The sequence below is a fragment of the Fringilla coelebs genome, assembly GCF_963513975.1.
Source record: "Fringilla coelebs genome assembly, chromosome: 4".
NCBI classification, from domain to species: domain Eukaryota; kingdom Metazoa; phylum Chordata; class Aves; order Passeriformes; family Fringillidae; genus Fringilla; species Fringilla coelebs.
The window spans coordinates 13,431,879-13,576,057 of NC_140032.1; the positions used below are offsets into that span (position 1 = coordinate 13,431,879).

A 144,179-nucleotide genomic window follows, 5' to 3' on the forward strand; every position below is an offset into this window, starting at 1 on the left:
TTATATCTTGGAGAAATTCAAACACAACCCCCCCCACCCCCCTGAAATACCAGAAAATGATTATCCATTGTGTGTGTATATATATGAATATAGATCACAGAATCATAGAATTGCCTGGGTTGGAAGGCACCTTAAAGATCATCTTGCTCCAATCCCCCACGGTGGGCAAGGTCACCTTCCACTAGAGCAGACTGCTCAAAGCCCCATCCATTATGGACTTGAACGATTCCAGGCATGGGGCAGCCACAGCTTCTCTGGGCAACCTCTTCCAGTGCCTCATCACCCTCACAGGAAAGAATTTCTTCTAAATATCCAATCTCTATCTACCCTCTTTCACCTTAAAGCCACTAATATTAAGCCATTGAATATTAATGTGTATCTAAACTTGGAATACACATATATTCATATATGCATACATATATGAATATATATACAAATTTTATCACAAAAATGCTCTATATTAATAAATATAACTTGTGGAAGCAGTTGACTCTACCTACATGCTGCACTTTCTTCTTGTGTCTTACTCCTAACTGAGAGCAGCTCAAAGACTTACTGACTTTTCATACAAAACAGCTATTTAATTTAGAAATTCCTTTTACCCCTCAACATCCAGGTACCTAGAGGGATCAAGAAAAACTGTTATCAAAGTTACAAACTGTAAAGGTGTTGTTCATTAAGAAAAATCCCATGAATTGTTCACTGAACCACTGAGAGCCTGCTGAGTCTTTCTCCCATGAAATAAAGCAGTTTTACAAAGCTTTAGACAGCTTAGAAACTTATTAATATGAGCTAGGCCTGGTGCTTAAGAATCTAATGCCCAAATAAAAATTAGTGTTTGAGTAAGAAATAGGTGCCCAAATCTCCTATGCAGAGATCTGAGTGTTCAGAACTAAGTTCTGGGGTCTCAGGGAAATTTGGGCTCCTAAGACTTTTTAAAATAGATTTTGAAAAGAAAAGCAATAGACAAACCAAACAATTAAAAAACCCTAACCCTTGGAACACTTTGTGTTTGAATTTTTGTTTCAATACTGTGCCCTGCACATACCATCAGAGTTCTCTCGCTTCCCCATGAGGTTTACTTTTCCTTTCATATTAAACTTTTTAAGTTTAAAAATTAAAATTATGTAAATATATATATTCAGAGAACTGCAGTGCCAGCAAACCCAGAAACTAGAGACAACTCTTGCTGAGCTCGATTTTTACAAACTCTATTACTAGTGAATCATGATTTGTAAGTGAGACAAGGAAACTCATCAGGACCCAGAGCTGCCCATTTGTGGGAAGGTGGGAGATGTTCAAACAATGCAACTGAAAGTCAAAATAGCTAGAAAAGGAATGGGAGGTCAGGGAAGTGTCATGTCAGTCCTCATGGGGAGCTCGAATGACATCTTGGGAAGCATGGAGAAACTCATTCTGGTGCCATTCCATGTTTGCTTCTCAGCAGACCCCACTGGGATCTCTTCCCTTGTCTCTGCCTCCTCCTCCTCCTCCTCTTGGAAGGAGCATGCCCACCTCCCTGCGAGCACTCAGGGATGCTCAGCCAGCTGCTGCTCAAAACCCTGGCTCCCCACTGACACTTCACTTCTCCAAGTCTGTATTCCCCATCCCACTCACCACAGCACTTGCTTCACAGGTGCCAAGGAAACTCCATCTCATTTATTTTATCAGTTGCCTCTCCTCCCACCCCTCATTGTCTCAGCTGTTACCCCAGCTGCTAATGAGCTCACCCATACTCACTTAGAACATTTTCAAGGGCAAATGGCTTCAAGGAGAAGCAGTTCATGATGTTCATAAAATATACAAGTTGTGCACTGCTATAAATGAAAAGAGCACGTTTCCCCCCATCCCCTGAAAGAACATCCCGGGTTTACACAATCCCTTTTATGGCTTCCCCATTGTCCACTGAAGATGTGAAGTTTGATTCTTGTTCTTCACTTGGTTTCCTCTCCCCTGGGTAGTGGTTCATCTCTTGCATTTCTAAAGTTACTTTATTCCTTTTGGCAAATGCTTGACTGATCTCATGAAATGTCTTATTTTTTGTTTCAGGCAGGACAAAAAACAGGTAGGCTGCTCCTGCCAAGCAGACACCAGCAAACACCAGGAAGCAGTAAGTCTGTAAACCAGCCTGTGAATAGAGAACAGAGGAGATGGTCATTACAGAAGAGAAAAAAAAAAAAAAACGATGAAAGACAGGAATAGTTTGAAAGAAAAAATGGGGTGTATGGAGCAATTTTCAACCAAGTAAAGTACTGGCACTCATTGCTAGTTGGAGTGCTGAGATGTTCATAAAAATGCATGAAATTTTGGTTCTTCCAACACTGCCTGTGGCCTGTCAGCAGCAAAGCAGGTTCTTGGCACAGCACACAGAGCTGCAAGCTGGGCAGTGCTGGGAGACACCAGACTGAGCTGGGGGAGAGCAGGGATCCTGCTCTGTGCTCAGCTGAGCCTGGCACTGCCCCAGGTTTCTGGAAATGAGGCAGATGTTTCACTGGGTGGTTCTGCACACTGCCTCCCAGGTACAGCAACTCAGGCACGCTTTAGCAGCGCTGTGCACCCCTACAAAACCCATGGAAAAACTGCCATAGCCAGGGGCATCTTCATCACTGCAGTTACAGGCCTTGAGATTTGCAAAATAAATGAGGAAAAACCCCAAATAGCACACATTTGTTATCACTCTTATGTTTATGGGAGTTCACACCAGGAAAAAAAGTCCATTTCTTTAAAATGCATTTCTTTTCATGCTAGAAAGTGTAAGAGTTAGTTAAGGGAATGCAAAGTACAGACCATATTTGAATGTCATGGATTTTACTTCACGGCAAAACCAAAGAGAGTAGATGTAAAGTTAATTTATAAATTGATTATAAAGGCTCCAACCAGCCAGTAGGAGTTGTAGTTCACTGAAACATAACTATTTCTTGCCTGGTGATTATTAGATCATTTAGAAGCTATCAGTTACATTTACAGCTGCAGTACAGCTGTGAAAAAACATTTGGTAAATACCACATTGCCATCTGAGCTTTGTTGAACTTGGAACAGCTTTGATATTGTGGCTCCACAGAAGCCACTTGCAACATTTGAGGAAACCTCCCTTCCTCCTCTGTTGATTTACACTCCCAAACATCCAATTTACCCATATTTTTCTAATTGCTTTTATTAACAAGGCTGAATTAAACCAGAAAGAGTATCTCCAAAAATAAGGCAACATTTCTGTGGTGCCTTGTGTGAGGTCATGAACAGCAAACCCAAGGACATCCAAACTCCTCAGGTGCTGCAAGGCTGAGGTCACCCCAGGGAAAAGCACTCAGGACAGAAGAAGCAGACCTGTCCTCCTCAACATACATATTTAGAGATGCCATTAAAGGTATGCAACTGAAACAAGTAAGACAGAGCCAGTAACCTTCATTTTACACATTTTTGCAACAGGCTCTCATCATGCCTCGTTAGTCACAGCAGTCCTACCCTGCAGGCTGGTTTAACTCCCTGCTTTGGGTGCTCAAGGTGTATGCAATTCTTGGCACTATTTTTATGTTTCACTTGCTCATTATGCATCATGTGTGGTGCGCAAGAAGAACATTAATTCCTGTGTGGAACAAGAAAGAAAAAATGGAAAAAACCCTTTCCTGCAGCTGCTTTTTAATACCATGGCTGATTTCCAGCCTGCCTAGTCACAATGTTCTCTGTTTCTGTGGATAATTCATTATCTGGTTCAGTGCTTGAAATCCTGCCTGTAAGAGGAAAAGCTAGCAAGTGCATTCTCTGATATTGTCTATGGACTCTAGACATCACCAATGCTTTTTCATTAAATCCTAGAAGCATGAAGTCCTGAGCAAGCTGACAATCAGAAGCCAAACAGCATGGATAACATGGTGGGGGAAAATATTCTGTCATGTAACAAATAGAACTTAATAGAACCCATGGCTTATACAGAGGCAGAAGCAAAAGGATATATAGACAGGAGAAAATTTGCAGTGCCTCATAAATCATCCTGTCATGCTAAGAATTGAAATTTTGCATCTGGATCTTCTGCATTTGTAATTGTTCTTCAGCTGAATGGCAGAATTTCAACCCAGAATCATGTTTCTCATTTTTGAAAATTTCACCGAATTAAATATTCTTCATTATGAAAGTGAACCATTAATACCTCATATAAAGAAACATGGCAATCAAATGTAATAAATTAAAATAAACGTGTCTCTTGGTGGTGCAGCCACAGCTTTGTCCCCCCTTTCTAATTCCTCTTGATTTCTTTGCTGTCCATGAGCTAAATAAATTAGTGCTTATTATCTTTGATTCACATCTAAGTAAATCTCTTCTAATTGAACTAAGCACTCATGACTGCATGTCTTATTTGCAATTATTTTACCTAACGTATTTATATTTATTTGTAATAATCACACTCTCCTTCCTTTCTCCAATCCCTTAAGAAGTAGCTCTCAAGGACCTCCCACTGATGTTTCACAGAGAATAGGTTAAAAATTAAATTTGTTGTAAATCCTACAAGTGGGTTTTGTGGGGTTTATTGCATCCTGCAGGATTTGTTCAAGAGGCCCATAATTCCCAGACAGGAGGAACACTGCAGAGTGACCACAAAAAGCCCTTTCACCAGCCATCCTTCAGTTATAATATTTTCTTAAAGCTGGTTATTATTTACACTCACAGCAAAGAAAACCACCCATTCATAAACCTTTTATAAGTCATCCAGAATTCAATTTATATCACCCAAACCTGAATTTGGCACAGAACATCCCATACTAATTAAAGTACTCATTATAAACATGAAGCCTTCTAAATGCACTGCACACTGATAAAGGTTGTAAGACAGAAATACAGGGTGAAGGGGGAGGAAAATGTTAAATCACAAATCCCAACTCAATAAAAACCTTTAGTGGGACATAGGAGGGATACAGTTCAGCCTAGATGTTTAATTAATTTTTATCTGTTTCTGATGTATTTTGAATTGCCTGGTGTTGGAGGAAAGATCAGAGGGTGGAACAAGCGATAGATTGGCCCAAATGTATCTGATGTGCCCATCAGGGAACCTGAAAGGTGAGATGATATGGTGAAGTGCAGTAAATGCTGAGCTATTACAGAAGAGGTACTGATAGGAAACAGGATCTTTGTTCCATGAGATTAGTGTACTTTCTTTTATTTATATTGGATTATTTTTATGTTACATCCATGAAACCTGTATACCTCACTGTTTGAAATCACCATCATCTCCTAACTAACCCATAGTTCCTCTGTTGTTTTACTCCTTCCAAGGTGTTAGAGGTGAGCCTGCTGCTGCTACTGTAGAAGTAAAACCACAGAATATTGCTTATCCTGGGCTGGGGTGGGAGTAAAAACTGAGGAAAAACTTTATTTAAAGTCTTCAGCACAGGTTCTCTGCAGCTCTGGGTATTTGGACCTACAGACACAGATGGCCTCAAGATTCTTCACTGACATGTGCATTGTCAATGATACAAGAAAAATGACAATATATTTGATAAAATTGAAAAGGCAAATCCTTTTTCTATGCTTTGTGACAGTATTTCACCTGCTAAATGGAGAAGAAGACTCAGTGGTCAAAAAATTGAATACTTGTGTCCACCAGAAGTGTAGCTTGACTCTTCTGGTGCATACAAGTATTCAATTTAGCAAAACAAACCACCTCTGAACAGCTGGAAGGGGCAGGCAAAAGAGGAAGGGGATGTCAGAGGAAGAAGTAAAAGCAAATCAATTCTGAGTGGAAGTTCTAAGCAAATAGAGAAAAAAATGCAAGGCAGGTGTGTGGTTTCTGCAGTTCTGCAATTCCTCACATAAGGACAGGTTACTGCCTCCCACCGTGCTCCAAGCAGCAGCAGCAGCAGCCCTGGGCGTGCAGGAAGCTCCAAGACAGCCCCATCCATGTCCCACTGGCACATCCCCCTGTGCTGCTCCCTTCACACTGCTCCAAGCAGCAGCAGCAGCAGCCCTGGGCGTGCAGGAAGCTCCAAGGCAGCCCCATCCATGTCCCACTGGCACATCCCCCCGTGCTGCTCCCTTCACACTGCCTGCTCCTACTGCTCAGTTCAGAACACGCTGCACCTTCCAGAACAAAGCTGCTCCTCCTCCCCCACCCCCAGGCAGCCTTGCCAGAGCTGGGAACGTTTCCTCAGCAGTACCTGAAGCCAGGTTTTACCTGCAGGCTTGGAAACCCAAAGGTCAGGAGGAGGTCAGAGCAAAGCTCTACAGCAGCCTGTGCTTTGCAGCTGTTTTCCCTGAGCGTTTCCTTAGGCATAAACTCCTGCAGGAACACCCAAGGCTCAAAGGTGAGCAGAGTTTCAGGTGGATTCCTAAACAGGTGCAGTGCTGTCTCCTGGTGGATATCTATCCAGAGCCAAGAGCAGATACACAGTCCCTTGAAGGGACAGGCTTTCTGGGGGTACTGAGGGTCACCTGCCCTACCAGTGTATGGGGAGGGCAAAAGAACAGCAGACACACCTATTGATGCAATCTCCTGAGGAAAGCACCTAACAGGTCAGCAAACTAATAAAACCTCTTCAAAGCAGGATTTACGTTGGATTTTTCAATGCTGGTGAGGCTGATTGCTGTACAGGATATTTAATAGTTAAGCATAAACTTTGAAATGCATCACCTTCTATTTTAATACCAGCTTTCTGAGGAGGCCATTTGAAAAACAGCATTTCTGTAAATTTTGGCCAGCTGAATCCTGAATTACTCATTTTTGTCTTTTCTGCAGATGATCAAGTCTTTGTATTTGTAAAAAAAAAAAAAAAAAAAGAAAACCAAGGAATGATTTACCTAAGACACACATGCAATTACCACAAAAAAGAATCAAAGTTGAAGTACTCAGGCAATTCCCTCAAATCAGATCCCAGGCACAGCAAGCAATCAGGCCTGGCTTTGAGGAAGAAATAGAGCTGCCTAAGCAACATGTATGAATAAGCAGGTGCAGCTTTGCCACATTTTCTTAAGCAAAGAGATGAACAAACCTATCCCCAGCTGCTATACACATTAGAGAGAATGTACAGGCATTTCCCCCATCTCCCTTTAAATAAAATAGTAAAGAATACTTCATTTTTAGTATTATGAACTGACTTTAGGTGCCCAAAATGAATGAGAAAAAGAGCTCATTTTTTAAAGCTAAAAGGTGAACCGAAACAAATAAAAAACCTAACATTGAAATGACCAGAATTCTTGTTTTAATTAAAAAAGTTGCACAATCTGCCACTTTTGATGCAATCTAGCTGAGAACAGTCTTCCTGTTAATAGCTTGCATGCTGTGAACACCGTATTCTGGAGGAATCTAAAAGTAGTTGAGAGGATCATTACGTGCTATTTAACAATGGTTGCTTACTGACTTAACCCTCTCCAGCAAAAGTTAAATTCTAAGCAGGACTGTGATACTGGAAACAGGAAAACATATATTCTAGGGCAGATACAGCAAAATAAATGAGCAAATGAAAAAAATCTGAATTAATTTAACAAACGTAACATATTAATATTTTTAAAACTAAACTTTTGGCTCTTCCCAGCAAATGCCAAATGTAACTCTAAATTCTCAACTTGCAAAGTCACAGCCCTTGACACTAGAAAAGGTTCCTTGCATTTGGAAGTTGCCATGAAGATTAGTGTCATGAGATGTGGGTCAAACTGGCTTTTGAAGTGGTGAGGTCAAGTGATAATAGTTCAATGTCTTACAAAATTGATCAGCAGAAAAACTGTTATTCATGTAGACATTTGACTTGGCTCCAAATTGATATAATGCAGTGAAACAAATGGATAAGGGCTTGTGTCCTTTACCCTTTGTCCTTCTTTTGTTCCAGACTTAATTTAAGGTTCTGCTGAAAGTGCAGGACAATGAAGAAGGACAGAGCCCTGAAGAATAATGCTCATGAAACGTAATTCCTAAGTGAAAAATAGAGACATTTTTAGACATGAACTGCAACATCAATCATGACCTTCACACACAATCTCTTCATAGAGATGTAACAGATCCTTGTATTGTATCCTTGAAGTGGGTTGCTTCTAATTAGGATAAGCACATCTAACCCTCTGATAGCCCACATTTCATTTTCTCATCTTTGAGGGGAACTTTATCCATTTCCCCTAATACAGGGACACTGTCATTACATGAAACACCCAATGTATTTGAAGTTTAAAACACCTTGGCTTAGGGAGACTATGAATAACTTTCTGTGCACACCTGTTATTGAAATCCTTGTGCTGAGTAATAGAAAAAGTCAAGGGATACCATTACACAGTAAGGAAATAATAAGGACAACCAAAAGACAATCTTGCTGAGTAAATGAATCTTGACAATGAAAATCTCTAGTGTAAAACTAAGGAAGAAATAAAGTAGAAGTAAAAGAGAACCTCCAGAAACCAGGGTAATGACTCAGAAGTGCTACTCCACAGGCACAAATAAATTATTTTCTGAAAGGAGGAAAATAAGCACACCTACAGGTCTTGACATTGTACTAACAGGCAATCTGAACAACGGCTTCAAGGCTTGTAGCCTTTAATCCACATGATACTGAGCTCCTTCTGGACCACAGATCCAAGCAGATTATTTTGGTCAAACCCCAGTTAAGAGTCAAATCAGTTTTCCATAAAGCAGCTCCCTAATCATAATGGGATATTCCTCTGCATTCCTCAGTTATTGGAGGAATTTTGTATTAGGAGGAAAGTCTGAAGATGAGCTGTTCTTGAAAATTAAAAATATAAAATACATAGCAATTTAAATATGTCTTGAATACATACTGAATATACAATGGGACTTTGACATTAAAAAAAAAGACTGTAGAATTTTCTAGAAAGAGAAATTATTATGACAGAAAACTTCTGGAGAAATCTGCTATGGTTTCCTACAGTATATTGCTAATTTACCATGTAGACTTTAAGTGCCTCATAGCAATCTAATAGCACAACTTGAAATATGAAATAAAAATGCATCAGCATGTAATGAAAAAAGCATGTTGGGAAATTATTTGGTAATTATTGGTGTTTGGTAATTCTTTGTTCTAACACAACACATTACAAAATGTAACCAGAAACTTTTTCTAGATAACATGTAATTTAAGGTGCTGCTACACCACTGGATTACTGAAATCTATCCCTGCAAACTTATTGCTAATGAAGAGTATTTCTTTAACACAAGAAGCCTATTCCATGGCACCAGACGTTTCTGGCCTTTTAGATTATAATTTGCTGCTGGTTTGTTATTCCCTGTCCCTGCTTCAGGTCATTGCACCCATTTCCACACATATATACATTCTAATTTCTGATTTACTGTGTCCCTGTTCACATTTCAGCACCTCCAACAGGTAGTGATGAGGCCTGGAAGAGAAGCCATACTCAATTTTTTTTTAAATTTGTCAAAAATTGAGTTGTATACTAGCTTTTCAATCTGATCCATATATTTTAATGTATGACTCAAGCCACTCTTTGATTATATTTATCTACAGATGGTTGAAGGGCAAAAATCTAGTCATTCAAATTAGTTAATTGGTGACATTTGGAAAACTAACTACTGGTTGATTTTTTTAGTAACCCTAAACTTAACAGATTTGTTTCCCAAATGTTTGGAATAATTTTGTAGAAGCATACCAAGGGTCAAAAAAAGTGGCTGCTGTTTCTCAAGCAGTCAGGTTGGTGTTTAAATACACAGGCAGGATCATGCGTTCATCCTGTGAAGGTACCTTAAAGATTTTTTTTTCCTGGTTAAGGTTTATAAAATGAGTTAAGAAGATATTGCCTTTATGTGAAGAAAGTGGTGACTCATAAACTGAATTTTGAGAATAAGGTTGACTGAAATAGGAAAAAAGTTAAAGCTTGGGAAAGAGAAGATGTTCTAGCTTGATCTTGTGAAAAAGCTTTAAAAATCAAAGTCTGAGTAACACTGCTTTCATCTTTAGGTACAAACTCTAAGCTTTTTCTCTTTTTATTTCTCTTTTCTTTAAAAGAAGGAAAAAATTTAAAAAACCCCTTCAAGCTGGAAATACAATTTATCCTCATTAAATTAAACTGGATAATTTTCTAATCACACAATTGGATATTTTTATGACACATAATGATCAATTCCCTAAGGCTACAGCCAACTTTATATGGATGCCTACTAAATCACTCAAAAAGCTTTAATATGTGTGTGGGAAATCATAAAATGTGGTTTGCCTTTTATTTTGAATTTACTGAGGGTCTTTTTCAACAGTTTTCACCAGGTGATCCATCAGGTAGCATTAGCAGAACAAGTAGGGATTGTCCTGAATTGCCTGAATTCAAATCTGACAGCTAAGCAGAACTCAGGGTTATCCCCAGTTTTGTGTAGGAGGCAGAAACTGCAATTTTGGAGAAATGTGTCTGGATAATTAAAAAAAAAAAACCAGAACAAAAAAGAGACCCTCCCCCCTCCAAAAAAAAAAAACCAAAAACCAAAAAAAACCAAAAACCAACCAACCAACCAAAACAAAACAAAACAAAAACTCCAAAAAACAAACCAAAACAAAAAACCCCACCAAAACCCAAAAACTTACCTAAATAAAAGTATTTTGAGTAAATGTCCCTAGGTTTGAGATTTGTTCTCTGTCCATGCCCAGCTGCCATGGAGGCAGGCGGTAGAACCAGAAGTGCCTGGCCACAGGGCTGGAAGGGAGGATCTAACGCTACTAAAACAGTCACTCCTCATCTTGTGGAAGAAAACCCCATTAAACCACACAGAAACATCCATTTTCTGGATGAGCTGGGGCTGCCCCATGGACCAGGTCAGGTTTTCAAAACCTCAAGGGAATGGTCAGCAGCAGCGATATCACAGCACATCAATTACCAGGGGTGTTGAGTACCTGGATGAAGGGGAAGAGCAGTCCCACTGCGAAGTTGCAGAGCCAGTTGACCGTCCCAGCTATCATGAATGCAGCTGGCCTCTGTGACTGCTGGAAAAGCTCTCCAGTGAGGACAAAGGGGATCCCACCTGAAACAGGGTCCAACAAGAGAGTGGTTTTAGTAAAGTCCCCCACCCATCAGCAGAGATGCACACCTCCATGGCTAGCGCTGCTGTGCAGCTCTCTGCAGGGCCTTCTGAAACAGATCTGTCAAAATCATATTTGAGAGGAGTGACACTTCTTTCTTTCATGCCATCACATCTCCTGTTTGACATCCTTTTCAGGGATGACAAGCAGGTAACAGAGCAGTGAATCCACACAACAGCTTCCAGAGCATCATGTGATAAACTATTTATTCAAAATGAGAATGATTGTTTCGACTACAATGCTTGGAATTCTGAAAATTCAGAGATACTCCAAAATACTTGTAGATCTTAACAGCTGGAAAGATGGCTCCAAATACACTAACTCCTATTTTTTTTTTATAATTATTACCCACTTTATTTCAGCAATAAAAAAGACAGAACTTTGGTTCCCTATGAGTATACTAGTCACTGATGTTTATTTAATTCGTTCCCTTACCAGATACTGCTGGTGAGGTCTATTTCTCCCATCAGCCAGGGACTCTGACCTCCACAATAACAATTGCAGTTGAATACCACATTTGTGACATGTGTTTTCTTCCACTTAGGCAGTGGACTATTTTGTACAGCCATGGCATATAGCAGTAGCCCCCAGGGAGTAGCTGTCTAGTAGCTGAAAGTCTCAATTTATGATCTTTTGGTTTCCTTCATTCCCATCAGATATTTTCATAGGAGTATTTATATTTTTAGAGAATAAAACCTGGATTTTATTTGTTGATCAGCTACATAATTCAGTTAATGTTACACATTAGACAGATACCTACTTGCAGAATTATTTCTGTTTTGAAATAATTATTATTATAGTTGGAATAATTGTACAACTAGTAAAATTCTACACTTACCAGTTTCTGCCTCTAGGTCCTCAAATGTGCTGGTATTACCTGTCTCACCATTCAGCTTTGTAGGCAAGACCCACATACACTGTGTAAGACTGTATAAGTCCTTCCTCAGTTTTAAGCATTTCAGTAAGAAAGTGTAAACAGCTAAAACCATATTTATAGATATATTTACTTTCAAAAAACCTCTATAGCAATGCTGACTTCCAAAAGATTTATAAATTAATAAGAAAACACCACTACAGACTTATCCATCCACTGGGTTTTCTCCTTGCACATCTCTCCTTGGTCTATGTGCTAATCTTTTGCTCTGCCTTGATCCTTGGACATTTGGGAGCACATCTCCAAGTGCATCATAGGGCTGCATCCTTATGTAGCCCCATGTGCTCAAAGGCCCTGAGCTTAAACACATGCACCAGAAGCTCCTGTGAGCAGTGTGAGATAGGGACTTGCAAGCACAGAGCATGACATGCAGATGACACGTGTTGTCAGACATCCCTCCAGATGCAGGAGCCATGAATATGTGCATAAATAAAGGCAGTGTGATGCAGCAAAGAGCTACTCTCCATTGTGTGACTTTTTGTGAGAACATATCTGAGGTGGTAGCAAAGCCTTCAACAGAACTTTCTATGCCAAAGAGTGTCAGTATAAATTACACCAAAAGAGTGGAGAATGAATAAATAAATTTATTTACTCCTACTTTATACATAGGAAACTGAGATACGGAGAGTTTACACCGTCCAAACTGCAGCTTTGTATCTTTCTACAAGACATGTGTAGTACCAAAATTCTGTGACTAAAAAAAAGGATTCCCTTCCAGCAGCAGTTTGAACATGGAGAATAAGTATCTGAATCCCCACAACTTAAAAAAATTCCAGCTACATGAGGTCTATCGATGCTTGATGGCTTCCAGTGGCCATTCTATCATACCCTTGGGGTTTGGGTTCAAATGGCTGCAGTCAGATCTGTTCTGTCAGCATCTGGTTGGGTCTTGAATACCATATGAGGCAGCAGTTTGCTGGGGCACTTGACCCAAGGAGAGAGGAATTGAAGGACTAGAAACACAGAAATTGTGTAAGATGACTTATTTATACTCATTTATTCTGTCATGCCTTTGCTGTAGGACAATCTACAGAGGTGTTGTTGTTCTTGTCAGTATAATGAAATATGCTGTTTGGAAGCATCATTTGGAAAAGCAGCATTTGGAAAAATACATATTGTACAAGAGAGAAAAAAGCCAGAGGCAAAAAAAAAAATAAAGTACGAAAGGACAGAAACGAATCAGAAAGTATAAGTGTAATGGAAATAAAAATGCATGGGCACTATCTTGGAAACAGGTTCCTTGAAATTCCAATTTAATTTCTAAGAACATATCAACTATCACAAACTTTCAAAAATTCTGTGGAGAAATGGGAAGGGTGGCACAGAGAGACCTCCCAGGTTTCTCATGGTCTAGAGAAGTACAGCCACAGCACCACAAAACAGAAAGTCAGCTTCTGTAGAGGGATGACTTTAAAGAATTGTAAGGAAGAACCAAGGAGCCTGAAAAGTAGTATATGAGTTATGAGAAAGTCAGGTCAGGTCTGGGAACCCAGGAAATGGAATGAAGCCAGGTCACTGCTGTCTATTGCTGTATGCCTGGAAGAGCACAGGTTTGACCTTATGAAGATGAAGAGGAAGGTATGTGAATGCCTCCCAAGGGCCACACCAGTGTGAAAAACACTCTACAACTGAGTGAAAAGGGAATTTGGGAGAGCTGAAGGAAAACTGTAAAGCCTGAGAGTCACAGTCAGTGATGGCACCTGAGATGAGCTGAACTTACAGCCCCAGGATTCCATCCTCAGTCATTTCAAGATGTCAGGGGTGTGCTCAAGGAGTCCCTTTCTCCTGGACCTCACGTTCTTTGAGATGCACATCTGAGTGCCTGGGGCTGAAGGAAGCTGTATCATGCTTTGACCACGTAAGCTGGATGTGAGCAGAGATCACAATACTGTGACATCTTACCCACCACTTCAGAGTCAGTCTCTGCAGCATACCCTACACAATCACTGGGCCAGATGGGTCTGTGCTAGCCTGTGCTCAAACATGGAAGCTTGGAAACCACTGCCAAAAGCAATCCAACCAAACCACTGAATGTTTGGAAAAACCTTTAAACACTCCGTCATGAGTTTTGCAGCTTTAACATGTATGGAATGTGGGTGAAACAATTCACCAAAATGCTACCTGATCTTTCTCATGGAGGATGAACCTGGCATTGTCTTTTCTCCTGGAAAGCTTTCTGTATAATTTTCAGTGAAGCAGCTTTATTTTAGCTCTGATCATAAAACAAAGAAGTGTATATTAGGATTTTCCGTAGGAGTTTTTCAGCAAAGTAGCTTCCAAACATGAATTTAAATAGGTAATGCATTGACCACATAATTACAGTGATTAATTTCTAATACTTTGTTCTTTTTAGCATTGCAGTGAACATAAGAAAAAAAGTCTTAACATACTGCAGTGCTAGTAAAGAAAGACTGTTATACTTGTTAGGATTCTACATCTACTGGAAACTACAAATGTCTTACTGCAGGACTTGTATAACAATAAGCTGTTTTCTAAAACAAGACTAAACCCACAAGGAACAATTAGACATGCATAAATACTTCTGTTTCTGTGTTCTTTATTAATTTATCTCTGTAATTAGTCTAGTTACATAAATACTTCTGTTTCTGTGTTCTTTATTAATTTATCTCTTAGTCCATAGAATCAATGTCATGTGCTGGTAAAAATCCAGACTCTCAATCCAGTACTCTTTTATGCATGAATTTTGAATGTTAGAACAGAAAAAATATTCTTGTATCCATGCTATAGATTTTCAAATATATATTAAATTTGCACAAGAATCAATGTGTTTTCTTAGGAAAAATTAGGTGCTCATATTTACTGGTTTTTTCAGTGAGCAGTTAAGAATGAATATTGCTTAGCAGAAGTTACATGGGTCAGTGAAAAAACCTGAATACAGAAAACATGACAAAGGAAGGAAAATGCTGAACTCCTCATTCTGTTTTTATGCAGTACCTAACTGGGAATTTATGTTATGTCTATAGATATGATTTATGAAATGAGACTGTTACAAGAATAAATGTCTAATACAAATCAGGGAGATTTATCACAGTGGTAAATCACCTCAAAAGGTGACAGAAACTTTGTGCCCTAAGAACCACTAAAGAGAAAGGAACTCTCCCTGAGCTAGCAGCTCATCTTTCAATACCCACCCCAGGCAAACCCTGGTGTGCTCAGGCAGTGGCCCCATGGCAGCCAGAGGGATTCCAGCCCCACCAGAAGGACACCCGTGGGCACCCAGCCCAGTGACCTCCGGCAGGTCTCAGCTCCCCAAATTCTGCTCTGCAGGGGGAGTCTGGGAATCCCAAAAGGCTGATCAGGGCAAGAGCTCCCAGACTTTCCAACCCCATGCTTTGAGACAAGCAGGCTTTGAAGTTTTGAGAAAACAGACAACTGCCTTGCAACAATGTTCTGTTTTGGGGGGAAAAAGAAGTCTGTGAAGCTCCAGACATGATCAAGCAAAACGGCTTTGTCAGCAAGGCAAGGCAGGTAGGGAAGACTGATATGTCCTAATATATTGGGAGACATAGGAAGATATTGGGAGATAAAGGACTGTCCCAACCAAAGGTTTTGCTATTTGCAAGTCAAGAAACCTCTAGAGAGCAGCTCTGGGAGAGAAGCAGCAGAAGTGAGACAAAACTCCTGGAAAATAACTGCTGGAAAAACAACCCAGTGTTCTTCAGCGGGAGAACAAAAGGCTGCTAATTTCTACCCAGACTTTAGTTACTTAAAAACAACAAACAAACCAACAAACCCCAACCTAACCAATGAACAAAACCCCCAAAATGTGCAAAAATACCCATGGGAAAATATACTTCAGGAATACTGCAAGGGAGGGATGCAATGCAGCTGCTGAGTTTCTTTCATTTCTGTAGGTCTACAGATAGAAAAAAAATATTGCAAAATAGATATCTCAATCTTTATAAAGGTGTTCTGTCACCTGTTAGATTATTTTAACTTGCACTTTGCATTTGATTGAATAATACCCCACCAAATATGACATTACAGTCAGATATGACAGCTGTACTCCCAGCTAATCCTGCTGAGAGAACTGGGAACAGAAGGTGTGACAGGGGTGTACTGAGTCACAGCTTCATGCTACAGACTTTTCTAGATGTTTGCAGCTCTTCTCCACAGGATAATTAAGTAAAACAGGCACTTTGTTTGCAGAAAATGGTTTAGTATATTAACAACATAAATTTGTACCATTTGAATATTTTCTTAGATTAAAGGTCACTTGAGTAAAAGACATTTAAAGCAGTCAGTGTATGGCACACAAATAGTGCAAATGATAAGACCAAACTAAAACACACAAATCATACCTTGCAAACTCTGATATTATAATAAATAGTATTTATAGTTATTAAGGACTAGTTTTTAATGCAGTATTGTGTGAAAGACATTTTGCATTGATTAATTAGCCTTTGGTTCAGCATCTATAGAAAACCTGCTATTCCCACAGCATTTAGGAAGCCATTTCTGGAGGTATTCTGAACTTTGTTGGTGCAAGGCAACCCATATCAATCAGGGCAAATAAGACAAACAAACTAAGCAATAGTGCAGAATAGAAAATATTGATTCACTCTGTTCTAACCTCAGCTGTTAAAATGTTACTTCTTGTTTCTCATCAGGTAATTTACACTAAAATGGTTGACATACAACAAGCCTATTACACAATATATAATAAATCACATAAAATTATTTCTAGGTTTATTTAGGGAACTAGTTCTACAGCAGATATTCCATGCAAAAACCCATAATACCCTTATCTGAACCACCTGATAATTTCCCCTTCAGTGAAATTCTCTCCCTCTTGAATATTAATTAGTGTATTTTCCTATAATTTTTACTGCCATAAGTCAGTGCACTCAAGCAGAATTTTATGAGCAATCCTTTACTGACTGAATCATTTTTCTCTGAAAATTTTTTCAACAAAATACTTATCATATAACTGATGAATCCAAATATGTTCAATACTTTAAAGATATTTTTGGATGAGTTATAACGATTCCCTTTGAACAGCAACTGTTGGCTGTAAACATGAGAAAGATATTTAATCTTGAATTTATTTTAATTTATTAATTTAATGTAATATTTACATTTTTTGCCTCTTTTATTGTAAGACAAACCAGCAGTATGTAGGCCATTCTGAATGAAATGAATACATTGGTTTTTTGGGTTTTTTGGTAACAGTTTCAGTCTATTGGGATATTTGGTAAGTTTTTGGGGTATTTTGTCATTATTGTTGTTTGAGTTTTTTTGGTCTTGGCTTTTGTGTGTAAAAACCGAACATCAACATCAAATTTCTCCTCTGGTTCTTGGCAACATTTCTTTTTGCTTCACAATTCTGATGCTGCATAGCTACCAAAGAATAAAATGCAATTTAAAAAAATACACTCAACTTATAACTACATAAACAGTTAATAGTCTTTTCAGCATTTCTGCCATATATTCAGATCCATCTTATAACATCACAAATCTAATTATAGCCCAACTTCCTGTTCTATTTGAATGTGAAGAACATTTTTTTACTGACCTATGACTATGAGACCATATAATAGAATTAAATTTATAATTATTCTCAGTAACACTGATGATTAGGCACTTCTGTTCATATTGAATTGTTCAAACCAATTCTCTCAATTATGAGAACAATGATGAAAGAGTTTTTACTATAATAAAAGCACAGAAGTGTCCCTTGTATATTCATCCACTATACAGATGGAAGTAGAGTGGAAATACACAAATTAAAGACTCATGTTCAATCCTAGGTAAGAGAAATATTCATACAGTCACATCACTGTATGACAACTGATAAGAATAAAAAACCCAACCCTTATCTATTCTAGGCTTATTGCTTCTATGATAAGAAATATAAAGCCATCAGAAATGATTTCCTGTTAGGAAATCAAGCTGACAGACCATTTGCACAGAATGCTGCTGGTCATGAACCTGCAAGCTAAAGAAATCTTGTAAAGTCAGTATATTTTAACAAACAAATTATTCATGCTAGCAGTGCACATGAATTATGTGATTCTATAGCTGCATTCATCCTGAAGGATGTCAACAGTAAAAAGAGTGGGCCAAATTTTCAGAGAAGCTGAGAGTGAAGAGTTCTCCCTGTCCTTCTCCTGTTTAAGATGGGTGACAGACCATGTAACTGCTGAAGTTTTTAGGACACATGGCCTCAAATCCCAGTAATTAAAGAAATTGTTTGCTGCTGCAGGGTGGTGGATGAGGTATGAGGAGCAGGAGTTGTAGAACTAAAGTAATAGCAAAAGAAAAGATAATAATGTAAGATAATAACAAAAAAAATTGCTTACTGTGACCAATAACCAAAAAAAAAAAAAAAAAAATAGCAGTACTTCCTTGCTAACAAGCAGAAAAGAAAAGGAAGAGAGACTCAGAAGATGCTCTTTGACTAGAGGTACCATCTGAAGACAGTAACAATCTTGCAGTGATGAACAGTATAAGTCTTCTTTCTGATGAAACTCGGAAAGAGATCACATAAGCCATAACTCAGTGTTTCCAAAAAAGTGAAGTTTCTGGAGTAGGACAGATAACATCTGGAGATTTAAAGTTAACAACTGCCTTGACAGTTTGCTTGCTCAAACTGGCACTGACTACCCTTGTTCATGTAGCTCTCCTGGCCCGTTTTTTTCCTCTGAAAGTCTGTTATTGGTGTTTATTCATCTTTCTATGCAGTACATTGGCTACCAAGAAACACTGTCTGGACTCCAGAGCAGTGTTCATTGCAGCATTGAGCTAATAAACTTTTGTATTTAGATCTTAGCCATGGAGATTAGTCAGAAATAGATGAGATAAACAGAAAACTTTTCTTTGCTGTGCATTGCACCTGGGAATAAGGGAAATAAAATATTTTAATTGCCTTATATTCATTAATTCCACATCTACTGCTCTATATAGTTATTAGTTTGCACTTTTGCAAGTATAGCCTTTTTATATGAATTAATAGAAAAAACAGTATTTCTTTTTTACTATGCTTTCCATATCAAATCCCTATTCATCTGAATAATGTACCTAGGTCACTTAGACAGCTTTTGAATAAATGCTTTATTTCATGGTTACATGGACCTCTAAAACACGAGTGCATTTTTGCACCAGTACGTTTCTTCAGGGTTGGAGTTGTGAGCCATCAGCAACTAATTAATGATCATTCAGGAAAAGCTGCTAGTTCAGGTAGGAGGAGTGCTGTCAAGTGTCAAAGTGTTCACATTTTGAAAGCTTCAATTAAGATAATTTTTAAAATCTATTGTTAGCGGGATAAAGTTCATAAGTTTTCCTGCTGCTGAGAACTCCAGGTGTCACCTCCAGCAATTCCTTTATTCAACAGATACAATTACCTTTCAAATACTAGGGGTTCATTTTTCTTTAGAACTGCCACTGATTATGAAGAATTTAAATCACTTTTGCTGCAGAACCATTAAAAGCCGCACATTTTCTCTATGCTGGTCTTTAAGAGAGAAGAATTCAAACAAAACGTAAAACAGGTATTAATCCCAAAATATATGTTGAATGACACTGCATTTAATATATTTAAGGGACATGTTATCCTCCCCCCCAGTAAAAATTCAATTACTATTGAAAGCACTTCTAATCTTATTTCTTAGCAGCCAAAAAATCAGTTTGTTCACTCAAAGGCAATCAAAAGATAAATTCTCAACTATCTGACTTGGTAGAAGTAGTTGACAATACTCCAACCCCCAGGGGTAAGCAGGGGCTTTTCCATGGCTGGAGAGAAGCAGAGAAGGAAAGTGATCCTCCTGTGGCTGTGCTGCACAGCCCACAGCTGGAGAAGGGCATTGGCATGGCAGGCTGTGCTGGCTGCAGCTGGGAGGGCAGAACACCAACCCCAGGACAGCTGCCTTGGATGGATGGCACCTGAGAGCGAGGGAATGGGGCCAGGGGGGTCAGAAAACCTTCAGCTGGGACTGGAATGTACTGTCTGCAGGTTATTGCAAATTTCTGAACAGAACCATAGGTCACATTAGGAGTATTTAACTGATATTTATGCAGCATATTTTAATTTTGCTGTTGTGCCCACAAATCCTTACAACTATCAACAAACCAACCTTTTCCTAAATACCTGGGAAAACTAAAGGTCATTTCTGCACAAATCCCTCCATATCCAATGCAGGAACTACTTGGTATTATCAAAGAATGCCTATCTCTGGGAAGACTGGAAATGCTTCTAGTTTATAGAATTAAAAAAAAAAAAAAAGAAAATTAACCTAACCTTTCAAATCTACATCTTTTTAACTAAATATAGAACAACATGGGTTTATTTGTTTCTTTTTTACTGCATACACTTTTCTGGTACAGAGAGTGGTTTTTTTTTGCACTCAAGCAAGCTCAGTGGTTTTTTTTGCACTCAAGCAAACTCAGACTCTTTCTCAAAGTGGACTGGCATAATGCCTCTGTGGGAGGCCATGTGTGTTAGAAATTTTTACATCCCACTCTAAGTGGAGAAGCTAAAACATCACACAAAGCTTCTGTACATGCCTACTTCAGGCAATAATACTGATGCTGCCTTTCATTGCAGTACTTTTATGTCTACGTGTGTGCTGTCACACCTTTGGTTGTTTCACATCTAAAAGCTGATTTTTATCTTTTTCACTCATGACATTTTAGGCTGAACAAACCTGGTGACTTTCAAAGTGACCCTTTTAGGACAACAGCTCTGCTGTCAATACAGCTGCACATTGGCATTCAGAGTAAGAGCATGGACTGATTTAAACTTTAAATACCGAAGTATCTTTGATATGCCTCAGGGCACAGCAATGATTTCCTCTGAGTTTTCTTTTGTTTACCTTGTAATGTCAATTTAAAATGGTATTCAATTTTATTCATTGTATTCAGCTGTGCTAGGGAAGACTTCACTCACCTTCCATAAGGCATGACAAATATTATAAAACTCTCAAAAAGAGACAGGCATAAGTGAAACGTTTTTCTGGAATGGCCTGGTTTGTTGATATTTCTCAGCTGTGTTTCAAAATGCAATTAGTATAAAAAGTAACAGTTGAAAAATGAAGATCTTGCTACCATTGAATTTTACTTTCTCTTTCCTGTAATCACAGTGTGACTGGAAACATAACACTGATCTGATTTTGTCATCCTTATGCATACTAAATAGAAACCTATTTTAAAAGCAGGAATTTAAGTAAAATCACAGACTCATGTTTGATCACACTAAATTCAGCCTTATCTGTGTTACACTGAACTCAGCAGGACTTGTGTGGGGAAATGCTACACATCCACAGAAATACTTACAGGATTTAAGACCAGAATAACTACTTCTGAGACATTACATAAGACTGTAAAGCCAAAATGCCCAAAGCCACTGTGTATGACTTAGCCAGAGACTCCTGCTTTCTTCTCTGTAGTGCACTGATTTAAAAATAGCAGCTAATGACAGAAGTGAAGTCAGGGGCTGCATTTTGTTGCAGTGACCCACTAGAAAATCCCTCTGGCCACATGTGCATCTTTGCAGATACCAAGGGCTTTAGACAGGTAGAAACTAGGTATGACTTTAATACAGAGGATTGAGCATCTCACTTAGAGATAAAAAAAGAACAAAAGATTGGAAGATAAAGGAATCCAGGATCATATTAGATCATCTGGTTCAAATACAATCCTCAGCTATTTCAGGCACTATTTAATTCTCAACCTTCTCTGTGAGACACTAGGAAGTTATTCTTGATCTTTTCTTATATAAATCTATTTTCTTCACCTTCATGGTTTCTTCACCTTTGCAGCCCTTCTTTGCTAACTGCTGCCTGAGCAGCTTTGTGCTCCAACATTCAGCTCTAAATCATCTCCAAAAATGATGACACGATGCCTGACAACACATTGAGCATTTTTCACCTTACAATACAGTGAGACAATGCATGACAATATGATGTATTAGGTCTTTAAGAAAACATGTAAAAGAATGTGCATACAGAGTGTTCATATAAAACAATTTTTCAAATTACTTAGCTAAAATATAATCAGCTATGTGGAAGTCTTCCATTTGATACTTAGGAGATATATTTTTCTCTAGCTAACTGGCATTTTTCAGACATCCTTAAATCTTTACCCTTTTTGGAGTTTCTAAGCCTCTTTTTCTCTCCAGGTCATGCAGGCATATATGTCCCGTTCTTAGAAATGGGCAAAATGCCAAAGATTTCCACAAAATCACTAATCTCAATCTTGGAGTGCCACCAAAGTACCACAGATTTCCAGTACAAAGGTGGCTTGAGTTATCACGATCAGACAATTGATAAAAAATCAACTCCTCACATTTTTGAAACTTCCATGAGTGTTACTGTGTGTTGTAATAAAAAGGTAATTTTTCTTCTCTTTCCAAAGGACTCCAAGGAACTCTTTGGAAGGAGGGACATCACCATGTGCCTTCCTGTGCACATGTGGCTGATCTCCCTCCCAGATACGGCGGTCAAAGGCTGGGCAACACATTTGTGCTACACAAACATTTTTTACAGATCTTACTGCCACAATTAGGGGCTGGGGTTAATTCTATGTATTTCCAGTGGTAAAATAAGTCCAGTGCTTCAGTGCACCATGTTTCCAGAGCCAGCAAATTTGCAGAGATTTGAAAGCAGCAATACTTAATTCAGTTGCTGAAAGAGGGTGGTAAAAGAAGATTGTTTCAAAGCTAGGCATTTTATCAAAACAATACACCTCCTCCCACCTTCTCCCATCCTTCCATTTAGGAAGAAGGCATCATACTCAGCCACGGTTTCCTGTCCCTTCTCTGCAGCAGTGCCTTCTCCACGTATCAAAACTGGATGGAAAGGTGTTGCACTTTAACAGAATACACTTCTAAGGAGGAAATACCAATAAACCACTTCATGAAAAGATAATGCATGGAAATGCTTTATGCCAGGTTTCCAAGCTCTCAAGGTCTTAACTGTCTTTGTTACACTTATTTTCACTAGGAAGGTTGTCCAGGAGTTCATGGCAATGTTTCTGTAATCCCCAATTAATCAGTTGATCAGGTTTTATCTCCACATGTTCCACCATCTGACACATCTTGAGAGGTGGCAGAAAAGCCATTCTTTGGTTCAGAGGATGAACATATAATTGTTTCATGGGAGTTGGAAAAACCAAAACCAGCAAGCCCCTCATCCGAAAATGCATAACAGACTCACTGACAAACTGGGTCAACATCCCTGCAGACAAATGAGGAAACTGAATGGAATGCATTCTGTGTAGGTTTTTGGGTGTTCAGTTCTTTTTAAAAATATTTGGCTGGTGGGTAAAATGGAACAATCTGCAGCAGGTTTTCTAAAACTACAAAGCACAGTTTTTCAATTTTCTCTGAAAAATCAAAAATCTCTTGCTGGCACAGCAACTGTTGTAAAGGTACAATGGGTGAATGGGGAGTTCCAGAAAATAGCTAAAAATAATCAGAACCTTTTCTTTCTTCTGTTTAAGTCAGATTTTAGACTATCTTCCCTAAAGAGCTTGATTCTGCAGGCACAGTTAAACATGAGTGCTCAGTCCATGAAGAGGCATCCACATAGGTTTAGCTGAGAAAGTGGGAATAAATCTTAGTTTTCTTTTTTTCTTAAATATTAACTAAGGCAAAGTTAAAGAAGGAGGACATTTCACATGTACCTAAGCCCATCTATCACTATCCAAATTTCCAAAAAACTGCACATTATTTACCCATTCCGTAAAGGCATTACAAATCAATGCATTTGCTCATGATGCATAACCCTAACAGCAAAAATGTGCTCTCTGCAGATCCTGAAAATGTTCTTTTACTTTTTTTCTTTGATTTGTTTTCTCAGCTGATTTCTTTTCTCAGCTGCAATTCCCTCAGTTTTTTCTATTTACTTTTTGCTGGATGACAATTCTTCATTTGTATCCTACTCTTTGAACGAATTCTTTGAAATGTATCCTGTATTTATTTCAGGTCCAGCAAATAACTTGAGTAAAATTAACCAAACAGGCACAATGAAGCAACTGTCTGGGGCAGCATGGCTCCTTAATCTATAGGACAATAAATAATCTCCTTTCAGGTCACACATTGACTGTATCAAGCATAAGGGCCCCTTTAAGTTTTACAGAGTGAAAGCTTTCTGATGTTTGTCTATTGACAAAATCATGAAGTGCCAAACCACACACATGCCTGAACATACCTGTTGCTAGAATTACTGTTTCAGTCCTCAAAAATATCTGCAAGCTGAAAAGCTGAGTTCAGAACAATGAAACCAATGAACTCCCTCCATAGTTTATAGTTACAGCTGGTCCTCACTGTAAAGGAGCAGATGGGACTCGTGCATATGTTATCAGAAAGAAGAGGATCAGTTGCTCTGTTTCTGCAAGACCTAGAGGGTATCACACAAAAACTAACAAAGGATGCATGCATGAAAGGTGGCAGACATGTACTTTTCTTTGCCAAAGAATACCAAAATTCTGCTATTTCAGACAAAGACGTAACAAATCCATGGGAGACTATGAAAGTGTTAGAAGCTATGCCTCAGAAAGACCCTAAGCTGGAAAAAAATGTGCACTGATTCTCTAAAAATGTCTCACATAGTTGCCCTGTTTGTATTTTGCTCTGGACACTTCCCTACAATCACTGCAATGGAGAAAAAGAGAAGTACAAGCTTTCAGTTTTGATCTTTGTGTAGTAATTAAGGACTCAGTATCCTTGGTAGCCTGCTTGATTGCCTAGAATAAAAAAGCTTTTCCTTACAGTCTCTCTGCATCTTTCTTGTTTTCACACTTTCCTTCTGCCTCTCAAGCACCTCCCCATCAGGACACTGGCTCTGCCACTGCAGCACCCTTCTCACAGCTAGTGGCACTGCTCTTAGGTCCCCAAAGCTGGCTCTTCTCAGGCTGGACAAGTCAGCTCACCCAGTCCCTTCTCACAGGTCTCCTGACACTGACATGGTGACTCTCCAATGGACCTGTCACAGGCTATTGATGTCTTTCCCATTTAAGGAAAGGGGGACAAAACTTGACACAGTAATTGTACTCAATTACTGAGTTGTGCCTTGTGGTAAAAAAAGCAATGGATGCAAAGTGGACTGAATGGTAATGATTTCTTTGTTCAGAAAAAAAATATATGCTCTCTTCTTATTCAATCATCTCAAAATATTGCTAATAATGGAAGTTGCTCAACTTAAAGGAAATAAAGTACTTCAGATCTCATTAGCTCTTCTAAGGAGAACAGAGAAGTTTCATTGAAGATAAATCAGCCCCCATCAAAGTCAGCTAAAATATTACTATTGATTTGCAGAGATATCAGAATATGATTCTTCATGGCTTCTTCTCAACAGCTGAAGAGTCAATTACCAAGATTTTCATTAAAAGCAATTCAATGTTAAGTGCTACCCAGATATTCCCACTATTGTCAGATATGACAAATGTTTGAGCACACAGAGGAGAGGTGGAGAGGCCAACTAGGTAGCTGCTGGTACTCTATTAATGCTCTTTGGATTTAACAGCACTGAGCACAGTGAAAACTACAACAGAAGCTTTAATTTTAATGAATTTCTGTGGAAAGCAAGCAAGCAATTTCTAACAATAGCTCTTTGCCCTGGATGTATCTGCAGACACTTTGTTCCAAAGAGATTGTGAAGTGCAGCAAAAATCATGAGTAACACCAGTAAAGAGAAAGAATCTAAATGAAGAGCTCTAGAACCCATTTTGAAGAATGGTGAGGTGAAGAAGAAAAGCAGAGGGTTAATATTAATATGCTGGAAATATAATAAGGAGGAGCACCTTGATTTGCAAGTTCTAAAAATTGGTGGAACATATCTGTAATAGGGAAAAAAGTTCAGTTTGTTTCAACCGAGATTTTAAAAAACCCCAATGGTAGACACGGCAATTAGCTGCACTTAACAGCTCAAGCCGCATAAAACACCAGAAGGGAAGTTTTAAAGAAATTTCAAGTCAACATTTGACATTCCTAAGGTATTTAAAATTCAAGAAAAGTTCTATTCCACAGAGTTCTTTAACACCCCCCCCCCAGATCTCAGTCTAAGTAACATATGTCAGCAGTACAGTGGACTTAGCTGAACCTGAGATTTGACCTTACAAAAGGACAAAGGCTTTGCTCTTTTTTTTCCCAGTATTTTCACAGTATTTTGCACAGAAATTATTGACAAACTCTTTTCCCAGAAACAAGGGTAAAAGAAATATCTTGGTCTTCTCCCCATTTTTCTCTAAAGCAGCATCTTTTTTTTCTCAGCTTTTCAAAAGAGGATCGATGGAATTACAGCAGTATTTCATTAGAGTCACATCAAACATCAGAAACTCTTCCCCAAATAAACCACAATCAATCAATTAGAGCACTTCAGTGGTGAAGATGTATAAACAGCTGATTAATGTTTAATGTCAAACTCCTTACAAAGAGGCAATAAATAGTGCATTAAAAAACCTCCAAAAGCTCAAGGGAACAAAAGTCTTACTTTCTGGTTTACTGCCCAAGGTAGAGTTCTGCACAACTGATTTGCTAGCATAATGCCAGTGCAAAAATACCTGTCCTCAGATGTACAAAGACACACGAAAAAATAGGTATAGACATACCTGGTCCAATGCAGAACGATGCAATGATTGCAAGGATACAAAATATACTGAGGTAAGGAAGCCAATGCACTGTGTTCTGGGTGGATAAAAGACATTCATTTTAGATATATTGAACATATCGCAAGTACTTTTTAAAAATTTGCAGATAATAGATAGTGTTTTCCATGATTCTTGATCTATTTCAGAATTCAGCCTGGGGTTACTTTAGAAAAATCACAGCATTTCTGTAGGACTTTTAGATGATTTGTATTTAAAGGCCTTGGTTTCTGTGAAATCCTTGAAGAGAAGCACTAGACAAGCAATGTACCACAGAGTCAAAACTCTAAAAGATTACAAGCCAACCTGAAACACAACACTTCAGCACCTCCATCCACCTCAGGTATTTCAGTCATGTTTGAAAAGAGGATCTAGGATGGCCCATAGAGCTCCAAAGTTCACCAGTCAAAGGTTTGGCTGATGACTGTGCATGACAGACTGACATTTGGTAGGACAGTCAGGGATCTGAACCTTGGCAAAGCATGGGAAAGCAACAGGCCAGGGCTTTTCAGCTATAATCTGATTTTGCAGACAAGGAAGGCCTTATATACTATCTTTCCTCTATTTCTAAGTAGATTTTTCTCTACTGAGACCTCTAAATATCAGGAACTTGAAATATGAAGAGCAATTCCTGTGGAGCTTGCAGGACACTGTTTCTTAATCATGTATGTGAATGTTTGGTTCCAATACCAATAGATGAGAAAAACCCACGGATGCCCATTTCTTTCTCTCTCCAACAGGTGGAGTTTCACTGCAGCAAAGTGTGAATGATATTTTTATTAGAATTTTGCTATTTTTGAAAAGTTTGTTAAGATACATGTAAGTGTTGTATCACCACCTCGAGTGGTGCTGTAAAAATATCCTTGTTAAAGGAAGTAATTATTTTTTCAGTGTTAAGGAAAGGCCGAATTTTCTGATGTTTTTTCTCTTCTAGCCTGGGCTATTTCCTTAGTTATGTGGAAACCATGGTCTCCTGGACATTAACATTAACAAAAAGGGTTGTAGATCTATCAAAATTACACAATCTAGGGTTCTTGTCTGGAAGCAAATCCAGAGTCTCTGAGAAAGAGAAGGTGCAAATATGGAGTAGGTATAAATTTCTCTGAGATTATGCCTATTTGTACCATGATCCGTTGTTCAAAGCAAATCTCTAATACTTTGCAGATTGAAAAGATTTTCCTTTTGAAAGGAGGTAAAACTGAAAGGGATTTTAAATAGCTGAAGGTGCTCACACCCCCAGTTTGGCTTTAAAAGATCTGGAAGGGAATTTAGCATACAAAATTAGCATACAAAATATGCAATAGCATCTCTTTTCAGGAGGAGAACTGTCTTACAGCTGTCCTGGCAGGTGTGTGAAGTAAAGCTTTATTGTGGTGTACATAGAGGTAAATCAAATAAAATAAACAAAACTGCAGTGGTGTGACACAGACCTGCCAGTCAACCTGACCTACTGACTCTCTTGAAACAAGAAACAAGATTTGGAAGTCAGATTAATGGCTCCACACAGGAATCAAAACCAGGAAGGTTTTGACCACAGCAGGAAAACACCCAAACCCATGCCATTGCAAATGTCAGTTTTACTTCTCTAAAGTCTTCAGGAACATAAACAAACCACATTATTACATAGATGGAACCAAACGAGGAAAATTCTGCAGGGCCAGAGTTTTAACTGGTTTAGTAAATAAAATATGATAATTTGAAACATCTGGGGAATTGAGAGCTAATAACATCTGATAACTTAGAGCCATATCATCATAAAGAGATATGGATTGAAAGAGACCTTTAAAGCTCATCTAGTTCCAATCCCCCTGCAATGAGCAGAGACATCTTCAACCAAATCAGTTTGTTCAGGGCCTGTCCAGCCTAGCCATGAGTGTTTCCAGAGATGGGGCACCAACCATTCCTCTGGACAACCTGTTCCAACACTTTACCACCCTCATTGCAAAACACTTCTTTCTTATATCTAATCTAAATTGACCTGGTTCAGTTTAAAATTATTGCCCCTTGTCCTGTCACAAAAAGCCCTGCTAAAAAGTCTATTCCCATCTTTCTTTTAAGGCCAAATGTTCTCCAAAGGATAAGGCTTTATATTGCCTTTTTATATTGCCTATGTATATTACAAATACCAGAAAAGTAACTTGAAACAGACATCAAGCGTGGAAATTTTTCACTAAAAAAATTCTAAACCTAAAATATGAATGACATATAAAACATGAAAGAAAGAGTGTGAGAGAGAGTGAATTACATTCGGAGAGAGTGAATTACAAAGATACACCCACAAAATGTGGGTAAACTGTTTATTCAGCTGCGGGTAAAATTGTCTTCATAATAGTTCATCATATGCATAAATCTTTGAATTAAGGAGTCTGAATGTCCCTATAGCTTTTTTAATGCAAAAGCTTTGGAGCAAACAGATTCATAAATCAGTGTGAGACCTTCCCCTCCTCATGCCAAGCTGATTAAAAGGATTGGCTCGCGCAGGAATGTCGAGACAAAGCAGTATCAAACATGCTTAAAACAGGTAAATGAGAGAGTAAAAATCCATATTTCCCCTGGAGTTACCTGTAAGGTCAGGGAGACAGTGAGCACTGCGAAGAAGACGATCATCAGCCCAAAGCCCCCGATGAGGAGAGGCCTGCGCCCAAGCCGCTCAATGACCAAGCCCTGGAAAACACAAGGTGGCATTTGACCCTCTTGAGAAAACACTGAAAAACTTGGATCACAAATATGTTCTCCTATTAAATATGAAGATCCAAACTCAACCATGAATTGATTTTACACTGTTCATAAGCTATGACATTCATAATTGTGCTCGCAGTTATATTTACAACATTTAACGTGTTTGAAAGAACGAGTCAGTATGGGATCCTTACCTAAGACCACTGAAAAAATTGTTCATTGTTTGAATGGCTTAGAAATATGCACTAAATTTCCATGACAATGTTCTTACAATACATAATTTTTAAATGTCTCTATGTTGAAGTGAATTATAGTCTCTTGCTTTTGCATTTTGACTGTTTCCTAATTTCAACATCTCTCTGAATTTAAGCTTAAGACGTTTAAAATTTGAGATTTAAATCTTTTTAGCATAAATTACATCTTAATTAAATGAAAATTTAAATTTATTTCTTTCTCAAATGTAGAATAAGCATTTAGTTTTCATTTTGGATAATTAGTGTAATTAGAGTATCCAAGCAAAAGAAATCCATGCAGCAGAAAATTTTGCTCAGACAAGTGATTTTCACACTGATAGTTGTGCAGATACACTCATTTTGAATTTGTTTAACATCTGAATATAAATCACAAAATCTGAATACTTATCTGCTAGAGAAAAAAACACAATGAAAAATTTCTTAAAAAGCTGTAACTTGCAACTCTGCTAGTCTGACTCATTAAAATAGGCTAATACGTATTTTGTCATAACAGCTGATGTACTTTTCATGTTGGTAACCACTAAAATTACTAATTACACTTGGCTTTCTTATAAGAAAAATAAGAGCATTTTATGAAGATTAAAATGTACCACTTCAAATAAGTTAAAGTGAGAATCACAAAACTGTTTGCCATTATCATTATTGACTGGTGACTGAATGCCACCTTCTGCACATCCTTTGAGGGAAAAACAAAATGGGCAACTAAGATGAAATCTGGAGTAAGACCCTTAATCCTGGGAAACAAGACACATCACTCCACTGCCAGCATCTAAATGAAATGTGTCAAAGCAAAGTACAGAGACACCCACAGATGAAATGCCTTTAGAGGCAAGTGCTTCTCCCTCAGTCTGGAGTTCACCAGTGGACTTTAAGGCAGGCTTGTCTGTCCTAAACACTCGTTGATGTTGCACCCTGAGCTGAACTTCCTCACCAGAGATATGCTCTGTGGTGCTGCAGATCACCAAAAACAACTCTGTGGCAACATTTTTCATTCTTTATTTCTTTAAATGGTGAAATATATTAATTTGGACAATTTGCACCACTTCCATAATAGAATTATGGAATTTTAAGAAGACCTGCACTGATATTAATAAGGTCTTATGAGGTCCAAATGTTTCAAAACTGCAACTGCTCCACTGTCAAAACCTCTACAAGATGGCAGTTGTACCTCATTATGATCAATGAATCCATCTTGCAAACACACATGACCCCACAGACACTGAACCAAGAGACAGCTTTAATGGCTTTGAGGGCTAAAAACATATTTGATAGGTCTGCAAGATCCATCTTCTACAATTTCTGCAAGAGACTTCTGCAACAGATGTTTCACATGTAATTTGGAGTGTATTATCTGTTCAGCAATAAATGTTGCACATGTAATTTGACATGCTGTGCTATTTCTCTTATTTTTGTCAATGGTGGATTGATGGTCGTGATCAAGCCATCTTGGTGTTACACAGCTGGGGAGTTTTGTATTAAACCAGGGTCAGGGATGATGCTTCTCTTAGAGGAAAAACTTTATAGATGTCTCTCATAAAAAACATGGGAAAATGTGATATATAGTTTTGACTTGTAAAAGTCAAAGCAAAACAAATTCCAGTAAGGAAGGACAGTTTGGACTTGGTCTTCCTTAACAGCAAGGTTTCCTGGTGAAAGCAATGCTGGTTTTGAGGTTGTAAACAGACAACAACTTAATTTTTTAGTTATGATCATACAAATCCAAAACTTGTTCACTTGCAAAACCCACTAAGATGCTTATGACTCATAAGAAGTGGAAGATGATTCACCAGTTTCCAAGTATTTATAGTTCTGAAAGCTCCACTGCTATGTACTGGTAACTGTTACCTACTGAAGATCTATAGGAGATCAAAGTATGCTGTACAGTAGAGTAAATGAAATAACAAGAAATCCAGTGCATGCTCAAGAGCAGACAACAGAAGAACATTAGAACTGGTTTCTGTGATAACACCTGAGTTATGTGCCAGGCTGTGTAGGCTGATGCTTGTTTCTGTGGGATCATAAACATGCATTTGTAGAAACCTATACCCAGCCATGATGGTTAGCGCAGCTGAAATGACTGAAAATGTGTAAAAAATATCGCATCTAAAATTCTCACAACACAAATGTTTCGTGATAAAGAGACAACTGATATACAAACTACATTACCAGCTCACATAACTTACTTCTGTCTGTCAGGAAACACTTGTGAATAAAGTTAAAGAAGCAAATGTCAACCTTTTCACTTGAGTCAGCTGCAGATACCAGGGCTGACATAATGAAAGCAGAGTGCATTAAAATAGATCCGACAAGCTTCCTTGGATAAAGTGAATGTGCAAGCAAGTCCTGCAGTCCAAGTAGCAGGTCGTTGCATACTATTCCCTGCTTGTATCCTGGCCCTGAATTATACTCAGCAAACCCAGTCAGGTTTTCTTGATGTCTCAGCTCTGTGAAGAAGTTTGCTCTATAAGTTAATGTCAAGAATAGCCACACTTTCTTTCTCATGTATTTTGGATAAAGGTCTGAGTAAGACTCTGTGACTAGACTCAGACTTAACATGGCAAGTTAACACTGTGTTATTTCCATTTTAAATACCAGGATTAAAATGGATAACCTCATTTATATCACTCTATGACACAATGTATCCAGGAAAAGGAGAGGAACAGCAGAGTGAGAATTATAAATTGGGGGAGTTTGATTCATACTTTGATGTATATCCATTAGTTTGAATTAGTATGAATTATTAATTTTAAAACAAAAAAAAGGGGCTGTTGTATTTAAGTACCTAAACTGGAATTTAGAGGCCTAGCATTAACTTTCACCACATAAGCACAAGCCTTAAAGAAATGTCTGTCTGCAAGGTTCTCACGTCTATTTGCCTGTATCTGCATTAAAGCCACAAAAAGATCTTATACATCTTCTGCAGATACCTGTCTAAAGATTACTCTCAGTAAAGCATGGAATTGATTGCTGCATTTCTAAGCTCAGTCTGAAGTATTTTGCAGTAAGGCATCCTTAATCAGTTTCACTTGGCAGTGAAATTTTAAAGTTGTTCTCCATACTCGACACCTGCCAAGACCAGCACAGCCAGGACACAGGCCATGCAAGGACTTATCTTAGCCAGCCACCTTTGCCTCAGCAGGGCTTGGCAACAGCCCCTAGGGCAGCACAAAACCATTCATTTCCTTATTCCTATTCTGTCACTTCAGTAAATTGTAGATATTGCTGAAGCAAAGCTCCTTCTAGTGATGATTCAGTTGTTGAAAGTGTTAAGCTATCAGGTTTATGCTATAAAAGCCAGACTAGATCTCAGCCTTGATCTGTGACAACTTGTTGTGGCTGATGCCTTATTTTCTAATTATGGTATTTGAATGCCCTGATGCAGATCATCCTGAATAGATTGATAAAAGAATTACTCAAATCCAATGCTTTTAATCCTCAGCAGCAGGAGATACATCTTTAAAACTTTCAATTTCTGAATATCTCCTACAAAAGAATTTGTTTTACACAAATGCAGCCTTTAAGCATGCACACCTTGGGCCTTAGGAGTGGTGTTGTAAGGCAGACCTTCCTGATGAAACTTTTTCTTCTGGAAGGCACTACACAGTTACTTCAACACATTCAGTGCCCATCTATTCAAAAGTCCATGTGCATTAAAACAATTAAAGAGGAATAATGTCTTTACCTAAAAGCAATCCTGTTGATCACTTGTGGGCTAAGGCAGTGTGCATTAACCCAGTCTCTCTCTGCAGCCCACCCTGCAGAGAAAATATGTCCAAATGCCTCTGGCCTTTGACAAACACCATGACCTGAGACACTGCTTGACCAATCTCCTTTCTACTGCTGTCTCTATCTGGGCTACTACAGACCAAGAAATCGCCTTCAAATTCTGGTAATCCTTGAGCAACAGCTTGTCAGGGTTAGGGGAGAAATAGGGGGAAATGCCATGTTTGCCCCATTCTTGTCCTGTCTACTTACATCTGACTGGAAATTGTGGGTTTGTGAAGGCTTGTTTTGACTTAGTGTGAACAATGTCACAGGGGACTGCATTAAAATTCTTACTAAAGATCAGATTTTAACAGAACTTCCTAGGAACCCTCGAGATTCTTGTATTTGTCACCTCATTTTTTTCCACTTTCTATGACTGAGTGTTATTGGAACATATTTCCTTCTCCTCTGACCACAGTGGACTCAGAGTTTCGGTGGAGATATCTTGCATCATCCAGTGGAAACCATGAAGGAAATGTGTTGAAGATGAGAACGCCTATGGAAGTGTCTGGAATACCCTTTATTTAAGATGTGCCATGCCCTGAGCAGGGAATATTTCCTTCTACAGTGAGATCTATTAACAGTAAAAGAAACAAAGAAGGCGTCTAAGAGCCCTTTCTCATCACATCCTAAAGCACATTAAAATCATCTTGCTAAAGAAGGCTGGCTTCCCTGACTTCTGTGTGATACTGCAAAGGATTTCCTACATTCTTTTGTGGTCTAGTCCTGCAATGTATTTTAACTCATTCCAGACTTCAGACAGCTTGTCTCTGTCACAGGCTTTTAGTAACACCTTCATGCATCATCCTGTGGGAAATACTTAGGGCACAGTCTTCTCAATATAGTCACATCTAGACTCTTTCTGTGAACACTAGAAGAAAACCAAATTTGGTGCCACAGATGGCAAATTTGGATGTGGGATGCTTCATTTGAATAACATTCCCTTTTATTCTAGGCTGGCTTCATGGAGGAGGGAAGGAATCTTTTCAGATATTTCCTTCTGTTTCCCCTTCCATTCACCCTGCTGCTGTGCTAAAGAAAGGCACTGGAAAATTGTTCTCTTTGCCCACTAAGAGTAAGACAACAACTGAAGTTAACCTGACTTACTAAAACTTAGGAAACACAAAGTTTGTGGTATGCCCTTACTTTAGAATTTATAGAACAGACTTCAGATAAACACAGGGAATTATTTAGGTATATTCCATCCTGCTTCAAATAATTACATCAGGTTAGGTAACTTACTTCTGTAACATGTCTAGGAGCAGTAAATCAGTATTTCATTCAAGAGGACACAAAACTTCAGAAACAAACTGAATTTAATGGGCACCCCACTAAAAAGTAATAGTCTAGCCAGTCTAAAATCAAATCTGCCCTCTAATCAAATCTGTGTTAAGTACAATGGATGGAATTCTCTATCATTAACCAAAAAATATACAGAAAATTTATATTGTCTCCCCAGAGAGAAGCCAGGGCATCAGGTATGCAATGCTATACACATTTAATGAAGTAAATTAGGAAGAGTTGGTGTAAGTGGAAGTTGCAGCCAAATTATGTGAATGAAAGGAAAATTATGATGAATGTTTTCATCTCTCAACGTCTTGTTTATATGGCTTTTGCTGGAGAGGAGGAGGGATGGAGCTGTAGGCAAATCATGTTACAAGTGGGCATATCAAGGGATCTGAGGCAACACAGAGCTATGAAAAGGATAGAACACTAATTGTCTTTCCTCATGGACTACATCAACATTATTACTGTTGTGGGGCTGATGCTCCCAAGAGATGAATCAAAGGGATACCTTTCAGAAATTTTCACAGTTTCAGTATTTTATCTCCTCAATATTACTTTTCTTCTCCATGAAATACATCTCTATTTCACTGTTTTCCTTTGGCATTTGTAAGGGTCCCATCAATGGAGATCATCAATACCCGAGTATTCTTACTGAGGCTCAATCTCATGACCACCTAATTTATGCAAAATGATCACTGATGGTACATGATTTCTAGTGGAAATTTCCAATTGCTATTTTATTCAAGAGGACAGAAACTATACCTCTATAACTGTTTACCTTTACTGAAATCCTAGAGTTCATTGTGAGTAAAATCTGATTTCTGCTAGCAAACAAAACATATTAAAAAACAACAGGACAATTGAGTTCTCTTCTTGTTTTCCTCTGTTTCTTCCCTGAATAGTGTGAAAGGCATGCACCTGGCTTAACATTTAAGACTGTGAAAGAGATTTTTAAAAAAATGTCAAAAGGAGGAATTGGGAGAGGTTGGGAGTGGGAGGAATCCCCTGTCCTTATCACTAGGCATGAAAACTCGATGGGAACTTGCTCAAATAAAGAAGCTGCAAAATCTTCAGTGGAAAAATCAAAATTCATGTTGTTGTTCCTTCAAACAACAGAAATGAAACATTTATAAAGATTAAGGAAATAAAATTAAAGCTAAAAACCAGTGTGTCCTGACCTGAGAAATTGGAAGGGAATAGGTATATTGGTACATTAGCATTTCCAGAGGCACAGCAGGTAGCATTAACAGAAAAATTATTAAGAAAACCTCCTCTTGAGTACAGAAAGTTAAAACACATACCAGGAGCCAAAGCACACCCATCCACCTTATTATGTGTGAAGAGTGTGCTCTGAAGAAGCCCCACAAACTGACAGCACAGAAGGAATTGAAAAATAATAGACCCTATTTATAGAATGGCTTTAATATCATGGAATCATCTCCATGTAATTATCATCTGTTTTCACATAAAAGAGGTGCATTCTTCACCTAAATCAGTGGTAGAATTATCATTATTATTTTTCCATATATCTTAAACAAAGAACCATGTGTGCAGTATCACAAAGAAACTGTAAGAGGTAAGCACTTCCATATTTTTCTATTTCTACCTATTAAAATGAATCATAAAATAAAAGTCTCTTTAATTAAAAAAAAAAAGCAAAAAAACAGATTTGTGGACATTCACAAACATCAGAAGGTTATTTGTGACCCTGTAGAATCCTTATGTCCTAGACTATAAGAAATCATACCTGATGGCTGGATTTAGTTTAACATTTTGTAGGTCACAGGCAGTTACTCTGCCACTGAAAAGGACTCTTTTTTCAAAACCCTTCTTCTGACATTTAAAAATGCTGCTGCGTTCAGTATTGTTCAAGTAGAGTTGGTATAGAATATATGAAGAAAAAATTCTAACAAAGAAAGGACTACTGGCTTGTTAGCAGCTTTCCATTCAAAAACTTCTCCCATTGCTTCTTGTCTATTGCAGTGCAAACATAAATGTATTTCCTTTAGCAATTAATTGTGTAATCACCTACTAAAACTTGAAGTTTTAATTTGCTCATTTAGAGTATTTTTCCCTAGTCCTTTTCTGTGCATGGATTAGTTTTTCTGTTAACATCTCCCTCTACATTCAGAGCAGAGCAAAGGACCTGCTCTGGAGCTCCTGTATTAGGAAAGGATGCCTGTTTGTGCTGAGTAAGGCAGCAGAGTTGAACACCACATGGGACTCCCTTGTTGTAGCAGGCTGCCCTTCCCACCTCCCTGGGTGGCTGTTCCTGCCAGCCACAATGAACACCTGCAGCTTTCTCCAAACAGCACCACAGCTGCCCAGCAGGCACACGAGAGGACTGAGATGTGAATAAACCTCCGCCAGGTAAGGTTGTTCTGCCAGGTGAGCTAATTTATAGTCACCACTTAATATACTTTGGCCCTTGCTGTTTCTGCCTTCTTCCTCTTCATATACACAGAACACTGCAGAACATACCAACTTTTTCTGCTCCTTTGGTGGATCTAAAATTTAAGAGCATCTTAAAAAAATATTCCAAGAAAACAATTTGGTTTAGGATTAAAATTAGAAATAATATTTTTAATTGCATTATCAACCATTACACTTAATCAACATACTATTCCTTTTATATTTTAGGCTGTATAAGAAAATAAAATCTAATAATATTAAAATATCAAGCATGCTAATGGATTTTCATAACCATACTTACAGAAAAAACAGCAGCCAGAGTCTCAACAGCACCAGTACTCAGTGTAACATAAGGGATTGTTTCACGATTGATCCCAGATTCACTAAAGATGTTGTTTGTGTAGTACCAGATCTGCATCAGAGAATAAAATTAGTTATTAATCCTTATAGGTTGAACTACACTATATTGGTATTCAGTCCAACCATCTAATCTGCTGGAGGTGGGACTTCTTAAAACTCTGAGCACTCCCAAGTCACTGAGGGCCAAACAGAACAACAGATGTAGGGAAAGTGCAAATTCCAGGTGGATTAGGCACAACACTGCTGTAGTTCCACTTGCAGACCCAGGCAGAATTACAATCAGCTTCAACTCAATTTAGCCTAATTCACTTTAGGAGTAAATCAAAGAAACTCACTTTAAGCTTGAACAACAGGATACAAATAGGTTTCATGTGGCTTACAAAGCAGGTTTGTGTAGCTTTATGGAATACTTCAATAGCATGTAACAACAGAGGAGAGAACAAGAAAGAGATGCCGTGAGGCACTGAAGAAGCTGCTCCTTTTTTGGACAGAAGGAGTGAGGTGTTATTTCTGCTTTAACCTTACTGGAGTATGGATTTCTGCAGTCAAGCCATCCCCCCAGTCTCTCTTTATTATCCACAGAAAGAAAAAATACTTTTAAGATTAGAGTTGCTTGGGGAAAAGTAATATGCTCTTTTAATCAGAGGCTCAAAGTAGCTGTCACTAAAGGACAGAAATACAGGTTGTATGACTTAGAAGGAATCAATCATGTTTAGTCATTAAAACCATATCCAGCAGTGACAATATCCAGGCAGAGAATATATAGTGGCAATATTCTAAAACAGCAAGTCTGGTAAGCATCAGGGTCTCATTCACATCAACTTCCCACTTTGGGAAAGACTCCCTTAGAGCAGGATGTCATACAGTGTACTATTCCTTGATATGAAAAATAATAACACTCACCAGTGAAACTTCACCATAGTTTTGTGACTTCTTTAGAACTGAGATAAAATGGTGGAGGATAAATAGGTTTATTATGGTATATATGTATCAGGTAAATGTTAACAGAGTAAAAGAGACTAATAGGAAATCATTTATGTAAGTTTAGATCAGGCTGTCTGGTATTTTTTTTATACTTGAAAACAGTAACCATGATTTCTGTTCCGTGTGGAAATAAACAAAGGTAGTGTTTAAAGCAAAACAAATTTTTATCTTAAGTAAAATCCTTAAAAAGAAACAAGTGTTCTCAGGTACCAGCAGGATGATTACAGAAATCTGCCAGCTGGCAATTTCCCTGGAGAATGACCTGAGATTCTCGCCTGAAGGAATCACAACTTTCCCATATGCCCTGTCCAGATGGTAGTTGTGGAAAAGACCAGACTGACTAACAGGGCACTACAGACAAAGCAAATGAGTTAGAAGGAGCCTTCACTGCCAGGAAAGCCTGGCTGATGCTGCCTCAGATCCAGCAGGTTGGTTCAGATGCACTCAGGCAAACCAAGACCCAGGTTCACCAGTATCTGACACACCTGGACTGTCCTCTCACCTTGGAGCTTCAGATGACCTGAGCAGCATCAGCCAGGAAAGCCAAGTGGTCCAGCTATTTCTCTTGACCTCTCTCTTAATTGTCTTGGTTTTCCTATTAACTGTTACTAACAACTATTTAAATAATCCATTTCAGAACACAATTTTTGTGTGAATATTTTTTTTTCATGCTTGGTGACGCTGCATGAGAGGAGAGATAGAGTAATAATAAAAAAGGAAAGCTTGAAATAGCCAACTCAACACACAGGTTTCCTGACAAAGACAGTTTTTCTGAGGCATATTTTCAGAAAGTGGTCATCCAATGACACTTTTAAGTAACTCTGGCATCCATTTTGGACTGGAGATGCCTGACTATCTACCCACACCCTCACTGAAGCCGTAAGAGTGTGGTTTTGTTCTGCCACAGAATACTGGACAATTTCCATTCACTATTAAGTATCCTTGAAGTCACAAAACTCTTCCATTTGCCCTGAAAATTTAGCTGTGATCTTTTCTTATAGGCAATGTGCTTCATTATTTGAACAGTCTGTTTACTACTATAAGTGTCATTTTTTTCTCCCTTATGTGTTGATAAAGCTTAAAAAGATTGGATGACAAGATAATTCTGGGGATTTTTTTCTCAAAAATGTATCCACAATGAGGAATAAAATAACCTGCCATTAGCACTGAAATCCTACCATTAGAATAAAGTACCACCTATACAAACATTATCATAGTTTACCCCGCAGGACGAAAAAATTCTTTTAATTCCCTCCCAGTATTTTGCAAAAAGCTTTTAGATACCAGAGTTCCAGTTGCAATAATATTTTAAATATTCTTAGAAAAATTACTTTTATTTGGAGTACTAAAGCTATAGAGATACCTGAGATAAGCCTGAGCTCATGTTCACAGGTACATAAGCACATAGATTTATTAGCCCTGGGGGGAAAATCCAGCTGGAGTGTGATGCAGAGCACAGAGAGAGTTCCTTGCAGCAGTGAGAATATTGCTTTGCATACATATAAGCAAGTAATGCCTTTGAACTATGACAAAAAAGCCCTTTCCCTCTGAGATGCTTCATGAGAATATTTGTCTTGTGCGGCATAAAGCATCTAAGCCAGTTGCCCCAACCTGCAGCAAGGATAGTTCTGGCTGGATATAAAGAATACACTTTTCACAGTGTAAGTGGTGCAAACACCTGGCAGAGGTTGCCCAACGCTTGACCCTTGACCCCTGAATATGTTTAAAACACAACTGCACAAGGCCCTCAGTTGCCTGAGAAAACACTGAAGTCATTCCTGCTCTAAGCAAGGACTTGGACCAGGTGGAGGGATCTTCCAACCTAAACTATCCTGTGACCTTCTCATGTAGGCTCAGATAGGTGGTGAAGAAGACTATTGATATCCATCAGCCTCAGACATTAATGGCCAATGGGATTCACTGTTCTTTTCTCTCTTTTGCTTCACTTTCCAAGACAGGAATATGGAAGCTATAAAAAATTTAAATATGCAGTGTAACCTTTTAAAATCCCATCTAGGAAGCTATGATGACTTCTGTAAGTACTGAACTGAACTAATCCAAGCTGAAATGCCTACTGAAAAAACTCCGAATAAGCATGGGGCATATTCAGAAACAGAGGATCTGAGTATCAGAAGTGAAAGCTGCACCCTCTTCCTTTGCTGATCTTTTCTACCTTTTCATGTATTCCTTCAAAGCTAACCCAACATGGCTTTCCTCAAACATTTTTTGTTTTAAAAGCCCCCAGGCAATACAGATCTCCGTGGATCTTCCCACGCGCTGCTCTCAGAGAGTCATCGCTAAAGGGAATTCACAGAGGTTGGTAAACAGTGCAATCCAAACCTCTCTGTAAGGGACAGGAGCTCCCAGGAGGGGCTGTGGCCTGAGGAAGGACACTTACAGCATTCAGCCCGCAGAGCTGGTAGCAGCCCATGGTGACCACCACGGTCAGGATCTGCCATCGCACCGCGCGCGTCCGCAGCAGCTGAACCACCGACACCAGCTTGGTGTTCCTTTGGGCTCGAGACTCGGCCAAAACTTCCTCTATCTCCTGAGACACATCATCTTTCCCAAGGAATCTCTGAAATGCTGCAAAGAGAGGACACACACTTTAGGCCAGACACTTGGCACTGTGTGCATTTATAACTGTCTCGGTTCTTTAAAATAGAAATGTTTGGCACAAGCAGGAGGCATACATGGGCTACAACTTAATAATTCTTCTGCCAACAATATAATTCTGCTCTGGATGTGATCTGGTTCATCCCTGCTAGTGGGCTCAAAAACTGAAACAAAACCATAAATTGTCTCCCTATGAGATCTCTCTTATGTTATTTCATATATAATACAGCCTAAGGTCCAGTGAAGAGTGAAAACCCTGTGTGACTTGAAAATATTTATTACCACAGCGCCTCTGAACATTATTTGACTTGGCTACTTTTGCAGCCTAACAGTATAGCTGGCTTCATTGCTGGAGATGGATTAGAAAGAGAAGTAGTAAGATGTAAAAATGCATATAATTCTGGTAAACCAAGAAAAGGCAGACATTGGAAAGGAATAGCTATTCCTTTGAAGAATAACTATTCTTCATATTACCTCTTGTTTTTACTAGCATATAGACAAGAATTCACTTTGTCAAGGTAATTAATACTAGAAATAATTACCCAGAGCAGTTCAAGACTTAATATTTGTCAGTGCTGGAGTCATGGGAACAAATTTACATGGTCAATGTAAGCAACAAATCAGCCTCATCTCCTCAGAAACACACCATTTAGTATTGCACACTGATAGCTTCCTGAAATATCCCTCCACTGTGAATAATACAGGTTTTACACCTCACACCTCCTCCAAGACAGAGATACCTCCAATTGGATGGGATGTGTCTCCACCAACCTCGTTTGACAGATGCTGCCTATGCAATCATAGACACTTTTGTCTCAATCTAATGAACATACCCCAGGGGTTGGCATTTTAAGAGATGTTTAAAATGCTCATCAACTCAGAGCCACTGCAGAGAAACAATGACATTACAAACACCCCTGCAACAAGGCTTTGCAACCCAGTAGGATGCTAACATTCAAAACAATCCTTTACACAGCAGGTCACTTAAAACTGTCATTTTTATTTAATGAATAAGTTCAATTAGTTCATATAAGAGCAAAACCAATTTTTTCTTATCCACAGCTTTGCATAACTCTGCCTATAAGCTAGTGACCCCATATTTCAGTATGTTTACACACCTTTGGATCATAAAAAGCACTTAGATGGTCAAGAAAACTAGAGATACTGACTAGTTATTGTTTAATATATCCAGAATTTATTTAGATTTTGAAGTTACAAAATTTTATCTTTACCCAGGTGAAAAGGGCAATTTGTGGCATTTCATTGTTGAGCTGGTGGCCTCCCAGAGCATCCCTCTCTGATACTTTGGTGAATGCACAAGGCTGCACATTCTGCCTTCTCCTGGTCTGGCAGTGGAGGGAACTAACCTGAGCTCTGGGCCAAGCCTTTCTGAGGCACTTCTAATGCATTTTAATAGACCCCACCTGATTCTGCTTAACAAGGAGGATGATTTTTTAAGGGATTAACAACCTCTGGGTGTTGAGTCAATTCATAACATTCATATATTCTGATAACCAGTTTCTCTCTTGTGAGAGGTCAGAATTTTTAAATCTCTCAGTAAAAGCACTTTAACTTATCTTTTCACACAGGCTGTACAATCAGAAATGAATTAACAAACTGAAACCTCAGAACTAAAATTAAACTGCTCAGTTTTGTCCCTCACTATTGCCCATTTTAAATAAATAACACTCATTTTAACAAGTGTGATGTATTTAAAGACAGTGATAAGAAATGTAAAATTAAACATACTGTAGGCACACATTGTTCTAAGTCAATGTCTCATGCTGAAATTACACTTTCCTCAGTACTATTAGAATGTCAATCGAGAAAAATTCAGGTAAAGATGAGAACAACCAGACATATATCACCATAGCCTTCCATGAAAGGATTCTGTCAGATTTTTATGCATCTGGTGTAAACTAGCTAAGTGCACAGTTTTCTTTATTTTTCCTGTTCTTAAAATCCTCAGCATTACTTTAGGTCACACAAGTCAAAAATATAGGTGCAATCAAGTAAAAAGATAGCAATCTGTCTTTTTTGCACAAGGGAGTTTGCTGTATTTCTAGAGGGAAGAGGAACTAAAAAACTGCAATTACCAAAATTGTCAAGTACAAGGCAGGAAAAACATAGACACCCGATTTCTTTTCTTTCTTTCATGGCATTAAGTAAAAAGATGTAAATGCCACTAGGCAATGGTGATGGATACTTTAAATTACCAACAAGTCAAGAAATACTAAGAAATTACTATGCTATCCATGCACAGTTTTGAATAGACATCACCCAACCTTCTTGGAAAAACATTCTCCTGCTACTCAATGTCTTTAATTTTCCTCCATTACCAGCTTTTCAGTACCGTAAGAATCACAATTTTATATATAAATAAGGTGGAAATAAATTCTGCATTAGCAGGGAGATAGGGAAACTCAAAAGTCTTTCAATGTGTGATGTTCATTTTATTAGTTTTACATTCCAAACCCTGGCACTACTGGCACTGAGAAGCACAGAAGTCGTTCCTCTCCTCGCTGCAATGACTCATTTCCCTCCGTGACTGGCTGATTCTCTCTGTAGGGAAGCTTTATTTTCATGTGACACTTAAAACATCTAAGGAGTTGCAGTTCTAGAAACTTTTAAAACTTTACAGATTCCTATTTCATTCCCTTGGATCAGAAGTTTTTAGAAGCTCAGCCTCCAAAAGCTGGAATACTGCCTACATGAAATAGGAAAAGAACCGGATGGTTCCAGTCAAGGGGAGGGAAGTCAGGAAACCCTTCCATTTACTCCACCAGTTTTTACTCATCTCACCTAAGGGAAGGTGAAGCATCTGAAAGAGGTTCAAAGATCTGAAAAAAAATCAGTTTATACCATCTCTAAAACCAATCAGGCCTTTAAATTAACTGAAGATGGGCAGTCAACATCTCAGCAATATAGGGAATTACTAATTCTTTTTCCACTATAGTACTTCCAGGACTGTGCAAAGAAAGCAGTTGTTATCAACAGAATTAGCATGTGAACTTTGAGAAGAAATTTTAAAATATCAAAATGCCATTGAGTGGTTTACAGTACAAGGCCAGCACCAGGCAAAGGAGGGCAGAAAAAGAGAGAAGTGGTCAAAGTTTCTTTGGGCTGATCCTTTGAAAAGAAATGGACAAAAACTAAAATAAGTTGTGGGAGGATTATTGTCATCTGTTTCCCATGGACATATTCACTTCCCTGATGATTAATTACATTAAATCCAGTGTCACACTGTCTCACACATCTTTGTCTAAGTTATGCTTAAACAGCAACTTATTTGGCCACTGTTGAAGATAGTAGAAATTTCCCTGTAATAACGCCATGTTACCACATAAATAATTTCTAAAATGAACTAACAGTTTGTTCATATAAACTAATTTTATTAGAGTACTGAATATCCAGAAGAATAACTCAGGTACATCTTCCTAGAAGAGATATAATAATGCTATTTAAATCTATAAAAATATAGATTACTACTAGCATGCAGCATAGTAAAATTAAAGGAAAAAATCTCAGGAAATATAACTGCAGGCAAATGACTATAGGCTTTTCCCACATATCATCTCCCTCTTCTTCTAAGTAAAGAACACACAGATCTTTTCTGAGTTATTATCCAGTTAAAGATTAATCTTTACCTGTTTCTATGTATGGTTTTACACACATCAATAGGCCTGTTCATGTTCACCTGAAACCAGCCAAAATGTACAGGCAAAACAAAACCTATACATGCCACCCTAAAATAACACAAGAATACAAGAGCCTTGTATTAAAGGTCCAATGACCTAATATCCTTTTTAAAAGACAGGAGGCTTAAGAAAAGTTTAAAAACAAATCAGACACACAAAAATCACTCCAGCTTTTGGCAGGTGAACGTCGGAGATGAAGCCATCACCATAAGCCAGCAAGTGTAGTAGTCATGGCTGTCTCTTCCTTTCCAGTAAGAATAGTTTATAATCCTTACAGACATACAAAACCCACAGAGAAACATAAGTAAATCATATGTGTGCTTGTTGTTGGTCATAACAACTTATTTTAATCACTGGATTTGCAGCAACTTGTTCCTGCTGTCAAAGTTTGGGTTTAACACCTCTCCAGTCCATGTGGGCATCCTGAAGGGCTTTGTAAAAAATTGGCTGCCTGCTTTTTAAATCAGGAGTGGCCTTGCTCTTTTTTCACATGTAAAGATATCAACCCTAACCCATCTTTCTAAAAATTTAAGTCTATGCTTGTCATTATACCTATTGTATTGCTTCTTTCATAACCATGGGACTTTTAATATAGGACTGAACATACTGGGTGAACAGATTTTGTATGTCACCAACAGATGTTGCTGTGACATTTTATCCAAGTTGTCTGACCCTTAAGACATAACAATATTTTTTCCTCTGGCAAGCTGGGATACCAGCTGAATTCCATTATTGATTTACATGACCTGCTACTGTGGCTGCATAGAAAATGCAAGATCTCTCCCTGTAACAGTGCACTTCAAAAAAGACACCTCAACTCTCCAACTGCAAGTGTTAATAACCCATTTTAGTAGTAACAAATGTCCATTTTATCACTACTACTTATTTATTTTACATCATTGTGATACTCACAGATCAGGGGTGCACTTGGCATGCAAATAACAGACAGCCAGTGTGAAATCCCTGTCTTAACTGTCCTAGAACTTGGATGGTAAACTCATGTAATTATAGCAGCAGGTTTTTCTTTTTCTTCCTGTTTCTATCCCTGCCACTTTTCATTTCCACAATCTCCTTCCAAAGTCCTTCTCTTCAACCACTTGAATTCCCATTTCTCCTCTGCTGTCTGGCCTTGATTAAGAAGAAGGTTCACACCAGTTAAATGCTAGACAATTTCTTACCTTCTATTCTTATCAAATGAGAAGAATATTAGTTATGGGACCTGGGAGAGGAGCTGGGGTGGTTCTGCCCTTGCTTTATTACCAGACTTCTTTTCTTGGGCAAAGCAGGTTTACAGATTATGCTGTTGTTCCAGTGGACTGTTCTCTCCCCAAAACACATGGATCAGCTCTCCCACGTTCAGCAGTGAGACAGGAATATGAGAGATGGTTCAGGTCCTTTGGGTCTCAGGGAGTAGGACAAAGGTTGGTGACATGCAGGAAGATGAACCAAGCTCATCTGTCACTGCTGCTTTTGGCAGCAGACAGCAGCGAGTCAGACGCGGTGTCCGTGTGCTGGTTCAGCCGCGCACCGCGCGCACCGCCCGCACAGCTGGGAAGGGGAAAGCAGGGCACTGGGTAAACCCTGCTAGTGGGGCTTGGGAGAGCTCACTCAGCTGAGGCATCGCTGCCCCTGTGCCCCAAAGAATAGCTTCTCTTATGGTGGTGATAGACATGATGCCTCTCTCACCCTCTACCCTCATTCCTTCATTTTTTCATTGTTTACACAACAGGTTTTGTCCTTCCCCTTCTCTCAAGCTCTCATTTGCCCCTTAAAGACATCTGCCAGAAAAGAGGTTGACACCACTTGTATTTTGGTAGTTAAAGACTGGTTGTCTCCTTAGACAGAGAAGAAAAGGAGGGGGTGAAAGCAGGGGCAAAACTTTGTGGAAATTCAATGACCTAAATTATCTCACTGGATATTATTGCTCTATAATAATTAGGAAGATTAATGTTGTCAGCTCCATTTTAGGAGCTTTGACATACATGCATACTTTAGAGTATTTCATAAAGACTAACATAGTCATCTGCTTTAAATACAGCAGACCTTTTGCAAATAATAGTTTTATATTTCTCTGACAAGGTATAATCCACAGTGAAATATATATTTGCATGAATAGCCTTGATCCATTAAGGGAAAGAAAAGGGATTTAGTCAGTAGAAAGAGTTGCAATTTTCCAATATTAATATGCAGATTTAAGCTAAGAGGCAGAAAATTTAAAAGCATTACTGTAGTCATCATTAAAATGAAGAATTCTGCTTCGTCATTATATGACTTACAAGCAGAAGGGCATTTTAATAAATCACAACTCCTCCAGTCTCCTTAATACTTGGACTTTTCCTCCCCCATTTCTGCTGATAATGCGAATATCCAGATGATTTGTCTCAATTGTTGATTCATCTCCTATTTTTTGAATTCCACTGTAGATTACACTCCAAATGAGTTACACTGTGTATTACAACATATCTCAGAATTGAGTCTTTTCTTATAGAATGAATAACATCCAAAAGTGTATATTCATATGCAGTTACTTTGAAAAGTACTTTCTATCGGTTGTCTCTTTTTTCTCGGAGTATCTAAATTTATAGTCCTTAGGGTGGCTTATGAAAGCCATCTTCTTCTAATCAGCAAACCAGTGGCTAAAGCTCATTTCCCCAGACAACTGCTCTCCTGATGCCTTCTACTCCAAAACCTACCTCCAATGCCTCTGGATTAGATTTCAAATTATTTTCAGAACATGTATGCCGAAAGCATCCCAGAGTGCAGTTGGCACAGTCAGCAATAGGAAATAGTGTGAATTTCAAGGCAGGTGGTGTTATTTTACTGCCATGTTTTATAATTTTTAAACTCTCCCTATGAGAGGTCCAGTTTCACTGTCAGTGCTGAGGTCTCCAGGTACTGTAGCAGGATTTTCAATAGTTCCTCATAGCAAGTATGACATTATGCAATACAATTGCAGATGCAGAGCCTTTGCCAGCCATAGCTCTGGAAATATATCAACAGTTTCATCAGGCAGAAAAGAGCCAGTTTAAACTTGGCACCCAAAGCCATTTCTTCCCTGCCCAGCCGTGGTGCTGCAGAAGTTTCCACACAGCAGCCAACCTGAGCTGGGTCCTGCTAGGTGCTCTGAGCACAGCTGGCAGGGCAGCCCTTTCCTTGGAAAAGCTGCTCTCTGCCTCCTCAAAACTCTGCTGACTCCTTAAGAACACTTTCCAAAACCTTGTTCCTTTGTGCTCCTTTTTTTTTTTTAAGCATTGAACTATATCTCTGAGTGTCTGAGGCTCCAACCTTTTTAGAATTCTTCATTCAACACCAAATTGAGACAACATGGGAGTTTCTTCATCAGTATGCTATTGCTTTTTCAGAGGGCTCTTCAGAATAAGAATAAAAAAGGCCAATTTTTAGTTTCAAAATAGAAGAAACTGGATGGACTTGCATTAATTTCATGCTAAAATGTTATTGAATTTATATTTCAGGTGTTGATGCACACTTCACAAGTTTTTGCAAGCAACTAGTTCATGACTAAAAATGTTAAGGGCCATATTCAAAAAAAGTTTTAAAGAATAATTTGTAAAGCACTTATGTTTGGTATTCTGGTATTATAATCAGACTCCTTTTTAATAGACTCCTGTTTTTCATGTGTTGTTATAATAAGCTAAACCAAATTTTTTAACGTTCTCTCACCTGTATGGGACTACAGTAAATTTACTGGGGTGGAGAATGCAGCAACTGTGATCATGCAAGCAAGTTTTATACCTGGAACCTGAAGCAAGGACAAAATATTCTGTGCCTGCGAAGCTGAAGCAATATGGAAGCACTGGAATTTTTCAGTTAAACAGATGTATGGGGTGGTTTTTATTAGATCAACAAAGATTATTGAGTTACAGAACACAGGGTAAAACACAGTGACTACTGGGGGAAAAAAGGCAGCAGCAACAGAATCTGTGTTTTTATTGGACAAAGTGCAAAGACTGTAGATAAGGGAGAGTCATGATGACTGAAACCACCTTTTACTTTCAAATGAACCCTGCACAGAATGACTGGCACACAACAGCAGGATGACTTGGTTAGTTCTGTATCACCATGTGTAATGTTAGATAAGTGACCTTGCTGGAGAATTTAATTTATAAAAACTTCAAAGCTCCATCTATATTTACACATACAGAGACAAATGAAAAAGTGAGAAAAATTATTGCCAAGAGATCCTCTCCTATGAGAATATCCTGCTTCTGGTGTGGTGTCAGAACCAGGTGTCTCCAGCCTGAATCCCTACAATAAACACCCTTTGTTGCAAAAAGGAACATATCATACCTTTTTCTGCCTTGCTCCTGTTATGCTTTTCGAGTAGGAGGTACCGAGGGCTTTCGGGAAGAAAAGGCAGAATCAGCACTTGTATCAATGATGGAACAATGATTGCTCCAAATAAGAAAGGCCACCGAGATTCCTGCAGATGGATGCAAACGTGAGTCAGTAACACTCTCCCAAAGTGACACTTAGAAGAAAAAATAGCTTTGATAGGAAACACTGCAATTTTTCATCATTCAAAGTATTGTGTCCACCACCAGAGTGATGTGCTCCTCCTAAGCTTAGTAAGTGGTTTGAACCCTTCCCTCTCAGATCACCTTAGTCAAGGGCCAAGCCCCCAAAGCACTTTCCATTGGCAGTTTTTATTTCACATTCTTTCACTTCAGCAAGGCCTAAATCACCATGTTCTGCATGGCATGGGATGTAATCCACGCCTCAAACCTGACACGGGGCCCAAGATAACTGAATAACTCCCAGAAATAATGGGTGGGGTATCTCCTAATCAAACATTTCACTTGCCCTTTTAGGTGAGAGAGGTGTTTTTAGAAAATTCTCCTGGGTTGGGAAAACAACTTGAGAAAGTGTTTTTTCAAACAATTTAAAGCTTGAGGTAATTGGCCACCATAAGAGCCTGCATTATCATGAAGGCTCCAAGACCCTATTTCTTCATTCCTTTTTTCTCTTTTTTTTCCACTTGAGTGGAAAACTTTCTGTAATGTAGGTGATCCAAAAGTGGTTAATACTGTTTATGGACAAACAAGCATGAATCTTACTTTAAAAACTAGAAAACTAAGGTTCAGTCTTTAAAACCAGTCAGTAATCACATACTCAAAGTGGGTACTGGTTTGTAAAGGATAACTTAGGAAAACAGGCAGTATAACTTGTCACCTCCATTCCATATCTGCCTGGAATAATTTCCTGTAATATAAACCTCTTTGCTATGTACCGTATAAAAAAAATTATAGGCTGTTATAATTTTTGACAATACCACCAGATAAAAGTCTTACTCTTGATCATATTTTCTGAATCATCATATTTTCTGAAGGTTTTTTCCCACCATGTCAAGGATGCTTCTTAAACGAAAAAAAAGTATTTTTTGTATACTGTTATTATCAGCATTCTGCCCACATACAGAGACTTCTATGGAATAAACTTAAACTCATTTTAAAGTCTCTTATAGTGTATGGGAGACTTTATAAGTTGGTCACATTTATCTTAAATAACTTTTCTTGAAAGCATTATTTTGAAAAAGTTATGAACAAGACTCTGAACTTACCCTCACAATAAATAGCAAACCCTGCTCCTATAATGAAAAGCCCTTTATTTTTGCCGCATAACACACTGAGTTTCCTTTATTTCCTCTATTTAAGATTTCTGTTTTACTTTTTATCATGCTAGCTTCTAAAACCTTAAGGTAAACTCATAAATACTCATAAATATGTTCCCACTTGCCATTTTGGCATGAATTGATCAGAAAGTCACTGAAGCCAGTGGAAACATCTCCATCCATTTCAAAAGACTTCATGACTATTCAACATTATGGAGTGTGTGCTCTACTTGCTTTTCTCCTCATTTACATTATACAATCTTAACTCCTTCCTCCCACTACAGAAAAGAAATTGTAGGAGTAACATAAGTTTAAAAGATTCATTAAAATTGCTGGAAATCAGGTTCAACTAGACCCTCTAAAGAGAACTAAGAGAAGCAGTCAAAAGGGGGGTTTCATATCCCCTTTAAGAAGGAATAGGACATATAATGGGACAATGCTCAGAAGCAGTAATAAGCTAAAGGCAAAAGACAGTGTAGGTGAAGAACTTAAAACACTTTACCTCAATTGTCAGCAATAAGGAGAAGCACAACAGGCACTGCTGGGAGAAATTACAACTACATGCCACTTTATTTCAGGGAAAACTTAAAAGAGCATGAAATGTTTTAATTACAGGGGACCTGATTTCATCACCCGCTCAGAATTGGTACAAATAACATGTCAAGATGGTAAAATTCTCATTTTAAACTGTCACATTATGGATATTTGCTTAGGCTGGAGCATGAAAAACCTGGCTTTGATGTATTTACAAAAGACAGTTAAACAGTAGAGCAAGTTTGACAACCGCAGACTCATTCAAAGGTTGATGGAATAAAGTGCAAAGCTGCAGAGACAGAAGATTGGGTGGAAGGGAGGGAGATAAAGTATGGCATGGATTTGTCAGCTGCAAATGGAGCAAGATTATGGTGCACTGAAATACAGTAAAGAAAATGTTGCCATGTCAGAAAATCATCAGCTAAAATGCAGAAAATGGAACTTGTAACGATCAAAAGGTGGAAGAGAAGGTGGCATGGGAAAATGTCAACAGGCACTGCTGACAGCTGAAATATCCCTATCAAAATCAATAATCTATTTAAACACCAGTTACATTTAGTATTCTCAGCAATTTGGAAGATTTTGATGAAATGTAAACACACTCTTAGCACAGACCAAGTAAACAATATACAGATAAATACATTTTAAAGGGAGAACAGAATTGTTAACAAGGTCATGCAACAGAGGTGGGAAGAAGTGCTGTAGTGCCCTGGACATGGGCATCCGTTTTTTGAAAGATTTAGTGTGGCCAATTAAATATCCCAGTATGAGTTGGATAACAGGAGTAAGGAAATATGCAACTGCGACCACTTCACTCTGTTTCTCTCTAAATAATTTCACAGAAACGGAGAAACAGAATTTCAGAAGGGATCTCTAAGATCATCTAGTTCCAGTACCCTGCCATGGGCAGGGACACCTTCTATTATCCCAGGTTCCTCAGAGACCCATCCAGCCTGGCTTGAACACTTCCAGGGCTGGGGCATGCACAGCTTCTCTGGGCAGTCTGGTCCAGTGTCTCACCACTCTCATAGTGAAGGATTTCTTCCTAACATCTGTGCTAAACCTCTCCTCTTTTCATTTAATAAAGAGATTTTAATTAATTATTTATCTATTTATTGTGAAAGCATAATCTGGACATAGATCCCACTCCCATTCCCAGCTCAGGCACTCCTCCCCACTCAGGGCTCTCTGCCCAGTTTGGGTTTCTGTGCTGTGGAAATGCCCCATGTCCCAGCCAGCATCCTGACCACAGATGCTCTCAGGCAAACTTCCCCCATCCTGTCTCCTGTCCATTTTAGAGCCAAGGGAAATGCCCACACCCCAGACTCCTTCTCCTAGGCTCAGGCTGGACATGGGGTAACACAAGGCACTCCCCAGCCCTGCTCTGCCTCCCTGTGCAGCCACCACGCTGCCCCACAGCACTGTCAGGGGCTTGGTTGCCTCTACTGCTTGAAATGAGCAGGAGATGGTATCCAAATAAATACTCTTTGCCCCTTTTTAGCACTCAGTGCACAGGATGATCTGTCATCTCTCAGTGAGCAAGTCTATTTACCAGTTACTATTAAATAGTCACCATTTAAGTATTTATTCTGGAATTAATTCCTTGGGGATGGGGTTGTAATGAATTTACTACAGTGCTGAACAAGTTGCAAACAGAAATGACCTTTTTGTATAACTTTCTTGTGTAAAATGACATATTTTATCCATTTTGTATGTAGGGAACAAAGAGACAAAAGCCTCTGGCATCCAATGCAAGATACTAAAAATACCCAGGAAATAGTGATTTGGCAGTCTCTTCTTTTTCATTTTCTATGAAAAGCAGTAACACTTTTAAAATTTTAGTTTTGCAAAATATAATCACACAGAGACAGAAATAATTACATCTAGTCTAATTTTTAGATGCCCTGGAGCATCTTGCCTCAGCCTCCTGCTGCAGCTACAGAAGGATGCAGGTCTCTGTGATATTCTGTGTCACATCTGCCAGTCTCACAGGGACACCTAAGGTACCACAGGGCATCAAGATAATACTATCTGCTTATAGTGAAGCAATTGAATTTTGTCCTTTCTTGCACTGACTTGGCACAAAAAATGCATATCAGAAATATTCCATTTGCCCCGCAAAAAAAAAAAAAGAAATAGAAATTGTATCCCTGCTCAGAACAGACTGGGAAAATTTACTTAGGCATGCAAAGCCCAGAACACTGCACAAGTTCAGCATTTCTCTGTTAATCTGCTACCACACCACATAAAACACTCCTGAGAGTAAAGGACAGCCATGCTGGCCTGGGGCCAAGGACTGGAAAAGCACTGAGGTGGAACTAATTTCTTAGCTTTAGAACTATCTTTTCTTCCCTTAGTCAAGGGTATGGCACAGTGGTGATGATCATGTGGCAGCTGAGAAAAGAGAATTCCTGCATCTCAGGCTTCAGAGCAGCTCCTCAAGTAAGGTGCAAAACAGCTGCCTTCCTCTTACCTTCTCTGTACCACTCCAAACACGGCTCTGCAATCTCCTCTGGCTGCAGGAGATGCTAACCTCACAGTTATATCCCTGCTGGGCTCAATTTGCTCTGTGCATGACCATTTCTGCAGCCCAATTTGTCAAAATGTATTTCAATAACAGAGTTTAAAATTGCTTACCTTCCTGTTTAAAACAGAGGCAACTGAGATAATATGAGTATTTCACCTCTGTTCTGCACCCAGATGTGTATTTTTACAGGTCCCTACTACAGCTATAACTCTGACAAGAAGATTACTCAGGTATCAGTATCTTCCCAGGTAATAATCAGTACAGAAAGTCACAGACTTAAGGCTGTACAAGTCTGATGCAAAATTCACAGAAATCAGCAGGAGATTTTTGTTACTAAGTGGCCTTTGGATGAGAACTTAAAACAGCTTTGAAAGTGCCTGGTGTCTGAGTCCCATGATTCTCTCTTCACTAAATGGCATGTTAGATCATGGAAGTATTGAGAGGGAGAATTAAAGTATCTATTACAAGTTCCCCAGATGGTTTTTTGTCCAGCTTTTTATTGGAATAGCAGCTAACTTTTTACTGCACACTTATATGGCATAATTTGTCTTCATTTATTCATCTCCAAGAGAAGTAAAAATTTCAGAGAAAAGCAATGGGAAATGGGAAGCTTTCACATGGGATTATTATCAGCAGCCAGCATATATATTTGAGCTTATTTAGGAAGAAATATTAGAGGTATGCTGGAGCTAGGCAAAATTTCTGACAGAACTTCCTTTCAGTGATGCATTTAGACTCAGGTTAGCATCCATAAATAACAAAATATAAAAATAGTAAATTAAAATAATTGAGGAGGATAAGACTCAGCTTTTTAAACATGAGAACATACTATCATTCTGATACCCTTGGGTACCTCAGATGTCCCAGGGGCACTGGCAGATGCAGCACATAGGACTCCAGAGACCTGCATTCTTTTGGGACTCTAGTGGGAGATGAAGAAAAGTGCTCCAGGGCATTTAGAAGTTGCATTAGATGCAAATGGTTTTTTTATTTGGTTATGTTTTGCCAAACTGAAGTTGTGAAAGTTAGACTAAGGTATATTAAGGTTAAGAGAAAAACAAACATGAAAAAAACCCAATGCACATTTGCTGTTTTAAAAATAATGGAAATTATTGAATATTTCATCTTAACATTTTTTTAATGACAAAAAAGCAGTTTTGGATTTTAAAAAAATCAAAACCCAACTAATTTTAACTTGACATTTACTTCAAGCTTAAAATCCCTTAAAATATGAATCAAGAATATACCTCCCATTTTTTTTTTTCCTTTTGCCAGCAGTTTCAAAAGCAAAGACAGTCAAGAGTAGAAAACACACTCCTACTCAATATGATGACTGCATGCTATCCTACAGTGCTTGACCAACTTACCACGGCATTAATACCTAATTTGTAAAGGATAAATTTACACATTAGGACATGAATTTGCAATAATGGTTAGTTTTACAATGTGTAATAGAAAGAAAAACTGAAATGTTAATCTTGAAGGTTAAGAACCTTCAAAAATATTTAAGTGGTGGTTATCTCCCCAGTGTGAGAAACACACTTGGAAGGAAGTCCCAGGTGAAATTGATTTAGATTTATTGCTTAATAACAGATTTGTAAGTATTATCAAATACTTAAGCACTAAGGAAACCTGAAAATATGAAGTGTTCACTTGCTTCTAAACATTTGAAGCAGAGTCAAACTTACACAGGGTAAGATGAGTTTTATGGACAGGCATTATTTGTTATTAGGTCAGCTACAGTAAGTGAAAAAACTCACCTTTTTAAGTCTGATAAAGTAGCAGAAAATCATATTTTAAATATTAGTAGAAACAAATGCTCTAAGTTTAGTTACATGTGTTAACTATGTTTCAGTGGATAAGGAGAAAATTATAAGCAACTGCTATCAGCCTCCATGGTGTTTTGATGTCTTTCTTTCCTTCACATTTGTTGAAGGATATCTTTCCAGGAAAGCTGGTCTACTGCTTCTCCAACTGACCTAATTAAGCAGAGAACAGCTACATAGAAATCTTCTCAAGAGTCAGGTGAGCACTGTTTCACTCTATGAGTAGCAATCTTCACTGATGATAAACTTGCATCCCAACATAAGATGCTCTGCTATTAAATCTTTTGTTCATTGGTGAGTCTAAATTATATATCTATCTCCATAGTGCTCTTATTTCCATAACCACACTTCCAATTTCAGACAACTCCTCTCCTGTAAGATGTTCTTTCCAAATGCAAAACTGCAACATTTCAATATTACAAATGGCCCATCAGCCATATGTTGTTACAACTTTGGGAATTGAAGCCTCACAGCACAACTTTAATGGACTGAAACTCATTTGCAAGCATGAAAACACACAGCTGTTTTCCCATGCATTACTTAATGAGTTCTGCACAGAAAAGGGATGAATAAATACTGTTGTGTCTGGCTCGGGGAACCAATAAAAAGTTGATTTATAATCTCCAGTAAATACATAATCTCAGCTGATCCACAATAGATATAAACAAAGCACCTCACTTAATGTCTCCATTAGAAATTTATCAACACTACCACACTCCCCCAGCAGGGCTGGTATGACAGAGTCATAGTCCTATAGTGAACTGTGAATATGCAACAACCCAGAGGGTACTGGCAGCATTTCTGCACTTTTATCAGACCCACCAAGGCTGTGTCTGGTGCCTGCACAGCACCTTTCCTTGCCTGGCTGCACCAACCCTTGGGTGAGGTGACTTTCATGTCCCTGATCAGCAACTCACAGCTTGTACTGAAGTGCTTGTGCCTTGATAAAAGACTTGGAAATTGCTTCAGCAGTAACAAACTTTGTGCCTTAAGTGTTACTGTGAAAAGAGGATGGAAACATCCCATGGCTAGAAAAAGAAAAGAACTGAGAGTATTTGGAAAAGGATTTCCATCTTCAAAATCACTGCCTCAAGCAATTCTTAATTGGTGTGTCTGGTAGCAGTTTGCAGGAAGTGCAGGCAGACATCAAACACCTGCTAAAATTAGTGACTATCTGAACGAGCACTGAAAGGGTTTTGTCTTTCTCTTTCTTTCTTTTCTTTCTTTCTTTCTTTCTTTCTTTCTTTCTTTCTTTCTTTCTTTCTTTCTTTCTTTCTTTCTTTCTTTCTTTCTTTCTTTCTTTCTTCCTTCCTTCCTTCCTTCCTTCCTTCCTTCCTTCCTTCCTTCCTTCCTTCCTTCCTTCCTTCCTTCCTTCCTTCCTTCCTTCCTTCCTTCCTTCCTTCCTTCCTTCCTTCCTTCCTTCCTTCCTTCCTTCCTTCCTTCCTTCCTTCCTTCCTTCCTTCCTTCCTTCCTTCCTTCCTTCCTTCCTTCCTTCCTTCCTTCCTCCCTCCCTCCCTCCCTCCCTCCCTCCCTCCCTCCCTCCCTCCCTCCCTCCCTTCCAGAAATTCCTTTCTTTGTAAGGGTGTTTCTCTGAGTAATTCTTAGCAATATCATCTCCTTAAGGGATTTTGAGCAGCCACTTATAAACACCAATGTGTCTCCTGTATCCTTAGCAGAAGTTTTCAAACACTCTTCAGGGAAGGCTTTAGCTTTTCATTCAGTTTTGCATTTTACTACATGAATATAAGGCAGTTCTGCTTCTGTGTTTTTAAGAAATACTGTACAAGCTCAGCAGCCCAGTGAATTGGCAGGGACCAGGGTCACTTGGAGTCACCTTTTGCAAGCCTGGCTCAGTAGCAAAACTCTCTCCTCAAACTCTTGCTCTAAACTAAGACAAATCCTGACCAAAACCCTCCACAACTGGGAACCAGAGCTGATGAGAAAAATTCCTATGTTATTTTTCCCAAGTCCTACACTCACCTTTGCTCTTAGGAACGCATTGAGAACTAGCAATTCATATACTAAAACAGACTCCACAAAGCAGCATCTACAGATACAAACAGCTCCACCATCACCCAGGTCACCAATGAAGATACTGAACAGGACTGGGACTCTGGCCCACATCACTAATTACTGGCTTCCACTGTAGACTTTGCTTCAGTTCACTATATTTTCAGAATATAACAAGGCAGAGTGAAGATGTTACGGGATTTTTCTATTCTACGTAGCCAGATGTTTGAAATTATTACAAAGAGGACATTTTAGGATTTCAAATGATGCTGGAAAATGCTAAACTGGTGGAGGCATTTGTCCTACTCTAATGGAAAGTGCCAACACCTTTTTGTACTCTGTAGACAGCATTAGGCATAAGCTGCTTTAATTTCCAACACTCTGCAGGAAGCTGCAAGAGTTCACCTGTCTTTTATTGCCTGTTCTATAGTCTGAAATTCTCACTTGTATTTTAAAGAATAATATCTTTAACTATAGTCACTATCATGGCTCAAGGAGAAGATAAACATACAGAACAAAAGAGCTCATAGAAAAATACTCATACTTTGTGTTGTCATGCTAATGTGTCAGATTCATTTCAAGAGCATCTCCAGCAGAGCATTTTGCCATTGGTGTCCACCTGCAGGCTTCAGGCCCCTAGAGCAATTTGGAATTGCTTTCTCTATTCATCTATAATTCACTGACAGTTTTTAAGGAATCCTTGAATCTGAGTCAAGAGATTTAGGAAGAAGGATCAGTCAAGGAAAAAAAAAAAAAAAAGAAGAAAAACAAAGCAAAACCATGCTGAAAATGAAGCTTTGACAAGTAAAAATCAAAGCTTATTTTCAGAACAGCCTTCAACTGCACAGGCTGTACAACCTATTCCATCACTGTCTGTTTTTGTGCAAGTGAAGGAGTACTTTTAAAAGACCTTGATAGAGCAAAATGAAACATTCCTATATAAACTTTCCTAAATATACAGTTATCTGTTGCAGCAAATACATCATTTTAAGACTCTGGTAAAGAAATTTAGAATGTAACACTGCATCTATAGAAGTTCTTAGTTTTATCACAACTCAGTGAGGTTTACTTGTGTAAAAACTAACTTGAAAGGGAATCACCACAGAGATATTTCCTTACTAGACATATAGTACAGTGTCTATGGAGCTCATGGATCTTTTTCCAGATTCAGCTCAATTTGCTGCAGAAATTGATATTGATATTTATATCAGTAGTAGAATTTCTTTGCTAAAATAATGAATTATGGGGAGGACAATTTGGCCAGTGTCATTGTGTATCACAAGCCTATTTCCAGCTAAACACCTTTTTAAAAACAGGTACTCTCAAGTCAAATATGCATGCTAAAAATCTTCAAAAACATGTAATTAGATTAATTCATGTGTCTTCTATGTCAAAGACAATATCCAGTTAATCAAGTTTGTAACTCTAACCATGTACACAAGATTTTTGCAATAAATTCCAAGTGCTTTTAAAGAAAGATTGAGAAGAGTCTAGAAAAGACAGCATGTCATTTCAAAATAAATTCTAAACCTTCTCTGGTACACTTTGTTTCTGATGCACTCATGCTTTGAGAGTTTCCCCAGCATGGGGTTACCCATAAGAGCTGTTTAACCCCGATTTTTCTCCTCAAGAAGCCACTTTCCAAATCTGATCATTGTTGCTCCCTCCTCTACCTTGCACTGCTTGATTACACTCTTTTTAAAACAGAATGACCAAACCTATTCTACTTGCAACACTCAAGAGATGGACACATCAGGACCTTTACCTTGCCTTTTTTTTTTTTTTTTTTTTGGCTTGAAACACCAACACAGCAAATGGGTTCATTCCGGAAGGGCTCCCCTGGTGAGCCTTAGGATGCGAGCAAAGCGAAGTTTTTAGGGTAACATGCTATCCACTAGGAAACAATGCAACCATGTAGTTAGGCGAGCAGGGCTCGCATGACCTAGAAACACTTGAAGTTTTTAAAGTAGGGCTGCTGAAGTAAACAGCCAGAAAACAAATTCTGTTTGTCCACTGGTGCACCAATGGGAAGCAGCTGTTCAGTCAGAGCAGCCGCCAGAGCTGGGCAGCCACTGGGGCCAACTCCAGGGAGAACAACCGCGGCTTGGCAAAGCCTGACACACCCCGCACGGGAAAAGGGGCTCAAAGCCAGGTCTGGGGAAAGCCTGGCAAAGGCAACTTGTGGGAACTCAGCACATCGCTCCTGATGTCCAGAGCTACCGAGAGAGCCCTTGGGGGGCTCGGGAGCCTTGGAATGTTGCCAAAAGTACCTGGTGGCTTGGCTTTGACCCTTTGAGAGATGTACCACCTGTATATGGGGATATGAGAATCACTGGGGTTTAAAGGGTATAGAAATAGTGTAATTACAGGGCAAAACACAGATTTTAAGATTTTGGTACAGGGGGGTTATGGAGACAAGATGGAGGGAGTTGGGGCCTGCCTCGTGGCTCCTTTTTCTTCTTCATGTCTTCCATTTTCTGTGTGACACAGATATTTTTGATAGGTTCTTAGTGAAGGTACGCTTGGTAATAAAAATGATAAGTATTGGGGACAAAAGATAAATATAGTTTACGTAGACTTTGTTATAAAAGGATGCGACCGCCCTGTAGGTGGTCAGAGTGCCCTTGGCTGCCTTGCTGGTCAGACCCCAGCTGGGCAAAAAGAAAAACTTTGTAGATCAGAAATAATAAACAACCTTGAAGACCAAACCTGAGAGCCCAGCCTCGTCCTTTGGAGCCCAATAGGAGCGAACCCATCTCACCCTTGTCTGGGCAGAGACAAAGAACAGCGAGCCCAGACAGCAACTGTTTCAGCTTTACCTGTCCTGAATCAATACACACATTGAAACGTTTTTTTCTCTCTGATATTGATTCACAGATGAAAAAGATACTGAAGCTCAATGTATATTGAAAATAAGAACACTGTGAGTACTGCAAATGTATCCAGAAACTAATCCTCTATAATTTAGGGAAAAGTTAAAGCCCACCATCATTAAACAACATGAAGCCCTAGAATAGACAGTCTGTCAGTTTACAATGTTTAGAAGACATTACTATGCTAAGGAAAACCTGTGGAGCAGGACATTCCCTGCAGGAGGAACTAGATGAGTTCGCTAGAGTAATACCTAAAGTTACATGGAATATGTCAGAATCAGGCCAGACAATATTTCCCCAAGACAGTAAGTGTAAATTTGAACTTTCAAAACTGAAGTTGACAGTGCGCTGGCCTTTGCTTTGCCAGAGCAATCTGTCAGGAAAAATAGGCTGGGTGATTCAATTGCAGAATCACAGAAACAGAGAGAACAGAAATCCCTGAAGGGCAGTGTTTGAAGACGTGACAGGTCTAAGATAGTTTGTCCTTATCTTATTATCTGTTTCTTTCCTTCAGTCAGATATATGGAGAGCTGCACATGCTGTACAACCAAAAATGGCCTGAATTAAATAATCGTGTAGCCAGCAGCAATAATTCAGCGCCCACATTACAGCAGATCACATCTTTGCACACCTGTGGGCCTTCACCAAGCTGTCACCTACAGATGCCATGGCTTCCTGAAGAGTTAAGGACTCTGGCTTACAGAACACAGGAAGCCAGCATGTGAAAATAAGCACACAGCTCTCAGCAGCTGGGGGCTGGGGAGAAGCAGGTCACCAGCACACAAAGTCATCGTGCTCTGGACTCTGATCACCAGCCCCCTTTACCGTGGTGCAATTTCCCAAACCTCAGGAATTTCTCAGACCTATAAGAATCAGAATTGTGAATAAAAAGCACAGCTGCAATTTGTTGGATGGCAGGCAATTAGGACTGGGGAAAGCAAGATTATCAAGTCACTGCAGCAGAGGACTGTTATCACAACTGGAACTTTTCTCAAATAACCACTCTTGGTAAGCACTGCATACTGAAGAAACACATTCTAAAACTAGTATCTTTGGAGACAAATACAATAAAATTCTGTATATCCAGAATAAAAAAATTGCCTGTATTTAGGTTTGCAATCTTTATTAGATTGCAAATTTTTTGTTCCATTTGCTCTTTTATACTATAATTTAAAAATTGGAAATAGTCATGTTTGTCTAGTTCATGCCAATATGGCAGGACACAGAAAAGAATTAAATGCATTTCTGCAATACTTCAGACAAAATATTCCCAGGAAAACCAGGAAATATTTAACAGAATTCTGTTTTTTAAAGTATTATTTCATCTGGGTTAGCTGTATAATCTTGTTCTCTTAGGTTCGAATTTAAACCAGGAACTATTCGAGACTACAGCTTACATGGTGAGAAAGAGACTAAAGACCTTGTGTTACTAGAGGAGGTGGAGTTTAATTTGAAACACAAAGATCACAAATGACAGGGGGAGGAGAGAGGAAGCACACTGTAGAAGGTGGTGAAAAAAACAAAAGGAAACAGAAAGATACTAAGGAATAGTGATCGAAAGAATAATGTGAATAGGTTGACAGAGCTGTCATGAAAAGGTATTAGAAGGAAATGAGAAGATTGTCAATCCTTAGCACTTCCAGTACAAAGCTTGGGAAAACTGAAGGGTAGGAAACAGCCAACCAGCCTTAAGCCAGTAACCCAGGCAGAGCTGATCACTGCCCCTCAGCACTGCACCTGGGGCTGCCCACATCCCTCCTGCTGCACCTTGACCAATCTTGATAAAAGAAAGATTGCTAAAAAACCAGTTTAGGGCTCCTTAACATACTTGATACAAAAAGCAGTAAGGACTTTTGAATTGCCTCAAGTAATGCTCATTGCTTTAGAGCTATTTTTATCACAATTTCACATTTAAAGAAACACTTTTGCATTTGATAACAGAGGAAATCATCACTTAGGTTGTTAATAAGTGCTTGTTAACGCTATGCCCCACAGCCAACATAAACACTTTCCTTTTCTGCAGAGACTCCTGCAGAACCACTTAAGGCAACAACCTCATATAATTCATATAAATGCATCAAGCTCCAGTTTAAAATTTTAATTTTCTGCTCAAGTTACTTCAGCTGGGAGTTTGTTCCAAACATCACTCAGATGAATTTCAGCGTGCAATTATTCACACAATATTTATAAAAAATCATTCTTGTAGCCGTATTGTCTTTGAGATTAAGCCACTCTATCCCTCTTTCTTGTGTTAGCAAGGTGCAGTCAGTTCCTGTCCCTTCCCTCTGTTTAGCTGACCACACAAGCAATATTGCTGTTACCTCCTCTTACAAGAAGGACCTCAGTCATGCTGACAGCCATTCTTATGTCCACCCCTTTTTCAAAGATTCTCTTCCAGCAAGACACTCATCTCTGTTTTTGTCCCTCCTTTCTTCAAAACCATCAATGCTTAGGTACAATGGTTAACAACCTCTTAGATATTTGTTCAGTTTACAAGTAATAGACACATGACAGATCTCAGCAGAAGCCTCATGAAACCACGAGAGAAGACAAGTATTTGTAAGCAGCATTCTTTACAACAAATTCTGATCACAAACAAACAACTACAGAGCAGCAAAATAAAAACTACCTCCCACTGAAGGAGTTTCAATGGGAACCCCACAAATCTAGGGAAAAAAAATCCTGGCTTGACTGAAACCAAGAGAAATTAAAAGAAAAAAACCCACCCACATACCCAACTAGGATATTCAAGCTGCCTCCAATAAATTGGTTGGAAATATTTTGATCCACATCAGCCAAAACTTTGCTTTTTTTACATGCTGATGTTACCCATCTTGAGAAAACTAATTCTGTAGATAAAGCATATTTCTTCTTACATAATGTCTGTCTTTAATGGTGCAATATTAATTAACTTCACACTAAAGCAGGTTGTAGAAGCAGAAACACTACCTCCGTAATCTGGTAGCAGCAACAACAGTGATGAAAGGAAGCCAAGAAGAGAAATAAAACCAGCAATAATGAGCTGAAATCAAGGAATAAGAATTTGCATGACACCTCAACTTTAAAAGTGTATGCATGTTTCCAAAACCCAAATTAAAAAAAACTCCTGCTACATAAGGGCTGCCATACTCTAAGCAGTCAACTTGGCCTCTTGGCATTTCATACACTTGTTTGAAATAGACTTGCTTCCAAGCTAAGAGAAGGGACATCTGTTGAAGTTACACAATAAAAGCCATTTTAAGTTTTTTCCTAAAATCTATTGCTTTGGATGGGTAGGGGTGAAATCTGTCCTTCAATAAAGGGTAAATTGAATCAAATCACTTGCCTTCAGGAGAGCTGAACAGATAAAGGGACAGAATAAGAAAGCTGGTCAGGCAAAAATGAAAGTGTCAGGGAGGTTGGTATCATGTATTTACAAAGGAGTTGCCTTTGGATGGACAGAGAAGGAAAAGCTCTCACTTTCCAACACCTTACTACTTTTTCTAGCCGCCAGAAGGGATTCTGTGTTCAAGTTTCACTGTGAGAGGATTGCTGCAGACCTTTCCTCCACACTGCCTTGAAGAATCACCTCTGAATGGAAAGCACCTGCTCAGATCAGATGACCAGCATGGTTCCTTCCAGCCTTACCCGTCGTGTGATTCTGTATTTCCAACTACCAGCCTGAACAAAACTCGAGTTCATTTAGTCAGAGTAATGATGACATCCAGTGGCCACCCAGTTAATCTCAGTCTATGACAGCAAGACAACCTCTTATCTGAATAGACAATATTTCCATAAAAGTGTGTGTTAACTCTGCTCTTCTATCAGTCTAAAAGCAGGGCAAGTAAGGATTCCAGTAAAAGGAACACTATAATCGCTAAGCAAGAATCTTCCTATTCAGGTTCTCATAATAACTCTTACCAAGCCTTTTTCAGCTCTATCTCACATTGGAAAATTAGAGATCAAAAATATAAAAACTCTTAAACATTTCCATGGTGTCCAAAGGAACTGGAAACTAAAAAAATAGAGGTACATCAAGAAAGGGGAGAAGGAGATGTGCATATGGACAGACACAAACCATTCAAGCTGTTGAACCTGCTGGCCACATCTACCAAACGTAACCATGCTTTTAGTCCATGCTTCTAGAAGACATGGAGGAAATTTCTTTTCAAAGTCTTCAAAACAAAAAAGAAATATTTCTGTTTTCTACTTTTGTGAAGAATCCAGTCAAAATATGGAAATATGACACTTAGAGCATGCTTGTGTTCTTTCATAGAACAGGTCTGTTAAATACTTACTTGCCCAAATATTTCTGGCAGCCCCAAAACTTGACCAGTGAAAACACCAATGCAAATGAAAATCGCTGTGACCTGACCCAATGAACCACGGATTTCCTTAGGAGATATTTCACTCAAATACATGGGGAGGGCACTTAATGAAATGCCTACAAAAGAAGAAAAAAACCCATATATTAAATGAAAACATATTTATTATGCCAGGTATGCAACAAATTGCTATTGAAAGGAGCCTGAGTGATAAGCTGCTCACAAGGGTGGCATAAAAACATGCAAGGAACAGAATTATATCTATCCATACATAACATGAATTATTTTCCCTGCATGTCTAATTACTCTCACACAATTTAATAACAATGGGATTGATTGTCTGTTACAGATCTACAGCGATGTGTGGAGGCTGCTTTTTGATGTGGAGCACCAAAGGTTAGTCAGAGATGAGAATCTCCAGGAGAAAAGATTTTATGCTTTAAATTTGCTCATTCCAAAGCAAGAAAAATCATGTTAACACTGGTGTGGGTAAGAGGAAAAAAGCCTAGAGCATCAGTCAGACACAGCAGACATTGTCAGATGGAGTATTTTACTGTAAACTGTATTAGCAGATGTTCCTCTCAATACAGGCTTATTGCTGCCATGAACTCTTCACAACAGGCATAAAATAAGAGTTGGAATGTTATTTAAAGCCAGGAACAGAACAAACAACTGCACGACCCTGGTCAGTACAACGGCAATGTTTGCAGAGCTCCAGAAGTTTGGTTGCTTGATGGTAATCTGGGATAAAAATTAGCAGAAACCCTTCCTTCTAACTGCAAGATTATTCTGGTGCTGCAGTGCCTCCATGGCTTACTTTCAAACTGGGAAGACCATATTGCTAGGAACAACTGATGAAGTACCAAACCTTCCCTAGTCCTGCAGGTATTAGCACAGGATCCAACCGCTGCTAAACACAGCAAAAACCAGTGTTAATAGCAGAGTACACTCTCCTAGTCAAGGGATTTTCATGGCATGGAAACAAATACACTCTACCATGGCTGGAAGAGGAAAGCTGGGGAAACATCAGCTTTGTTAGCAGGGGTGAGCATCCATCCCAGTGTTTCCTCCAAACATCAGATCCTCCAGCCTTTAGTGTGCCATTTTGTCCCAGTGAAATCAGTGTGGCTGCAGCTAGTCCCTGGAACACCTCTTTGATGTAAAGCAAATTCTGGCAGGGGAAGAGGAGACAGTGTGTGCACAGCACAGGCATTTCAGACATGTGGACTGTGACCAAAGCTTACCTGCTGCAGTGTATGTGCAGAGCACAGGCATTTCAGACATGCAGAGTGGGACCAAAGCTTACCTGCATCCACTCCCATGATGATGCGGCCCAGGATGAGCATTTCAAATGACCCAGCCAGCAAGGACAGGGACATCAACAGTGCAGCTGCCACTGCAAACACATTATTGAGCACCAATGTGCATTTCCTAAAAGGCAAAGATGGTTCAGGTAGAAACCAGCATCCTGGCAGCTAAATCTATTAGAATCTATTAGTATTAGAAGCACACTAAGACATTATTCTTAAATATCTATAAATAAAAAGTGCCTGACAAACACTGCCTCTTAGATGTGTAGAGTTCTGAAAAACAGCACTGTACCCAGGTGGGTACAGTTTCAAACCTACACCACAATTTAAAAGAAAACATAACATGGATAACTAAAGAGCTGTTCTTCAACAGCACAGCAAGGAACCAACTTGTGCATCTTAAAACCCATTGCCAGGTCTGAGGCTCTGTACATGAATATAAATAAGCACATTCTGGATAGGTGTCTGTATGGAGAACCCAAAGAATATACTTAAAATAAGCTGATATAACTGCAGGCACTTTAGTATTACATACAGGTTTTGACACTTCAAGAACTTCCTAACTGTGACATCATCTGTGTCATTACAATTGGTCTTGAAATTCTCAATATTAAAACCATACATTGAGGAAAATTACTTCCTACTTGTAGAGTTAGGAAAAACATTTTGGCTCATACAAGTAATAAAAATCAATGCTTTTCTAAAAATTGTTTTAATTAATCAACATACAGGTTTACATATTTCTTCCCCACTTTAAAATTATTTCATTCTATAACCTAATAAAATATTAGGTTTTTTCCAAATAAAAGAAATACTCTCTATGGAAAATGATTGCTTTGTTAAAAAGCATAGACCAAATCACAAAAATGTATTTTAAAATTTGAAATACATCTAAACTTTTCATTTGCCACCACCTTAATTCCTTTTAGTTTTCATCTCTCAGAACTTTCTGCTCAAGTTTGAGGCATTAATTAAAAAGAAGATGGGTGACCACGAGGGCTGTCTATCCCTTTCCTTTCTAGAGCAGGTGACAAACTGTCTCACCAGTTCTAATTTTTTTCAATATGTAAGAATCAAGAGGAAATTTCACCCCCATTGAAAAAGTCACCCAACTTCTCACAACAGATGCATATGTTTTTGAAAGGAAATTTTTTAACACTTGTATTTTTAATCATGTTTCCTGCTTTCTAGTGAGTTTTGAACACTGAATGAATAACATGGCTGAATGAATAACATAGAAGAATGAGATACAATTCATTTAAAGTCTATACAACAGAACCATCAGACTGATGACTGTAACAGTTTGGAACAGGTTTTTCAGGTGGATATATACTCTGAGATGGCTGAAGTGATATAAATAATGACAAAAATGGAAAGAAAATGTTCATTCAGGTCGAACAAGTTTTATCTTATTCATCTGAAGATACTGTTTTTTTCTCCTTTAATTTAAATAAAAACTATAAAATACATGTTTTTGAGAAAAAGTTGGCCAGCAAACCCTTATACTATGCAGCCGAGAAGAGAAAAGCACAGCCTAACTAAGCATGATAAAAACAAAGACCTTGGCAGAATGAAAAGGAAATGAAAAGAGAACACTGTATTTATGGTGTTACTATGGAAAGCAGTGTCTGTGGAAAGGTTCTGGAAGTGTTGGGGCTGCAGGGGGGCCTTCTGTGGGGAGATGGAGCCAGGGTGTAACAAGGTCACTGGAGGAGAAGGCGATGAGCAGGGACATCCCCATGTGGCCCATGGGGACCCAGGCTGGAGCTCAGGGGAGTGAGGAGCAAGGAATGGCACAGAGGAGGTGCTGCACACTGAGCCTGACCCCTTGCACTGCCCTTTCTCTCACCAAAGGCACCGAGTGTGACCCTGGCTGTGGTACCAAGGGCAAGGACAGGAGCCTGGTGTGATGCTCAGCCTCTCCCTCCTTCTAGGGAGACCCTAGAAGTGACCTAAACAATTCCTTGAGCCAAATGGTCTGGGTGCTCAGGATAAACAACAGCAGACCCTCTTCGTTAGAAGAGGAGAATTTATGTTACAGAGTCAAAGCCACATCTGAACTTGGGAATTATGTTCATGTGGATGAAGGTTCCCTTTCAAAAAATTACTCTGCATGTCTCTTGAAGTAAATAGGGCTTAGGAATCCAGTAATTTGGAATTTATGTTTTTAACCTTACAGCAATATGATTCAAAAGTGTTCTTTTAAAGAACATACATTATTTCTGACTAGTGCTTTTAATCCCCCTTAGCTCATTATTCTGTGTCAGTGTAAATGGAGCTCAGCTTCATCATAGATACAACCCTCCAACCTACACTTGAGCAATTTAACAGCAAAGTATTTTATTGTTCTGTCAACATTTCACTGTGTGCTCCTCAATTACCATAATGATGTGTCAGTCTGGGTTCCTAGACCAGACAAACACTCTGCAGTGTGAGCAGCAAACCCAAGAACCACTCTTGGGTGAGCAGCCTTTATTCACACAGCCCCTTCCCATCTCTGCTCCAGCACACACCCACTGCATCTGTAACAGAGCTCTTTTCATGGCTTAATGGAGATAAACATAATAAACAGAGGCAGAGTCTGCAAGTGTAAAGGCCTGCCCTGAAAACTGGACCAGCTCCAGTGGAAGTGTGTCTGTGACAGATATCTGCCACCATTTTAACAATTTTAACAATTTAACAATTTTAACAAACCTCCACACGGAGCTGTTCTACTCTTCACTGAAAATTCTAGCCTTCTGTGAACCCATTTTTACTTCGCTTAATTTTAATAAAGACTCAACAATTTTCTGAGAATTAATCAGTCTGAGTCAGGCACATTTTCATATTTCTAACAAGTATGTAAAAGCCAAATGCATGATTTGGCAGAAGAAATTAAAAACCTAAGAAAATAAATAATGTAACTATGGAAAATATTTAAAAATTGAAAATCAAGCACTGAAGTGACAAAAAAAACCACCATGAACAATGAGTAACAGCTAAGAATATTGACTTGCTGTAAGCATGAAATGGAGGAACCTGAAAATACACTCTTTGAGATGAAAAATGACATATGAAAAATAGACCTAGGAAAGTACAATCTAATGCAAATAGTAAAGATGTAAAATAGGAAAGTAAGAACACTGGAGGCTTACACTTATATGTAAGCCTTGATGATGATGTTCTCCTGTGATTTAACTGACTAAAACATTTCAAGTAATATTGAACTTACAATTAAGAAAAATCCAAATGAGCAGTTATGATGAATGCTACAATGGTGTGGTTTTTTCCATGCCCTTCTAAATATAGATAAATTATAAATGACCTTTCAAATTCTATTTGAAAGACTCTATGACACAAAAATTTGAAATACCTAGTTAGTACCTGCAGCAAAAACGCAAACATACACCAACACAAACATTCCTAAGATACTCATATTCTCAAGAATATGACTTGGTCAAATACTGCATTGTACTGAATGGATGGCATACCCCCTTCTTGAGGGAGACCATGCAGGAATTTCATCTGAGTCCAGTTCTCCAAACTGTATTTTGAGTTGACACAAGGATTGAAAAAAGAGTAAATTTTTATTACCATATGACAGCAAATGCTGTTAATAGGCAAATGAAATATGTTGATAGCTTTGTTTGTTTACAGTAAGATGCTCAGTAAACTCATGAAACAAGATTCTGCCAGTCCTTTGTGAAATAATTTCTATTTTATGTATTTTCCTTTGGCATACTTGACAAGTCACACTCCTTGAATTCTCAACCTGCTGCCCGTTCACGGCAAATGGCTTCTGTGACTCAAATGATGCACAGTAAGTTTTCAGAATTTAAAGTTTTGTTTTGTGTTTTTTTAATACAAGTAAAACCTTCTAGAGAGATTGAGAAACTACTTTAGAAAATGCAAGTTTTCCAGATCACTCACCTTCCAAAGAACTTCACAATTGGGGTAACAATAATGGCACCCACAAGGCCGCCGATGGCAAAAATGGAAACGGTTATGGACCAGAGGAGTGTCAGCGTGCTTTCATCCACTGAGAAGCCATATCTCCTCTCCCAAGTTTCATTGTAAAACTTCTTGATATACTGAAAGAAAAGAAATAATAAAAATATGTAAAAAAAAAAAATCAGACATCAGACTTGAGGAATACAACTGAGAGAAACAGAATTAAAAACCCAGAAAACCCGCAGTAGCTTTCTTGTAGGAATCACTCTTGCTCTTCTGTCTCTCTCCTCTGAAAAATGGAGCCTCATTTATAGATAAAACTGCAATAAAATTAACTGAATCAGTCCAAGCATATATAGTTATAACTAAAAGGCAGTACCAAACCAGATGGGGAAAAAAATCCACAGGTAGCCAAGAATGTCCAGGACAAGATCACCCTTTAGCCTTTAACATGCCAAAGTTTACACTCTTCCTCTGCTTTCCTCACATGAGCACAACCACAGGCTTTTGAAGGATGCCTTCTAACAACTTCCCTTCCCTGAGGTTTAATTAGACTAAGTTCTACATCTTTTTAAAAGGTAAAGATGTTACAGCTCCAGGACAGCATTTTAACACAGTCTCTGTTTGCCTGCAGAGACATCTCCTATTTACTTTCTCTTTAGCCAAACTTCCTAGGTTTTGTGCTGCTCCTGTTTCAAAACCAAGGAAATGCCACTGTGGTGCCTGAGGCTCTGGCAAGGATAAAGTGCCAGGAAGTTGCACTCACTACAGCAGAAGGGCACAACACACTTGGGAAAAGCTCTCAGGCCCTACAGTATCAAAAGTTTGATCTTGTATCTTTAATTACTGCTTCCCAGTTTCTTCTCAGCATAAGTAGCCGCTACATTTTCCCTATTCAAACAAGGAATTTCAAACTTTTCCTGAAGTCTGGCCTTGGACACATGAAATATTCTATTTGAGGGATTTTAGCAGACTAAAATCATCACCTCTCCATCTACAAAATACCTAAGAAAGGTGAAGGTAGAATACACAATTTCTTGTCTTCCATCTATCAAATTTCTAGTAAACTTCTTCTGCCTTGAACTAAAAGGAGAACAGGGTTATTTCTCCCATCTCCCATGAATTTTTCTAAACAGACAGGGAAAAACCATTTAAAACTAATTTTAAAAATAAAAATGAAAAAGACAAGTAATTTTGGTGCTGGAATCATTTAGAAGTCTCAGAGTACTATTCCAAATGAATCTGCCATTAAATCAAGTAGTAACATAGTTTTTTAACACCAATACCCAGATTATATTTAGATTCAGACATCTTGTCTATTTGAAATTAATTTCTGATAGCAATGATTACTGAGAGAAAACACTTTTAGAACACTATTAGCATTTCTTGTTAATGATAATGGCTAAAAATAGTATGCAAATTACTCTCACCTTGTGTTATGACAAATTTTCTCAGCATAGCTTAGTTATTTACAAGGAGACATCAAATAACTGCAAATATTCAAGAAAAGAAAATAAAAACTAAAACACTCACTAGTAACAGGTAGATGGATGTTCTGACATATACTAGTGCCTCTCTCTGCACTCCCATTGCCAATAAATAGGAAGCTAATAAAACACAGAAATTTTCAGAGGATGCATATGAGACAAAACAAACTTGGTAGAACAAATCCACTGGATTTGAATCCATTAAATTCTGTGTAAAAGCTCCTTTGGTGTTTTGATCAGGTGTCTCAATAACATTAAAAGCATAAACCTGTATACAAAAATTTTAGCCCCTAAACAAAGCCTACAAAAAATGGTGGCTGGCTGATATCAGTATCTTATTTTCTCAACTGCCTCACTTCATTATGACAGTAGTGCTGGGATGAGAAAGAAAAGAATAAGGAATATATAAAGTGTTATATTTATGAATTTAATGGATATATTCTAAAAACAAGAGAAATATTTTCTTTGTCTTACCCCTAGTCACAAAGGTCATTCACACACAGTGACAACTACAGAACCAGCTGTCACAGCAGGCTGTATGTTTTGTGCCATAGGAACTCAGAGCTGCAGCCTCCTGCAGGAAGAGGGCAAGGGCTGCAGAGCAGAAAGTAGCAGGGACTTTGCTTCCCTCACAGAGCACAAAGCACATCATTGTTTCACAGGCATTGCCACTATCAGTCCATGAAATGAACTGTAGAAATCCAGCTCAGAAAAAGACAGCTTCATCTTGTATTCAATTAAAGCTTTTGTCTTCCTGTTGCCAAATGCTCCCATATGTTTTTAATAAATTCTGGTAACTCTTTGAAAAAGCCCATGGAAACTGGTAATTCTGGGTTTCTCAGGGAATCATACCTGTGATGGGCCATGCTCTTTCCCACAGAACTACAGGGAACTGAGTGGGAAGCAATCTCAGCTCTGAACAGAGTATGTGCAGCTTATTTCCCTCTTGCAACAATCAGGAAGTCAGACTAACTCTGCCTCATGAGATGACCTGAAATAAAGCCCACCAGTGAGAACTGTAGGAGAATTCCCCTGTGGTTTGATGAGCTGACACAATTTGTGGCACTGAAAGAAAATGGAGACAAGAATTTACACATAGTTCTTCAACACTTCAGTCTTAAATTAACTCCCTTCACTCCATCAGCTCCTGATGACATGCTCAGTTTGAGGATCCTGGAAACATTCTGTGTTTTAGTCAACTATCATAATCAAGCCTTTTTTCACTACTTCTCAAAGGATTATACAGTCCTCCTATAAGGCTGGAGGACTTCAGCATCAAGAGGAATTGTACTGAAGTAAACAGGGGCAGAACATACCCAGCATCTATGGAGAGAAGGACAATCTGACAATGTCAGCTGTGAGCTGTGTGTCACCACAAGAAATTATTCTTCCTACCAAGTTTATAAAAAAACACAGCTTACAACTTGTAGGAATTCCTGCACTCCCAGTATAACCTCTTATAAGGCTGCTTTTATCTACAGCTGCAAGATGTTCAGCTTTGGTGTTTCTCAGTCATCTCACACCAGTATTCCCAAAGGGTCACCTTGCAGCAGACTGATTTAGGCACATACAGGAGAAAACAGATGGGGCAAAGGTTCCTTTTGTTGTGCTGCAAGAGGCACAGCCCTGGTGTGGCTCACTGCTGCCCACCATGGCTGTGACCCCAGCCTATGCTCCTCCCTTCAGCCTGGTCACTGCAGCTCCAGGGACAGGGACAGGAAAGTGATCTGTCCTAGGCAAAAGGATGACACACATCAATCCTGGAGCTAGAGAGGGGCCAGAGGACAGAGTGGTATTTTCTTCTTGAACTACACAGCCTCCTTGTCAATAGGACTACTCCATAGCCCTAGCTAATGTATGGCTTCACATGAGTAAGAGAGTTATGAAGTTCTTAATCAAACACTGAACACCAAGGGAGACTTCATGCATACCTGTAATGGTATGACAAAGCATCAGCATAGTGCCCAGTTTCAGCACAAAAGCCACACTAAAGATTTCAAACAAAACCAGACAATCCTGGAAGTGCTATTAAGTGCAAAACCAGTAATTCAGCATTTTGCACAGGGCTGCATCTTCAACCCCCCCACCCACACCACTGTAATCTACCACATGATTCAAAGAGAACTTTCTGAGTGCTGCCAAGGAGCACATCCCATCATCCTTTCTCTCCCTTGCTCCTGCAGAAAGTGACAGAAAGCTCTGACTACCAGGACAGTCCATTTTATAAATGGTACTGAAAAGTTTAGAAATTGGCTCATTCTCACTGCTCTGTTGACAGCCCCGAGGCAGTGCAGGAAGAATTTTTCCATCAGGACAATCATTACCGTTGCTCACAGAATTACAGCTTCTTGCTGATTTTTTCTGAGCTGTTTTTATCCTCTGATGACTGCAAGGTGAAGTGATGACTGGACATGTCATGCTAAATTCCAGTTTATTCAGCCTTGAATAACCAGTATATAAAAGGAACTTGAAGAAAACTCCCAGAAGTTATGAAGCAAGCAATTAAAGATTTCTATAGGCTGAGTCTCTTCCTACTCCTTTGGGTCAACAGTTTACCAAATAAAATCCACGTATAGAACATAAATTTTAAAAAATGCATCTTTTGTAATTTGCATAAATATTGCATCCAGCTTTAACATTAAAAACCTGCTTAGGTAGAAATCTAGCAACATATTCTAATAGGAGATTTTCATAAAAGAAGGAGCTTGGCTTTGGAAATGAACTATTTTGAACTATTTTGGAAAGGAACTAAATATTTGGAACAGTTTATTCCCAATATTTAATATCTACTTTTCAAAACAGTGTTGCTTGCCACTCCGCTGAATTCTGCTTCCTGCTGTGCTTCCTGCTGTGCTTGTCTGAATTGAGGGTCTCTAGACAGCCAGTGTAAAAACAAAATGTTTAGATTTCCATTTGTAATACCTGATATTTTAATGAAATCCCCACAAATTTTGTATACTGATTTCACAGTGCTCTATTCATCAAATCTATCCCACATGTTGCAGCCAATAAATGAAGAAATTTAGAATTCAGAACCAAACAAGACATCACAACAAAACACAGAAGAGGAGGCCCATTATTTAAGAGGAAACCAGAGGCATTATTCACAATATCAGTACTGTGGGAATGAAATGTTGTGCAACCCTCTAGAACTGGATGACGTGAACAGAAGTTGCTGAACATGCGCATGCAGCCGCTGAATATTCCCCAGTCAGATATTAAAAATACTTCATCACATAAAAGTGTGCAAGTAGAGTCATGATTAGCCTGAACCTGGCAGAGTGAGAAGCAAACCATGTGCACCCATTCACCTCAATAGCAGCATTCATCTCTCTGACACTTACTGAATTTATGTGAAAACCTCATGGGAAGCAGAAAGAAAGTTTTGGGCAAAGGAAAGTTACTGTATGAGATTTAATCCCCTTCTACTCTGTAATCAGGAGGACTATAAAGGCAGGATGCTGAGGAGAGAATAGTTGGACAAGGCTGCCCTCTACTGATATTAAATTCCACTTTAGTCAGTCACTTACCCCTGCGGGAGCGTTCACCACCGACAGATTGTAACCGTAAAGAAAAGACGACCCAAAAGCACCAGTTAAGGAGGCTAGAATAAGACTCCCAGACCAATTCTGCAAAACAAAGAAAAGATGCAGCCATTGCTAATACACTCAAAATTAATGTACCTCAGGTTTTAAACACTCCTTCTCTATCTTGCACAGCTCCTGCAGGCAGATGTCCTTGCTGCAGAATAATAGCCTGAAACACTTCCCCTTGCTCAATCTGAGAAACATTACATTTGAAGTGACAGCATGTCACTTAACATCTATGGAGGCATAAGTGAACATTTGAACTTCTTTCAACCTCACAGAAAAGTGAAATGCTGGGGAAGCATAATCTCAGCAAAGGAAACTGTTGACAGTGTATCACTTACACAATGAAGTAAGGTGTAGCATATATGTGATACAACAGGTCTGTGGGTAGGTCTGACTTAGATGAAAACTCACAAGATGGTTTGCACATCACCCCGCCCCCCCCCCCCCCCCCCCCCCGTAAGCATTCGTGAAATTGTGACCAAAAACATTAAAATGACGCCTACAAACTAGGATTTGTAATCTGAATGCAAGTTTCCAACAGTAACTTGTTGTCACACACACTCTCCAGTGCCCTTTTTCCCCAGTGGCACACCTGTACTTCTCCCTCCTCAGGGCTCCTCCCCTCATCCTCTTCATACTCTTTTTAGCTCAAATCTGCAATTTCTGCTTCCACATCAGCCGTTGAATAAAAGGTAGAACTGCTTTGATTTGAGAGATTTTGCATTTGCACTCCTTTCCAACTTCCCCAGTATTACTTTCTGCCATTCCCTTCTGCTGGATCACAGAATATGGCAGAGGAGACCATTCCCAGCCATTCCCAAAAGACGTTGAAGTGAGTGTAAGGGTGGCTGGTCAACTGCAAATGTCATTGTGCAGATAATGAAAAACAACTCTGAATGCGTTAAAACGGATGTGTTTTTAATGTGTTTTCGATTTCAAAAACCAGCTACGATAAGAATATAGAATTTCAGGCACAGTTCACTGCTCTTTATGCCCAGCCTCCTCACTCACTGAAGCCTCAGTCCTTTCAAAAGGAGGAAGACCTGCTTAAGCAGGCCTAAGAAACTCAGCTATCACTGACCACACCAGGACAGGCTGAGTGAATACGTTCTGTCAGCTGCACAAAGTTGTGTGCTCACTTTGGGAAATGCAGGTCCTTAACCTGAAGGAGGTTTGTGTAGCTGGCACATGGCAGAGCCGCAGTGGCAGTGACTGGAATGAGCAGGGCAGGTGGGCACGCTGTGGCTATGGGCGTGTGCCTGAGCTCCTGTGCCACACTGTTGTCACGGACTCTGTCACCTCTGGAGAAGGGATGAGAGTCCCAGGTGCCAGGGTGGGGAGCACAGTGTACAGCCCAGCGCACGTGGGGTCTGCCACGCTCGTGGCTGCCAACCCTGAGCGTTCAAAATGCACCCTGCAGGACGGCTGAGTGTTTTTAACTTCTCCCACATGGTGTGGGAACCTTTTAAGGGATTACACAGTTCATTAACCAGCCTGCTTTTGGTCAGGTCAGGAGGAAGTGTGCAGGGGGCCAAAAGCCTTGTGTACGAAATATATCCCGTTGAGATCATTACATAAGCCAAACACAATTTATTGTTATTAGCCAGCTTCTTAAAATGAGCCCGCCACACACACACACAGAGTTTGCACCATTACTTTGTTAACAAAATGTAGAAGCTTGACATAAGACTTTATATGATAACACCTCATATTGGGTGCTTATTATTTCTCTGCTATGCACAAACATTCCTGCACTTAGAAGAAATTGCTACCACTCTGAATGAATGATGCTGGGGAAAATATTTCTGGTGGTCTACCAGGCTGCTCCCAAAGGGTTCACAAACAGTAAGTGTGAATTCCCAAGTGTTATGCAGTAATCTTGATGCAAGATTTCTAAAGGGCTCTACTTCAACAACATTAGACACATCGGAAAAATCCTGCAGTCAAAATTATTTGGAATATATAGCCAAATGGTTATTAAAAACATCAGCAAATGCACAAAAATTTCAGTACAGGCGTATTATATGCACAAGATACTTCCGGGGAAATCACAGAAGTGCTTAGAAAATCTCACGCTGTGATAGCTAGGTTTAAAAACTTATTCAATGCCATGGAGTTTTAAAGTATATAGGCAGCTGCAGAAAACTTCAGGCCCACTCAATTCAGACGTTTTGGAACTTGGAACATGAACTTCCACTTCTCCATGGCCTGTCTCCTCATTCACTATTTTAAATATTTGCTCAGGTTTCAGCAACACCAGATAAAGACAAAAGCACAATGAAGCAAGAATGCAAAAAAAAAAAAATCAAACTGTTGATCAAAAAAATTTACCCTGTGGCAACATTAGTAAAAAATAAACACAACCCTCAGTGTCTTTTAAAATGGCCAGGAAACACGAAGGCAACCACGCCTCCCTCACAGGTGTTCCTGGGCTTCACGGCCGTGCCTGCGCTCATGCGGCGCTGCTGTCCCCCCAGGGGCAGGAACGTGTCACCATCAGCACAGCAATACGTGTTCGGTCAGGAAAGCTGCATGTCACTTCACAGCAAACACCTGCTGATACCCGAGGACTGCTTACTTGTGAAAGCCCACATTTTTTGGTCTAATCACAGATCCCAGGGCACTGTGGTCTGCAGATGCTTTTCTCAACTCCAGTCCTTGCTCAGTATGGAGTGAAATATTTGTGCTAGCTACCCTGAGTCTCAATTCGTCTTTTTTTTTTTTTTCATTTACTGCATGACAGTTTGCACTTCAGTTTTCAAAACACAGTTTAGAGCCTTGTATTTTGGTTAGTTTTAGCCCTCTCCTCAGATTAAAATTAAGCACAATTGTTAGTGGTAAGCATTGCATGCATGCATGAGGAAGTTTAATATTTTTAAATAGATATTGCTAATTGACAGAGGAAAGCTGGACGCTGGAGCACCATCCTGGGGAGCTCCAGGTCCTGCGCGGGCCAGGCGCTCCCGGCAGGTGCCGCGGTCCCGGCGCCCTCCGGCAGCTCTGCCCTCGGGGCTGCGGGCGATGAATGGAAACCTCCGTCCCTCTCTCCCTGCCTCTGCCCTCGCCCTGAGAGCTTGCCAGTAGGACGATGGTCCTGGGGAGCAGCGAGGAAGCAGCAGCAGCGTCCTCGCTTTGCTCAGCCCTGGCCGGCCGCCGCTTCACCGGCGGCGGCTGCGCCCCCCGGCACGGCGCACACCGGCCCCGCGCTGACCCCGCGCATCCTCCGGGTCCCGGCTCGGCGGCTGCTGTGTTTTTAGCTCTGCCTGCCGCCGGCCTCCCCTGCACCGGCACCAACAACTTCCCGAGCGGGGAAGGGTTGTGCAACCTGAGCTCTGCCCGGCTCTAGGGAAAGCCCTGGGCTGTTACTCCGGCTCCCTCAGCCTCCCTACACCATCCTCCCCACCACGCCAGAGAGGATGGGAATCACCGCCTCTCCCGTTAATCCTCCCCGAGGCGTGGGCATCGCAGGCCGAGCTTCCCCGCCCGCACCGGCAGGCTCTCTCCCGCTCCGCGGTGAGCACGGAAAGCTGCCCCGCACTACTTACGCCCCGGCGGGCGCGGCCGTCGCCCCCCGCTCCCCGCTTCACCAGCGTGTCCGCCTCGGGCTGCGCCGCCCCGTCCATGGCCCCGTCCATGGCCCCGTCCATGGCTCCGTCCACGGCTCCGCCGCACGGGCGCGACGGCCGCGCATCTCCGGGGGCAGCGGGGGCGCGGCCGCGGGGGGCGGCGGCCGCGGGGGGGCCGCGCCGGGCGCTCGGGGGCGTCCGGGGCCGCGGCGGCCGTGCTCCGGCCCTTGTCCCTGCCCCGGCCCCTGTCCCTGCCCTATCCCTGTCCCTGTCCCTGCCCCTGCCCCTGCCCCTGCCCCTGCCCCTGCCCCGGCCCCTGTCCCTGTCCCTGTCCTATCCCTGCCCCTGTCCCTGTCCTATCCCTGTCCCTGTCCCTGATCCTGCCCCTGCCCTATCCCTGCCCCTGCCCCGGCCCCTGTTCCTGCCCTATCCCTGTCCCTGTCCCTGTCCCAGCCCCTGTCCCTGCCTCTGTCCCTGTCCCGGCCCCTGTCCCTGTCCCAGCCCCTGTCCCTGCCTCTGTCCCTGTCCCGGCCCCTGTCCCTGCCTCTGTCCCTGCCCCAGTCCCTGCCCCTGTCCCTGTCCCTGTCCCTGTCCCTGTCCCTGTCCCTGTCCCTGTCCCTGTCCTATCCCTGTCCCTGTCCCTGCACCTGCCCCGGCCCCTGTCCCTGTCCTATCCCTGCCCCTGTCCCTGTCCCTGCCCTATCCCTGTCCCTGTCCCTGTCCCTGTCCCTGTCCCTGTCCCTGTCCCTGTCCCTGTCCCTGCCCCTGCCCTATCCCTGCCCCTGTCCCTGCCCCTGCCCCTGCCCTGGCCCCTGTTCCTGTCCTATCCCTGCCCCTGCCCCGGCCCCTGTTCCTGCCCTATCCCTGCCCCTGTCCCTGTCCCTGTCCCGGCCCCTGTCCCTGTCCCTCTCCCTGTCCCTGTCCCTGTCCCTGTCCCTGTCCCTGTCCCTGTCCCTGTGCCTGTCCCGGCTGCGCAGCGCCGGCCGCGGGAGGACGCGGCTCTCGGGAGGGGGCAGAGCCGGTGCCCGGGGCTGCGGGCAGGACCCGAGCGATGGGGAGGGAACACGGGCTCGCTGCTGTGCGTGCTCGCACATATCTTAGGAGAATGTGCCCGCCCGCCGCCGCGCCTGGGGCTGCCCGACAGGCCCCGTCCCTCGGCGGGGATTTAGCCAGCAGAGCAGGTCGGGCAGGGGAATGTCACGACTCGTGTCCATCGCGGCCCCGCCGAGCGGCAGTGGGGCTGGGGGACCACGGCTTGCAAGGGCCCTTGCCGCGGTCCCGACTGGAGATCCGGGCAGCCTTTCTGTGAGCGAGACTCTAGAGTAAGGTGGGGAAGGCTTCCCGAGCTGCCGAGGCTGGTAAGTGAAGGTACCACAAGACTTGTAGCCAATTAAGATGTTAAGGATGTTTCCACAGCCTTAGGAGGTTTAGATCTGACACGCCACACTACTGCTGTGTTAAGGATGGGGATTAGACGTGCCACCTAGGGAATATAAAAGCTTTCAGCTATTATATTTGAAGGTACCTACTTGCAAACATGGAATTTTGAACTGCTAAGAGTTAAATGACACCTTCTAGCTGGCAATGATGAGTATTAAGTGCATCTGGGAATTGTCCCCAAATGACTGTAGCCGGTATTGGTGTAAATCTGAGCTGTTTTCACTTCTGATATGCTACATACCTCAGAACTAAAGATCTTAGAGCTCTCAGAGACATGGTAAGTAATGCCACTGAGCAGTGCAGGCTGGGAACGAGTTTATGATGCAGCAACTTCAAGGTGTCATTGGCTCAGATCAGGAGGACTGGTGTTTGAATAGAAAGCCAGAGGATGCTCATGAGTGTGTACAATTATTGTACATGTTGATAGAAGATCTGGACAACACTTGTCATCTCTTTGAATTGTCATAAGAGTCAAAACCAAAAAGAGTCAAGTTAGGAGAATCAAGCCCCTGGAATATATAGAGTGTATTTGAGATGAATCAGACACCTTTGTTTTTGGTTTTTTGTTAGATTTTTTCATGGTAAATAGGTGCAAGTAGTTCAGTTCATACTCAAATACAAATACCATGGCTACATATGATTAATATGTACATAATTTCTCACCTTAACACACTCACAATTTTTGACCCTTTCCAATCACTCTTGGTTAGCTACAGAAACTAAACATATGCTACTCAAAAAAATACTAAGTATTCATCTAGGTTCAAAATGATTATTTTATAATTATTTTCTGCCTCCAGTCTCCAAATAGCAAACAAATGCCTTGAGAGAAGATTTGATGAATTCACTCACCACTTTTTTCTTTACTGCTTTATTTTCTTTCTTCATGCCATTGCTTTGCTGCTTGTTCTCCATTCTGTTACCTTGTGAAATAATAGCTGAGGAAGAAAAGAAGGAAAGTTGTGCTACTGTTCAGGAGGGAAGATACAGGATCAGGATCTTTAGTAGATATGCTGTCATTAGAGTAGGAACATCAGACCCACTGCAACTACGAAAGAACTTTAGTCAGTCAGGTGGAACTACATTACAATGGCTGGGTTCCAGCCAGGGCACTTGGATTAATTATTGGTGTGATTCTAATGCTTATTAGACCTATACTAGCTAGGTCATTGTGCATTTGCAAAGGAGGAGTCCATTTATTTACTGTTCTGTCAAGCAAATTCTTGTCTGTACGTCACCACACGTACTTAAATAACGTTAAAGGGGATTTTAATCTTAATTTATGAAGAAACTAAACTGGTTTCAGAGACAATCTGATATTTACATGGTGCTTCATTGTATGATCTTGGGCAGTCTGCCAGTTTGTTCAGTTAATTTGGAGCATGAATTACTGTGTTATTCCGCTTCAACATCTTGAGATTATAGTGCATTTCAAGACTTTTTCTTACGCGGCCATTATGGTAATGATAGATCCACTCCTGAATGCAAGTTGTCTTCCAGAGCCATGAAACGTGGGGAATAACAGGCAGTTTGGTAAAGCAGCACGCTGGGTTGTTGAGGCCTTCACACTTACAAGAGGGCTTTAGGATGGAATCATTTCTATGAGATATTGACATTACTGAGGCCATTATATCAGATGGTTCCAAGCAACCAGTCTGAGGTTTTAAGTAAGAGAAACCAGAGAGGTAAGAACATCCTAGAAGCACTAAAGCCAGAAGAGTTACCTTCTTCCCTCACTACTTACCAGTGTAGTCAATACCAACAACCTGCAAAGAACCTCCTTTTCCTCTGCTTCAAGGGGCCTTAGTCAATTCCTGCTAAATTGTTCTTCAAAAAGGGCTTTTGTGGAAATGCATTTCACTTTATAGGAGCCAGCCTTAGTCTCATCAAACAGTTCTCCTGTCCCATGCCACTTTTAACAAGTACATGCAAAATAACGTCATAACCTGTTCACTGAAGCTCCCACATCCCATAGAGATTTCATATATGAATAATTTAGATAATTAAATTAATGAAGGTTCTGACAGAGCACAAACAAAGCATCATCAAACTGGAATTTAAGAGCTGACAAGATAAAGAGTATATGGGTCATAGCACTGAAACAGAAACAACAAAGTCAGAAATAATCTGCTAAACATCTAAGGAGACGCAACCTCACAGCTAAGCCACCAGCAGGATAACTTGTGTCTGCCTTCCCTCACTCCTCACTGAACTTATTTTTATGTGGCTGAATTTAAAACATTTTAAGATATGTTTGTTGTGTCTGGAAAGTTTAACTGCTAGCAATCCACCATCAGTGTAAGTGTTAAGACTGAGCTATCCTTCCTATAACCCCCTTTTACTTTTTTGAGATATCAACTTGATCGTAGCAAAAGGAACATCACCATATTCAGAACAGACATTCTTGTTGATGCAAAAAATAAGAAATCTGGACTGGGAATGGAGTAGAAATCACTGAAATCCTGTATGGCTTTGTCAATATCATTTTTGCATCTTATTGACTCCTGTGCAGGGAAGGGAGACATGATTACAGCAAGCAGAAACCTGATCTTCAGATTGCAGAGTTTGACAAAATCTAATGAAGTGATGATACACTTAGGGGAATGAAAAGCTCCTATTTGCTCTGATGATGCTGTTTATTACTAACTGAAAAATTTTAGTAGATAATGTGGAAAAGTATTCCTTCCCTCTGAAGTTCATATTGCTAGTACCAGGTAAAGTTGCTAAAGTTGTCAATCCAAAGATATTCATTCAATATTTTTTCTTTGACACATCAGATTAGATTTTTCTGTTCCATAGCTTGTACAGTTAGTCAGGAGGTGACTCACAAATCAGGAAAGGCTCATTTATGTCAGGCCCAGGGCATCTTCCATTTCAGCTACAGTTTGCTTATCTATTTATCCAACAGTTTATTTGGTGATGTATGGGTTGAGTTCACTGGTAGGACATGGAATCCAACTGAGCCCTATGAACTGTTAGCTTTGGCAAGGAAGGCTCAGCAGCTCACAAAAAAGGAACATTATGACTGGTGCAGCAAACTGACTTGGGAGAGGTATGAATAAACCAACCGTAATCCAGGTTTAATTCTGAACTTCTATTGAACATTCAACTTTCACTTATTGACTGCAAGTCAGGAAAAATAAAAGCTCTTGGAAAGCTGTTCAGAAAAAGCAAATATGCAAAGGGAGCAATTCAGGTGAACTAAGATTCTAAGCAGCCATATTTGCTAAGTTAGATGATGAAATCACCGAGGAGATGACCACCTCAGAAAAGCTGAGCTAAAGGACACAGATGTTAAAAAAGCCAACGAGACCAAGGCAAACTAAGAAGTGCATAAAGTGTGGACTGGATTAATTATTGTTGTCCTGTCTGAGCACAAGGCTCAGCAGCCACTGAGGGCCCATTTGCCATCTTCATCAGAGGAGCTTGGGCTAACACCAAGGCCCTGGTCACCCACTGCTGCAAAACACAAACAGGCTTCAGGCACTTTATCTGTGATAGAAAAGACTCTCCTGTCACAAATTCCTCATGATGGGCATGCACAGCTTCCCTGTCTCCCAAGCACAAAACTATACTATCTCAATAGAAAAATATTGTCTGTGTCAACAGTGCACTACTATGGACAGGAGAAATGTGGAAGAGCAGCTTCCAGCTGACAAAACTCACTTGTAATTATAAACTAGTGTGACCTCTCAAGGATGGAAAGGGCTTTATACCCCTCAGGACACATCTCTCTCAACTGTAGCACAGAATAGTTTCCTTTCTTTTAAAAGCAGGAAAAAGAAGCGCCAAGAGACACAGCACCACAGAAAGGTGTGAATGGCAAAGCTTTGGAAAACTCTGGTGTAAAAATAACCCAAATAGGCTCAGCAAGTCTTATTGTCCATGATAGAATGACACTTAAAAATTTTTGTCTTTGAGAGGCAAAATTGCCCAACTTAATTACTTTGGTTTGCTTTCTTTCTTTCTTTCTTTCTTTCTTTCTTTCTTTCTTTCTTTCTTTCTTTCTTTCTTTCTTTCTTTCTTTCTTTCTTTCTTTCTTTCTTTCTTTCTTTCTTTCTTCATTAAAACTAGCAAAAGAGCATGGAGGAGAAAACTTTTGCATCTCACTCTTATTCCATAGCTTGTGTGCTGCTATATTTTTTTATACTCAGCTAGAGCATAAGTTTTCTGTTGCTGACTGCTTGTGCCTCTCAAAAATGGAGCTGTTCTTGCAGAGTAAGACATGCAAGCTGAGGACTTGCCTGTGCTTGAAGACAGGTGCCTCTGCCCTTAGTTTGTGGTGTGTACTACAGTGAATGTGCTCCTCTCCCTGGTACCATAAAGGACACACACAAACTCACATAGAAGAAATCCACTATTGATTAATTGGAAGATTGATTAATTAGAGTATCCAATGTGAAGAACACATTCTGAGTGTCTGTGTCCCCAAAGCAGTAACAGTTTATGTATTAGAACCTGGTAAGTGACATAACTATCTGGTTAAAATAGGTACAATGGAACACCGTTAAAAACTGAAGGGATTATTTTCCTCTCAAATGGTTTTGTTAATCTAGATCTAGTCTGACTCTAGTGAGACTGTACAAGTCAATGTTCCCTATACTGTTTATGAAAAATATCTAGGAGTCCCAATATTAAAATACCATTGATGGAATCAGATGGAGTATGACTTTAATTAGACACAGAGAATTCCTACGGTACTGAACTACTTAGGAAAAGTTATTCTCAAATACTGTAGACATCCCATCCCAGAAATACATGTCTCATAAGTAATTAGTTAACTGAGTGGGAAAAAACCACATATCTCTTTTTTTCCTGTACCTGTAGTATCTATGCTAAAGTGCCTTTGCAAAATGATGAATTGTTATATTTGCATTTCAATATTTCATACCTGTTATAATCTGATCTCTTATACTGAGAAGTGGAAAGACTGAGTTTCTATCTCAAAGTGAGGTGCTCTGTTGTGGTTTGTTGTTGGGTTTTGGGTGGATTTTCTTCTAAAAATTGTGGTGAAAATTAAAGCTATTTTCCATAGAAATGTGTTACACCAGGAGAGGAAGACAGATTTCAGAGTTAATGACTAGTTACATAGAAGCTGAATACTTGGCTAGCACAGGAAATTATTTGTTTATAAATTTCAAAACATTGGTCTATACCAAGATAAATCTATTCTTCCCTCCCCAAGTCAAGCCCTTGAGAACATTGTCAAATTTGCTGCAAAGTGTCAAGTCCAACTTTTAGATGCTACTCACCACTTATCTGAAGTATTCTTCTCTTCCAGTGAAGTTCAGTGCAGTTCAGAAGCAGCCGTCCTCAGAATTGCTGCTGGTGACTTCTTTAAAATAGGGACAACTAAGTCACTGAGTTAAATGTAAAGCCAGATTTAACTCTTTTATACCATTTCAGAAGTAATAAATAATTAACAGTAAAAACAAAGAATAGAGTGACGCTTCAGCTGGAATTCATGCAATGTCTCTTTTTTGCCCAATAGAAAACAAACTGCCTTGTATGGCTGTGACACCCTACAAGAGGTCTTTGTTTCAGATACCACAAACCATGAAAAAACTTTGCTTCCCGAATTTGAACCATTAGATATTTGAAATGCAAGTGCCTAAGGCTAGGACCTGCATTCTTATACTTTTACCTGATTACAAGTGACTACACTGAGGTACACCCACAGCATTCCATGTGCTATAAATAGCTTTTAACAGTGGCCAGTAGCTCAGGATGTGAGCTGGTGTGTGGTACTTGTGAGGATTCGCCCCTTTGCAAGATGATAGAAGGTTGGGACAGTACAGTACAGAACATACTGTACACCAATTAACCTCTCAGTAGTTAATAAAAAAGATTTACCTTGTCTGCTGTTCTGGCTTTGAGCCATAGAGAGGTGCTCCATATCAGTGTTAGTTTAAAAATTGAACAAAATATGGATCAGGACAAGGGTGTAGCCATTCTGACTTTGTTATAAATTCCTTTCATCCCAAAGCTAAGAGAGATAAGAACACTCCATTGTAAAAAGGTGCTATCTGCTTTGGCTTTTTCCTGATCCTACACGTATTGCTCTCTTGGAAAATACAAGGTCTGTTAAATCAATCTCATCAGCATTTTTCTAATGACTTTGATAGGTAATTTAGTTGGATTATTCCTAAATTTGCAGATGTTAAGGTATCCAAGATATGTTAGGTAGAGAAGCAGCTGTACAGAGGTGACTTGGCGGAAACTGTAAACTCTGGCTGGGTTTTGAAGTAACCTTGTATTTTGGGGAAGGTGGGATTATTGAGCATGTGGTACTTGATTTGTATTTCAAACTGTGATTTTTCTGGCAGCTCCTACGGATCACCTATGACCCTGTTACATAAACCTTGCTGAGGTTCTCAAAAGATATTAGCATCAGTTTTTCTGCAGCTTAACATAGGCATCCTTCTCCAGTTGCAAGATGCTAATCAAAGAAAACACTTCTGAGCAACAGGAAAGAATTTCTCCTTAAGATCTCCTAGCATATTTTATGTAAAATTGTCTTTAGACTTGTAATCCAATATTTTACAATTAACAGGAAGTACAATCTTGTACTTTAGCTCTATGTAACATGGTGGCTAAAAGAAAATAGGAGATGCATTCTCTGGAGTAAGAATTTGGGAGTAGACAGGTGAATTTCAAACAAATCTTATATCTCAGCTACAAGTGAGAGATGATGCCTTCCAGATTTGTATGCCTTTAATTTTAATTTCAAATAATCTACATTTTAACTAAAAGTTTTGTAACTTTAAAATTAATCCAAGGTGATTAGGTTATGAAAACTAAACCCAAGATGCTCTACTTCCTAGTAGCATCTGTCACTACTGGAAAGGACTTGTTGCTCAGCATATCCCATGATAAGCATAAGGACAGGAAAATAAAATAAAAAAGAAGAGCTATAAAGCTGGTACTGCTCCTTGTAAAACAAGTTTCACATAGTTATGTGTGCTTTGGACACACATGCATGTTCAAAGAGCATTAATTCAATGATCATTGGAGCCCACTCTACAATAAAACAAATCCTTTCAAACTAAGCAAACTACCTCTTTGATCCAAGTTTTCCCAAACTATAGATTCAGGTTTATTAGTTTGCCCTGTTTCATCTTGATCAAGAATACAAAGAAACCATCTCGAGGGCAACTTACACAGACATAACCAAGAAACAGCACAACCAAAACATGAACTTCTATGTTAGAAATCACTCAAGAAAGAAATCATAAGCAAAACAGAAAAATTAGAATATTACAAGCAAGCCTTTGTTAAAAGCTTACAAAGTGACTATTCAAAGAGAAGGCTGTGAAATTTTACTGTTTGCAATGCTTTTTTTCATTGTTAGGAAGATGGAAACACAAATCCTTGAGAAAATGTGATAACCTGAGGGTGTACAGTGTCTGTAACTATGTGTGTGAGTGCTCATTCACACATAAAGATGGATAGGTCCCTTTGGAAATACAGGCTCAGACTGATGCTAAGGTTTTGGGTCTACAAAAATGTTCTGACCTAGCAAAGGAGTAGCACACAGTTTAGTTTTAAGCTAATTCTGTGAGAAAATTACCCATATACATTAATACTTAGCTAGTGAAAGAGAGCATATCTAGCTTCTCACTTAGTCAAACCACCAAAACTGGAATTTGATGTCTTTTTATGGCTGCACATCATTGATGAAATGCACTGCTTCCTGCACTGCTAGAACCACAGTTTTGAGAGAAAAGCCAGGACACTGACCATTTTTATTTAGCAGTTCTTTCATCTTAAAAATCTCAAAGTTCCAAATCTTTGTGCTTCTGTACAAGGAGATCAAACAGATCGGGGGGGAACAGAACAAGAATATTGAGTATTTTTAAATAGTTTTTTGTTGATTTTACATGACAGTTCATAGGATAAGCTACAGCAAAGTATTTTCCAGCTATTTTGCAAGAAAAAGTGGTTAATAATTACTCTTTGCTGTGTTGGCCATTAGTGTTGTTTTAACCATTTTTTCTTGTGTACACATACGAGTCTGGTATGTCATCATTTAGGAAAAATCTTATGAGCCATGAGTTTAATGTTTTTTATTATGTTAGGGTTATTTCCAACATTACCCTCCATGTAGAGTAAAGCTAGTTAAATCTTTGCAAAGCTATTACCAGTGAAATCAGCCTAACATCTATGTACCATTTAGTAAATGTTGAATTAAATATTGACAAGTGAAGGCTTTTATATTGTGAGGTCATGCCCTGAGGTAAGACCAGAGCTGCTGCCTTGTACAGGTTCACTCCAGGTGGAAAGGAAACACTTTTAAAGCAATTCGTGTCATTAAGAAGGATGATGCCACAAAATGAAGCCCTCCTAGGATGGGAAATTTGGACTCAATCCTGAAGGCAGAGTACCCAGCATCTAAGTCCCTTTTGGTTGAACATCAAAGAATATCTCAAAATTTCTGAGACCAAGACATTTGAGCAGTGTTATAACACTCAGGAATTGTTTATTACTTCTCAAAATCTTCAGAGAACTGGTGATCTTTTTGAAAGATCCCTTGAATTGCTAACCCTACAGACCAAGCTCTCTGTCCTGACTCAAGGATCATCCTCACTGATATAATGACTTCTTCTAGCCTTAGGCATCACTCTTGATCTCTGTGGAGAGGAAAGAATCAAAATGCCTTCGCATGGATTGCAACCTCAGCCAGTCAAGTGCTTGTTCAAATCTTGAGTTGCAGGGCTCCAGTCCCCTGAGAGCAGCAGGCACTGCCTGAGCCTGGAGTACACACATTCCTCTCAAGGCTGAATGTGCCTAAAAAGGATGCAGAACAAGCCTAGGGTAGAAATATACACTCATGTTACTTTCTTGTGAAAGTCAGTCCTGGAAATCAAGCTAGGAAAATAAACTTTGCCAAACTTTGCCCTATCCAACCTGTCCAGCTATTTTAAATAACCCCAATCCCGGCTTTGCTTCAAGCTAAGTCAAACCCTTTTAGTTTGCCTAGCTGTTTTAGGTTTGAAGTTTCATTTTTCTTCATCTAGGGACTAAAAATAATCAGGGATATTTGTGTAACAAATTATTCTCCCATTCTCAGATTCATGAAACCTGGCAAGCAGTGGTTCACCATTTATTCTCTTGAAGGATAAGAGATATTATCAAAGTATTCCCCTCTAAAAGTAGGGGTAGGTAATGTAATACAAAAATAGGCTTCAATGTATTGCTACCTTAATTTGTGTAATTAAATCTTGATATGTAAATATGGTAAAATCCTGCATATGTGTTTTTATCCCACTTTGAGGAACTGGGGAATAAAAGAAAAAGCTAACAAAGTAGGTTCTCCCTCCTCTCTCAATCTTTAGCTGTGATTTCCAGAGGCATTTCAATGTCTTTTGTTGTCGTTTAAAAAATGGTATAAAAAATGCTTCGTCACACTGGGTAAGTTTCAATTACATGAACGTAAAGATACGAAACTCCCTTACACTGCCAAGGCTTATGAAACACTGGAAATGCTGAAGTGCCTGCTTTGCATTTCAAAAGATATTGGGATCAAAGTCTGTTAGTTATTACCATTTTCAGCAGCTCATGGCAGCCAGCTGTGGGGGGGAACTCCCCTCCACCTCCTTCAGGAGAGCACCTAAGGGACATTCTCAGCCCTGTCCTCAGTCTGGATGAAAATGAACTTTACCCTGATGTGGGCCTGACTAACTCAGACCTGCCCTGTCACTGTGGACTTGCCTGTTGGTGACAGGGCTGTATCTGCCCCTGCCTTGGTGACTTCAGCTCACACCTGAACCCCAGACCTGCCTCATCGCCAGGGCAGGTCGGGCTTCTGGCTGAGCCTGATCTCTGCTACCAGGTGACTGGAAGTCAAACAAAGAAATTGTCAAAGAAATAGTATCAAACATTCTTGAAAGACACAATTGCATCATAAATTCAGAAGCTGTGGAGTTGCAGGCAAAAAAACCCCAAAACCAAAGGACTTGTAGGTACAGGTGAGTTGCCATAACCCACCCCCCACCAGGGTGAAACCAGCAGCCTTGGGAGGAGAGGGGATGGATGAGTGTAGTGCTAGGGAGAGGAGCAGGATCTGAGTAGCTGAGTCACTGTTGTTCTCTCTTTCTCTGCAATAAGTAGATCTGGACTAATAGCTAGACTCTTAAAATCTCAATTATAGAAACAGGCTCACAGTTAACAGTAAATTCTTAATAGATCTAAGGTGTGTTTCCTCTTTGACAATAAACAATGCTGTGAGCAGTGTCTCTGTTCCATGTTTTTCTGCTCTGAAAGCCAGTCACTTGAAATGTGATGTCCAGACAGGGAGGTAGAAGATACTGCAAACGTTTAGTACAGTATCTTTATTTCTCAAAAGCAGGACTCTCTCAGCTGGTGAGCACTAATGACAGCAAAAGGAATTCTCCATAAAAAATCATCTTTGCTTCAGCTGCAGTTGAATTGTAAAGCAATTTTTCTGCAGTATACTTCATTGTCAATCTTTGCTTAGGATGGCAAGCAATACTTTTTAACTACCTAATTATTTAGGTGGTCTAATCATTCATGGAAATAATTATGTAAGCAGAACGGCATATCCTAGGAAGATGTTAGAAATTAAATTAATGTCACTGTAGAGTGAATAAGATATTCTTTATCTCATTTTATGGAATAAAAGGACACTGACAGAAAGCCATCATTTTGGGTCCAGACTTTCCTATGGAGACTGGACTCAGCACTGGTGAGGCCTCACGTGGAATCCTGTGTTCAGATCCAGGCCCCTCAGCTCAGGAAGGACATTGAGCAAGTTCAGAGAAGGGCAAAGGAGCTGATGGAGGGGCAGGAGCTCCTCTTATGAGGAGGACCTGAGGGAACAGCCCAGGGTTGTTTAGCCTGGAGAAAAGGAGGCTCAGGAGGGACCTTATCCCTCTTAGGTCTTTTCCAAAGTAAATGATTCTGTGATTCTGTGACAGCCTCCTCTGGAACTGCACACGTATCCAGACAGATGCACAGCTTCTTCAGCAACACGGAATCCCCAAGTTATAAACTTGCATGACATCCTATATGGCCCAATTATCCTCTGTTTGTGTTGCTACTGACAGCTACTGTATTCCAGCTTTTCTGCTTCCCTTGTACTCCAGCATTCCCCATTGTAGCAACCTTTTGGTCTCTTCAGTCTTACGTACTGGTTTAAGGTTCAGTCAGAGTTGACCTCTGCCCATTCTTGCTATTAAAGGTTCAAAAATTGAACAAACTACTGTAATTTCATGGTGTAGCGTGTGAAAGCAAGAACACTGACATAAGGCAAGTCACTAACAGTGAGATTGTTCCTAGTTTTATTGCCAATTATATGAACAGGGTGTGATAGTGACTGAATTATGTCCAAGTGCATGACTCATGCCATGTATGGCAAAAAAATCCTGTAACAACACTGTGTTACTGCATTCCACTTTGCTGTTGGTTCAAGGGGCACTACTTTCATGTTAAGGCTGATGTTGTCAATTAATAAAACATTAACATGAGAACAGAAACAGGAATCCATAAGTAGCATGCACTAAGCCATTGAGAAGAATATTCAAAGTAGTCATCTTATTCCAGAAGCCATTCTTGGAATCACTGATAGCTGCACAGCAGAGTTCTGTTTATAGGTCCTCTTATCTCCCATTTATGGTTGTCATGAAAATCAGGTTTTTAAATGCTTCCTGTGGCTTTGTTGCTTGAAAGGTCATTCACTGTTCCAGACCAGTATAGGATGCAGGCAAATGCTATCTAAGCACACAAATAGGTTGTGCAAGAGCTAAAGCACCATGCTAGACTGGGCCTTGTAGTAATTCTGCTGAATTGAGCTGCTTCTGTATCAAATAAATTCCATTAAATGAAAGAACAGCACACAATATTATGGCTATCTGAGGATTTTATTGCTCAGCCTATCGTGTTATTTTGAAAAGAAGGGCAAATGTAAGGAGAAAGTTCACATAAAAGTGTACTAGGGACACAAATCTAAGGCTGATTACAAAGAGCTGTAGAAAGTCACTTTGTGCACAAAGTGGCAGATAAAATTAATTGCTTTATATGCATATTAATGTGGAAAAACTCTTAATAAATGCACAGAAATTGACTCGTATGTAGCTATTTTTTTGAAAGATCCTGAAACCATTGTGAATAATCTTAGAAAGCTGACAGTTGAGTTCTCTGAGACAGAAAAAAACAGGAAAAAACAATAAAATTAATCTTATAAGAAACAAAGAAAGTTTATGTCTCCAGATTCTGGTAATAGGTTTCTTAACAACTTCTAAAATTAAAGTGTGTTTGGATCCGCTTTCCATTCTTCTGTGTCATTTGCAAAATTTACTTATATTGTTTGTTCCAGCTTCCTGTGGCAATGAGTTTGACCGGGTTCATACATCAGGTTGTCAAGTTTAACTTCTTTTCTGATTACTTATCTGGAATTTCCCTAATTTTTGTGTTGTGAGACTTATCAGCCATACCTTTCCTGAGTGTAGCTGCGCAGGTTTACCTGCACATCCCTGCATTATTGGCTTGGTTCCCTGGGCACACTCCTATTGTGCTACATTAAGCAATTATATCTCACAGGCTGTATCTAAAAGAGTTCTCATTTTCCTGAACTTTACAAGACATCTAATTCACATGCTTCAAGGCCATGCTGCCTTACAAGCCAGAACAGGTCCTGTTTACTGACATTCAAACAAAAACACCGCTGTGGTCTCACCATAATCTCCCCAATGTGCCCAAGGAATCTCCCTTCATCTAATGCTGTCACAGGCAACCTCAGCCTCAGGTTTCTCCTCTGCCAGGAGTGTTGTGGTGTGTTTATTTTCAAAAGGAATTGCTATGGACAGGAAATGTCTGTGGAAATTTTTTGGCAAAATTCTTCACTTTTTCTGAGCTGCTGCAGTAGCGCCAGGAACTGGTGCAAGAGATCACTCAGAGCACAGGCAAACCTGAGCTGGAGCCAGGTGCTCCAGGACAGGGAAAAGCAGGGCATCAGAAGTAGCAAAGCAGAATTACCAACAAATGGAGCACTACAGCCCACAGAGGCAGAGTCCTCAGGGTAAATACTCTCTTAGGGCAAGAGGCTGAGAATAAGAAGTAAAGAGCAGAGGCAATCAACCACACCTTGACTGAAGACTGGACTTCCGTCAGACTACTCTGAGTTATTAGTTTGCCTTTGGGACAACATTTAATTAATTTATTTTTTCTACATATTTTTCATCCTCTCAAGATTCCTGAAAAAAAAATCCTTGCTCAGTTGTTTATTTCCTTTTCAGAAAGGTTTTAATTAAAGTTCTCGCCCCTTCACTCCCATTTTATTAGATGAATCCTTATGCTCTTTCTATTTCAGTTGTGATCCAACAGGTTTGTAATGTCTTTGGAGGAGAGGGGCACAGGTTTCTGACCATCTATTCCTAAAGTCCTGGAAAAAGAAATATTGTAGTTCAGCAAAAATATAGAGATTCTTGTACTTGCATGCTTTTGTGGCTGAGGAATACAACCCATCAGGGTGTTACATACCACCAGTGTCTGGCATGCCTGCCCCTTTTTCCTCCTGCCCAACCCCTCTTCAGGAGTGTGCACATCAGGCTTTCAGAGTGGTTTTTGTTCACTGACATTGCACAGCAAAGGTTTGTGCACATCATGAGTGTTGAGTGTGCTCTGGAGCCCTGCAAACTGCTGCAATACCATGACTCACAAATCTCACCGTGGAGGGGCACAAGGCAAATAGGCAAACTCATTAACCTTTTTCCTTTCATTTATTTTGCAAAATAGAGTGGATTCTCAATTAGTGAGACTAGGTCTGGTCAAAAACAAGGGGACAGCCAGGCAGGTGACTGTAGCAGCAGAAACAGACGTGTCTTACAGGAACTGTTGAGAGCTTTTAGCAATAGGTAGAGTAAAATCCTTCTCTGCATATTTGTTCTTCTCCTCCTCACTCTCCTGACAGCTGAACTGTGAACATAAAACTGACTGAAATGCCACTCTGAGGTCTGTTCCATAGATGGTTAATTCTAAAACAGTTTGTTGGTGTTCCATAATACGTCACGTATCAATTAACGAGATGCAGACAACATAATTAATCCTCTCCCTGGAAGAATCTTCTGAGTGTCATTTATGCTTCAGATGAAACAGTTTAATAGGCATAATATGGTGTTCTGCAGAAGTAGTGAGAGCAAATATCCACCCTGTAGTTTAATAACTCATTATCAACAAATGGCATGACATTTAAATAGAACCATTACTGTTTTATCAGCTGCATGAGAGCAAGATAATAATTTGCAAGCAAACACGATAATAATGCCACAGCATTCTGTTTTTACAACTTTGTACTCAAGATTTTAACAGGAGAAAGGAATCACCTTGGAAGAGGGAAACACCATGCATTTGTATAAACTGAAACTCATGATAGTGTTTCCCTAGTTATTACAGTCTCTGTTTGATATTTCCCCTTCTTCAAAAAAACAATTCACATGCAGTTAACTAACAGCTGGAAACTTGCCTGGTTGTTTCACTGGGCTGCAGAAAACATAACCCAGGGAAGCAGGAGCACTAAAACCTGACTTGTATAATTGCTGTTGCAAAAGAACTTGCAGTTTCTATCCAGCCTGCGAGAAACAGCTGGTGTGCTGATGTGCTACATTTAATGCAGTCTCTCTTACTCCTGTATGAATTACTGTCTCAAAAGAAGAAAAATGACATACCATGGTAGCTTTTCTCTCTGCAGGATCTGCCACCAAAGCTGCATTGGGTGGACACATAAGCTCATACACTATGAACATATATGCTCTTTTCATGGAACACCCTGAGTATATCTAAGTGCTTGAAATGATTAAATGCTGGTGTCAGCTGTAGTTTGATATGCTCCCAACAGTCCTCAAGGCAGCAAGGCATGATAAATGCTATATTCTTCAGATATAAGAGGTTTAGCATTTATCTTGAAACAGAAATTTGGAAAATTGTTATGATCTTCTCAATTCATTCTCCTGTTCTTCTGTTACTATAATTTCCTGTCTACCCCTCAGATGATTTAGTTAAAGCATGAAATTCATTCATGAAACTCCTTAAGCTGTCCCCATCTCGCCTTTCCTCCAATCTCTGCAAGATCACAGTATGGTGTTATCTGAGGCTCAGTACTGCCACATGCCCCCCCATCCTTGATCATTTTGATTAATATTTTTTTTCCCTCTAGGTGCAAAGCACTGCCCCAATATCCTGCTGTCTGCAATTATCACAGCTTCAATTTTGTTTCAAACCCTAGCTTTAACTCTTCAACTCCTTTCTCTGTGTGTAAGTAATTTATTTCCTGCTGGAATTAATACCTATTATGCTGTTCCCGGTCTCTTTATGGGGACATAACCATGTGCTGATTCTTTACCCAAAAATCCCCGACAGCTATAACAGCCACAGACTGTGTGCCATACCAGGCCCTATGGCATTCATACCTCATTGGTGACCCCTGTCCTGACCTACATCAGCTGATTAAGGTCTAGTATCCTTTGTGGGCAGGATATATCAAGGACAAGATAATCTCCCAAATCAGAGGTTAGATTGCACCACCCTGCCGCGCACATCTTTGCTCTGATTCATGCCTGTACACATAGTTACACGGAAGCCACAGCCCTCTCTGGCCTAATCAAGGCTTGTTTGCGTCTTGTTTGTCGGTCTCTGACTGACCACAGATTTTAGAGACAGCAGATTACATGTGATGTTGCTTCTTGGATCTCACTCCTTGGATCTACACTTCTGTTGTGGTAAGTTTTAGGTGAAAGCAAACACGGAGAAGATTCCAACTGCATTTGGACACCGACCGTCCAAACCTCTCCTAATTCACTGTTGCCTCTAAGCTGAAGTGATCTGAACTACTGATACAGATTCTTCTGCCCAAATTCCCAAGGAAATTCTTGGACTTCAAAGTGAGGGATCTTATAGAAAGCATGAAAGGGATAATGTGACACCTGCAAGCAATTGTGGAGACTGAGAAGATCTCACAGCTTTAGATCACATGTGGCTTAAATTTTTTTTCAAAAATCCAAAGAGGGAGGAATCTGGCTTTGACTTTCTTTCAAGCTGCCCTCTTCTCTACATGTTCTTTCATGTTTGCAAGTATTGCCTTGAAATACTGACAGCTTGGCAGACAAAACATTATGTTAACTACAGTTTCTCCTCTTCAAGGTTCCTGTTAGGTGTTTTAGCATGAAATTAAATGATTCAGTTTCTGTAGCAATGTAGACTCCAAGCCCTTTGTCCAAGTCTAAGAGCTGAAACCATTCCCTTCAAATTTTCCAGTCTCTATGTTATGATCTTGTTCTATCTGCTTCACTTGCTCAAGAGCTCAAATTGGGGTTTTTTTAAATCCTTTTCAAAACAATTTGCAATCAAAAAAATTTTTGCTGGAATAGCTTCCTATTGCAGAATCTGAAGGGCTTTTTTTCTGGCTGGAAATCCTGGTAGTTGCCAATATTACCTATTTGTTCTTCCTTATAAACTTAAATTAAAATGTATCATAGTTGTACGACCACAAAAGACTCTTGCCAACTTGTAAACTAAGAAGCAGTAATAAAGTAATGGAACAGTAATAAACATCTTCCCCAAACTTTGTGGCACACCTCAAAATCATTTTGCAATTAGAGAAACCTGATTTGGCAACTCTTTGTAAACAAATATCTACTACTTTTCCTTCTACCCATTGTCTATGATGTTTGTTCATAAAATTCCTTCCTAGTAAAATTCTATTAAGAGACAAAAGCTTCATTGCTCTCTCCACTGTAACACACAGTTTAGGAATGAGGAACAACTTCTGTCTGCTAAAATAAAGTCATGAGAAAGCCATATTCCTTGGCAGGATTCCTCTGCTCCAGTGCAGTGGGGAAAAGAAGGAACCCCCCTTGTTCCATTACTTGTCCATTTTCTTCCTTCTCATTCATGGACTAGTTTTGTTTGACTGGAAGTCCAGAAATAGAGATTAACTGTCTTTAAGCAGTTGGGGTTATAGACTAGTGGCAGAAATAAGTAGTTAATTTCTATTTCTTATCAGCCCCTTTTTTTTCTGTGAAGAAGGACAGAAGATTATTCTTCAGTGACTTGCTGTACCTATAGATATGCAAAAATTATAGAACCTGTGATTTGACTTTTTGTTTCTCTAACATGAGACTCACTGGGAAACACAGATCCCTGAAGTACAGAGAGATAACCAGGTGCTTAGGATGTGGCAATGGATAGGGAGGGCTACTCCAAGTTTCAGCTTAGTGCTTATTTAGAAAGGTTTATTTTGCAAAACAAAACAGGACCAAAAAACCCACTCCACCACCACCACCACACATACCCCAGGTGATAAGAACTGAGAAGCAGATTTTTTCCCATTTTTTTGTTTTCTCCATACAGCCATTAGCCTCCTCCTCTTCTACCCCTGCCCTCTCAGCACTGTGACTGAGTAACAAAGAGCAAATCTCACCTACAGGCAGAGGAACAAAACCCTTCCTCACATGAGGAGCAGAGGAAGGGAAGAATGAGAGCTATGAGGTCAGGGAGACTAGAACAGGGGCTTAGAGGGAGAGGTTCAATCCTGTCTGGACCAGGAGCCTGGGAGGTCTCAGGCTGCTCCAGGGGCAAACAGGGCAGCCTGCAGAGCCTGGATCAGCCGGCTCTCCAGTCCCCTGGCAGTGGGATTGGGTGAGTCTGACCAACCATCACAAGTATTTGAAACTAAGGGATTTGGATTTTATGCACATTTTGTATTCATTTTGCTTCATCCTCTTACAATTAGAATTAAATACATTGACTAGGAGAGTCTACCAGTAGGAGAGGGAGGTACCCACTGTCAAACCAGGTTCTTGACCTGCCTAATTTACAGTTTTTCAGCCTTAGAGTTTTGAACTCTATGACTTAATGGAAGTAGAATTTCCAAGTAAAGAATTTTGGTGATTTAGCCAAAATGTTGCACTCAAAAAGACTGGGGACAGCCCATTAAACCATAGAGCATTAGAACCATTAGAACAGAAACAGAGAATCAAAATCAAAGCAAGTAGGTGAGAAAGTCTGTAGTATTGCCAGTGTTTGTCTCCTACCTCTGAGGACAGATGATCCAAAAAGTGCTTGCAGGAAGAAAGAATTTTACAGGTGTTGGGTATTGTTCTTCTCAAAAATCATGAAGTGAAAATTTACTCCAAATCAGTTAATATTGAAGGTTATTAAAAAGAGATGGGTCTGTTCTTTTGATGTTCTTGACAGACTTGAGGCAGTCTGTGATCTTTGCTTGCCTTTCACACTGTATGGCTAAGCAAAGGGTGCTTTCTGTAAATTACTTTCTTCTACCTTTGGACTCAAAATGATAATGGATAAAAAAAAGATACAAGATCACAACCTCAGCTTAATCGTACGGTCCTTTTCAGTGTTTTCAGGAGATCAGTGTAAATCTTTGCCCCTTGAATTGCCTCACCATAAATAACATATGTAAAACAGAATTAGGACCCTTGGCTGAGTAAGAAATGTCTTGATTTGTTTTGTAAAGGATATGGTGCAAGAAAAATTTCCTTCACAGTTCTCAAAATGTATTTAGACTCAGAGTAGATCCCATAAGATTGAGTGAAAAAATTCCCATTAACGTAAATATTTGATCCCTCTTAAACACAAACAAAAAAGGAGGCAAGAGTCCCCATCTATCTGTTATGATTTTCCACATAAATCCCTCCACAGTCTAAGAAACCACCATACCTTTTCTTTGGATCTTACTGTTGCAAGATTGTTCCCTTGTATATTGGTTAGAATACTTATGTCAGACACCAGGTTTACAACTCACAATTTGTGCCATGGAGCTGAAACTCTCCATGAATTTTTGTTTCCTTCTTATAATGCCCTTTTTACTATTTTGTTATAACGAGCTGTACTGCTTGAAGACAGAAATTACTTTAAATAAAGCCACTTGCCAAGTTACCATATGATTAATCTATACTTGCATCAATTAAAGAAAGCACTAAAGAATTTTTTTGCCTCCAAGGAATGCCATAGTTACAGAACAGTTCCTCCAGAAGATAAAAGCTGGGACATTGCATGCACAGACTCCTCTCAGTCGGAAGGTTCCCCATAAAAACAAACCTTTTGTGAATCAGTAAAGAGATGGGGAGCTGCTGGACATCCTCTGCTGGGCTGGCATTCAAGAGAAAGGATGACAAGGAGAAGCAGCCCTTCCTTCCCTCCGGTGAGCAGGAAGGCTCTGGAGAGCCAAGCCCTCTGCCCACGGGTGGAATTTCCCCCAGTGCAAGGCTGGGGGGGCGGGGGAGGCGGGACTGCCCGGGGCTCCTCTGTCCCTCTTGTGCACAGCAGCCAGATCCATCACAAGGCACAGCCCTCTGCTCCCCAAGAAAGCTCTTCACATGTCCTGCACATTCCCTGCCCGCACTGGGTGGGTAAGTACTTAGAGTCCCTCAGGAGGGAGGAAACCGCATAGTATGTAAGGAAAAAAGTCAGCTGGTGGGGGAAGAAATACGCAGCAGATAAGATAATCTGCTGCCTTAATATTCAGTCATTAATTGCACTAGAATAAATTTGAAAGAAAAAAAATCAGTGAGGTAATTCCTCAGAGAAAACAAGTTTTTTCTTCATTTCATTGGTTTTCATGCAGTCGGTTTCACTGCAACAAAAGCCTTAGAAAGACAATAACACCTGTCTTAGGAAGCCTTTGAGCTAATGAGCTAAGAAAAAATTAAGGCATTTTAAATTAAGTATTAATTCAATTAATACTTAATTACAATATTAATACAATAATACAGAATTATTATTTATTGAAATACCCAGTTCTGTACTTGCTGTTTTTCATTCAATCTTATATACAGAGCATTCTGAAGAACACACAAGCTGAATATTTAAAGAATTAACACATCTAAGAAATTCTGCATTTTTTAGCTTTAGTCAAATGGATGCTAATAAATTTAGTAAATTTGAAGCTGACTCCAGGATCTAGTTTTTTTGCTCAGAACTCTTTTCAAACCAGTATCTTTCTCTGTCTTAAGTTCATTGGAACTCAGCCTTGGGTTCACAATTATCACAGCAACTTTCTCAGACTCAGCACAGTCCAGTCAGGGGGACCGCACAGTGCTTGAATAGGCACTGACAGGGGAGGCACACTGTTGTATTTACAAAAGTGCCTCACTCCAGGCTCTAAGTGTGCTTCATCTAGCATCTGCCAGACCTCCTGGCCTGGATCCAGGAGACTGTAATAGCAATGCCAGTAACAATTATGGGTGATACACCCTTTATTCCCAAAGAACCATTATCGTTGGTATTAAATATTTACACAGTAGTGACTACAAACCCCAGGTTTGGCATTTTGTTCCACTATCCAGCAGATAAAGAGCTTCTTTGTAGGGAGTGCGCCGCACTTGGGGTGAAGAAAATAATATGAGAAAAGCAAACAAAAGAAGAAAAGGCAAGTCCCAGTAAGTCAGTCATGCTATGCACTTTCATCTTATTCTGCTGGAACTTTCTGACCAGCATAGTACAGGATCATTCTAAAACATTAGTGGGTATTTCAGAAAGTACTGAAGAGTTGGTAGTTTTCAAGACTGGGTTGGGCCATGAGGAGTTTGCTGAGAAGTTTTCATTCATAGTGTCAGGACTATGCAAACACTAGAAAGATAAATATTTACCATGGACAATGAGTCACAGAGTGTGCTGCTGAGTTTGTCTCCTGTAACCACAGCATATGTATAGTTTCAGAGATTAGAAGTCAGAAACCTGCTGGGAGGACAATACCAGCAGCCATTCTTTGTGGGAACAGAGTAACACCCACTGCCTGTTTGTTTTTTCCCCTAAAAACTTAGGGCGCGAATGTTTGTAGCAATGCCACTATGATCCCCTGGAACAGCATCAGGAAGTGAGGAACTTTGCTTCAGTCTCGTACTCAGCACAAGGAGAGTCAGTCCCATTCCTCCAGTTCCCATAGATCAGCCTTGGACCTGTGGAGTCCTGGAAAGGCACTGCCACAACCTGTCCTGGAAAAAGCGGTACCGAGTGTGCAGCAATGAGGTTCACTAGGAAAAAGGACAGCCAAAGGAAAGCTTGAGGCTGTGGCATAACTGTCCGTGGCACTCCAGTACAGAGCCTTGGAGTCACTCTCAGCACACAGAGTTAAAGAAATACTGCTTTTGGTGTGACTTCTGCAGAGTGATACAATCCTAATCCCTTCAGCCTCTCAAGAGCAGCCGTCAGTCTGGGTCTTGGGGTGAGCAAGCCTTCGAAAGCCACTGGAGTGAAGAGGTCACTGAAGCTGCTCCTCCAGCTCACATCCACGGCTTCCTCTTTTTGTCAGGTCTGCTCCTAGCTGCTGCATTGAGGCACGCAGCAAATGCACCTGGTTAGAGAGCTTTTCAGTGTGCTCAGAGCAGATTCCTACTTGATATGATTTCTGTCACCTCACCCCAAACTGAGCACTATGGCTACTGCAGAAACAGCAAACAACTGCAGAGTTGTGCACTGTGTTTATGGCTATCCAGTTCACACAACTGAGTTTAAATAAAATTTGGCTTGACTTTATAAAGCCAGTTTTGAATCTTCCAATTCCATCCAAGTCCTGCGTTGAATTTAACCTAATATGGCAAATAAACCCCCATGTAATCTTGTTAATCTGCAGCCACTAAGTGATCATCATTCCACCCTGGAGCAGGATTTACAGGAGATTAGAGTGGAGAGTCTCCAAGCTGGCTCAGAGACAACAGGCAGTGTTAGGCACAGCAGCCCCATGTCCACAGAGCTGCACGTGGGGCAAGGCACAGGACAGACCCTGAGACCTCCCCCAGGTCACACTGGGCTGGGGGTGTGTGCAGCTCACTGTGGGGGTGCAGGAGCCTCACACTGTGCTCCCACAGTCACTGCAGAAGGAGCTGCAGATTGGGAAAAATAGGCTGTGCACAGACTGCACTGAAATAAACCTTAAGGAGTTTTCCTATTGACAAGACAATATGGTGAAAATGTTGAGCTAGTAGGGTAAGGATCAAGGGCTGCTAAACCCACATTGGTCAAGTTAAACTGAGCTTAGATATATCCTGGAAGGACACGAACCACAGCTAAAAAATATCAGGTATTTAAGCCAGTGATTAATCTCTGATCTTGAGGGACAGTGTGCTCATGTACTTGATGACTCCTGTACCAGAATGACTTCTCTGTGGAAATGCACAAGAACTTAATCCAGAGTAAAAATCTTTGATGAAATGAAGAAATTTCAAAATTTCATGGACTTCAATATTCACTCAAATATATTTGCAGTCTGGCCACATGCTCTTATTTTCCACAGGGGATCATTTTCTGTGTGTATCTGAACCTTAGGCTGAACCAGAACAAGCCATACTTAATCTTGGAGCACAGACCAAGGAGAAGAAGATAACTAGAAACCCTGGAAGATAAGTAAAAGCCCAAACTCCTTTTCAGTGTATAATGTTTATACTTTGAACAACTGAAGACCTGGCCTTTAAAATTAAATTGGTTCCTATACCAAGAATCATATGAACTATGCACAGATAATCACTTGAAAATATAAAAAGGACAAGCTATATCCATTATTTCACAATGCTGTATCAGTTTAACAGATATAGCATTGTGAAATAATGGATGTAGCTGCTCCTATTAGTATTTGTATTGTTTGTTGCTTTTCCTTCTTCTTAGGGAGAATATCTACCCCTAAAGCAGAGTTTAGTCTTGCATGAGAAATTCCTCTCTAACAGTTCTCTCTGATCCCACTAAATACATGCTAATGTGAGAGGCAGCAGTACCAGACTAGGCTATGCTATTAAATATGCTCCATTGTGCACCATGTGATGAACTGAGATTTTGTAAAATACAAATATGCCTCTGGGATTTTATGGCAAATGTTAAGTTTTATTCAAGAATAAATTGTGGTTAATTATCTGTCCCAAAGGATGGCAGTTGTGGGGTTCTTATGGCTAATTCAAACAACTGTAATATCAGTTATTCGGCAGTGATAGTAATTAGAAAGATATCCAAAGGAAAAAATCCCTTCTGGAAGTTTTCCAAGTTCTGTAGGCAGGTCAAGGAACAGTTTTAGGTATTTTATAAATAAAATTTAAAAAAAAAAGAAAATAAATTTGCCATCACTTAACATTCTTTTTTTGACCTAGAAGCTATATCCTGAGTTATTTGAACACAACAATGGATTAATGGATGTGACGATGGAAATACAAATGGAAGAAAGACCTGGAATCTGATGTGTGCCAAGATAATTGTAGTAGATATGTTATAACAATATGCAAATCAAATAAATTAACCCAATAAAATTAAAGACAAAAATATATGTGCGGAGAAATCCAAGTGATTATAAGAAGACAGTATTAGTCAGCTCATGAGGAGTCATATGAGCTTTAAACAGATCACAATCTATGCAACATATATAAATATAAATATATATAGATATAAAAATAAAAATACATATATACACACACACATAAATATATGTACTATATTTATATACAGGTGAAGAGGGCACAAAATTAAGATGGCACAAACCACCCACCTTCCCCTGGCACACCTGCACTCTTCTTTTAACTAGTTCAAAATTCCCCAATTCAAGATCCCAGCTTGTATACAGGAGTATATGGGTAAAAAGCAAGGAGCTTTTTAGATTTATTATTCTACTTACTAAGGTCTTAATTCAGGCTGAAATTTATTCTCTTACACTTCTTTCAAGAACGAGTCTTCAGTTTTTCATTTTCATCATTGCCAAACCTCTTTTATACTGTTTGTTCTAATAGTGTTAGTCCATCCCTAATTCAGAAAAACTGACTAATTAAGCAAAGCTGTTCAGCTGCATTCTTCTGCTCAATTGTTCCTGGAAGGGGAAGAACTCAACCCCACTCTGAGAGAAATGCTCACACTTTTGTGGCTGTTGGGAAAAATGGAACAATTTCCTTGAGCATTTTCCTATGAATATTGCTCTTGAAAAAAAATTAAAATATCATATGAATTGTATTCAATTTAAAGAAAAAATAAGATAATATTCTGTCTTTTATTCAGTATTTTCAGAAGTTCTCTGATTCCAAACAAAGTAAAATTAGGCAAAAAAGTCCTGTAAGAAATGGTTTGTGATTCTTTAGAAACATGATAAGTTAATCCTGGTTTCTTTCATAATACTTCTTATATTTCAGCATTAGTCTAGGGCAGGGATTTAGCTGCTCTGAGATATAAATACAGATTTTATACTCACACAATCTAGAGAAATTCCCAAACTAGATTTTCAAAAAAAAATTATACGTCTGAGATCTTTTCAATAATAAGTTAGTTTAATTCTTTAGTATTCGAAGAGATTTCTATATGAGCGAGTGTTGGTTTTAAAAAGTGATTGCAGGACTAATGGCAGCCTCAGCAGAAAGTCAAAGGGAGATGATAATGGATGATTTGGCATTTGCAGTGCTGCCTCTGCAATACCCTCTCAGGCTCTGGGTCCTTTGGGATGAGAGAGGGATGTGCAGATGGATGGAAACTCAGGAGCTGCTCAGGGTATTGGAACACCCAACGTAGAGGCAGAGGCTGAAGGAGTTCAGTCTGGAGAAGCAGAAGATTAGGAGTGAATTTAATTGCTGTCTTCCACTTCGTGAGGCAGGGGAGGTGAGAAAGGACATGAACAAGCTCTTCTTTGAAGCAGAAAGGGAAATTCTGGTTGCATATTCAAAAAGATAATGTTCACAATGGATCATTTAAAGAGAGAAGCTTCTGACAAAACTGTTTTTGCTTTGAAGTTACTTCCACACTGCTAACTGCTACTCCAGAAATCTGGCCTAGGTGAAGCCCAGAGGTCCCTTCCAATCTAAATTATTTCATGATTGTATGACAAAATAATTTTAATAGACTTTGACAACATAAATTATACAAATTCCCTTAAGGAAATAAATTATACTACTAAAAGTGCTCTCTAATTGGTGCGCTTCACTTTATTTTTGGATCTTTTCCTGTATATAAAGACCAAAAAAGCAGTCAGACTAATAAAACCAATGAAAACCTTGTCATACTGACAATTGCCTCCTGTAGTTCCAGTCCAAATCCCTAGGCAGTGGTCAGCATGAGGATAGCACATGTGCAAATCTTAACTATTTCTGATTAAGTGTAGGAATCAAATCCAGTATTGAGGAAAACACGTTAACAGCCACAGAGTATTTCAGGCTTTTTGTCATTCCCCACTGGACTTTGAGCTGTTGGATTTCTGGCTAATACATACATACATACATAAAGCTCACTGTCATAGGAACTTCATGGATTTGCAAGAAATGGTTAATTTGTTGTCAATTCCAAGATTTCATTCTTCAAACATATTCTGCCTATCGTACTTTGTTGTGGATTTTTTGTCACACATGATATGCCTAAAACAAATAGTCTTCCAGTGATATTTTCTTTAATCTTGAACTTTGCCAAGGCAAAAATTTTAGAACCTTTTTTTTAACCACCAGAGCCATCATCAAGTCTGTAGTTTGAGGAGTTAGTTCTAGGCAACTCACAAAATTATTCTAGAAGTAATTGATTCAATCATATACGTAAATTACAAAGCTCTTTAAAATGTAGGAGATGAAGGATTAGGACGCATATTCCAAGTTGATACTTAAATTACTTTCCATATAATTTAGTAATCTAAAATACAGATCTGTTCATCTATTCATTAGACAGACCACAAAAATATAATTCTCTGTCAAAAAATTTCAGCTTAATTAGGTTTGGCAAAAGGGGATTGAAGATTACAGTTACAACTTCCTATACATTTGACTGTGTTTGATGTGTCTTTGATAAATTTTAAGCACAACATGGATTCCATGACCTTAAGTAATGTTTTGCTTCTGCTCCATTTTGTAGCTTTGCTGCACTGCAGATAAAGCCAATTATTAGTACAGTCTGTAAACATAGCCTGTGATAAAGGTTTAGAAATAGTCTGAATGTTGGAGTTAGATAACAATTATTAACACTTTTCATATTAAAAGATATTTTGACTATATAGATGACAAGCTGGAGTAGCTCACAAAAAGAAATTTATAGTTTATTCTGTCATGATTATTTAGCCTACTGAATTGGAGAGTTATTTATCATTATCTTTTCTTTCCTGCTATTTGTGTTTTTAGTCTTCTCTGTCTAGCCCAGCTCCATTTAATACTGCTTTCATGTGTTCACCTCCATCCTTCCGTGGAGCTGGGCACCAATATAACACACATGCCTAGGGAGAGCCCTATCCACTGAGCTCCTGACCTTTCTAATATAGCATTAGCCAGCTGTCCTTGCCCCCAGTGGTCTCAAGGGTCTTTTCCAACCTACCTGATTCTGTGATAAGCAAGAAGCTGGGATGATGGCCCTCTAGGCTGCCCAATGCCCTCTGCTCATGAGGGCTCTCCTGGCTCTTTAATCTTTCTCACTTGGTTCTTAATTACCCATCTCCCCCTTCCTTCTCTCTACCCACAGGCAGATCTCTTGCCTTCAGAAGTTCAGTTCCTTCTATTGCCATTCCCAAACTGCTCTGGAATTTGCAAATGCTCATTTCTCCTCTGTACTGCACAGCAGCTGAGGTCCCTGGTGTCTCAGCTACCATCCAGCACTGGGCTGTTCAGCCAGCAGCTTGCCAGCAGCAATATTTTGATTTTGTGTATAATGATGTAGAATTGAGGTAGACTTCTCTCTCTGATAGAAATGAACCTATAGGGCACCCTCAAGTACCTTTTAAATTCAGGAAGTCTTCAAGCTGAGAGATTATACATATATTAGATGCTTGATTTACATATAATTTAAGTACATGGATAATTTTACCCTTAACAACAAACCTTATTTAGAGATGAGGAAACTGAGGCATAGCAATTGTGAAGTCCACAATTCTGATATTCACTATCATGACATACTGCACAAAGACTAACTGGACAGGAGTTTAAAGGATATGAGCACTTAGTGGCCTCTCCTGCCTTTCTAGTGTCAAAGTGCCTCTTTTGGCAACATAAAAAAAAGAAATTTAAGTTCAAACTCAGAATCAGAGTTTCTCTCTTTTTCAAAAAAAAAAAAAAAAGTAAGATACAGTATGTGAAGAAAAAATCAAAGTGAAGGCCAAAGGTGGAAATACGATCCTCGGATTAAGAAATAGGCCTTTGTTCAAATTTGAGGTATAAGCCAGAATAAATGCCTACTGTTCATTAAAGACCATCCCAACACCTCTCTCTCGAGAAGAGTGTCACGTGGAACTATAACAGCATGCCACGAACTCTTAAAATGTGAAAAAATAAACAACAGATTCTGAGTCCACATTTGGCCTCCTTTCAAATCCTGCTCCTCTGGTTTGTGTATGTTGGATTTCTTCTGGTTTGTCAGAAAATATCTTGGGAGGGTCACTGGAAGGCTCAGAGTGTCGGTGTCTCCACAAACCTGGATTTCTAGAGAAATCTTTGGCAACCTTCCTCAGCCTCTTGTGAACACACATTAATTTTCTTTGGTGCTGTCAGCGCCCATATGCTATTTTTTTTCATTTGTTCTCCTCTCAGAAAGGGGTGTCTCTATTTCATGAAGATCTGTTTTCTGCTCCAGGGAGAGATGTCCCAGGGTATTGTCCCATTTCACACAGCATGCAGAGCAGTTGATTTTTCCCTTAAGGATAGAGGCAGAGTAGGAAAACTCTTGAAGATTATGCCAGGAAACAATGTCTAGACTTCACACAACTCTGCTTGCAGTCTGTGCAGACTGCTTCTATCTATGAGTAACTCACAGTCATCCTTCAACTTACTTCAGTGTCTTGCTTACATATGGAGCTTCTTCATTCTTTAAATTCACTTCTCATCCATACAGGCCAAGTGACCTATTTTTTGTGTTTAACAACCACGATTGAGAGGTGATAACTTCCCTTGATTATCTACAGATGTGACTCATTGGATATTAGGGCACTTTGTAAGCACATCCGTCACGGTGTTGACTTCCTTCTAGAACTCAGACTGGTTAGTCAGACTCAGCATTTGCAAAGACATAAGAAAACATGTTTACTAGAAATTGAGCAGTTCTTATGCTGTTCTTAACCTTAGGCATGTCTAAGAAAACACAGGCCCGAGTTAACATGACTATCAGGCTGGAAACACCTGCAGTTCCCTGAAACGCAGGCGCTGTGGCTGTGCGCTGGCTGGGCTGCTCACCTGGTGAGCTCAGAGCTGGCAGTGTTGGTGGTGCATTCACTCACTTTAATGTCCAAAATGCACAGGAGGACAAGGGCCCAAGGAAACCACTCTCTCCCTTTTCCCTTCACAGGAAGATAAAAGTATGGATTTGGAAGAAATTGCCCATACAGAAGAGGCATTGATGTAGAAGAATAAGGACTGTCCATGGTCTCCCTAACCTCACCTCTACCTTATAATTGCATGGTAAAATACTCAATTACTCAGACTCAGAAGTTAATGTTGAATGCACCACTTACAGTCCTGGGTGATTTTTTTTCTATATGTACTATGCTTTAGTCTTTGACTGCAAAATCATCTCCTGCGTCAATTCTACAGTACAGATATTTAGTCTCCCACCAGTCTTGACCTTGTATTAGTGGTCTTAATATGTCCTTATTTGTAGGGCCTTTTGGCTTTATGAATCCCTGATCTTTTAGCCTGCTACGTTTTTGTGAACAACAATTTTGGAAATAAAAATACCTGTAGATGTGTATCATTTACCCATATTGCCCAGGAACTTTCAAACACATCCCAAATTCAATTCTTGAGCACCAAGAGGGGTTTTTTATGAAATTTTTGGAGAATCACAGAACAGCCCAGGTTGGAAGGGACATCAGAAAATTGTGTGACACAGCCTTTCATGAGAAAGGGAGCCAGGCAAGAGTGTTCATTTGCACCTTGAAAACTTCCAATGATGGGAGCTCTACCACATGGGGAGGTTGCTCCCATAATTGCACTCACTATGAAAGATTTCTTTCTTGTATGGAAACCTCCCCTGGAATAATAACTGGTATCCCTTGCCCCTTCTCTTTGTAGCTGCTTGAGAAGGGAGAGCCTCTGCCCTCTTCGTAGCCATGCTTTCAGCCATGCTGAAATTCTGTGGTGAAGCTCTCCCCTGAATCTTCCCTTTTCCAGAGAGAAGTGACCTAACTCCTTCAGTCTTTCCTCACAGGGAAGATTTTCCCTTTGATCATCAAGTGTATCAGAATCATATATTTCAGAATTAAAGTCACCATGCAAGTGAAACACAACCCATTTTGAGTCAAGGCTTGCTTGCTCTTGTTGCGTAAGTATAACATAAACGTGTTTTGTATAAAGCTGGACTTCTATATTATCCATTGTCCTTCTGGTAACATTTTTTCAAACACAGCTTTTAGCAGATGAAATATTCTAGATTATAGGTTAAACTACAAGGTGTATGACTGATTGTTGCTTGTTGTGAGATCAACAGATATTGCCAGAACATAAAACATAATTAATATTATAAATTGCCCAATAGAACAGTCATGTAATAGACCTCAAGGAGAGAAAAGTAGGAAATGACAACATTTATACATTGAAATACATACAAAAAGAGTTACTGCTTTGTTTTTATATAAATATTTCGGCCCCATTTTATAGATAATAAAGCCATAAACTTTTCTCTTGCAGCGTCGTGACTTTCTTTTATATGAAATTCTTCCCTTTGACATCAACAGCCATACACTCAAATTACACAGGAGTTTCTACTTCATAAAAAGTGATTCCTCATTTGTACTTTTCCATGAGATCACAAATGCAGATTGCAAACCAACTTCATCTCCTATTTCCAGATTTAAACTAAGCACGGTCCTTCAGCTTTGGTGGAAGATACCAGGACTTTGGGAGCGTTTTGGGACTGGAACTTCATGGAGGCCAGAGTTATCATCAAGGTCATACTAAACAATGAATAATAGACTTTCCCTCTAGATTTTGCAAATTACTGATTAATAAAGTATCTAGTTCATACTCACTGAGTTTTTATCAATTAAGGTCTGAAAAGATCACTTGTGGAATAGCCTGCAAGTTCTGAAAGATGGGTACAGCATTTTAGCATGTCAGATTCTCTAGACTTATAATTTTCTATGGCTTAATACATTCTTATATTTTGTATATGATAAAAAATACATATTTTAATGTATAACTGTAATCATGTGTTGCAAGGCCAATCAATATTAAAATATATAATTCACTTATATATGACATTATATATATATATTTTTATATATTCATTATACTGTATTGTATTGTATTGTAGATATATGCATGTATTGTATATATGTATATATGCATTTTATACATTTTTATATCGCAGCTCCCAGGCTGTGAGCACTTGTTTTACCAAATAATAATCCTGTCTCCAGTTTCCACCTGAGACACAAGAGTCCTTGAGCAATTACCCATCCCAAGGTCTAGAAACAACCCCTCAAACCAGCACAGTCCTCTTTAAAATTTGAATCTTCTCATTTTCTGATGGTCTTGGTTTCAGAGATGGCTGATGTAAACAAGCAGACGAACAGACCATCTTTGGATGGAGTTTTTAATATTCTATGTTTTTTTTATTCTGGGGTAGGAACAAGAAAGTAAAGAACATTTAGAAATGGTCCCCTTTCCAAAATACAATGATCTTCCTGTTCACCCTTCACATCTGATTCCTTTTCAGAAGCCCAGAAAAGCCAAGCCCCACTGCTTTATCAGGTTGCTGTAAGCACAGCTTAATTCTCTGCTGAACTTTTGTCTGGCTGAGAACCAAGCCCTCTTTATTATTTTTATTCTCTCTCAGCAAATTCTTCCTCTGCAAGATACACTCCTTTCTTTAACATCTACTTTCTTTGTCCATATCTTGTTCTATTCCACTAAGGCCTCTTCCAAGGGGAAAAATATTTTTTTCCTGATTTATGCCAGCTCGTGACAATTCAGGCACTTTGTTTGTCTTGATGCAACTGTTAATAATTTGTTTTCCTGTAGTAGGAGTACTGCTTCACTCTGGCTGAGGCAGTACTGAATGGGGCTTTTATGGGGCTTGGGTCTGAAGAAGAACTTGGGAGCAGGGGAAAGTACAAATGAAAACAGATATTACTGCAAGCCAGGTGGCAACACTAGACTGCTCTAGGGACCAAGACAGCAGTAATCTGTGAGATGCTTTGCCTGGCTCTACACTCAAACTCAGGATAGGAATATCCTTCCTAAGAGCTGCTCTTCTTTTTCCCCAGATCCAACTTCCAGGCAAGGGAATGCAAAAAAGTTTTCCTAGCATATTCAGCTCCCAGCTAATGGAACAGGCAACAGCACAAGGACCAGCACTGGAGAATGGAGTTGCCATTTCTAACACTTTTTACTGCATGCAGACCCATGGACTTGTGTGAAGAGCTGTCATCAACTCAGATCTCAATGCTTTAAAAGCAGGTTCAAAAATGTGATCATTTAACACTGTGTGAAGAAAATAATATGGTGTGAATTCTCACAGCCCACCTTAGAAGAATATATATGTAAAATTAAGCGCTTCTTAGTTGTAGAGTAACACCCTATTGAGTTTCTAGGGCAGAAACTACACTGTAAATAGGAGGGACACCACTCACATTGCCTCTTGTTCAGCTTTTAATAGGTGTCAATGTCCAAGTGTATTCCTGAAGATTTGTTGCAATAAACCACCAAATAAATTAATTAAGGAAAAAAAGGAGCACAGCCTTTACTCTGTCTGCATTAAAAATACACTTTCAGAGACGCTGCAGTCAGCAAAGGGCTGGTAGGTGCACGCCTGACACTGAACAAATAGGATCAAGTGTAAAAGTTTATCTGCATTAATAACACAATTCTTCATCCTCTGTTTCAGCTGCTGAGTCTATTTGTCATAATGATAATGTCAAGAATGTTTTACTGCAATGTTTTTGGAAGAAAGCCCAGGTTAAGAGATTAGAGTTTTGTACAAGCCTTGGCCACACAATTTCTCCCTGAAATGAAATTCACTCCATTAATATATCTTCTTATCTCCTGCCCTTCTTATACTAACAAGAAACCACTTCAGTAGTTTCTGATAGCCTGAAGAGCACTCCAGTGACTGTGTTGAGATCTGTCCTCTGCAAGCAAGGCAGAGAGAGTTACCTTCCTAATTTTCTCCTGGTTCTCAATGAAAGTTTAGTCCAAATGAACGTATTTTCAGAAATTTTCAATTTAAAGAAAATCTATCAGAGTGTTCCTGCCAAATACTACCAAACAAATTAAGTAATCCAGAAAATTAGAGTAAGCCGTATTTTGGGGGGTTAATAGAGGGGTAACAGATACCTGTGATGAACAGGTAGAATGAGTCTCTGAATATCAGAAAATGAGGAAGAATTTCTTTACTGTGAGGGCAGCTGAGCATGGGAACAGGCTGCCCAGAGTGACTGTGGAGTCTCCTTCCCTGGAGATATTAAAATTCTGGACAAAATTCTGAGCAAAATTCCCCCTTCTTGAGCAGGGAGGTTGGACTAGTGGTCCCTTCCAACCTCACCTATTCTGTGACTCAGGTCTACATCCCTGTCTGCTACTTTCCCTGGGGCATTTCCATAGAATTACATGTCTGGAATTTCCTTCTTCTTACACAGAGCAAATGACAAAAATAGCAAATGCAAACATTAAGGAAACAGAAAGTACCCACTCCTTTTTCCAAGGCATAGTACAAAGACTACATATTAGTTTCAGGAAACAGCTGCCTGGGAAAGACCTTTTTTCTACCTTACACAACTGTGAACCTCTTGTGGCTTTATAGCAAGATGTCAAAACCCCCAGAGTGGCTTTGATCTATGAATTCTAATCCTACCAGCAAACAGATCTCATTTCATTCTCTTCTCTTGTTAAAGAGAGATCTGCTGATGCCAAAATGGCTGTGACAGTCAAGGGGCAGAGGCAGTGGGTTCCTGTCTAAATTATTACTCTTTTTTGACCATTAGAATATTTCAAAAATGCCAGAAAACACAGGAAGCAAATAAAATTACTGGCATCGTCTTAATCTGGTCTGAAACAGTCTTTTCTTACCAGGTATTTGGTATAGATTATAGTTAAAATCCACCTCAAGCTGTCTTATAAGGATAAATATTTTGAATGAAAGTGAAGAACACAGAATTACAATAAAGAGACTAGGCAAAAATATAAAATTAGATATTTTTTATTTATGAACAGGAAATACAAGTCCCCTGAATTGCTCAAATGCTGCTGTTCAGCAAGGAGAAATTTCCATGAGTTCACATTTAGTTGATATTTGCGTGCTCCACTAGGTCTAATTTGTATAAATGAAAATTGCTCTTGAAATAGCAACAGTAAGGTTAAAAGAGGACAAGTTTCAACATAACAACATGTTGGTGTAGGGCTGTCCATATACTCTGTAAGATGAGGAGTATTCTCTCTCTAAGTGCACCAAGTGGCTGCTGTGACAGACACAGCATCAAAGAGGCTGAGCAGTAACAGGAGTAGGAAATTTCCACAGAAGTTGGCAGGTCAGATTTAATCACAAGACCTCAAAAAGTGAGTGTTGCTGGACAGAAAGCACAGATAGTGAAGGTGGGAATAAAAGAATTCCACATACAGTCTTCTAGTGAAACCCCTGTTGATTTATTATTAAGGATTAAATCAAATACTCTCTGATGTGTTTTCCTGACTGTTCTCCAAGTGCCCCAAGACTCAACTCTGCAAGGAAATACACGTGTCACAGCATTTGGCAGCTCAAAGGCTGAGTTTGGTTTTATGTCTCTTGTTAATTAATTGGAACAATTTTCTAGAAAATGAGAGCTTTTGATATATTTTACATTTCCAATTTACCCCTTAGACCCAGCTTTCTCTGGAGCATCACATAGAATACCCTGATTTGGAAGTGACACACAAATATCACCAAGTCCAGATCCTGGCCCTGCACAGGACAACCCTGAAGCTTGATGCAGCTTTCTTTTTTTTAAGAGAGAATATGGTTGCATGTGCTGTGTGGCACTGCCATCTCCATGGGTACTCCTGCCACACAAAGCATACAAATGATTTACTTTCAGCCTGCTTCTCCACCTTAGGGCAGCACTGAGCCATTGTGGCTGTTTTCCTTCTGGCACCTGAGGCAGCTCAGCTGTCCGTGTTGGGCACTGCAATGCTCTGGGCAGATCTGCATCAAGGCAGAAGTACAGCATTTTATTTGTTACACACAGGCTCCATAACAACTGGAGGTGGAGCCCTTTCTGTACCTTGAATGCATTTCTGAAAGTTGTTAAATATACTGTAAATTTCTAACAAAGAATTCACCTGGCTGTAAACGTGGCCCCATCTGTCTCTTACAACTGAGTCACACGAAATGAGTTCTCTTTTAAGTAAATTTGTATCTTACATATAATTATGAAGTGCAGCTCTGGAGAGAGACAGAAAGTGAAGAGATCTTTTGCGTTTGTACAACATCGAAAACAGCAGGGCCTTGGGTTTGTGAGTCTGTGATTGGTGATGAACAATGAAACACATTGAACAAAAATCAGACCACATGTGAATCCTGGGCCAATTGAAACCAATGGACATTTTGGTACTGGCATCAGTTCCATAATGTCTTCTGCATCTTTTCTCACATCTCAAACAACATGCAATCTTTCAGCTCAGTTTGAGAAGTGGTGGGAAAAGAACTCAATAAATTGCCTATTTGGAGCTTTCTTTATCTGGTTCTTTGTTAAAGCCAGTTAAGTGGAACCTATTAAATTCAGGGTGGTATAAACAATGATGAAAGCATTACCAGTGAGGTTTTCTAATTAGGATTAGGAACAAAAGTTCAAAATCCTTGGTGTTTGCCCTCTTGTCTCAAAAGGCTTAGCATTTGTGATGATTTGTGCTGATTTTTGTTTAAAATGGAAAACAGAAAATGGAGTAGGCATCCTTTAGTCATCCCTAGGATATGGCCTCAGCAGTATCTAGCAACAGCTAAGTTGTTGAAGCAAAAGCTCTGCAGTGGGTGTGATTCATGTGCACAGTGAAGTGGCCTGTTCCAAACCTTTGCATCTTGTCATGCAGCTTACCAGGGACAATCTTGGGTGGATCTCACCAACAAGGAAAATTGTTATAACATATTAATTTACTAAAAGATGTGCAAGAGTCCTAATTATTGCTTACTGATACAAAGTCCAGTTTTTTACAACTGTAACTCTTACTCACATTTTCAGTTGAAGAGTTCACTACTATTATGAGGAAGGCCACAATACTGAATCAAGTGGCTGATGGGTTAAGGCTAGCATGTGACCTACACCCAGAGTACTTTTGTTGCAAAATCAATGACCCTTTTTAACCTATAACCTGCCTTGGCATTGCCAACACATATTTTACCTCAATACTTGTCTTAACCTTGCTCTGCCATGGTTGCACAAACATGCTGCAGCTTCCCCTCACATCAGATTTCTGTTGCTGCTTGTTCACAGGTCAGACCTCAAAGTTGTGCTCTCCTGTTATGTTTTTGAAGCAGCTGAAAAACAAATTGCACACTTGGACAAGGAACCTGTTTTGCTCTAGAGATACATTTTATGGTGTTATTTCTTGTTATATCTAGATTGTTGTTTTTATTACGCTGTGTTCAAAGCACTGACAGCAGGACTCCAAATAGCTTTTTAAAACTGTGCTAAAATATAAGGTATCTGGGCTTGTAGGGAAGACAGGCTGATCCCTTCTGCAGTGAGTGGAGCATCAGATACCAGTGAGCTGTCCTGTCCAGCTGGGTCACCAGGCTGCAGAAGGAAGATCATGCTCTGATTCTGTTGGGAAAAGATTCTAATATTCAAGTCCTTTCTCAAGTTCAATATTTAAGGTGAACTGTAAGAAACATTTGAGAATTTAAGGCATGGCAAACTGGATTGAAATCTGCAGCAGAACCATGGAGCATGGTGAGGCTAGGGAAAGCTGCTGTATGCAGTAGCAAGGCTTTTAGAAGGAAAAATACTTCCCTTTTTAATGAATAACGTGTTCTCAGGCAATACCCCAATTACTTACTTAAAGATTAAATGTGATTGAAGTTGCTGCTTTTTCATAGTTTTGATTTGGTCACAGATGTTTTATGTTGAGTGCTGTCATGAATCAAACTGGAACAAAAAATTGGGAAACTTTGAACTCAAAAGTAGTAATTTTTAAAAATTACCAGAAAAGAAAGAGCAAACAGTATGGTGGGCTGTACTGCTAAGAATCCCAAAAAGCAGTTCACAGTCACTGAATAGCTCCCTAAAGAAATTGGTGGATTCAGGAAGACCAATCTAGACCATGAAAGTCAGTCCATACTTCCAAAATTGTTTTCCCAAACAAAGGAATTGAAAATCTTTTCATGAACTTTAAAAAGGAAATAATAGTCCACAAATGGGTAAATAATCTCTTTGGGATCTCTAACATGTGATCTTGGAGTACACAAATTCCCAAGGTCAGTGCTGCTGAAATTATTAGACTTCCTCATAAGCACTCGAAGAGTTTGTCTGGGGATGATGAAAAGCACAAGTTTGCTTTTCAAAGAGCCAATGATGAAATTATATAAAAATTCATGCATGAGCATCAGAAGGAAATATCTGCGTTACTGTAATTATGTCTAGACATGATCTATTCACACTCCTGGTCGTAGGAGGCCATGCTTGAGTCTGGGGTGTAGATGAGATGATCTCCAGAGGTCCCTTCCAACATCAACCACTCTATGATTCTCTAAAATTATTACACATATTAAAAGAGCATTATAAATTTAATTTTTTTTTTGGCTGTGATGAAGTTACTGTGAAAAAAGCAGTAATCAAAACAAGCATAATATTGCCTTTCTGTTTTTGCTTGATCAATTACTGTGTTGTTTCAGTATTTATGTCAGCACAACCCTACTGAAATCAGGCTTTTCTGACACCCTGGGGAATTCTACAACCAGCCATTTCCTTGTCTGGCAGTTTGTTACAAAATCAAGGAATCTCCTGTGATGTAAAAGTAGGCAGATCCTTCATTCAGTGCTGATGTTTTCAAGAGGAAAAGACAGAATTATTCTATATTATCAATCATTTTTCATTATGGATGCTCAAAGAAAATCCATTTTTAGTAAACAAAAAATTTGCATATGTGTCTGCCAAGAAGGCATGTGACTTCTACATGGGTTTGTGAGTTCTGGGTGAAAAAAACAAGCCAGATCTTCTAATTGTCTGGGACTCTAGGTCTCATTTCTGTACTGGGATATATTCTAAGCTGGAATCACCTTCTCCCTTTATCAGTCAGAAATGTTGCATGACATAGTTGCAAGATATGGGAATTGTGCTAACCTGCAGAATTCTGCACGGTTACCTGCAGTAACCTTCAGGTCTTAGGTAAAACCAACCCTTAGGTGAAGCAGCACTGCAGCAGCTGTCAGTAAGTGACATGACCTGTCCCAGTTAGCCCACGATGAGAAGACAATGGCCCAGTCCAGAAGACAGCAGACTGCAAGGAACATTCACAATAGGACAAAACTGTGTCAGGTTTGGCTCCTCCACCCCACACAATCCTCCAATATTATCCCAGCAGACTTTGTACCTTCAGGCAATTTCCCAAGGCACGCAACACACCCAGGTCATGTCATGTTATCAAACTATGCCCCTGATGGGTTGCAACACAGCACTTGTATAACTTCAGACTTGTTGAACTCATCAGAAAGTGCAGTGGGTGGTGGGACATGAGCAAACTGTTCACGTTAACCCTGCTTTGTCTTGCAGTGTGTAGCAGGCTCTGCTTGAGTTTGCAGTCTGAATGCAGCCATGGGGTCTTTGGTCCTGGTGGGAACAAGAAATATTTCTGCTGGGGCAGAGGGAGGGATCGATCTTGTTAAACCATAGAATTATAGAATATTCTGAATTGGAAGGGTCCCAACAGGATCATCAAGTCCAGCTCCTGACCCTGCAAGGATCACCCCAAAAGTCACACCATGTGTCTGAGAGCACTGTCCTTGAACTCTGCCAGGCTTGCTGCTGTGACCCCTTCCCTGGGAGCTGTTCCAGTGCCCAGCCACCCTCTGGGTGAGGAACCTTTTCCTGATATCCAGCCTAAACCTCCCCTGACAGAGCTTCAAGCCGATCCTTTGGATCCTGTGGCTGGTCACTACAGAGAAGAGGTCAGTGTCTGCCCCCACTCTTCCCTCACAAGGAAGTTGTAACTGCAATGAAGTTTCCCTTCAGTCCCCTCTTCTCCAGGCTGAACAAACTAACCTCAACTGCTCCTAAGCAATAGACAATGGTGTAGTTTTATCACCTGGAAACTTAATGTGTAACAAGCAAGACATTCCTGGGTGAAACTTAAATGCCTTTGATATGTATCAGGCCAAATTTGGTGATCTAATAGTTCTTTGTGACCTTAACTTGGGTGAGATATGCTGCGTGGGCAGGTGTCTCACCAGGGGGCACTGGGTAGCCAATTACAGCCCACAGAAAAGTGGCCTGAATTGTTTCCTTTAGCAATTTTTTCTGCATGATACATTACCATCTTCTCAGGTAATAAGTGACAGGGAAAGCCTTTTCTTGCCTAAGAAAAGAAATGACACAATTTAAGAGAAAAAAAATAAAGTACTAAGAGAGCACTGTGTTAAATAAGGTAACAGGAACATATGATCATGTCAAATATTCCTGTAAAACCTACTGGCATGCAGCAATGATTGTAATGTAGGTGTTACCTGAGGTGTATTATACTGGTATGTGTTGCAAAAGAAACAGGGAAACTGTGATCATAGCAAGCAGAGATTGTTCCACTTACAGCATGCAAATGAAAAACTCTCTTCTAAAATCAAATAAACCTGACTCAGTTGTCAGGATGTCATCAGTTGCACTTGATGAATGGCCACTTACAGCACACAGGACACAATTTTGGCACGGTATCAGACTGGCAGAGCACCAATCCTGCCGTGCCCGTGAGGCTCGTGTGACTCAGCAGAGACATCCGTCCGTGTTGAGTGACTGGAGGCTCCTCTTCCACAAAAACCATTTGAAGTGAGACCTTTTGTGCTGTGAATGGGAGGTGGGCACACTGTCTGCACATCTCTAAAGGGCAGTCTTCCCAAAATACTCATGATGGGGTTGCTGGTGGTCATTTGAGCTCTCTTTCTCCTTTGAAAGGGCAAGTACTAATAATAAACAAGACAAATAATTGAGCAAAAGGAGGAGTTAAATGGACAAATAAATAGTGCAAACCATACATACCTTCAAAAGCACACACTGCTCTGCACTAACATACTGCTAGTCATGAAAATGCATCATGGAATTATTTGATGCATCATGGAAGTATTTGATACATCATGTACTGGCCAATAACGGACAAACTCACTAAAAATACAGGAGGAAGATTTTAAGGTATAGAATTCCAGTTTTAAAAGAATTCAGTTCCAATCTACATGCCAGTAAGTGCAGTGGGGTTATTAAAGGGCTTGCCTAGATGGTAAAGAACAAGGATTTTATGGTTGAAGAATTTTAAGCTAATTGACTTGGACCTAAAAGAGCAGCCAAAATATAAATTAGTTGATCTCTTTAACAGCCTGTCTCTTTAAGATTGTAGGTTCCATGGAGAAATCAAACCACTGTGAATTGAATCAGGACCATTATGATTTATACATTAATCACTCTTCAAAGTATAGTATTTTTATGGTGCCATCATTATTTAATAATGTAAAGCTTAATGACTTAAAGTGAACTTCACAACACAATCCCAGAACAGACAGACATATTAATATTCAAAAATAGTATCTATTACATTTATCAGAACCTGGAACCATTTAAAAAACCCCTCATAGAAGATGCTATCTTTGACACTCAGTTTACATTATCCAAACTGCTTTCCTCTTCCTATTTTTCCTTAAAAATATCCAGAAAGTTTAAAATTCTTGGCAGAACTTGAATCAATTTTAGTGAGTGATTGGCACTCTTCCTTACTAAAAGCCAGTGTTGCACCATTGCTGCTTCAATTGCAATGAAGGTATTCCAGAGGTTAATACTTATAATATCTTCATGCCAAGGTGATAGAGAAGCTTGAAAGCAACAACACCTTGGAAAGCATCTCACCTTTCTGTAAATAATCACTCAAAGCCAGTCTTACATTTCCATGTATCACCAGGTACAAGGAGGAGACATCAAAAAAAAGGGATAAAAGCCCATGAATGGGATATCCAGCTCACAGTGCTGGTGGATGCTGCATTCCAGTAAACTCTTTGTGCATCTGGGAAAAACCACCAGCAAGAGCACAGGATGGATTTTATCTCAAGGTTTCCTTTCATAAGCCAGGCAACTTCAGAGTAGAAATGGGGTTGTCTCTGCTGACCATCTGTTACCTTATGGAAGAGAGTGCACTGATCAGGTCATTCAGAACCTGTTCCAAGGGAACAGGAAGAGATGGAATTACTGAAAGCATTTAAATTAAGTAGCTTCTGTCTCAGAACAGCATTACCAAAGGTCTAGCAGGACTTGGTGAAGACACCCTAAGACCCTCTGGGAGCCAGAACCATCCCATTGGAGCTAGTAAGTGGTGATGGGTGAGATCTTCCCTCACTGCTCCACTGCTCAGAGGTCCACTGCTCTCCCAGTGGAGCACACAGACACAGAGAGCAGACACATGGACACCCAGATACACCTGGTCCAAAGGAATAAAACATGAGCCTAGCAGCAATGCTTTAGAAACAGGCTTGATTTTCTTTTGGTCTGGGGGGCTGATCTTAGGGAGGCCCTCTTCAAAGATATATAAAAAAAAAATCTTCAAAAGCCATGATAGGGTTAGAGTCTGGCAGTATCAAAACCATTATACAAACCTCTACTGTTTTCAGCTGTGTTTTCCCAACTGATCAAGCACCAAAATGATTCTCTTAGCACTGTTCAACTCCTAGGGTGACCACTTTACAAGTGCCAGACTTCCAGTTCACACATCTTTTTCCACCAGGTCCTCTGTCCTGCCTTGCAGATTGAGGACTCATCACCTTGTCTTTGATTCAAGTTACACCAGACATCACTTTCTCTGCTCTTGTAAGGAAATACCGTCACAAAATTGCCCTTAAACACAGGCATATAAATATAGCAAACATTTATTAATGCATTTTTGACACTGCTTACCTTTTCATCTATTTATATCAATGTGGTCTAACAGAAGGTGTTCCTGTCCACAGTGAGGGAGGATTGGTGATTTTTGAAGTCCTTTCCAACCCAAACCATTCTAGGATTTTATGGTTCTTTTAGCCTGCTTAAGTTCCATCCCTCTCAGTGGCCCTTTTCTACATAGCAAATAACAAAGAACAGTGTTCATTATTATGGTGCTACGCTGATCTCAAACGATGTACCAGCTGCAAAACCCTTGCCAAACAGCCCCGTTCCCCTGGAGACACCGCTCTGTGCTGCGGCACCTCCGTCCCTGGCGGCTCCGGCTCAGGGGGCAGCAGCAGGAGCGCAGAGCCGGGGCCGTGTGGGATGACACCGACCCCCGAGCAGAGCCGGGGCCGTGCGGGATGACACCGACCCCCGAGCAGGGCCGGGGCCGTGCGGGATGACACCGACCCCCGAGCAGGGCCGGGGCCGTGCGGGATGACACCGACCCCCGAGCAGGGCTGGCGGGGCCGTGCGGGATGACACCGACCCCCGAGCAGGGCTGGCGGGGCCGTGTGGGATGACACCGATCCCCGAGCAGAGCCGGGGCCGTGCGGGATGACACCGACCCCCGAGCAGGGCTGGCGGGGCCGTGTGGGATGACACCGACCCCCGAGCAGAGCCGGGGCCGTGCGGGATGACACCGACCCCCGAGCAGAGCCGGGGCCGTGCGGGATGACACCGACCCCCGAGCAGAGCCGGGGCCGTGCGGGATGACACCGACCCCCGAGCAGGGCTGGCGGGGCCGTGTGGGATTACACCGACCCCCGAGCAGGGCTGGCGGGGCCGTGCGGGATGACACCGACCCCCGAGCAGGGCTGGCGGGGCCGTGGGCTGCCCTCCTTCCCGGGCGGGCTGCACGCTGCCGTCCCACGCAGGGACAGCTAAGTCATTCCCGAAGCAGAAATAGCTGGGAAGAGTCGGTCTGGGCAGGGCAGTGGTGGGAAGCGGAGCGGAGATGCCGTCGGCAGTGCTGTTCTGCCACCTGGCGCTGGAGCACGGTCCCGGCCGGTCCCGCCGGTCACCGGCCCCGGGGAGCGCCGCCAGCCCAGCCAGCGATCCGGGACATGCCTTCACCACGGAACTATAACATCGCTCTTTAGCCCTGGATGATTTTTACTACTGATAAATATCATTCCCCTTTGCACAGGGCAGTCCCGGTGACTAAATTGTGTCCTAGAATGTGATAACTACTGGTTGCAAAGATGTAACTGGCACTTACCCATCATTTATAGGCACGTGGTGTGATACTTGGGGTTGTCCTGCGCAGGGCTGGGAGTTGGACTTTGGTGATCCTTGTGGGTGCCTTTGAACTCAGAAATTCCAACTATATTCCCTGATTCAATTTTCATTTTTTATGTCCAAGTTTAAAAAGCACCAAATATGTACATTTATGATCTGATTAGGTGTGTTCTTAACTCCTTCCTTACCTAACATTTCCCTTTTACATTTTAATATAGTGCAGGTGTTTCTGTAGTTGTAAACTGAGGCATGGCTTAGTCTGCAGCATGCATCAAAGATTTGGTTTTTTGCTTGGAAATGGATTGCCCATGAAGATTATCAAAAATATTCAGCAGAAGGGACTTTTTCCCACCTCCAAATAAATGCCGTTTTCCCACTGTGTCTCAATACCTTACGCTTTAACTTGGCTGCAGCTTCTTCCCCAGTTTCCTATTCCTGGAACCACTGCCCCTGCCTTGTGGGGTTGTACCTGGGTGCAGTGGGCACTTCTAGAGTGTCTGCACTGAGAAACAATGATGAGAACCTTGAGGAGATCAGCAGCAAGCCAGTGCTGCTTCCCTGCAGGTCAGTGGGCATTTGAAGAGCCTTCAAAGGCAGCACATGGGGCAAGCCCCTGCGTTCTGTACAAGCCATGCACAGGCTGCAGGGTCCTGGAAACAAAGGCCAACCCAGAAATCTGGTCTGCCCCCAGAGCCTAGGAATCCTGACAGAGACATTTTTCAATACTTACTTGGTTGCAATATTCACACCTGGCTACCCTGAGAAAATTCCTCCTTCCCATTTTAATGCCTGCAAGCTTTATAGAGTAAAGCAAACGAACAGGCAAACTCTGAGGCCTGACTGACATGGTAAACAACTCTCAGGTAGTCAGTTCATCTGACAATGCAGCCTGAATGAGGTTGATAAGCCATGTTTTCAGGGGTTGCTAAATACAAGTGACTCCCTTGCTCATGTGGGACAGATTTGCTGGCAGTCACACAAACCAGGCAATTGGGAATATCAAGCAATTCTGGGTATCATAGAAGAAACCTCTTTTGGTGTCAGGGGTAAATTGGACTTCAAACTTCTATGTTTCTCTGTAGGAAATCAGAACTGATCTAACTCAGAGGTGGGCACAGGCTGGCTGCTCACAGAACAAACTGGCTGGTCTGGGCCAGCAGCCCCACTGCTCCCAGCTCCATAGGCCAGCTAACCTACAGAGTGGGAAAAGGGAACAGCTAAGCCTGGCTTCTGCATTGAGTTTCTCTCAGTTTGGGTCAGAGAGGCAATGAACCATGATCTGTAGAATTTTATTAAGATATATCTATCTATGAGGCTCTTCTCATCAGGATGTAACTGTTATTACAGCTCCAGGACTGAACATTTCAGAAATAATATTCAGAATGATTTTTAAATGAGGCTTATTCCTCAGACATGATGTGCTTTCTGCAGGTCTCAAGCAAAAAGGCAACAAAACATAGTTTCTTCTGCTGTTTTAACAGAGAAACAGAGCAGTGCTATAGATATTTAGAACATACACAGTACAGCTTTTTTGCTTGAATTTTTCAAGGAAAAATTGACGTCTTTTCTTAAATGAGGGAAATAAACTGGCACAAGGTGATAGAAAGCTCAAGTACTCAACACTTTCTGACTTTGGTTTTCACAGACAGGCCTGCTCTCACACCTCTGCATGTGCCAGTGTGCTCTGGAGAGGCACAACCATCAGGAGGAAACAATGTTAGGGTGGGTCTACCTAAAAACTGGATGTATTCAAGTCCATAGGGTGGTGATGGGACTAGCACAGAGCTGTAGAAGTGCTTGGCCCGCATGATTGTGAGATAGTTAAAATATCATACGTGAAACAAAGCATATTTATTGTGAGAGGACTCTGATCACTGGAAAAAGACGTCAACTCTGAACACAAAGAAGACCCAAGGAACAGGGGCTTGTTAGCTTCCACTGCAGTCTCCAGAGCAATGAAGGTACTTGGAATTTAATCCTAAATACTTGCAGGACAAAGGAATAACCAAGATGGACTTGTCACAGGCAAATGAGACTTGACCACTTGATAACTCTCCATCTCACTGCTGACAGCAACACTGATGAGGTGAGGGAGGTGATGCAGCACACCTGGGCCTCCCACAACAGCTTTCCCTAGAAGCTGAGGTGTGTGGGCTGGAAGAAGTCAACAATTTAACATCCAGCTAGGGGCCAGCAGGTAACAGAGAAAATATTCCAGGGATGCACTACCACAGGCATAGCGTTCAACCTTCTCCTGCTAGTAACAGATAATATAAATGTGTGGTCGTGCAATACAGCTTGGAGTCTCAGGCTGGATATAGGAGAAACTTAAGTGGAACAGATTACTCAAAGAGGCTGCATGATCTCCATCCTTTTCAGTTTCTTAAGACTTGATTAGAAAACAGAACAAAGCTGACCTGATCTAGTATAGCCCATAGCCTTACATCATACTTGAGATGAGTCCTTTAGGGTCCTTCCACCAACACATCTATGAATTGGTGTAACAGACTTCATTTCTATTGGCAATTCAAACAAACTGCCTTTAGCATGCAAAACACACATATTTAATTCGTTGCAGTCTGATGATTGTTATGGGTCCCTTCCAAACTGAGACATTCTATGATTCTTTCCCTGCTTAGCTTCATTCCCAGGTCTCTCTGGGAAGCTTTGCACCCCCAGAACAAACATCTGCTGTATGTATATGAACTTGTAACTTGCTCTCAGCCCAGCCAGTTAACTGCATAATTCTGCTCCCAGGCCCACTGAAGGCACCTTCTTCTCCTCTGTATACTTTCATCACAGAGATAGGCATGGCTAAATTTACTGTAGGGAATAGGATTTGCTGATGAAAACTTTCTTGTGCCACAACCATGAAACAGTGACATACTGGGTTCTCTGCTTAGAAATGTACCTCCAAAAAAAATCAGTTCCAGGTTGAAGGATTCTACATATTTGGTATTTTGCTTCAGAAAAATATTCATGTAATTAAGATTTTAAGGCTGCTACTCTCAGTCTGAGGAATTCTAATTAAGAGCAAAAGCATTTGGCAGAGGAACAGAGGTGTCAGAACATCTATCCATTGTGTGCAACAAAACAAGCAACCTCCATCTCCAAATAGATCTGTGATGCCCTTTATCTTTCCCCTCTAGCAATTGCCAATTAAAGACTTGCATTCAGGATTTGCTGATGCTCCACACAACAGCTGCTGGTAAATTTCTGGCTGACTGTATAGAGCAGCTTCTTGGAAGGCCAATGTGCTGTACAAGTGTGGCAGAAATGGAACAGGCAGCCAGGATTAAATCACAGTTAAAGGGGGAGGGGAGAGGAATGCCTGCATTACAGCCTTGTGAGGAATTACTGGTCACATTAGCTCTCCAAATCTACCCCTGGCCTAATTAAGCTGCATATCCACTGTAAAGCAGGCAAAGTGCCAGTCATGGTGAAGTGAATCAGCTTTCCAGTAACTGCCAGGAGGAGCTCAAAAGCATGTTCATGTTTAAAACAGAAGCCTTCAAGAATAAGGGGGCTTGAGGAGCTATGCTTGAACTAACATTACAATGCAACTATTTAGGATGCTTTGAGGTTTTTGTAAGGTGTGGGGTTGGTGGTTGTTTGTTTTTCTTTTTTAATTTGCATCCTCTGAGTCTGATTTCATATTCATGTCAAGTATGACAATTTCCTTTTGAACTCACTACAATCTGTACAGACCATCCTGTCTTTTTTTCCTGCCTCTCTGTTTGAGGGCGGGCTAAACTCAAACCCCTTGGCCCAAGACTGTGTCAGTCTGGGGCAAACAGAAGTAATGTAGGGGCTGGATTCAGAGCAGTACAGCCAGACTCCTTAAATCAGTTTGTAGTGTGTGTACACTGGATCAACAATGAACCTGTGCTAAGACATTTGGTCCAACAGCAAAATATATTTTCAGTTTTCTAGTCAGGATTTGCTAGCCAGCTACAAAGACCATATTAGCTCTTAAGGAATTAGAAGCTCAGGCCATATGCCAATAAACAAATCCAGTGGAAGCTGAAGCACAAGCAGTCACCTCACTGCTGTCCAAACACACAACTGAAGGCAGTGTTTCTGGCTAACAGGCATTCCACAGGAGCAGCACTACAAGGTCTTTGAGGAATCAAAAAATAGCTCATCCTACACATCGCCTTTCAGGCACAGTGCACAGGCTCTGATAACTGCTTAACTCCTCCTCCCTTCCCCCTTATAATTACTTAAATGACAGGGACTCAACTACCACAGGAACCCACTGAGCAGTTCAATAGCAACTCTTCCAGATCAGACTCACAAACAATGAGGAATTGCTTGCTGTGCCAGGCCCTATGCAACAGCAGAACAAGTTTTAGGAGCTAAACATTGAGAAAACCTTGTTCATTTGGACCTTAAACCAAACATCAAACATATCCGTTTCCAAAACTTCTCTTGCCCTTGCATTGTTAGTAAGAATAACATGCAAAACTGCTAACAGAGACACAGAAAACACAAAGAAACTATGGTGCAAAATATCGCACTTCTTAGAAGAAAAAAATTTAAATCTACGTCAACTGTTCCACTACAGACGTTGGCTTGCAGGCTAGGAAACATTCTGATCACCATTCCTAAAAAGAAATCAACTTTTTTTTGTTTTCAAAAGATGTTTCACCAATATTTCATTTTTGTAAGGCAATTTTTTTTCAGCAATTGAGCAATAGGCCACAGTATGAGAAGCAGCAAAAGCATTTTATTTGCTGTATAATTAGTGTCATTAGAAATATGATTGGTAAAAAAAAACACGCGAGTCCACACAGAAAGGAAAGCTTAATAAAATCCAAAGACAACTGGAAAGGTGGTGGTGGTGGTGGTGGTAGAGACTTAACAGAGAAAACTTATAAGTCTTCCAAGGTTCTAGACAGCAACAACTCTTTTTGGCCATCAGAGATGGTAACAAATCTTCCTACTACTTTGCATCAGAGTGTCCTCCTCCACCCTTGTTGGACTGCTAGCTTCAAATCACTTAAACCTATTGTGGAGTGTGAGAAGGGAACTAAACACAACATCAGGATCTCTTCGCATGAGGTAATGCTTTCATGCAACTGTTCTGCACATGCAAAGGCATAAAACTTACTGAGCAAACACCATCTTCTCAAAAATCACTTTAAGTCATAACAACACTTCACTTTGTTTAATTCCTGTATTTTCCAAAAGGTGGTAGAAGTACTGCATTTTTTAAAACAATAACATGCTTCTCCTTCAAACAGAAAATATCTTTAATCTTTAAAACAGAATGATTTCTTTTCTCTGACACTGAAATGACGAGACAGTCTTAATTCATGGAAGTAACAATTGTGTTTCTGAAGCAACAAGTTGCCACAATGATTATTTGTAAACATTATACCCACAACAGTAAGTACATTAAAATCCCACACTTCCACCTTAAAATAAACCACAAAGATTTGACATGAAATACATAAAAAGTTTATTATGTATGTACCCCATCTTCTTATCTGGAGGAGAAAATCTGAGGCAACAGTTTGGTGTAGTATAGAGAAGCAAAGCAATATACAGTAGCTGCACACAGCTTGATTGGTTTCAGACCACAACTAAATACTCTTACTATGACTGTTAGTACAGAAATGTTCTGTAATTAGAAAAAATGAGAAGTATTACTCTCATGCTGTACAGTCTTATGTTTCTTGGTTAGAAAAGAACAACTGATTGAGTTTGAATCTTTCGCGCCTGAACCTTGCACACCAACTTGTTTGGCTGTTGCCTCTGGAATGTTCAGCACAAAGGTTAAGCTCCAGACATAATTTAAGTGCTTTTCATGTGCAAACTGTTATTCGCTAAAGCTTTCAAAGTACATTTAATTACAGATATGAACACCCTGTAAAGATATGAGGATATGACAGCAGACCCAGAGGCCAATACAGATTTTTTAAAGGAAATGCTATGTTCCACTGCAGTAGTTCTAGTCCCTGATTAGGTCCTTCCAAAGAGGGGGCTTATTTCAATTGTAGGAGATAGACCACTCTTTAACAGAAGCATCATGGGATGTTGTTACCAGAGTATGTTCATCCAGCCACGCCAAGCCGCTTACATGATGTAGTCTGTGAGCATCTGTATCACAGTGCAAAGTAACAGAAGAGTTAGGAAGGCTGGGTTGACAAAGTAATTTCAGCACATTCCAAATATGATTTTTAGCTGGATTAAATACTAGTGCTGGTTTTTAAAAATAACTACAAAAATAACAGAAAAACTTCAGCTAGTGCGGCTAGATAGAAATTAACAAAGGCTAAATTACTTTGGTGACATTCCAATGCTTACCATTAATCTACAAAACAGTGTGGGATCTCAAGAACTACTAACAACTTTTAAAAGTAGTATGTTGAAGAAAACATACCTGGTATCTTGACTCTGGTCTCTGGATCACTCACAGTCCAAACATACACCATCATGTCCATGCCTCCAGAAGCAAAGTGTTCATTGTCTGGTGACCATGCAATGCAAACAACTTTTGCATGGTGTCCATAAAAGACATTATGCTCCTATTTGAAAATCAGGGAGACATGGGTTATTCCAATAGTTCAAGCTGCTTCAGGAAATCACTAGCTTTCAATGTGCAGCATCAGAACAAGCTACTGCTAGACTCCAGACAATTTACATCTCAGATAAAGATGGATGCACTAAGTAAACTAAGTGGTGGCTTCATTTTATGTGATTTATTTAAATACTTAGTAGGCCAATAAAATACAAACCCCCTTTGTAAAAGAAAAAAAACCTACTAAGACATTTTTCTATGAAAGCTTAATATGTTAAGGGCATATGCAATTTAGAGGCTTCTAAAATAATCCCACAGATGTTTCACAAGGCAAAATTATTTCAATCTTTACTTGGAAAATGAAATGTTTTTTTGTGGAATGCCATCCTGTGTTTTTACTTCAGTGTTATTTTAGTCAAAGTTTGAGGAGTTTGCAATGAAAATGTAAATGGAAAATGAAATGTTTTTTTGTGGAATGCCATCCTCTGTTTTTACTTCAGTGTTATTTTAGTCAAAGTTTGAGGAGTTTGCAGGCTGACATGCATTGATTGCTTGGGCTGAAAAGTGGAAATTGCCCATTTTTTGGTTTTTAGTTAAGACAGTAGATTGGCAGATAAAGCAAGATTCCCTGTCCTAGCATGTCCCTTGCATAGCTTAATCCTTACCATGGAACTGTGTGCCAGAGCTAGTAGAATTTCATTGCCAAGTCTGCTTTATTTGTGTAATTGAATTTTATTGTATTGCACAATTCTTATCAAGCTGAGCCTACATTCTTGTCCATTTAACAAAAATACACATAAATTCTTTAACAGACATGGCATGTATTTTGTTATTTCCTTTTAAAATCCCAAACTATCCAACTACTGGTTTGGCAGATCCAAAGGAACTTTTTGTATTTAACTATGGCTGGCCTGTGGAAATCCAGCTCCTTCCCTGTCTTAATGATGTATTTGTTATTAGATGGATTTCAATGCTTTCCTAGCAGCCAACCCATGCTGCACATTTCCTCAACTATTCTTACTGTCTGGAGAGTTCACATAGGCTGCTGTAAATACCAGGACTAGCCCAAAATAGCAGGTAAACAGTCAAAGAAACATCAAATTTACATCAATGATTTACAAGTAAAGGGTGTCAGTCTGTTTTTAAACAAAGACAACTCTCTGTTACAACAGTTCTTACCGCGTAGCCATCAGCAACACTAAAGACAGTGACAACTTTGTTTGCATCACAGACTGCAAGAAAGGCACCATCGTGAGAATATGCCAGGTCAGTAACAGGACCTTTAGCTTCCAAAGTCTTATCGTCACTTTTTAAAGAGGTTCCTTGGATTGAATACAAATGGACATTCCCATCCTGCAAATTAACAGCAAAGAAGGAGAAAAGGTAGAAGAATCATTTTACAATAGAAAGAGGAGTTCCTGAAACTTTGTGCATTAATTCTGTCTGGTAGTGCTTATGTAAAGAAAAGGTTTACATAACCCGTCATTTATGCTGGCTACAATCCACCAAGTGTGGAAAAACCCCCATTTTCTATAATTTGCCAACTTCAAGAACACACTGGATAAAAACAATTTGGCAATTTCAAAACAGCAAATACAGGAAAAAAAGATTCAATTCAAAAAGAAGTAAAACAGACTTTAGGTCACATTGTGGCAGAACCTAGGAAATGAAAGCCCAGGAACACCAAATGCACACACTTCAACAATCTTGATGCTGTTACAAATTGTCACCTACCATTTCTCAACACAACACACCTACTATTATTAAATACTTCTGTTACTTGCTGCAGTGTTCAAAGTAGTACAGTTTTAGGAAGTGCAACCTTACCGCTCCTCCCACTGCTGCTGTACCTCCTGATGGGTGAATGGCTACAGCTTCTGGCTCATAGCCAAGGTCATCAATTGCAAAACATTTCTTCTTATCTTTCATCAAGACAATCTGTAAGCAGAAAACCAGAAACTAAGACTCCTTTTCGAAGTACCTACTATAAAACTATTACTTTAGCCATAAATACAAATTCCCTCTAATTACTCAGATGTTTATTGTTTTCTCATCTTAAGGGAACAGTTTCATTCTTTAAAAAAAAAAAAAAAAATTGAAGAAATGCCTGCATGTGGTGACTAACTAATCTGCTGTACTACGTGTGTTCTAAACCACATAGTGTAGGGCATTCTCCACTGCCTTCAGCTTTGCTTCACTTAGTTTGAACATGAAATAAACATGGACAAACCAGTATTTTTAGCAATGCTTGCTCCCTTCCTTGTTCATGGTTAAAGGGATGGAGGCAGGACCAAATTACTAGCAAGTTAATGCTGCAGTCTTAAACCTTAAAAGGCTATTTCCTATCCATTTCTATGCAATGGTTATAACTCACATGAAAACAGGTTTGGACAACACTATCAAATATAAACACAAAACCAGCACCCATGCAGAAAGGAGAAATCATTAGAAGTTAATAATGTTTTGATACAAGAGAGCGTCAGTGCAATGTCTCAGTTTTCTCTGATCTGCGTACTAGTGGCACGTGAGCTAGAGCTGCTTATGCCGTACAACAACACCAGTTAATTGGATTAATTGCAAAAAAAAAAAAAAAAAAGGCAGGAGAAAAACATCCTTTTGCCAAAACTGTGTCATTGAACAGATCTGGCATGAGCATGATTCTGAGTTTAACCTTCTAGCACAAAGCTGTATTGATAATAAATACAGATGCAGCCACACAAGGGACTTTCTGAAATTTAAATCTGAAATTTCTGAAATTGGTACAGGATGCAAGAAGACAAGGGTTATCAAGTATCCTGCTGAATTAAGTTCCCTATAGGTATTATTAGGAAATTCTGCAGATGCACAAGGTAATAACCACACAAAATAGTTAAGTGTTACCATACATGGCATTATTAACACAGCAATAGTTGATAGCCTACATATTAATACTTACTTGTCCAATGCATAAAACTACAGTATAACCACCAGGACCCACAGCTAAACATTTTGGCTGAACATCCATTTTCACAGCATCCTGGCCACTGGACGAGGATGTGCCAAGGTGAAGAAGCAGGAAGGACAAAGCAGGAAGAAATTATTCCATGTCTACCATTATTTTAAATTGCCCATTCAAATAATCACCCACTAATCATCCAGAACATGCACAATTGAATTTTCTCATCTACTAATCAGCAAAGTTTCCTATTTTTTTGTGTTTAAAGCTTTACTATCTTGATCAAGTAGTACACCTTTAAAATGAAAGTCAATGTTACTATACTACAGTTTAATTTTTAAACTAACTAGATTATGTTAACAGGATTCTTTAAATTCTGGTTTCCATGAAGAAACAGTGTCCCACTCCTCCGAATCACATTTATCTCCACTACCCAAAAGTATTTATGAATGACAAAGCAAAAACCCTTCTAAAGCCCTTAAGTCACCCAATACAAGAAAATCTCCATCTAACCCATGGAAGCGATAAAACAAATTGAAAAGTCTAGGATGCATTTCTTATTGTCATAAAAAGCACAAGCTTGGCACAGTAATAATATCTACAGTTTCCATGGTAACATAAAACCTAAATAAACTCCAGCATTTATATTTACCATATAAAATCAACAGCACTCTTGCTGTAAAATAATTATAGTGCAATAGAAGGCCACATTTTAACTAACCTGTAATCTCTCTTGCTAAGGTTGGTGTAGCGCACAGTGTCATCCATACTGCAGGTGACCAGCTGGTCCATTTCATCCACTGCCATTCTAGAAACCTGGTTTGTGTGGCCTTTCCCAGAAAAGCCATCATTCTCTCCAGTTTCAGAATCCCAATAATGTGCATAATAGAATTAAGGAACATTTGAAGATAGTGGTGCAGTCAGATTCCACACCATGAAAATTACATAACTGAGAGGACAGCTACCAAGGTTAGAAGGGATCTCTTGAGATTTAGTCCATCCCGTTGCTCCAGTTGGTGTCAGCTACAACAGGCTGCAGGGCTCTGCAAGGTTTTGAGTACCTCTAGGGATGGAGACTCTATAAGCTCCATGGGCAACCTTATAATACTTAGTAAGTGAAACTCTGATGTTCTGTAGTGAGCTAAATGAGCTACCACAAACAGCAACAAATAATGGATTAATTAGCATTAGGTCTGAGACAGGAAAATACTTTTTAAAGAATTTTAGATAGAAGCCCTAGCCCTGACACTGGCTTTCCCTCGTTTTAGATGGTAACATCATGTGAACTACTCACATTATTACTGGTCTGAAAAGAAACAGGACCTATATTTATAAGAGTTTATGACAACATGACACCATTTTAAAGGCAGGAAAAAGGACTGTAGCTGTAACTATAAGCTTCAGAGTGCTGAAAATATAAGTTTCTGCCTATTTTGTCATAAGTGGAAAATACTGGGGGGTTTTTTGCTGTTTTTTTAATTGCTGTTTCTTGATGTTACAAGAGGCTAATTTATATATTTACTTGCTTCTCCATACTATCAAGCTACCTATCATGAAGAAGCAACAACTGAAAATTAGGAGTTGGCTTATGTTTAGTAGGAAAGTGTGAATGAAGCTATTAAAACAGGTATTAGGGAAAAGCAAAATAAACTTAAGACAAAATATTCACTTGTGTCCAATGAACTTTGTCTTTGGCACAGCCTTTTTTTCACCTCTCCTTATGAGCTCTCATATCAGACTATAAGACTAGAACAAGTACCACTATCATTCAAAGGATATTAATATGACCATCATTACTTCCAGAGTAAATATAGGACTTTCCACCATTTTTGTGCACCGTAAGACACTGAATTGATTTACTATGACCCTGTGAATGGGACATAAATAATCACTGATGAGCAATTTTTAACACATACATACACCTATTTGAGAAGAATGATAGGTTATTCAGAAAATAACATGCTATTCACAAGCATTACAAGTCACCCAGTATAAAACCCACTATTTTACAGCCATTTAACTGTTATAGCACTGCTATTGCTACGTCCTTGATGAGAAACAATAAGGGCCATGGATGTCCTTATTAGCCTGATGAGCCAAAATACTTTTGCAGCCTTTTCATCACTGCTTTTCAGGCACTTTATGATTCAAAGAAGAGGACTAAATATGGTCATGTACCCACACCAACTTCCAGAATTATAGCAATGATGGCAAAAATCTGGGACATCCTTTCTAGTTCATGTAAAAATGTAAGTTCCCATGAGAGAGTCTAGTGTCAGTGAACTCTTTAAATCCTAAAATTAAAGTTCAATTGCACGGTAACCCTAATCACCTTGTCCACAATACACTAGTTCTAGAAGAATGAGACATCTCTGGTAGTTTTCTATCTATGCTGTATTCCTTTTCTCATCTTAAGAATGCTTAAAGCTGCAACAAAAGATAAGTCGATAACATTAATTAAAATGAAATAATCAGTGGGTACTTGCAGAAAGCACAGTCTCACCTATGTAAAGGGTAACTTCTTGACTGAAGAAACAGTCATATACAGCTCATTTGGCAATGCTAATTAAACAAAGCTATTTTTCAATAGCTACTTTACAATAGCCTACAATTCCATCTTTACAACTTCAATCACTGAGTCATTTATTGCAGAAACTCATGCAGTAACAGAACTTTAACCTACCTTTATGACACGTAAAGGCTTATTTGGATTGTTCTTGTCCAAATAATTGATATAGCCAGACAGGGAGATAGTCAGTAAATGGTCTTTCTGCCACAAGCAACCCAGCTGCTGATCCAACACGTTTGATCCCATGTTAAAAGTATTTACAATAGAATTAGCACCAACATCCCAGATTTTAGCAGTTTTATCTCCAGAAGCAGAAAGCAACTGACTACTGTCAGGGCTCCAACTAATCTGTAAAAACAAATGTCACCACAAGACAGTAAATGCATTTCTTAATCCAAGACTTTGCAGTTCATTAACTGGGTAATGAAACACTACAGATCATCTGCACAAATGAAGCGGTACTTACAGCATAAATACCTCCATCATGTGCTTTGCCTCCACCAAGAGCACACACTTTCTCTCCAGTCTTCCCATCATAAACAAAAATCTTAAAAGAGCACAAAGACATACAACTTAAAGGGAAAAGCAGTTACAGAAAAAACCCCAAGATAGTATCTGATATTTTGATACACTAGAGTCCTTCTTGAGGAGAGGCACAAGCTGTGCTACACTGAATAATTAAGACTAAATAATTGAGATGAAATTTGTAAATAATTACAGCAAGTCCCCTGTACTTTGGATCCAGACAGTTGAAATTCTGGAAAATGTTACAGTTTTGACTACTACTGTGATGACAGCTGCTTAGCACTGCTGTCATGAGAATCTGCCCTCTGAGAAGGACAAGCTACCTATGGTAAAAGAGTCATCGTCAACCTGCTCTTATCAGTAGGGACTACACATGGAGCTGGGTGGCTATCCATGAATTCACAATTTCAGCTAGACCTCTCAGGATCATAACATACATATTGCAAAAGTCCAACATGTTCCTGCCAAAATAATTTGTAAGAGGATGCTAGGGAGATGGAATGGGGAAAAACCCAAGTGAGAATAGTCTGGTTATGACCACTTATCAGTTATTACAGATATACAGGATAGTTAAAAGTTTAAACTTGTGACATAAAAAAAGAAGCAACGTGGATTTTACAATACTAATCCTATTCCCAAAATGCACAAGAAAATCTTCTCATGCTAAAGTCAGTATTAAAAGAGTTCCTTGTGTTTTACCTGCCCATCTGCACTAGCTGTAGCAAATCTGTTCCCATCAGGAGAAAATCTCACACAGTTCACAAACCGTGTGTGGTCCTGTAGAAAAAAAGTAAGAATCAGCAAACAAAAAAAGAAGAGACCACTTCACATAGAAGACAATCTGCTAACAATGAAGTTCTTTTACATGTGAACCATAAATTAGCTATGTAGGAGATGCTTGCTGTAGAGAATTGCTATGAGGCAAGTTTAGCCTCTATCTGAAGAGAATCATGGGGCCTAGAACAGTCCAGGAAAGATACTGTGACATCATTACTGATATAGTTAAAACACCTCAACGCATACCAGAAGAATGATTACCTAGTTTCAGGGATAAGTAGTGAAAAGAGTCAGATGCAGCCTACAAAAATGAGATTTTCCTCCAGTGGTGACTGATGACTTCTGCAACATTCCTCAGATTTCAACTCTCACTTTATTGAGCAGTGAGTTTTGTACACACAAGAGTATTTTATCCTTCTTATTGCAAAAAACAAAAAAAGCAGAGGCATGAGGAATAAGTTACTATTTTACTAAAATTCCATACCTGGGAGACTGCATTAGTGGCAGTTCTGTGAAGTAATGAGGCAAGACTGATGTATGCTCCCCAAATAGACTATTTACAAGTAGGAGACAATTCAAACCATGCAAACTAAAAAACACATGTTAAATAGGGAAGCACCACAATGAGGCCAAAGCTCCCAGGCAGAGAGATTTGGAAGACTATTTTTAGTAATATGGAAGGCAGGTTCTAACCTACTTTCACCAACTATACCTTTTTTCCCCCAATGATACTGCAGGCTCTAATTTAAACCATATTACACTCCATACCAGGATCCCATATATCAACCCAAATATCACTTTAAAAGGAAGACTGCATCATGTACCAGTCTAAGTAGCACTGGTGAGTAATTTGGACTTCAGAGTTCTAAAAGAACCAGCTTAGCAAAATGCAAGTATCAGCTTAAGTTCAGAAATATATTAGGCAACTACATCATTTCATTGGATCGTAGAGCTCAAAACAATTCCTTTTCTAGAATTGGAATGGAATCCTTACTAAAGTCAGCATATGAAGACTACTCAAGGCTCATGTGTAAGAAAGTAAAAGGCCTACTACACTGTTTTTAAAACTAAAATACAAACTAAACATTTTGAATACACTACTGCAATAACATCCAGTATCTTTACAGTAGTTTTTTTGAGGCAAGAGATCTCCTGCCATCAAAACAACTGCAGAAGCTTGTGGCTTTTTATTTCCTTTGGCCTCAAGCAACAATGAACACCTTCACTATGGTAGTTTCAGCCTTTGTTTCACGTAAGGGATTGTTATAAGTAGAATAAGAAACAAAGTTAAAAGGAACACGGAACCAGAAAACTGACCATACAAGTTACATACCATTCATGAGATAGAAATCAAGTTATGGTTTCAAACAGATGTGGCCCTGGGATTTCAGGTTTGAGCACTCTTTATTAGATTGGAAAATTACATTAAAATCACCACATTTCTTGAATCATGTGCCTTGGAAAGCTTCAAGAAATTCTACACACATCTGCACAGGGAAACAGAGCTCTGAAAGTATCAACAGAGCCAACAAAACAGCCAACTTCATCCCTTCCATAGCTTAGCGACAATGAAAAAAGAATATTGGAAAAACTGTTTCAGGTTCTCTTTTCAACCAACCAATTATTTTGGTTTTCTTGGCCTGAGAAAAACATTTAGTTATACATGGTTTTGGGAAAGCCACTTGACACCAGCTATGCTTCAAAGGGGGGAACTGACAACTTCTGTTGTAACAGCTAGTTGTGCTAAGAACTGCAAGCTTGGTAGAAACTGCACAGTTTAACAACAGAGCCACATCTAAACTTCAACTCACGCTTAGTGTAAACTTGAACTTGAATGGCGGTCCCTCGAAGAAGGCAGCACAGTTGTCATCACTGCCAGTTGCCAGCCGATATGGTCTCGTTTGTTTCATGTCCACGCTGTTGATCACCTTATTGTGCCCAGTAATCTCACCAACAGAAGAGCCACTATCCCACAGGAACACTGCTCCAAACCTAGTCAGAAAAGCACACGATAAATACAATTGATAAAAGTTACATATAGATTAACTCCTTGAATATCTGCAAACTGCAGATTTGAGTGCACTCAAAGAAAAGAAATTAGGTCATCTCATTAATCTCATACAAGCGCATCACAGTTCCCTGAAGGCTATTTGAGATCTTGCTGGTGAGATTCTAATCTTCAATAGGAGACCGTTTGCTGAAGGGGACAATCAGGTTTTGCATATAAAGCTTCTAAAATTCAGAGATCCAATGTATATTTCTCACTAAGACTGTTGGTTTATAAAAGAAAGCAGTAAATTACTCCATCTGCGCCTAGCCACAACACAGACTGCAGAAAGCTGGGATAACAAGGAGACTAGATCACAGTTATCTGACTGCTTAGCCTAGATTGGGTACCATCACTTTTAAAACTCTTCTTCCTTAAACCTTTAAGTAATATTTGTAAAGCTTTTTTGACAGTTCTTGCTCTAAATCACTTTTAAAAAAACCCCAGTATAATCAATACCAGGGCACTAAACTGCCAGAGCATTGCTATCTGAAAGGCCTTCTTTAGAATCCCTTCAACAATATTCTAGACTGAAAGTGCATTCACCTAATAGCAAGCTGGCCATGTTTTTGCAGAGAGCAAACTCACATTGTATCTCCCCAGGGGGAGATGAGGCAGAGGGAGCAATGGAGGACAAAGAGTCTCTTTCAAGGACACAGTACATGACAGGGATTACAGAATGGTGCAGGGGACTAGGGAACAGCACCATATGATATTTTTCAGCCGTTTAGGCATAAGACTACCTGGTCTGGACTCTGTTTTAAAAGTTCTGACAGACTTTGAACATTAAATGGAGGACACAAACCTAAATCGGCATCTCATTTAGTCAGGTAAAGGATGACTGCTTGTTGTCCTTTCATTAAACTACCACAATAAAACCTAAAAATACAGACATGTTACCAAAGGAGAAAATTCAGATATACTTTTTTTTAACTCTTATTCAATCAACTGAATAACACCATGAGTCCAATAAGTGAAGGAAGAGGGGAAAAAAAAAAATCTTTTCCCATTCCTACCCTATCAGAATTTGACAAAAAAAATCCACCAAACAGCTATCCTTGAAAGTAATACCCACCTACCTCTAAGAAACAAGTCCCATACAATTTTTAAACTAACCAATTGTAACAGAACTATATTTTCCAACTAATTTAAAGTCAAACACTACGTAGAAAATATTGCTGCAGAACAGCACAACTTGAAGTCAAGACAGGGGAAAAGCAATTACTTCATTCCATTGAAGAATTAAAAGCTTTCTGCAAGGATGTAAGGATGCAGAGGTTTACAGTAAATGCATGTATGTATGTATAAACAAAAACATAAAAGAATTACTCACTTTTCCCTTCCTTCTCCAACCACAGCAATTCTCTTGCTGTCTTCAGTCCATGCAAGGTCCTTTATTTTTCCTGCAAATGGCTGATACTCATACTTCAGTAGGTGTTCCTTCTGTGTAGTATCCCAGATTCTCAGCTTTCCAGAGACATCTGCCATAATAAAACAGAATATAACTATTGTTCCAGCATGACTCAGTCACATGACTCATGAATCTGCCAGAGTACAAATTTTCAGCTACACAGAAGACTTGTACTAGGGACCTACTACCTTACCCTATTACTACTACAAATCTCCTCATTTAGGAATCCTGAAGACTATATCCATTTTGATAAATTAGGTTTTTAACCAGATACTACGAGTCAAGCCATGCAGCACCAAATACAACAGACTGAGAAAGCATTTGCAGACACATGAAAAAACTGCAAAATAAGAGAGTAGGAACTTTAGTGTTATCAGCTGGTATGTGATGAGTATCTGCTACACAGAGAACAAGCCAGCCCAGCCCCCCTGCCCAGCAGCTACAAGACAGCTCACTGACCCTTCACTGGGATGTAAGCCACCCTACACCTACAAGAGGGAGCAGAACAGTGGTCAGTGGTTGATGCTCTATAATTTGTACCTTCAAAGGAGACCTGTTTTGCATACAAATACCAGGCATATGTAATGTACAAAGAGATTTCTGCCCACAGAACTCAATTCATGCACATCAGTGTACTTCTTCTATACAGAAGCATGTACACACTTAATGGTGTGGATGCCTGCACTATCTGGAATACTAGAAAGGAAGGCAACAGAATATTCAGGAACAGTAATGTCAAAAGCAGCAGACATGGCACAAGAGTTAACAATTCAAGACTTGAGATAATGAAAGCTCCCTGGATCACTGTTTCCACTGGGTATTGTAAAACCCAAGAGCTATTCAGAGCAATTACTGTAGTGCAGGATTGTCAGGATTGTAACCGGAGGAATTGTTCTATACACGGACAAATTTACACAACTCTAATGAAACCCACACAGCAAAGTCTGTGTGTATTGTACCCTTCAAAAAAGCCACTGTTTTAGAATAAACCACGTGCTAAAAAATGCATCTTTCACCACAGCAGAATGCTTAAATTCTGTTCACCATTTAGTGGTGCATCTTTACAATTCAATTTAAACATACAGCCACCCTGCATCTTTTGGACCTGGTCACGGACTGATCTTCACTTCTGCTAAAAGGACAGACTCAGGACTTCATACAGAGAAATTGTTATTGAAGCAGAATTTTAATGTGGACTTTACAGTCTAATTGTTTTCTACATCTATTAACAGATAAGACACAGAGCTTCAACTTTGCAGTATATCCCATTATTACATCTGCTATGACTGCAGTAAGAGAAATTACCATAAAAGCCAAAACCATAATGCCAAAGGTCTGTCTCATGAAGCATTAACACAGGCTGCTTGGCTAATGCAGATTTATAGACAGAGAAATGAATCTTACATGTTATACTTAGAAACAGCTTAAACAGCCTGGTCATCTATCTTCAGACCCCATGCTCAGCAGTATCACAAAACTATTTATAAATGACACACAGAACACACTTTTTAAAGCAAATACTGCAACCTAAACTCTTTCACTTGGGTATGACAAAAATCAACCAAATACTTCCCTAGCACAGTGTCTATTGCTGTTCTTTTACAGAGGACTAGAAATCTAAAAGACTACAAGAAAAAATTAGACAGAAAAAATTATTCTGAGTATTGAGTGCTGCACAAACCTAGAGCACCAAGTTTGTAGAATACAGAATGCAAACTGGATTTTAAGAGGGTATTCAATTTGACACATGGTCCACACACAAGACTGAGCCAAGAAAATCCTGGCTGTAGTCCCTTTCAGACAAGAATGTGAGAAAAAGGGAGGAAAAAAAAAAAAAAAAAAAAAAAAAAAAGCTCTGCTATCAGTCTTCTTAAAGGTTCCCCAGTACTCCAAAAATACTTATTCTAATATAGCTTTCTGAAACCAAGAAGGACAGGACATTTTACACTTAAAAAAATACAGTTCCCTTGAAATTGCTGAAAGTGAAACTCCCATACTAAGACCTTTGCAGGAATCTGGGTTTTGTTTCTAAGGGGCTCATATTCAGAATGTTTTATTTTCAGATATACTACTTTAAAAATATATCTATTTGGGCACATTACTTGCTTCCGAAGCACTTCTAATTGACTATGGCAAGCATTAAAAAAAAAATTTCTATATTTTAGCCGCAAATCTTTGAAAGAAATACAGTTACAAGTGTTGTATTTATCAATATTCTTCACTGTATTCCACTCCTCCTGAAAAAAATATCAGTTATTTGATGTAAGCTTCTATTAAAAAAGGTTTGTTTAGTTCTTTGGTAGTCAAAAACTCCCATAATACAGGAAATTCACACTGTAAAAATTCATGTTACACATCCTCAGACTATTGATTCATATGCATTACACGAAAACTGAGACTCTGCCTCTTTCCCTGCTAACTTGCCAAGGAAAGCTTTTTTAGTTCATGCTAAAAAGTAAAAGTCATAAAAGTTGCCAAGTTTGGTCAGGAAGAAAGGAAATAAAACCGAGTACACACTGTTTTAGAATCCCTCTCCTGCCTAGAAAGTATCAAAGTTTATTAACATCACACACAATAATCCTGTATTTCAGAAATAACTTTTCACTCTTGCATTTACACAAGTCTTCATCACACTTAGTATTTAGGGTTCATTTCCAGGTTCTTTATTGAAATACTACATTTTAAAAAGACCAAGAATGCCACTAAGCTCACTGTCTGAGAAAGAGGTTAGAGGAACAAGGACAGACATTATCCCTCCTCCAAAGACATGTATGTATGTCCCTGGAAGCACATCCCCTCGACTGCCTATTCCACACACACACAAAATGTTACTGTGGTTTTGCCAGTAATGTTAACAGCTCTGTCCACACACACCTCATGAACATGGATACTTTACCTCCAGATGCTATGTAGAATCCACTAGGAGCATACTTGGCAACTACAACCTGGTGGGCATGCTCAGTGTAGATGTCAGCAATTGCAGGATTCTATTTTAAAGGGGAAAAAAAAAGTTACTAAGTTGTACTACTTCCTCATTTTCAAAGGAATAAAATCAGAAATTCAACAATAAAATTCAAAATTTCTCTCTGCACTCCTTTCTCTCAAATCCTGCCTTCCAGCTTAAGTTGAGCAACTGTCTAGAAGTGAGAAGTGCAGTACACATTGCAGAACACTGCTGATACCATGAAGCAACACACTTCTTTCTAACAACTGACACAAAAAAGGATTTCCTCTTAAGGAAGCCTGAAGTGCTGGGACCCTTTCTTCTCCAATACCTGCTGAACAGTAGAAAAACACTCTCCAAAATAACAGGCCAAGCATCAGGCTCTCTTTTTTTAGAGCTAGCCCAGGGATAAAGCAGTTATTCAAGTAGAATACTAAAAATGAGCTGTGCTTTGCAACACACATCTAAAATTCTACTGTAGTCAAGCATGAAACTTAAGCCTGCAGTCAACCATAACACATGGCTGTTAATCATCACCATGTACCCAAAATCACTCAATAACCAATGAGATGTGCTAGGCCTACTCTTTCTTGATAATTGCAATCTGCTTAAAAGCCAGAAGACTTGGTATCAAGAGTTGTACAGGAATTCTGAAAGAAATTCACTGCCACTCCATCATTATTTTATCTCTTCACTCTAAATTATGTTTTCAGACAAAATATTCAGATATTCAGACATAATATTTCAGATATTTCAGGTTGGACAATAAAATGAACTCTGTGTCTCAGCAAATCAGTAGTGTTTGTTATACAATAGAGGCACCACACAAACCAGAAAAAGAATGGCATCAAGGCGAAAAACTGCTTTCAAATTACTGTATAAAAAAGTCATCCTGCACTCCTCTCAATTACAGTGTATACATGCTACAATAGTAACACTATCCTTTAGAAATATTTTTCTACCATTTAACAGGCTTGCTCCAGCTCCAGAAACTTGACTCATATGATGAAAACAAAATTCCATTTTAACTGCTATAATTAATACAGATTTATTCAATTGAACCAGAAAACCACCTGATGTTATGGTATGACTCAGCCATCCAATCAGGAAAAACTAAGACACCCGCTCTGTGTTAGAAAGCAGTCTCCTGCTCACAAGACAGCTCACTTCAAGAAATTCTACACACATCTGCACTGTTGCAGTACTGTTACATCTCAGGAGACAGAATTCAGCTTGCTCATGCAAAAAGGAACTCTTTTTCATTCCTGCTTTTATGCATTGCTTGAGTGCATTATAGCTCTACTTAAGTCACAACCATCTGCACTTAGAGCATGCACAACCCTCTTCATTTTGTGTCCAACTGGATTTCATCTGAGCAAGACAAGATAATGTTTTCCCTATTCTATATCTGCATCACCTACATGGTCAGGGAGCTCAAATCCCCTGCATGTTGGTATTAACAGCATGGTAGGTGCTATTTTACAGCAAAAATCTCAAGAGCCCAGGAAACTAAGCTGAGAGACTAACTTAAAGGGTGACATGAAAGAGTAAGACCCAAATTTAAGATATGAAGATATGGTAGATAGATTCCAGAAACCAGGCAGTAAGTTAGGGCTGTCAAATTGTACATTATTTATTCAATAGTATTATTTCTGCTTGTAAAGTCGGTTTTCTAACTTGCATGTTTTTTGTATCAGGCCCAACCCTCAAAAAAACACTTCTAAAAAGATATTTAAGGAGAAAATTATAGTGGAGCTGAGACAAATGTAGTACCTAGATTAAACCAGCAGCGAGCTTATGTGGCTTATGTCAAACACTGAAACCAGAGCCACATATGAAAGTGAGCAGTTTCAGTTCCGAGCTTCAAAGTAGCATTAGACTCATGAAGATAAAATATTAATGAAGTATGAAACCTTAAAAAATATCACTGCTCTTTCTCACAGAGCTTTTCCAGAACTACTTCTTGTTAAAGGAAGTCTCTAGATCATGCTCAGAGATCAAGCATTAACCCTGAATGCTATATTCATCTGATTAGCTAATGCTAGATAGCTTTAGACTTAAGGAGAAAGGTGATCACTGCATTTTGAACACCCTTTTTTTTTTTTTTAATTAGAGTACAGCAATTCCACTGGAGAACTGCTCATGGAGGTACTACACACAGACCCCGCCAACATTTCATTTCGTTGTTGCAAACTATTAGAGAGGCTTCTATATGGTGCAAAGAAGGTGCAGCTCTTAACTGAGAGTTGACACACTTCCAAGTCAGGTTACAAACTGCAACATTCTCCAGCACAAAAGCCATAGAACAGGGGGGTTGGTCAGTTTTTGTGTTACTGCTACAATATATTCTGTAGTCACCAGTCAATTATTAACAGTAGCAAACTCCCCTTGTCAGTTGGGTAAATCTGCGTATCAGCACGAACTGCACCATAAAACCGAGGGATTCATTACTTCCATTCTCACCTTCCCTCGAGAGTTTAAACAGTTTGAATTTGAATTCCCACAATCCCACCTTGCCTGTTCTCAGGTCACCGTGTCCCCTACACCCCCCAGCTCACGCT

General features: G+C 39.7%; 2 protein-coding genes across 2 annotated transcripts in view; both read right to left on the bottom strand.

Annotated features, from left to right (window-relative positions):
- Nucleotides 1–1,870: 1,870 nt before the first annotated feature.
- Nucleotides 1,871–78,245, bottom strand: SLC2A9 (solute carrier family 2 member 9; the record flags this gene model as incomplete). Its single annotated transcript, XM_084204275.1, has 12 exons — nt 1,871–2,128; nt 10,824–10,951; nt 26,509–26,584; nt 29,107–29,208; nt 37,243–37,353; nt 40,684–40,871; nt 48,908–49,040; nt 64,276–64,421; nt 65,609–65,733; nt 69,522–69,682; nt 74,560–74,658; nt 78,168–78,245. The coding sequence occupies 12 exons, from the start codon at nt 78,243–78,245 to the stop codon at nt 1,871–1,873; spliced, it is 1,605 nt and encodes a 534-aa protein (XP_084060401.1).
- A 48,371-nt stretch (nt 78,246–126,616) lies between these two features.
- Nucleotides 126,617–144,179, bottom strand: part of WDR1 (WD repeat domain 1) — a 19,611-nt gene continuing 2,048 nt past the window's right edge. Inside the window, exons 3-15 of the mRNA XM_084203846.1 lie at nt 141,571–141,661; nt 138,597–138,744; nt 137,028–137,208; nt 135,139–135,216; nt 134,381–134,461; nt 134,029–134,262; nt 133,123–133,212; nt 132,067–132,221; nt 131,346–131,433; nt 130,238–130,348; nt 129,590–129,763; nt 128,273–128,417; nt 126,617–127,989 (exon numbers count right to left, since the gene is read on the bottom strand). Of these exons, the coding sequence (XP_084059972.1) occupies nt 127,880–127,989; nt 128,273–128,417; nt 129,590–129,763; nt 130,238–130,348; nt 131,346–131,433; nt 132,067–132,221; nt 133,123–133,212; nt 134,029–134,262; nt 134,381–134,461; nt 135,139–135,216; nt 137,028–137,208; nt 138,597–138,744; nt 141,571–141,661 (1,686 nt within the window). The 3' untranslated portion in view covers nt 126,617–127,879. The remainder of the gene's footprint in view (nt 127,990–128,272; nt 128,418–129,589; nt 129,764–130,237; nt 130,349–131,345; nt 131,434–132,066; nt 132,222–133,122; nt 133,213–134,028; nt 134,263–134,380; nt 134,462–135,138; nt 135,217–137,027; nt 137,209–138,596; nt 138,745–141,570; nt 141,662–144,179) is intronic.